We start from the raw sequence: 108,900 nt of genomic DNA, 5'->3' as shown, positions 1-108,900 counted from the left end.
TATATATATATATATATATTTATATATATATTTATAAATATATTTATATATATATTTACTCTCACAGCAACGTACATAATAATTTTTCTTTATAAAAATCATAGCAATGTGCTTATATCAAAATGTTGTATGATTAATATATAAATTGAAATTATGTTACTTTTTTTTTTGGTTAAGTACTTGAGTTAATACTTTTCACAATAAGGATGGATATATATAATTTTATGTGATACTATATATATATATGCTTTGTTGGTAATTGTTTTAAATATGTTGTTTTAAGAGTGTCACAGTACTTATATGTGGTTGGTTTCTTTTGGTCAGTTTTAGCTATATATATTCAGTTATGGCCAATGTGGGGTCGAAAAACCTTGCTACAAAGAAGAGTGGAAATGATGAGCCGAAGACTCATGTCGCTCCAATAATGGAGCGACCAGCAAGGCTGCGGAAATCTAAAGAAAGATTGATTGAAGTGATCGTGGGGCATGGTACGGCAAAGAAACTTCAAATTGAACAGGTGGTGTTAAGGAAATTTTAAAAATTTTGTTTGTCGTTTACGACTTATATTAATGAAGCTCGTTGTTTCCTTATTGACTAATTTTGCGTTGTTATAATGTCATGTAGGGACGCGGGACGCCTTTAAAGGATATTCCTAATGGTAAAGTTTTAAACTTGTTTTTGTATCTATCCTTTGATAGTGACGTAGTAACAATATCCCCACACTTAAACGTTTATGGTTATTGTAAACTATATGTTTACAAAGGCTATATTTTGCATTGTCTACATTTTAATGATATGATCTATAATACCCTTCTTTATACATTATCGAATTTTATTCGGTAAAGGATTAGTCAACATGTTTAAGACGGAAAATTTGATCGTAATCCAGGAAATTATTTGGATCTTCACTTAATGTATAAAGTTAAGCTTTTGTGTTGGAATCTATGAAAAGAGTAGGAAAATCTTTCATCTAACTATTTATCAACATGTCTGATCGAAGTGCGCTATACTTTACAGTGGCTTATAAGATCTCGAAGAAGAAACCGGCTAGTGAGACATTGAAACAGCTTCACACTGTTCTTTATATGAGGACAGGAAAGGTAATTGAGCTTCTATTAGTTAAATGTATTTATGTATGCATATTTGCTTTGTCAAAAAAAAAACAAAAAAAACAAAAAAAAAAGAAAAAAAAAAAAACATTTTATAGGCATCTATAATGTTAGTTGAATACTAACTGAATTTTTTTTTTGAAAAGGCGGTATTTTATAAAAATAAATAAAAACAGTCCTAGCAAGTAGCTAGAACAAAAAAACATAAAACGTTACAAATACAATAGAGGGTTCTTAAGCCACTCGATCCTAGAAATATTACATTTACGATTTCTGCTACTATACCATAAGAACGAGAAATTTACGATTTCTGAATACTAACTGAATTAAAATATGTTACATTTATAGAACTTTTATAGCATAAGTAATTGGATGTTTGTTATAAAGCTTACAAGTTACGCGGTCAGTTGGTAACTGTTAAGAGTTAAAATGTGTATAGTCATTAAATTAAAGAAATTTTGTACGAACTAACTATATATCAATCAAACAACTTAAGCTAAAGGTCCTAATGGACTTGAACAATGTACATTAAGGTTCTGTTATCGTGCGTCGTTAGAGTTTGTAGATACTGCATCATGGCACTTCATTTGCTTACACTGGAAAATTTAATTGTTGTATCTGATTTGCAGGCAATAAAAATCAGGAGTAACATTCTGAATTTTTCTGGATTCGTTTGGAATGAAAATGAGGTAAAATTAACTCGATTTTGCTCTCGTCATCCTTGTTCAAAAACGTTTTTTCCTATATTGAATTTTTAACAGGGTAAGCTTAGGAGCATTAAATGTCAAATCATTTAACAAACCAGGGTCGGCTCCGAGAATGCAAAAAAATCTTTTGGGCCTTAAGTAGAATAAGGAGTATTTTGTTGGGTTTAAACAGTTTAATTTTTATATGAGCTTACTTGCTTATAATTTGGGTTGTGAAAAAACATTTGTATATAGACTAGAATACATAACCATTTGGTTTAGAGTAATACCTCTTTGCCACTAGACCAAACTAGTGATTATCTAATTGAGTTTAAACACTAAATATACATATTCTTTTAATAAAAATACATTTAATTAAAAAAAATTCGGATCTAGCGTGGTGTTGGGCTTGTGGCCATCGACCACCCTGCCACATCTTATGGCCGGCCTTGTAACAATCATAAAAAATTAAAAACCATTAGGTACAAGAATGAATATATGTGCATGTAAATGTACTATATCTAAGATGCATACTACGAAATTAGTGATGAAGGACGGGTGGGTAACAAGTCAAAATGGGTAACTATCAAATACGATTAATGCGATATAGCAGGTTGTATATTGTTTAAAACTTTGGCATGGACTGCAATGGGTAGGGCTGGGTCGAACTCGACACAAACACTTTTTGCAAATCAAGTTGTCAACTATCAAATACGATTACAAAATCCATTTTGCGAGATTTTCATCCCATTTCCGTCTAAATTGTTTTTTTTCTTTTATTTGACTGGTTTTACCACGTAGGAATTTACATGACCCAAACCGACGCATCCATTTACAAGCAAGTCAAAAATCAAAATTGCCATCTCTTGATAGTAATTCATAAAGTTGTTGATGAACTAATATATATAAGCTAGACATTTTTTATTGTTGCAGGAAATTAAGCAAAAAACTAAGATGAACATAAAGCTTAACAAATTCTATAAGGAGAAGTTGATTAAGTTTTGTGATTTGCTTGATGTACCAATTGCAAGAACCGCTGCCAAAAAGGTTTGTTAATTAGTTCATTTGTTATCCAAAGTATTTGATGTCATGTTTTCACAAGGGTAATATGCTCTCATATGATATAATACACACATATATATATACATATGTGTGACGTGTGTGTGCGTGTGAGCATATATATATATATATATATTTCAAAATAACGATGCCCAAACGTAAAAAATTTGGTCATAACTGATTGGTTCAACGATCACATTAGAGGTGCATATTCTGACTCATTTACTTATGAGTGTGTCGACCTGAATTTGCTTTACGACTTTATCTCAAACGGGTCGAATAAATAAAATAGCTAAAATGGGAACAAATGAGTTGGAAGTCTGCCTACGTCTATGTTTAATTAATGTATATAGTCTACTAAACTATTTTTTCAAAATATTCATATCATTGCATTAACGCGGTAGTTTATTATATTTTTAGCGAATAACATATGTGGAAACCACTTAAGTATTCAACTAGTCTCATCAAAGGCACATGTTTATTAAAACTAGTTTAATATGGGTGGCTTCTTTTATATGGGTGACCTTGATGAAAACAGTTGAATACTCGGGTGACCTAATTAACCTACTATTGAATACACGGGACCTCCTCCTAGGTCCCAAAGCTTCGTTTTTAGTAGGATTGGTTTTGCTATTTAAAATGGGGTTGCGGCACAGCTTGTTGCCCGTTTGTCTGCCACTTTATTGTAATCGTTTTGTACTTATAATATAAATATGAGTAATTTAGAAAAGAAAAAAAAAAGAAGTGTATACATTTTTTTGTTTGGTTTTGATTTAAACATACTTTTAGACACAATACATCCTGTTTAAATCACATGATTTTGATTTTCTTGTGAAACCAACATGACATAATTTCTTTTTTCGCACGCAGGATGTTATTGCAAAACTCATTCATTTTTTGCTGGTTCCACATGCCACAACCAATATGCTACTTGGAGAGAATAAACAGGTTAGTAATTTCACTATTTCAGCCTAACTCCGAATATTGTTTGCATACTATTTTCATCTCTTAGACCATCTCCAACTTATGCACCGAAATTACCAAAACGATGAAAAATATTCGGTGCATAGATTGGAGCTTAAATGAATTTGGCTAATTAAACAGTGTAAATATTTAGTCTTATTGATTAAACATATGTTCTTCAGTCAAGTAAAGGCCACAAAAGCAAGAGGCTGAGCTTGATAAGTTTAAGTGCATCAACTTCGGAGGTTACACCTTCAAAGGTACGTTTTTTTTTTGCTGACGTGGCATTTTTATTGGTCGTTTTCCTTTAAGCCACCCATGTATGCATATGTCTAGTTTAAATTGTTTCCAACTCCGGGATGTCGAAAATGTATGCCTCTTATTTTTTCTAAAATATCGGCAACCTCAAGGGCGTTTTTGTCCGAAATCGGTGTAAAACAAAAGTTATTAAACAAACTATGTGTAGTCTTAATGAGAAAAGTTTTGAAAAAATGGATTATAAAGATTTTAGTATATAGGTTTCATCTTCATTCTTCCACATACATTATCCCATGCAATTAATAAAAATGGTTATATCTATATGGTCTTTGTTTTCACAAAAGCAGACAAGTGAAAGTGCGTGTGAAACAATTGTTGAGACCGACGAGGAAGAAGAAGTAGAAGAGAAAGTTGAAGATGAAACGGAAGCGGAAATGGGAGAGGAGGAAGATGAAGCAGTTGAAGAGGAAGACGAGGAAGAGCCTGAAAATGAAGAGGTTAGTCATTTCCGCATTAACTCCAAATATTGTTTGCATACCATTATTTCTCTCTTAGACCATCTCCAACGTATGCACCGAAAGTACCAAAGTTATGAAAAAATTTGTTGCATACATTGGAGCTTAAATGAATTTGGTAAATAGTGTAAATACATTGGAAATGCTCTTATTGATTAAACATGTTCTTTAGACAAGTAAAGGCAATAAGTGTAATAGAGTGAACATAATAAGGGCATCAACTTTGATACACCTTCAAAGGTGCATTCTCTTTGTAAAAACGATTCACGCGCTTTATAAGACACCCATGTATGTGTCTAGTTTAATTGTTTTCTAACTACGGGATGTCGAAAATGCCCCTTATTTTATCTAAAAGATCGATGAGAAATTTAACCTATAACGTTATGTCACCCTCAAGGCGTTTTTTTTGTCCAAAATCGGTCTAAATCAAAAGTTATCAAAAAAATCTATGAGAAAAGTTTAAAAACATGGATTGTAAAGATTTTACTATATAGGTGTAATCTTCCACATACAATATCCCATGCAATGATATAAAAATGGATTATATGCATCTTGCATTTGTTTTTACAAAAGCAGACTGAAGAGGAAGAGGAAGAGGAAGAGGAAGAGGAAGAGGAGGAGGACGAAGAAGACGAAGAAGAAGAAGAAGAAGAAGAAGGAGGAGGAGGAGGAGGAGGAGGAGGAGGAGGAGGAGGAGGAGGCGCCTCAGAAGAAGATGAAGATGAAGATGAAGATGAAGAAGCGGAGGATGAGGAGGAGGATGACGAGGAAGAGGAAAGTGAAGAAGAAGAAGAAGAAGACGAGCCTGGACACGAATCTAAGCGTGAATCGTCTAAAGGTAAATTTAATATCCTGATTTTAGCAACCAACTTTAAGCTAGATGTGATCAGTTGCTATGGCAGATGCCACATATGAAAATTGTTCATGAGAAAACCTTTTTTAGAAAGTGGAATTATTTATGAGGTTGATGAAGTTACATGTACTATTAAATGAAAAGTATTCTATTTTTGCATCTTAAATGATATCAACGGGCTATAATCGACAGTATTCCGTGAGATCCGAGAGTATGATAAGTAAGAAATAAAATCCTTACCATACTCTCTATTATTTACAAGGTTGATAAAGTTAACTTTTAAAAAAGATATATTTTTAAGAATAATTCTTAAATGCGTAGCACATGTCCTGCGTCACGTAACGCGTACAATTTTTTGACGCATAGAAATCTAACTTACAATTTACTTATTGTTGATGCATGATATAAACTGTTTACTTCTTTTGTAAATGTAAAAGTTGCGGTACAAGAGAACCTAAACCCCAGCAATGATCAAATCAGAACCGAAATAAGAGAGATCTTACAAGCAAATGATGTTGAGGAGATAAGAGTCGTCTACATTAGTTGATTAAAATAAATTTTATTTTATTATTTTATAATTAACTAACAATATATATATATATATATATATATATAGTTTTTACTATAATCTTATGAGGTTTGCCTATTCTTTCTTTATTTTGCAGACAACCTTTAATGACATTTTGAAACTTCTTAGTAAGCACTCTCTACTCTTCATTTGGAACATCACAGTTTCACATTTCGCTAGTATCGATCTATTTAGCAAATATGTCGATTTGTGCGTTTTTCTTTTAAGTAACTTGAAACTTTTATGTCAAATAAAGGATCCAATTACAATAAAGAGGCAGGTAAGCGGGCAACAAGCTGCACCGCCAACCCCTTTGAATAGCAAAACCGATCCTACTGAAAATAAAATTATCGTTCTTCGGCGTCGATGAGGTACTGTGCACGACCCGCTGAACTCTTTTTAGAAACGTAGTAGCATCGGGGGCAAGAGACCCAAATGTGTCAAAAGCAAAAGGAATGAAATCTTCTTAATATTTTTTATTAAATACAGTTCAATATTTTTTATTAAAAACACAAAGAATAAAAGTTGTAAGTACTTGGAGTTCTTTTTAATGACCCTGCGCCTTAACATGCTACGCGCTTTTAAAACCAAGGTTTTAAGTTTTAACCAACTAGACCGGTTTTTATATTCGGCCATAATGGCCATACATTACCATGTGGTTTCTTTCGGACGATTAAACACAGTGGATATTATTTTCAAAATAAAAAAAGTCATAGATGTTAAACAATTGGTATTAGCATATGATGTCTTGTTTTCAACTTCAGATGAGCGATTCGATACAGATCTCGCACCAAGAAAGGAGATATGTAAAGCAATTGCCAAAGAAGAATTCGCCAAAATATACAACACAACTGATGATAGTGAATAATTGGTAGTTTCTGCTTATCTTTTGTGTTGTTGACAACATGCTTTGTTGGGTGTCTTTTAATGATTTGTAATCTATGGTTTTTAGTTCACAAACAAAAACATGTTAAAGAGAGAGTAGTGATTGATGCTTAAGTTAGTTTGGCTTTTTGTTTGATTTTGTATGCAAGAATATTTATCTTTTTTACTTTTTGTAGATTTTGTACCTTCATATGGTATGTTGATTTTAGCTTTTGTTTTTTTATGTGGAAGTGTGTATATGGATGTCTTTCTAGTGTTTTCACTCCTGATTGTTACGTATTTTAAATCTTCTTCTTCTGCCTTCTGTACTTAACTATGAGTTTGAAGAATCACCTAAACTCACGCTACATGTCTACTCCCATAATCAGGTCATGAATTCCTTCAGACATAAACTTAGTAGTTACTGATGAACTACCGACTGTTGTTATTGTTCCTGATGAGAAGTTGATCCAAAAGTTAGTAGACTCTTATATAGACCTGCTAATAGAGTGAAAGAGGGCCAAAAGGGCCAAAACTTAAAATGACATAACTTGAGCTACTGATGGAATGACGACGAGTCCCATTACCTGCTAAGGGAAAGCTCTTAGTTGATGAGTTAGACCTTGTCGAAAACAACCATAGGGGGTTTGGCCTAGCTATGAGATCCAAATTCTTTGTGGCAAACAATCATAGGTGCAACTTTAATAAAAAAAATTGTTTGTACATGAAAAGGTTATGGAAGTTGGTCTGAAATCAAAAGATATATATGGGTAAAGATCATGGGGCAAATGCGTAACTTATTAGAGAACAGACAAGTTTATAAATTGCAATTACTCAAAATTGGAAGTGTACGTGTTAATTTCCTCGTATAAGATCTATTATAACATAGTATAGATAAATGTGTGTAATGCAAAACACCAACTCACCTACATATTATATACGCTAAGGTTTTTGGCTATAATGTATTTAATACATGTTTAAGGTTTTAAGCAACACCAACACCAACACCATAACTTACATGCATGCAATATTTCTTGCCGTGGACGACGAACAAAGGGGACCGAAGGAGTGAGCGTCGATTATCGATTGTGGAACAACATGCTCTTGAATCATATATATCCCAATTCTCGATTTTGAAACAACAGATTCTCATATTCTTGTTTCATACGCATTTCACAAATTATGGTGTCGCAGTTTGTTGAATCATCACACGATTCTTGATCGATAATCAATTCCTGTGTTACATGAATTCAAGATTTAAGATCAGGTTATTACAATATGATGTGCGAAACGGTCTATAAAAACTTAACCTAACCTAGACACTTTAGTTTTAAATTTATAAATCTAGACTATCCTAATGCTAGACCACTAGACAGGCAAGTGTACCTATCAACTGTAGTAAAGCCTAATGGAGTCCGGATATCGAACCCACGAGACACTAGCGACACCTAAACTAGACTCTGACTAAGAACTTAAATAAATAGATATAATAAGTTTTTTTTTTATTTATTAACTATAAATTAGGGGATGGAGCGACAGAAGTTTTGAGAATTCAAGAGAAGGTCACGGCGAGACGAGCCGTTTATCATTACGATAGGTGTCAAGTGGAAGTGCAGTGATGTATGCAGCTGAGGCATCCTAACAGACCGGTAGACTTGAACCTTGTTCCTACATGACCCGATCAATTCGATCGGGCACTCGCCATCTATTTTCATTGTTCAACTCTTTGACAACATGAAAAACCAAAAGCTCTGCCCTCCCCCTCTATCTATCCAAGGGATGGAAGGGCAGAGTCCTTTGGTGTCCCCCCCAGTCAAGAATTGGGGCCTCGCTATCACTATTTTATCTCATACCTTTCTTCGTTCATGAAACTGAAACTGACACAAACAGACTTTAATTCGATTATCTAGACGAACTCAAAGATAGGAGAAGCACTACCTAGGTTTAGAATCCTACTTGTGAATCTTGAATCTCTCTTGGCTATGGAATCTATGATGGAACCGGGATCTTAATATACGACACCCTTAAGCAACCCAGTGGATCCCTGATCATTCTCCGGGTGTGACCTACAAGGAAACTAAGGAGCGTTTAAACTTACCGGTTGGTTGGATTACCTGTCAGTCTCTCCAACAATACTAAAGTACCCAAAAAGACAGATCACCCGTCAGTCTCACTATCTCAATACACCCTATAGTGCAAGGGGTAACCTTAGAACAAACAAAAAGACACAAAATTACAATGAAACTAGGGGAATCTAGGAAACCTCCTGTCAGAGCGTTCTAGCCTAAACACCTAATCCCAAGGATAACCCGACTATCTATAACCTCTTAGTCTCTAGATAGGTAGAATATAACTCTCTTAACAAATTACTAACCAATGTTCCTATGGATTACTACGTCTAGTAAAACCATAAATAATCACAAACACACAGTAAGCGACCTAAACATGCATCTATAACTGAAAACATTAAACAAGACACATGCGGAACAAAAAGTAATAATAAATCAGAACTAAATACGCAGACACATCAAATCAATTGTAAAAAGATTCTTTACTTTAGTATTAATCCAACTTAGAAACCAAAAACCAATAAAAATCCGCAAATCACAAAGTAGTCATCAAAAACCTAGGTAGCTATGGGGTTTAGCCAACAATCATACTCAACAATAAAACAAAATAAATAAGTTTACACATTGAATTCGTAATGATAATAATAAATTCAAACCGAAAGACAATGTCTGACTGAGTAGATAAAACCCTGCTTGCTCCTCGTGTTGGCAGCCTTTTCTACGTCTGTCCTCTGCCTTCTTCACATTTCAAGAAATATAATAATATATATTTTCAAATCCCCTCTCTAGCGGCCTTGATATATTCCTTATATTTCCCCCACTAGTCGACATAACCTTTTTTTTCTCTAATGGATCATTGTAGTGGGTCGTTCCAAGCTTTCATCGGTCTTGTTGAAGCCCACGTAACTCAATTATTAATTCTCACCATGATTTTAAATAAGCCCACCTTCTTTATACCTTTTAATCTCAATAACAATATTATTATGTTGAATAATCCATTTACGATTTTCTTTTGTAAAATCGTGAGCTGTCTTCATTAGTGGATTTTTCCATGAAACTTTTAAATAATATCAAATGATGGATGGCCCACGTAAGGATCCCTTTATTCACTGCCAAGATCAATAAAACGTTTGTTAAAGCATGCATTGTTAATTTAACATATAGTAGAGAGAATTGATTATTTAAATTATCATTAAAATTTATTAATAACTATTATATTATTAGTAGATACGCTTTGTCTAACTAAAATGTGGACACTGTATTAAGCTCGTTGTTTCTCGAAACCTTTAAAATCCAATATAAGCCAAATAGAAATATGTTCAATAAAAACATAGCTTGAAAGTACTTAAAAGTATATGAAATATTTATATAATATTATACATATTTTAGACCACATCACAATCAGTGGCGAAGCTTGGGCATACACGTCGAGGGGGTATGTATAAAAAAATTCATAGACTAGAGGGGACGTGCTCAAAATTTCGGTCTGAAACGGGTGAATTTATACCATGTATAAAAATTTTCGGTTGAAAAAGGATAAATTTACACTGCCGAGCAAAAAAAAAGGAGGCCGGGCTAAAAAATTCGGTCGGAAACGGGTAAATTTACACTAATGTATAAAATTTCCAGGCCAAAAAAGGATAGATTTACACTACTAAGCAAACAACCGAGGGGGCTGGCTCAAAATTTTGGTCAAAAACGGGTAAATTTACACTATGTATAAAAAAAATTCGGCCGAAAAAGGATAACTTTACACTATCGAGCAAAAAAACGGAGGGGCCGGGGCCAGGGCCTAGCTTTAATTACTGATTCAAGTCTTCAATGGTGTTGTTTTGTTTATGTTCTAGCTTCCATGGAATTAACTGGTTAAGTTAAGAATGTTGATCTAGATTTTGTTTCTATTTCATTTTCTTGATTTCTTTTCAAATGCAAAATTGCCTAAATTCTAACTTTTGATTATTGCTAAACTGATTTGTTGAATGTTATTTTCTTTATTTATTTCATAGAAAGATTTATAATGAGTTATGCTAGATTCTTATTTATTTCTTGATTTTCTATTAATTCATTTGATACTAAATTTCTAACACTAATTTGGTGAAACTTGATTTGTTTAAACGACAATCTAATCGACTCGTAATATTACATCGATGTTCAATCCTCAACCTCTTGGGAAGTGGCATCACTTTACACAAAACTTGGATAGCACTAGGCCAGTGGCCATTTCATTGATGACTTGATTGATTCTGTTCGTTGATGCTTTTTTTTGTGACTACTAATTTGGTAAATTTGCAGAATCATTGTTTGACTTAAGGGTTTTTTTTCACTCATATGACTTGAACCATGATGTTGTTTGGGTGTTTAAAAGACTTTGTATATATCACTAGGTGACCAATCCATGATAACTTGAGTTGATAAGGTTCTTATCCCTCCTTAATTTATAAAGTGTTTGGATGTTGAAGAAACAAGAAATCCCCCTTTAGTCTAATTGCTTAGTCTAAGGGTGATGATTAGGTATTTCACACGATGGGTTGGATATCTCCTTGGCGCAAACGAGTAGCACACCTACAAAACAGAACACCGTAAGCTCGTTACCAGGGAAATGAGGATCCTCTCGTAACCATCATCCAGCGTGAGAATCAGTATTGGGTTATGTATAATACTTTTTAGAGAGTGAGAGTAAGTAAAAGTCCAGATCCTTTACCATTTGGAGGTGATTTGGTAATTATAGCCGTTGGAGGAGAGGGGGAGGATGTGGCCACCTGCCATGTCAGGCTGTCCACCAATCTTCCAACCTTGGACGTGTGCCAAGGATAGTTGGTGGGCATGATGGCTATTTGATGTTGACATGTCGTACTATGTAGTACCATTGACTATGTGTTGTTCACCTGTTATTTGCTATTTGTTGGACGTTATTTACGACTAATAATGTAACATCGTGAAAAATTTCGGACCAAAAGTGCCAAGTTTCAAAGTAAAAGGACCAAAAAGAAAATTCTGATTTCTTGACCGATCGCGATACGCGACGGTCTTAGAACCAACTCCATCGCGTATCGCGATGGGGTTGTCTGTCAGCGAGATACGTGTCTCGCCACGTGTCCACACGTGTCACCACGTGTCGCCACGTTGCATACCTACTGATGATTCACCCAACCTACGCCGTGATACGCGGCGTGGTTCTTTCAGACCATCGCGTATCGCGATGGCCTGGCGAACTCGGCCTGTAAATATGGGCATCCAGCCCTCTCATTCATCTTACAAATTTCCAAACTCACTTTCTCTCTCTAGAAAATCCTCTCTCTACCTCGAAGTACATGTAAACCCTCCTCGATTTCTGTGCCTAAAACCGAAGTTATCTCGAAGTAAGTTCTACCCACCAACAATGTTATCTTGAAGTTCGACTCATCCCGAGACGACCCGAAGTTCCACCTCGATAAGCGTGCCGACGAGTATTGAAGACCGGCGAACATCGTTTTGCGGGCCAAAAGGGTGTTGATCAAGGAAGCTTGAAAAGTGTAAAGACGTCGAAGTGATGCCCAAGTTTCTAGGGTTTTATAAGCGAAGCAATGTAGGCATAATGCCCGAATAAAATAATAATAAAATATCAAAAGTTTAAAACCCTAAGTCGATGGTATACTCGGTAACTCGAGCTAAAGAATAAAGAAAATATAACAAAGAAAATATAAGTAAAGAAATATGATAAAAATGATATCTTTGTTATTGATAATATTATTATTTAAGTTTCTTAAATTACAAGTAAATGATTAAAAAAGTATATGTTTCTTCTTCTTTCTTCAAGAAGAAGAAACGTAGTGTTAGAAAAGTAAATAAGTTAAATTTGATATTGTTAACTTATAAAAGAAATAAAGAATATTTAAACTAAAGGTTTAAAAGAAAATATAATCAAGGTAAATATTATACAAAAGAGACTAAAGGTCTTAAGCCAGATTAAAGATCTGGTATTAACAAAAGGTTATACTTGTACTATAGGTGCGAGATAGCAAGGAAGAACCGATTAGTGTATTGAAGCTGATCTTTTCAAAGAAAGGTGAATACGCTCAACTGTATAAACTTGTTTAATCGAGTCAAATGAATTAAAATTGATTACATGAGATTACGTATCTCTAAAACATTATAAACAAAAGTAATCGCTAGCTCTCAGGCTGTCGTGTACGTTTGTTTGGATCCTTACATATGTGGCAAAAAGTCGGTGGGCACACCGCGCCACACCTGGTCATTTGTCTCCGCCATGATGGGCCTACGGATCTTTTTATTTGGGCTCGATCGAGGTATTTAAATCCTCGGAGACGGCCCTACACCCCTTCATCTATGGTTCAAATTTATTTATTGACAAAAAGTATTAAAGCATTAACAATATGTAACAAAAGTTGGAGACAACAATAAAGAACATCTCGTGTAAGAGGCGTGAAACCCTCGCGGAAAAATCGAGGAACGTGTACATTAGAGCCGTGAATCTTCTTGACATCTGACGTAAGTTTCTTGACAATTGTTTCTTGACTTTTTATTATACTTAAATATATGTATTTACATATATGTGGGTATGCAAACATACCGTTATAAGACATGCGGATACTCACAGGGGCGGATCCAGTGTTTGGTCACGGGGAGCGTTTGCACCCATTGAAATCTATAGTTTTCTTTATAAATTTGTAATATATTAGGTCCAAAGACCCAAGTAACCCATCCAAAAAAAATTTAGTGACCCATTCATGATTTTTTCAGTGCCCCAAACTTAACTTTTTAAATTTTAAGCCCAAGTGTAATTTTGTTATAATTGAAAGTTTGGAATTAGTGAGAGACGAACAAATTAGGTTGATGACGGCTTCACATGTGGCATCTCATGTTAGATTTATTTTATAAATTGTGATTCTAAATTCTTGATTTTATTAATATAAAACAAACATTCATGATTCATGGTTCATCACTTGTTAATTTATTTCTTTCGTATTTGAATTCTACAACTACAAGGCGGTAACCGGTTTCGATCTTTTGTTTAAAAAAAATAATGCCCTTTTCTTGAAATTCAAAAGACGAACAGATTAGGGTGATCTTTGTTGTCTTATGGTGAATGATTATTTGGTTTCTAGCTTTCAAATTTATTCATTGTATGAGTGTGCCGTTTATTATTATTGTTATTTTTTTAGTGTTCTACACTATTAACTTTGTAATCCATTATATTTGTACAGTAATAGCTTTTAGCTATGACAACTATGAAAAGGTTTTTGTTATTGAAACGACAAACACCATCTGCCGGACCAGTTTAGTTGATCAAGATAATCTTCCTTGGGATCATGTCGATAGAAAAAGAATTTTAGATTGCCACCCTAATCAAAGAGACGAGATACGGAGAAAGTATTGGCTTAATGGACCTTGCCAACCAGGTGGACATGGCCATGTCTTTCCATATAGAAAGAGAGGGTCTACAGAACGACATTTCAGCATGAGTTGTTATGAAAAATACGGTAATTGGTTAGAGTATAGTGTAATTTGTAGTGTTGAAAAAGAAGCACTTTTAAGTATTACAAATGAAGCTGTAATTGATCGTTTTTCATAAAAATGAAATCACGTAAAGGTCAATTGTAATATATATTTTGTTTATCTTTAATAATATTTTGTTTACATTTCTATACGTAGTTTGTTTAATGCAATTTTTGAAATCACGTAAAGGTCAATTGTAATATGTATTTTGTTTATCTTTAATAATATTTTGTTTACATTTCTATACGTAGTTTGTTTAATGCAATTTTTTACTCGACCCGTTTCGGTTTGACCCGACCCATTTTGGTTTGACTTGTTTTAGTTTGAATTGATGAGTTTTATGTTGAAATTTTTTTTGCACCCACTGACTAAATTTTCTGGGTCCGCCACTGGATACTCAAGTCATGTCTTGACACGATTTCCATTTTTATTAATAAACTAATATTACATACTTGTTTATGAAATGAAATGGAGGATGACATAGACTTTACTAATAAACGTAAGTATTACCAAATCTTTGGGACGATTATTAGTAAATTATGACTATGAACGATTATATAATCTCATATGGCATCTTAAAACAACTAGTGTCATTTTTATACATGATATAAAAGTTGTTTATACTCGTACGCTCACATTATAAAAAATTATTACAAGTTTAATGCTACTAACATTATTTAGCAACAATGAACTGAGGGACTATCATGGTATATCACAATTACAATAATATAACGTGATGGAAGACATCCGAATATAAGGTTGGGCACACCTCAAAATACGCCCAAGGATGGAAGACATCTGAATATAAGGTTGGCAACACCTCAAAATCCGCCCAAGGATGAAAGACATCCGGATATAAGGTTGGGCACACCTCAAAATACGCCCGAGGATGGGAACCTTATAATACACTCATATGGCTATGCGCCGAATTGATGACATGCGTGTCATCTTTGGATGGAAGACATCCAAATATAAGGTTGGGCACACCTCAAAATTCACTCAAGGATGGAAGACATCCGAATATAAGGTTGGGCACCTCAAAATACGCCAGAGGATGGGAACCTTATAATACACCCATATGACTACACGCCGAATTAATGGTCAGTGTGTCATATTTGGATGGAAGACATCCATATATAAGGTTGGACACACCTCAAAATTCGCCCAAGGATGGAAGACATCCGAATATAAGGTTAGGCACCTCAAAATACGCCCAAGGATGAGAACCTTATAATACAACCATACTTTTGCGCGCCGAATTAATGGTGTGCGTGCCATTTTAACAGTTGATATGCGTGTCATATGTATATTACACATATTCCTGGCCTGCGTGCCAAGATATGTTTAATTAAGTTTAAGTGATCTGCGTGTCATTTTACAGGCCCGCGTGCCATCTTTTATTTAAATATATTGTTAGTCTGCGTACCATTTTATGTTTAAAGGCCCGTGTGCCAAAATCGCCATCATGATTTAAAACCTCTTAAAACTCGAAGCAAAGTAGACGCACATGCAAAAAGGTCACAACAGAAAGCATTAGGTAAAAAAACCATTAATTCTCACTCCTAATAACTCCTCAAAAGTCCAGAACTCCACCTAACTGCTTGCACGCTCAGGAAAGCACTGGACTTGGGGACTTGCAGGTGTAGGGTACGTCAAACCCGATACGGTCTTTTATTTTTTAAATTATGTATTATTTTTGTTACATTATTATTGTCTATTAACTAGGCCCATTGGGCTGGGTTTGTGGAGGTAACCCCTAACCGGACCTGGCCCAATAAAAGTTAAGGTTTCATGATGGTAGCCATGAAGTTCCTATATAAGGAACTTTCATCATTCATTTGATGGACTTTCTCTTGGACACTTGACCTCCAACATATTTTTGTGTCTGTAAACAAGATGAAAACTCTTAGCAGTCACCTCCACTCCCCCACTTTTTCATGGGAGATCTCGGGCAACCAGAGAAGAAGATGAATGCGTCTGTTCGTTTATCCGCCTTAGTGATGAAAAACAACTTCATGATCAGAAAGATCAACGTGAGAGGCTAAGAGCTGCAAAGTAGGTAACGATTGCGTCAAACGGCTGAATGAAAGTCTTCGCCGCTGCCACCGGTGATTTTGTAAACAGACGTGAATGCTATAGTACCGCACATATCTGAAAGACGGTTGTTGATGTCTTTAGCAAAAGACTGAAAACCTGACACGGAAGAACGTCCTCGGAAACTCGAAGGAAATCGAATAAGACGGAAGAAGAAGAAAAAGGATCGGAACCCCTGGCATCACACCACTCCTTCAAACTGGTTTGCTTTGAACTTTGGCCGCCTGAATCCACATGTTTATCTGCCGTAGTGATGAAAAACAACTTCATGATCAGAAAGATCAACGTGAGAATTGCATAGTAGGTAACGATTGCGTCAAACGCCTGAGTGAAAGTCTTCGCTACCGCCGGTGATTTTGTAAACGGACGTGAATGCTATAGTACTGCATATATCTGGAAGACGGTTGTTGATGTCTTTAGCGGAAGACCGGAAACCTGACACGGAAGAACGTGCTCAGAAACTCGAAGGAAATCGAATAAGATGGAATAAGAAGAATGATGAGTGCGGTGGCGATTGTTGCTCGTGAAGCCGCCATTGACGAACGAAAGATGATGATGATACAGGTCTGTGTGTGAGATAAACGGTGCTACATTAGTAGCAATGATAAAAAGGCCGTTAGTCAGGGGCGATGTGTTTGGATTTGGACCGTAGATTCTCAATACCTAACTAGATGATTGACAAGTGTAGTAGAATTTCAACGAAAAGTTGTTGAAAATGGTTTGAATTGTTATTGGTTTGTTAGTTAGTTTGTTGGTTACTTTATTATGTTATGTTATTTCAGTCCTTTCTTTTAAAATAATAATAATAATAATAATAATAATAATAATAAAATTTCTTTAATCCTTGTTGTTTTTGGGACTTAGAACCCAATACCTCCCACTCTCAAAACCAGGTGTTTAAAGGTTTTGCCTTTGTCAGTGAACCCTTGTCCCCATAGGTATGTTTCATGTTATTGTTGACATATATGCATCATGCCACACCAATTAAAGCCGCATCAGGATGTTTTATGAAGCTTATGTGTTAATAACTACTCCCTCCGTCCTATTAAAAGTGTCCATATTATCTTTTTTATTTGTCTCATTACAAATGTTCACTTTTAAAATTTATTAGTCAATTTCTAAGGGCATTATTGCCATTTTGGTAAGCAAAAAAAATAATAATTTAATCTACCTTGAATTTTGTGTTTTTCAAAACATGACACTTAAAGAGGGGCGTAGGGAGTATTTAACAATGTTAGTTGGTTGGCATGGCATGATACATATATGTCAACAACTATTACATTGGTTGCTATTTGGTGCTTGTGGAAGGCGAGAAATGCATTGGTGTTTGACGTGAAACCGGTGGTGATGCTAGATTTGCTTGAGAAGATAAAAGTGCTCAGTTTTTTGTGTGTCCGGAATCTGTCAGGCTCTAGATTGATGACATGAAAGGAGTGAAAAGGTTTTAGACTACAGTTTTGATGTTTCATGTCTCGATCAGTATCGTACAACCTTTACCCCCACTGTTACATCACACACCAACTGGATGGCTAAAGAAGAAGATAAAGAGGAGTCAGGTTGAAATATGAAGTAACAAAGTTGTCAAGGGTGGATTGATGTAATGCTTAGAAGAAAAGGGGAAATTTTTAATTGTTCAAAGTGCAATAACTATTTGTCACAATGTAAGTATTTGCAAAAAGCAAGAGGAGTGCTTGATTTGCCTTTATTTATTGTTAGGTCAATTCTCGATTTTTTATCGGCAAATTTCTTTATAATTATTGTATATTGATGCGACCCGAAACGACACGTCACAATAAGTATATGGGTCGAGTTAGGGTTGAAAATTTAAAACAATCAATCCATTAATCCATTAACTCGTCAAAATAACATGATTTACACCCTTAGGCTATGAGCTATACTCCAGGAAGCGCTACTAGTGATGCTGAGGTGGTACAAATTGTGTCACTAAGGTGCTGTTTGTTTTTTAAGACAAAAACTGTCTGCAATCTGATTTCGATTTTATGTCTGCAACTGAAGATGTGGTCTGAATGTCTGTAATCTGAAAATATAATTTAGTTTGTATTATAAACTGAATGTCGTCTGCATAAGCTGAAAATTAGTAACCTATCATATATATCACAATAGATAGAAGTCATTTAACGTTTGTAGACTGCTAAAATAACTGTTGTGGTGTACAGACTATGGAAGTGGGACTGGGTGGTGGTGTACGAACCATGGAAGTGGGTGGTGGTTGACGATTGGTGGTAGACAATTGTGGTAGGCAATGAACGGTGGTGATGGATGGTTGTGGTGGGTGGTGGACGGTGGTAGTGGACGGTGATGGTGGCCGATGGTGGGTAGTGGTGGGTGGTGGACTGTGGTGGTGGTGGGTGGTGGTGGTGGACAGTGGTTGTGGCGGCGGTGGTGATGACCGGTGGTGGTGTGGGTGGTGGATGGTGGGTGGTGGTGGATGGTGGTGGCGGGTGGTGGTGGCGGTGGTTGCAGACAGTGGGTGGTGGTAGTGGGTTGTGGTCAAGGTGGGTGGTTGACGGTGGTTGTGGCAGAAGGTGGGTGGTGGTGGGTGGTTGACGGTGGTGGCGTTGAACGGTGGGTGGTGGTGGCGGCGGTGGACGGTGGGTGGTGGGTGGTGGTGGTGGTGGCGGACGGCGGGTGGTGGATGGTGGTGGTGGTGGCGGACGGCGGGTGGTGGGTGGTGGTGGTGGTGGCGGACGGCGGGTGGTGGGTGGTGGTGGTGGTGGCGGACGGCGGGTGGTGGGTGGTGGTGGTGGTGGCGGACGGCGGGTGGTGGGTGGTGGTGGACGGTGGGTGGTGGTGGCGGTGGACGGTAGGTGGTGGGTGGCGGTGGTGGCGGCGGACAGTGGGTGGTGGTGGCGCACGGTGGGTGGTGGTGGTGGACATTGGATGTTGGTAGGATGATAAGAAGTGCGAAGAAGTGTGAAGATATTGGATATTAGCTTCTTATTTAAGACCATATAAGCAGTTTTCAAATCTTTTTCTTTTTTCTAAACAAACTGTCATCAGGAACTTATGTCTGCGCGCCCGCACACATAAACCTCCTGCGGACCTTTGAAGCAAAAACAAACACAACCTAAAAATACTTCATGGTTTCACTTTTAATTTTATATAAAATAAATGATGTTTACTATTTACATTTACATTTTCTAGGATTTCAAAACATACTGTCAACTCAATGTAATTCTATGAATTTTATTCAAAACCGAGTTTACTCGCAGCAACATGCGGGCACTCTCACTGGTAAGGCTGTTTGTAGTAGAGGGGCTACAAAATGGACGATTTGTGACATGTGGTGCCCAGTCAGCAAATGTAGGGGTTTTTGTTTTAAGAGTGTAATGGTGTTGTAGCCCAATATATATATGTATAGGGTCGGAATACTGTACAATAATGCCTTAATGTACGATATGTACGCGAGACGCTCAAAGACAAAAAAACTAAAACGCTCAAAACACTCAGCCAACAACCAAAACGATCATAAAACGCTAAAAAACGAGTTTCGTGAAAAAAAAATGATCAATTAACGATCCAAAGCAGTTTTTTTCGGTGAATCGATGATTAATTGGGTATGTATTGATGATTCCGAGATGTTGAGATGTGATTTTATGGATCAATTTCGTGAATGTAGGTATTTTTGTACGTTAAAGATGATTGTATTGCATATTTTCTCTCTCTCTCTCTATATATATATTACCCACACACGTACTAATATAAAGCTATAACCCAAAATCCATATCGACGACAAATTCCCGTCGCCCAGGGAGGCGGTGTTCTCGCCCATTATTATTGCCCACTAGAGGTGGGCAAATAAACCGGTTAACCGAACCGGTTTGAAAACCGATTATGTAGAAACCGGTTTGGAACTGATTGAAACCGTAGGTTTAGAACCGGTTTGTAATTTTCTCCACCAACACCGGCTCCAAACCAGTTAACCGAATCGAAATCGGTCAAAACCGGCCAAAACCATAACCGAAACCGATAAAAAACCAAACCGAAACCGATCGTCACTGTTTATAAAACTAGTTTCCACCGAAACCAAAACCGATCATAAACCGGTTTTGACTTTTATTGACAAACCTGAACCGATTTAAGTCCAAACCGATGTATGCACCTCTATTGCCCACTACACCGAGCCTAATAATATTAGTAAAACATCGACCGTCAATTTCAAGCAAGCTTATGTCATCCGTCCATCCCATCCATCAAAGCAAACACCTGGATAACCATAACCCAACCCGCCCATTGTCTCGTGAATGACGTGTCAAATAAAACTGATTTAAAATCCGTATTTCAAGTCCGATACCCCTCGCGCTCACATCACATCACGTCACAATAAACATTACTCTCTCTATATCTACACGCTCCGATTCAACTCAAATTAGCTTCAATTTAGCCCTAATTTACGTAAGCATTCGTTGAATTTACATTTCATTTCTTCAGTTAAGTTATTGATTACATAAATTGTTTGTTCGTTACTGTTGCGAGTGGTTAATTTGACCGTACGAGTTGCATTGCTTACCTAGGGTTTGTAATTGTTACGAATTCGAAGTTTTAGTTTGAAATGATTGATTTATTACTCTGCGTTCGTAATTCGAATCAGTTATGTTGATTTTAGGTTTAATTAAGACATTAAGTTATTAATTAGACCGTACGAGTTGCATTGTTTACCTAGGGTTTGTAATTGTTATGAGTTAGGTGGATATATGAAGTTTTATTGTGAATTAGGTGAGTGTAATTGGATTCGGTTTTGCCGATTTTAGGTTTTTGTGTGAGTGCGTTTGTGCATGTTAAGTTATAGAGCTGAAAACCTTAGAGAGGCTAATTTACGTAAGGATTCGTTGAATTTACATGTTGTTTGTTTAATTAAGTTATTGATTACATCAATTGCTTGTTCGTTGCTGTTGCGAGTGATTAATTTGACTGTACGAGTTGCATTGTTCACCTAGGGTTTGTAATTGTTATGAATTCACTAATTCGAAACATATATGCTGATTTTAGGTTATTTTTACATGCTATTTGCTTAATTAAGTTATTGATTACATAAATTGTTTGTTCGTTACTGTTGCGAGTGGTTAATTTGACCGTACGAGTTGCATTGCTTACCTAGGGTTTGTAATTGTTACGAGTTAGGTGGATATATGAAGTTTTGATGTGAATCGATTGATTAATTGACGTGCGTTCTTAATTTTTGCTTCGCGTGTTAGTCCGTGAGTGTAATTCGAATCAGTTATGTTGATTTTAGGTTCAATTAAGTTATTGATTACATCTATTTGTTTGTTCGTTACTGTTGTGAGTGATTAGTTGGACCGTATGAGTTGCATTGTTTACTTAGGGTTTGTAATTGTTATGAATTGGTTGATTTAGTGTAATTCACTAATTCGAATTAGATATGTTGAATTTAGGTTTGATGTGACATGTGAATTAGGTTTTTGTGTGAGTGCGTTTGTGCATGTTAAGTAATTGAGCTGAAAACCTAAGAGAGGCTAATTTACGTAAGGATTCGTTGAATTTACATGTTATTTGTTTAATTAAGTTATTGATTGCATCAAATTGTTTGTTCGTTACTGCTGCGAGTGATTAATTTGACCGTACGAGTTGCATTGCTTACCTAGGGTTTGTAATTGTTACGAGTTAGGTGGATATATGAAGTTTTGATGTGAATCGATTGATTAATTGACGTGCGTTCTTAATTTTTGCTTCGCGTGTTAGTCCGTGAGTGTAATTCGAATCAGTTATGTTGATTTTAGGTTCAATTAAGTTATTGATTACATCTATTTGTTTGTTCGTTACTGTTGTGAGTGATTAGTTGGACCGTATGAGTTGCATTGTTTACTTAGGGTTTGTAATTGTTATGAATTGATTGATTGAGTGAGTGTAATTTACTAATTTGAATTAGATATGTTGAATTTAGGTTTGATATGATATGTGAATTAGGTTTTTGTGTAAGTGCGTTTGTGCATGTTAAGTAATAGAGCTGAAAACCTAAGTGAGGCTATTTCAGCTCTAATGTCCTTAAGGATTCACTGATTTTACATATCATTTGTTCAATTAAGTTATTAATTACATCAAATTGCTTGTTCGTTACTGTTGTGAGTGGTTAATTTGACCGTACGAGTTGCATTGTTTACTTAGGGTTTGTAATTGTTATGAATTGGTTGATTTAGTGTAATTCACTAATTCGAATTAGATATGTTGAATTTAGGTTTGATGTGATATGTGAATTAGGTTTTTGTGTGAGTGCGTTTGTGCATGTTAAGTAATTGAGCTGAAAACCTAAGAGATGCTAATTTACGTAAAGATTCGTTGAATTTACATGTTGTTTGTTTAATTAAGTTATTCATTACATCAATTGCTTGTTCGTTGCTGTTGCGAGTGATTAATTGGACCGTACGAGTTGCATTGTTCACCTATGGTTTGTAATTGTTGTGAATTAGGTGGATATATGAAGTTTTGGTTTGAATTGATTGCTCTGCGCTCATAGTTTATGTTTCGGTTATGCCGATTTTAGGTTTGATATGATATGCGAAGGTTTTTGTGTTAGTGCGTTTGTGCATGTTAAGTAATAGAGCTGGAAACTTAAGTGAGGCTAATTCAGCGCTAGTTTACATGAGGATTCGATGATTTTACATGTTATTCGTTCAATTAAGTTATTGATTACATCAATTGTTTGTTTGTTTGTTACTGCTGTGAGTGATTAATTGTTGTGAATTGATTGATTGATTATTGTTTCGCCTATTAGTCCGTGAGTGTAATTCACTGATTCAGATCAGATATGTTGAATTTAGGTTTGATATGATATGTGAATTAGGTTTTTGTGTGAGTGCATTTGTGCATGTTAAGTAACTCTACAGCTTAGGTTATTTTACACGCTTTTTGTTTAATTAAGTTATTGATTACATCGTCTGTTTGTTTGTTACTCTTGTGCTTGATTATTAAGACGTGCAAGTTGCATTGTTTACTTGGGGTTTGCAAATGTTAATGAATTGTGTGGATATTTCGTGTTTTTTTTGAATTGATTGATTGCTCTGCGACTCTGCGTTAGTAGTGATGTTTCATGTGTTAGTCAGTGAGTGTAACTCGAATCAGATATGCTGATTTTAGGTTTGATATGATATACAAAGGTTTCTATGTGAGTGCATTTGTGCATGTTAGGTAACAGAGCAGTAAGCCTAGGCTAGGCTAATTGAACAAAATAACAATGTACTTCAAGCATTTATACAGCTTAGATTTTATAGATATTTTTTTCTATATAGCAATCTATTTATGAAGCTTTTATTAGACAATCATAGCAAAGTGTTTTTTTACCAAAATGTTACTATGGTTGGTATATAAATTGAAATTAGGTTACCTTTTTTTTTGTGTAATTTCTAAAAGTACACTGCGTTGATTGTGTAATTTCTAAAAGTACACTGCGTTGATTGGTAAAAACGTGTGAAAGTACGCTGATACTTTGCACAACAAGGCCGGATGTAGTTGTGTGTCATAGTGTATGTGTAACTGTGTAAGCTTTGTTGGTAATTGTCTTAAAGATGTTGTCTATAAGAGTGTCATGGTGCTTATATGTGGTTGATTTCTGATGTTCGGTTGGTTTTAGTTTAATAGATTCAGTTATGGGCGATGAAAACATGGTCGAGGCGGTGGATAATGGAACCAAGTCCCCAGTTAAATCTGACAATAGTGGGAGGAAACAGGGATCTGAGGAGATGTGTGATAAAACTGAGGATAAACCCGGAGAAGTCAAAGATGACAATAAAAAAACTGAAGACGTCATAGATGAGAATAATAAAACTGAAGAAAAAGATGACAATAAAAAAACTGAAGAAAAAGATGACAATATAATAACTGAAGAAGTCAAAGATGACAATAAAAAAACTGAAGACGGCAAAGTTGACAATAAAGAAGAGAATGAGGTAACTGATAGCAAGGAAGAAGAGAAAGATGAAAGGAAAGAAGAAGCCAAGAGTGATGCAATGGAAATTGATGACGCGGGAGATGCAGATGAGCAACATGATGATAAAGTTGCTGAAAGTGCTGATTCAGAAGAGGCGGGATCAAAAAAGCACGCAAGAAAGAAGAGTGGTGGAGAAAAAAGCAAAAACAAGAAGACAACTGAGGAGAAAAAGAAGAATGACGAGATTAAGACTCCTGTTGCTCCAATAATTGATCGACCGGTAAGGGAGCGGAAATCTGTAGAAAGATTGGTTGCAATTTTCGAGCTGGACGCCGCCAAGGAATTTCAAGTTGAGAAGGTGGTGTTAAGGAACTTTTAAGATTTTGTTTGTCGTTTACATCTTAAATTGTAGAAGCACACTGTTTCCTTTTTGACTAATATATATGTTATAATGCATGCAGGGACGTGGCACAGCTTTGAAAGATATCCCTAACGGTAAAGTTTTAAATGTGTTAATGTCTTTTTCCTTTGATGATGACGTTGCATTATTGATTCACGTTTTTCATCTTTCCTTTTTCTTATTTCTGAAGTTTTGGTGCTGTGTTCGCTTAAACTTTAATTATGTTGGTCATCCTTTTGTGTTAAGTCTATAAAAAGACCAGAATTCTGTACCAATTGCAATGTTGATTTTGTTACTTATTTTGTGTGCAACTGCAATGCGCTATCATCTAATTATTATTTTATCGTTGTCTTCTGTTAAACAATACCATTTAACAGTCGCCTTCCTGGGAAAAAGCTGGAAAAAAAATCATGAATTATCACATCGTTTATATTTATTCATCATGAAGATATAGCATATATGGTAGATCTTTTTTTACCAAGTGTAGAGTGGTATAGAGTTTTAACCATTAACTTGTCAAACTTTGAAAAGGGAAGACTTTGTGTGTTAAGTTCCATCTCTGATCAAATTGGGTACTTATTTGTTCTGCGAGAAAGATAGCAGTGATTGCGTTTAGTCCACAGAATACTGTTAGGGTTTCTTTTCTTTTTTGTTAACATGTCTAGCTAGCTTGAAGTTTTTTTGTCGTTTTTGGAGATTGAAGGTTTTTTTATTTAACTTATTTTCCATTTATGTCTAAAGCGTGTTCTACTTTTCAGTCGCTTACAAGTTATCCAAGAAGAAGGTGGCTGATGAGACACTCAAGCTGCTCCATACTATCTTATTTGTAAAGAGAGGAAAGGTAATTGAGCTTCAATTTATGTGTATGCATTTCTGCTTTCTCAAAATAAATTTAGCATTTTTGTTTATAAGGTGTATTCAATAGGCATATACTGTAAATGGAAGACACTCTTGTGTTTAAGTGTTGTGACCGTTTCTACCTCATTCGACCTATTTGCTACTTATTTGAATCCGTTTGTACAGACCTAGGATCCTGTTTATATATTAGCTCTTATAGTTTATACTATACTGAATTTAATATGTTTCATTTAGATAAGCCATGTACTACAAGTAATTGGATGTTTGTTATACAACTTAAAGTTTACCAGTCAGCTGATAATTTCTTGAATGAAACTATTTGTCTATAATTTACTGTTGTTCATAGTCAAAATGTGTATATAATCAAACAACTTCAGCTAAAGGTTCTGCAACCCTTTTTGGTTTAATGGACTCCGACAATGTACATTAGGATCATTAGAGTAAGTTCTTCATTTGCTTTAAACTGGAAAATGTCGTCACTACGTAATGGCTCTTCATTTGCTTTAAACTGGAAAATGTCGTCAAATACTATTTCTCCTTTGACTGAAGGGCTATTGTGTTTGACTTGCAGGCGATGGAAATCAAGAGTAATGTACTGCGGTTTTCTGGTTTTGTCTGGCATGAAAATGAGGTAAAAGTAACTTGTTGCTTTTGTCACCCTTGTTAAAAACATTTTCCTACCTTGAATTTTAATCGGATAAGCCTAGGAACACTAAATGTCAAATAATGTAAGAAACACAAAACCTTTACGTATCAAGAATGAATATATGTGCATGTAGATATACTATATTTAAGGTACATACTATGATACTTAAATATGGTACAAAATTTTAAGTTAGAGATAAAGGACTCACTGCAGATATGGAGTGTTTGTGCATTATGGAATGTAATTGATCAAAAGTGGAAAAATGGACTGGTTGGGTAACAGGTCAATACGTGTCATTTTTGGCATGGTCTGCAATGGGTAGGGTTGGGTTGAATGCTTTTTGCATGTAAAATCTAAATCTATACAAGTGAAATAGCATGTCAAGTTGTCAACTATCAGCTATGATTACAAAATCCTCTCTGCAAGATTTTCAACTCATTTCCTTTTAAGTTGTTTTTTATATTTGACCTGTGTTGACGCGTCAGAGATAAAGCATGACCCAAACCAACCCATCCATTTTTATATTTGACTATGATTTATAACTTATAAACTTGATATTCGCTATTATTTTAGGAAAAACAAAAGGCTAAGGTGCATGAGAAGCTTGACAAGCTCAATAAGGAGAAGCTGCTTGAGTTCTGTGATCTGCTTGACATACCAATTACCATAACCAAAGTAAAGAAGGTTTGTACTTTGTTTGGTTCTTTTCTTATTTAAGTATCTGCAGTCATATTTTCATAATGATAGTTGCCAGTTGATTTGGATTTTCTGGTGAAACCAGCAAAATATAATATCTTTTTTTGCATGCAGGACGATGTCATTTCAAAACTAATAGATTTTTTGTTGGCTCCACATGCTACAACTAGTGAGCTGCTCGCAGAGAAAGAACAGGTCGGTCGTTTCCGCCTTAACTCCAAAATTGTTTGCATAGTATTATCATCTCTTAGACCATCTCCACTGTATGCACCAGAAATACTAAACTGGTGTAAAAGTAAATTACCTGGTGTAAAAGAATTTGATTATAAATTTTGGTGCATACATTGGAACTGAAATGAATGTTGCGTATGCATATTTCAAAAATATTGCTCTTTCTATGCTAAATAGTGTAAATATTTTGTGTATTCATTTGAAATGCTCTTATATAAAACATGTTCTGCAGCCAAGCAAAGGCAGCAAACGCAAGAGAGTGAACAAAAAAAGCGCATCAACTCCTGAGGCTACACCGTCAAAAGACTCTTCAAGGGTACATTCTCTTATTTGTAAATGGTTATCTTGAAAAAAAAACCCCTTCTATTGAAGTGACATTTTGTTCGGTTGGTTTTATTTTGTGAAAAAACTACATACTGGTCAAGTTCCCCAATTTTTTTTTTCCTTTTACAGAAACCCCTATGTACTTTTACATTTTAAGCGGTTAAATCACTAAATAGTACCGCAAAATATGTACCTTTAAGATGACAAAAAATTGAGGATTGAATCAGTCGTGCAAAATTTGAGGGACATAACTGCTTTTTCATTGAGAGTATGCAGAGTTTTCACCCTGTTCATGCGCCTTTACATTGGAAGTTTATAGCCATCTTATGTATGTTTTTACAAAAGCAGAAAAGTAAACGTGCATCTAAAGAACAAAAGGGAACATCTGAGACCGAAGACTCAGAGGAAGAACATGAGGATGGAGATAATGAACATCAGAATGAGAATGGTGGGCCTGCAAAATCTCAAAGTGAAGATGAAGACGCTTCTGATCTGGAATCCGTAGACGAAGAAGAAGAAAGTAACAAGCGCAAACGGGATTCTAAAAAATCTTCTTCCAAGACGGATTCGGCTTCAAAAACCAAATCTAAAAAAGCACCACCGCCAAAGAAATCTAATACTCAGAAGAAAACGCCAACCACAGTTGAGTCAAAATCCAAGGATGAAAGTGAAAGTAAACCTCCCACAAAGACTTTTTCCAGGAAGAAAAAAGATCACGTGGTTGATGACAAGACTTTAACTTCCAAGAAATCTGCTTCCAAAGACAAAACTGGTAAATTTAATTACTTTGCTAAAGTTACCTTTCTAAAATATGAAAGTATTTACGAGGTTGAAAAGGTTAAAAGAATAATTGTAAAATGCGGACGCACATGTCATGTGTGGCATATTTGTATAAAGCAGGCGTAGATTTGAAATCTAAATTGCAATTTATTACCACATTTGGCAACCGATTTCATTGTAAACGAAAGCACATGTAAATTGTCGATTGTCAATGTGGCACTGGTTATTGCATAGCCAGTTTGCCACGCAAGCCGCAGTGTCAGATTCCACATAATCAAAAGACTTTTATGTGGAAAATAATAAAAAGAAATCTATTTACAAGTTTAAAACAGTTATGTTTTTTTATAGTTATATTTAAAAAACAATTATAAAGGCCACATCACATGTCCCGTGTCATGTGGCGCATACATATATATATATATATATATATATATATATATATATATTATGTGCTAAATCGAAATCCAGCTTACAGTTTATTACTGATTCTGGTAACCAACCTCATTGCATGTGATATACACTGTTTACTTGTTTTTTTTAAGCGAAAAAAGCTGTGAAAGAGAAGGAGACACCAAAAGAGGAAAAGCCACAACCTAGTGACGTTGAACTTAGAAGTGCAATACATGAGACCCTTAAAGAAGCTGATTTCAATACGGTAGGAATCTCTTACGTTATTTCGTGGAAAGAAATTTAATTTTCATTTTTAATATTTTAAAACTAACAATACCATTTTTTACTATAATCCTATGAGGTTTCCCTTTTCTTTTTTAATGACAGTTTTGTGTTTGCAAATGTAAATAGTTAAATTATCTACCAACTTATAGTTAAATATATTTCCAGGGTTATTTAGAACATAAAACTTTGATATTTAATAACATTTATTATGTATTTTGCAGGCAACCTTTCTCGACATTCTCAAACTGCTTAGTAAGCACTCTATACTCTTCATTTGGAACGTTATAGTTTCGCGTTTTTGACCCATTTAGCAAATAGGTTGATTTGTGCTGCGTATTATCATTAATGGTCAAAGGGGTTAAGCTAAAGGATTTACTTAGATTTATAAAATCTTCTAAATGCTTTTTTAGTAAACACAGTTCAGATTTTCATCGTCATAAGTTTTTTAATGTTATCCTAGTTATTACTAATTATCTACTTGAAGTCAACTGGATTCTTATTGAATTACCCTTTTTGCAACATATCAGGCAGGACTCTTTAATAGAACGGTAACATTACGTTTACTCATAGTAAAAACAAATAAGTTATAATCATTTACCCACATTTCAAATTTAAATAGCCAACGTTTACACATTTGACATCCGTCTGTTTTAACATTAGTTTACATGTGCAAATTTGCATCAGAGATCGTACTCGTAGCTTTTTAGGTTGTACATAGAGATTTTTTATATAATTAAGTATACTAAAGCACGTATAGGGGTTATTTGTATTTAAATTTTTGTGATGATAGAAACCTTAAGAATCATAAAGAAAGTTGCATGAAATTATAAATACCCTGTACACCGATTTTTACATTTGAATATAATGCCCCTACAGTACTAAGTAGTTTGACCACTCGGCTTTTACATTTGACTATAATGCCCTTACAGTATGAAGTAGTTTCTTTTGGAGAACTAACGGTGGTGTAGATTAAAAACAACCGGTACTAATATATGATGTCCTGTTTTTTTTACTTCAGATGAGCAATTCAGTACCGATCTGACACCGAGAAAGGCGTCCTTAAAATGCATGGTGAAGGAAGAACTTACAAAAATAGCCGATGAAGATGAAACCCGAAAAAAAGCATCAGTCTAGTCAGTCAATCAGTCATGTTGAAAATCTCCGGCACCGGAGCATAATTGGTATTTTCTATTAATCCTTTAGTTTTTTGCCAGCATGCTGTGTCGGGTCTCGTTTAACTATGTGTAATCTATTGTTAGATAAACAAGTTTGTTTTTAGTTCTGTTAAGAGATAGTAGTTGTTGCTTAAGTTATTTTGTATGCATGAATATTAATTTTAGGCTTTTTATGGACTTCTGTACTTTTAGTGTGTATGTGCTGTTTCTTGCTTTTGATTTTTATGTGGACGTGTAGACGTATGGTTTTTTATGTGGTCAAGCTCGAACTTTAGAAAAAGAGCTCGAAATGAGCCGAGTTCGGGCTTGGCTTGTTTGAGTTAAATTTATCGACTTTGTAGCATTTCAAATTTTTGACGTGGTGTGGAGAGTAACTTATTAAATGAGAATTCATCAACTCATTTTTAGTTTTGGTATGAATATTAGGGAAGTATATTGAAGATTGAACTGAAAAATTAATGAATGTCAAATTTTCGATGACCATAACAACGTCGTTACCTGCCATTGATTGCTGGTTCAAGCTTAATTGTGATTTAAAGTGTGTTTTAGAGCATTAAAAGTGGTTTAACAAGTTCTACACACCACCTAGCTATTTATAGTATGTGTGTAACTTATATATGGTTAAAAACCGGTTCCAACGGTCCAAAAACGGCTATATAGCCGTTGGAACCGGTTCCCAACGGCTACTTTTGTTTAAAGTTCAAAAAACCTGGTGTACCTGGTTTTTGCGTCCGGGCCCGGTTCGTACCCTACCCGGTTCCACGGGGTTCCCATATTCCATCGGGTCGGGTTTGGTTCCTACCTGGATTCTGACTGGAACCGGTTCCATTCTGTACCCGATCTGAAAAAACTCGGTTCTGAACCGGTTCCAGGTTTTAAAAATACCCGATATTGCACACCTCTAAAATTGAGTATACAAATTAATATATTCAATTCTCTGACTAAATTAATCTCGACTTAGAAAGCTTAATACTCTGTGAGCAAAAACACTTAAAATATAAAAACTATGCGAAACTACCCTCAAAATCCAAAAATCTGAAAAAAAGCAGTCTAAGATGCATTTAGATGTTTGTGTTAGAATTTTTATACCAATGTCTAATTGACACTGACAATTAGATAATATAACAAAGACCTCAAATGCTATATTTTTGTTTGATTCTTCGACATGGGTTGGTGTCTTGCTGAGATAAGAATTTCATTTTCTATTTAATAATTTTGATTAAATAGTTTCCAACGTGGAGGTTTCAAAGTGGATAAGATTATAAAGAACCAAAACCATCTTCTTTATCACACTCTTGTCTTTTACTAGCTTACATGGCCAATTGGCCATTCATATAAAAGTGGATATGTAAAGTACTAAACTGGTAAATGGTTTCAAAAGAAAAAAATAATATCTATTTTAATCATAAGACAATATCACTAAAATTTCATTTCATATTTATATAATTGTTAAAACTAAGATTACATATTTACGAGTACAAACGAGTTAACCGGTTCATGAGCTACTTGAAACCAAACTAATAAAATGCTCGAAACTAGCCAGACCTTATCAAGCACGAGCGGCAAATAAAACCCATTTAGTTATCGAGCCTAAGCCTATGAGAAGATCGTTTAGATGTACATCAAGAATTACCGAGTTTGGCTTTTTAAATATTTCACAAAATATACAAATTTAATTACAAATGCGTATAAATAAATTAATTTATTAATAATAAACTAGCTGAGCCGAGCCAAGCCAAGCCAAGCCAAGCCAAACTCGATTGATCTCAAGCTTAATAAAAACTCACGAGACAAACTTAAGTTATACAAAAAAATAATATAAGAATGAAACTAACTGAACTGAAGTTCTAGTTGGGTAAATCGAAATGAGCTTATCTCGAGCCTAACGGCTCATTTATACTTTTTGAAGACCATATGTTTACTAATCCAATTAGTGAATATGTTATAGCAGATTAACAGAAACGGTTACGAAAACCAGAACCAGTTAGATATTTTCTTTCCAAAGTATGATTAAATATTAGAGAAAGTTAACGTATGAATGAAATTAACATGTTAAATGTTAGAATCAAGTAGAGTAATTATATATACAAGTAGAGTAATTATGTAATCACATCATAGAGTAATTATCATAGAGTAATTACATAATTACTATACTTGTATATATAATTACTCTATTTGATTCTCACGTTTAACACGTTAATTTCATTTGTATTTGATCATAACCTATTAAATATTACTCCTATAGAGAAAAGATCCAATATAATAATGTCTTAACGTACATTACGTACGCGAATCCATTTTTTCACGAATCGATCCATGAAATCACATCCAAACATCTCGGAATCGTCAATACATATCCAATCAATCATTGATTCACCGAAAAACACAGTTTTGGATGGTTAATCGATCAATTTTTCACTTTTTCACAAAGACCATTTTTGAGCGTTTAAGTTTTTGTGAGCGTTTTCTAATCGTTTTAGGTTTTTACCTTTACCGTAACTGGACCCTTCTTCTATAAATGGCAAAACTGTAATTTCTGCATAAATAGACCCCAAAAAGGTATAAAAAAGCAAAGCACAGAAATGAAAACATGGCCATGAAAAATTTGTAGCTCACAAACTTACACACTCAAAAAACAATAATAACAATAATATCATCATTCATTCATTTGTATCAGATTTGTAGCTTCATTTCTACGAATTGAAGCCTCTGATTATTACGTGGATGAGATGATCGATGGATCGATCGGAATGGCGTGCAAATGCAGTGTCGAACGAAGAAGCGGAAGCTATTATTATTCGGATAAAGTGAAAGAGTTTTGTTTCAATCGAAGGAGTTTACGGAAGAATTTGCGAAGCGTTTCCTCTACGGTTTTGGTTTTCAAACGGAGTTTATCGAAATGGCGGTCTGTTTCCGGTACTAAAACTCGCATTGTTAGGTCAGTTAGTCAGTTTTATTATTATTATTATTATTATTATTATTATTATTATTATTATTATTATTATTATTATGTGTGGTGTACGGCTCGTGAATTGTATTGAGGTGAAATTAGGTTGAATTTGTTTGTGTTAGGGTTTGTGGAAAGTTAGGGCTCAATTTGTTGTAGAAACAGGTTATTGAAGAGATAGGTTATGATTATTGCTCATAATCTCACATATTTTGATGCAAATTGGACTTAGAATTCGATTTCTGCAGATAACGTTGAGGCTTTTGTTTCGAATTTTGGAGTGTATATTAGGAATTGTGTGTTTGAGTTCCGAATTGTTAGAAATGGCGGTCTGTTTCCGGTAAAAGTCACATTGTAAGGTCAGTTTTATTATGTCCGATCAGTTTTGGATTTTGATTTATGTGGATAACTGTTACTGTATATGTGGATTGTGTTTAGTGGATGTTATTGTATGTTATGTGTGGTGTATGTATCGTGGATTGTTTAGAGGTGAAGTTAGGTTGAATTTGTTGTTATGTGTTTGTTTTAGGGTTTGTGAAAAGTTAGGGCTCAATTCGTTGTAGAAATAGTTTATTGAAGAGATGAGTTTTGATTATAGCTCATGATCTCACATAATTTGATGCAAACTGGACCTAGAATTCGATTTCTGTAGACCGTTGAGGTTTTCGTTTTGAATTTTGAATTGTTCGAAATGCCGATTTGTTTCCGGTAAAAGTCGCATGTGAGGTCAGTTTTGTGTCCGATGGGATTTAGGTTTTGGTTCCTGTGGATAATATTGAGGATTTGTTTAATAATTAGGAATTGTTTATTTGAATTGTGTTTAGTGGATTTTGTAAGCTGTTATGCGTGGTGAATTGTTTGTTTTAGGGTTTTGGTGTGACATTGTGTGGAAAACATGTTTCTGCAGGTTGAATTTTTTATTATCTGATTGTTTTAGGGTTTGTGAGAAATTAGGGCTCAATTCATTGCAGAAACAGTTTGCTGAATAGATTTAGAATGATTTTAAGATAAAGTATGGTCATTATTCATAATCAGACATGATTTGATGCAAATTGACATTAGTTATATACGTAGATTAGATTTTCAGGTCAATGTTGTCCTGAATTTAGGTTTTGATGGCAATTAGAATTAGATCCAACTAGAGTTCTACCTTGGTGTGATATTGCATATTTGAATTGTTTTGCGTGAAATGAGTGTGAAAAACTTGTTTCTGCGAGTTAGTTTCTTATTCCTGGTTTGCTTTAGGGTTTGTGAAAATTTAGGACTGACTTCGTTGCAGACACAGTTTACTGAAGAGATTTAGGATGATTTTGAAGAAAAGTTATGATCATAACTCATAATCACACATGATTTTATGCAAATTGATATGCATGTGTACTTGTGTAGTATGGAAAGATAAATATGACCTATGTATGTAGATAAGATTTTCAGGTCAATGACTTAGGTGTTTTTCTTCTACATAATTCAGTACTGAACACTATTATGCACTATAAGCATTAAGCAGGTGTAAATATTGCAATACAGATACACATCTTAGGTGTTTATCCCTGTATGAAGACCTGTGAAAGAAAATATTGCAAAACATATACACATCTTAGGTTTTGTTCTACATGATTTAGTTCTGACTTCTGAACATTGTTATGCACTTTAAGCAGATTTAAAAAGTATTATCCTGTGAAAGGATCTACATATATTGATTTTTTGCTTCATTGATGTAAATATGTACTGTGATATGACGTATCCTGATATCTGATAAACTCACATTGCAGCATGGATGTTCGAGAGAAATCAAAATCCACATTATTCGAGTCATCAAAACATAAAAGGGTTCCAATCTACGTTATGATGCCAATTGACTCTTTTGGGATTGATACAACTGGCACTCCAAGAATCAGAAAGTAATTACCATTTCTTGTAATGCCAGTCAATTTGTAAAAAAAAAAAAGAGATTATTATAGTTTGGATATAATAATCTTGTTTATATTATATTTGTTTTCCAATGTCGGTGGTGACACGTATACATGTATACAACCCTCTTGCTGTTTTCAGAATGAAGGCCTTAACTGTATCTCTAAGAGCACTCAAGTTGGCAGGTGTCCATGGAATTGCTGTTGAGGTTTGGTGGGGAGTTGTAGAACGGTTTTTTCCTCATTCATATAATTGGTCGTTATATGAACAACTTTTCAAATTGGTATCTGAAATGGGATTAAAGTTACAAGTTGCATTGTCATTTCACTCAAATTCTCATTTATCTTCACGAGTACAAGGTGTTAGCCTTCCACAGTGGATCATAGAGGCATGTTTTTTTTACTTTCAATATTCTACTACTTGTGTTATACTTGAAAAAAATAGGATAATGTATTTATAGACCATAGACCACTTAAGTATTCAACCTTACGTTTCTTCATATCGACTCCAACATGAAAAGGCACTTAAAAGTTTTGAAAAGACATTTGATGAGGTGTCACCATGTTTTAGTTTAGATTCATTTAAAAAACTTGAAGGCCATTTTTGCAATCTTATATGCTTCTTTTACCGAAGAACATGCCAATTATGAATATGCCCTTTAAACTTGTGAAATGACAAAAGCACATGTCGACATACTATGGGTTAAATTTGTTTTCTTTTCAAAAAGTTGAATGTCGTTTTCACCCTCTAGCATAGTTTTGGCCATAATTGGTATTAATAAATGAACCCATATAGTCAGTCATATACATACATATTTGGGCGGCCTTATCCTAAATACAGTGTAAAAGGAATTTTCTTAAATACTGATGATCTTATTTCTGTTCCTTCTTATTTTTTAGATTGGTCAGCATAATAAGGACATTTACTATCGAGATCAGAACGGTTTCCCTAATGTTGATTATCTTACATTAGGGGTAGACAATATTCCTTTGTTTTCTGGGCGTACTGCTTTACAGTGTTATGAAGACTTTATTCATAGTTTCGCAAACAAATTTGATTCTTTAATGGGAACTATAATTGAAGAAGTATGTGTTGGTCTTGGACCTTCTGGAGAACTCAGGTACTTGTTGACTTATGAATTTGTCAATTCAGGTTATGTTTTTATCTCTAATGGGTCAAACTTGGTAAAATAAAAGTTAGCTTAAAAGTAGACTGGTCAAACAAGTCCAAAGTTTCCACCATTATATATCTATTTAATAGTAGTGAACTTTTACCATAAGGTCACTCATACATTTAAACTTCTTTATAGGCTGCTTAAGTAAGTTTACTCTGATTTCAACCAAAAACATATCACAATGATGAAACTTTTTTAAGTTTGTATGAAAAACAACTACTTTTAACTTTTAAATTGCTGATGCCTCATTGAAGGTATGTTTGTCTTTTCAAAAGTTTTAAGGTCATTTTTGTCATCATGGCATACTTTTGACATACTTCGGTGGCCTATAAACTAGTTTCAATATATGTGTAAAGAAATGGTGTGTATATTGATTGATAATAAACAACTACATAGTACACCTATATATACAAGTAACAAACCCTAATTGTAACCCAAATTGGCCCATGGGCTTTCTAGCTAGTTACATGATGAATGGGCTTTTAACCTAATACATAAAATACCATTAACACTCCTCCTCAAGTTGGAGCATAGATGTTAATCATGCCCAACTTGTTACAAATAAAATCTATCTGAGTTTTCCGGAGTGGTTTAGTTAGAATGTCTGCTAGCTGAAAGTTTGTCTTCACATGAACTGGTTGAATGGATGGAGGATCTGTTTGAGTGCCTACTACTCGATCTCTGATAAGGTGGCAGTCGACCTCAATATGTTTTGTCCTCTCATGAAATACTTGATTCTTGGCTATGTGAATGGCCGATTGACTATCACAGTATAACCGCATCAAGTCATTAGAAACAACCCCGAGCTCTATGAGAAGACGACGTACCCATGTCATCTCTGATGTCATATCTGCCATGGCTCTATACTCTGATTCTGTACTCGATCGGGATACCGTGTGTTGCTTCTTACTTTTCCATGATACAAGATTTCCTCCAACAAACACACAATATCCAGTAGTAGATCATCGAGATATCGGACAACCTGCCCAATCTGCGCCTGAAAAACCTGATATCCAACCATCTCCTTCTTCTGTGAAGGCACCCACCCGACAATGACCCTGATCAGAATATAATATACCCAAACCTGGTGATGTCTTAAGATATCTTAAGACTCGAAGGGCAGCATCCCAGTGACTGGTGTGTGGTGCCGCCATAAATTGACTCAGAACACTGACAGTAAAGGAAATATCCGGTCGTGTGACAGTCAAATAATTTAGTTTACCAACCAAACGTCTGTATCGTTCTGGATCCTTCATCGGATCCCCTTCCTCTGGGAGGAGCTTCCTTGTAGGAAGCATCGGAGTATCAACTGGCTTGCAACCTAGTAAGCCATATTCAGTCAGCATATCAAGGACATCCTTCCGTTGAGAAAGAAGTATTCCTTGTGAAGACCGAGATACCTCTATGCCCAAAAAGTACTTCAGTCGACCTAAGTCGCTGACCTGAAACTGAGTCTGAAGAAACTGTTTGAGTTCGGTAATCCCAACAACATCATCACCCGTGATTATGATATCGTCCACATAAACAACAATAATTCGTTTGCCTCTTTGGTTCCTAAAGAAAACAGAGTGATCATAAGCACTACGAGTCATCCCAAATTGTTCCATAACATTAGAAAATCGACCAAACCATGCCCTGGGAGACTGTTTAAGACCATACAGGGAACGTCGTAACCAGCAAACTTTCGAGGCCGCCTCCTCGATGATAAAACCCGGTGGCTGCTCCATATAAACCTCCTCCTCAAGAACACCATTAAGAAAGGCGTTCTTGATATCTAGCTGATGGAGCGACCAATGATTAATGGCAGCTAAGGCAATACAGATACGAACAGATGGCATTTTAGCAACCGGGGAGAAAGTTTCCTCATAGTCAATGCCATATGCCTGAGAATACCCCTTAGCAACCAACCTCGCCTTCAAGCTATGTAACGAACCATCCGGGTGTAGCTTAACCGTGAACACCCAACGACAACCAACAATACGCTTCCCCACAGGAAGCGTCACAAGATCCCATGTATTATTATATCTGAGGGCCCCAAGTTCCTCTTCCATAGCCTGTCGCCATCCTGGGTGAGCGAGAGCTGTTGTGACATTCTTGGGAATCGGGTAGGAATCAAGGATAGTGGAGTAGGCATGAGCCTCAGGAGATAAGTGAGAGTAGCCAACATAATCCTGAATAGGGTAACGGGTGCAGTGTCGTGGTTCTTTGCGTAAAGCAATAGGTATATCGGGAAAGGGGGCACCGGGAGGGTCATAAAGAGAAGTGATGGTGGTAGTGGGTTCGGGAATGGTGGGGGCAAGTGGAGTAGGTAAAGGGACGGTTGAGCCAGAAGGTAGCGAAGTAGAGGATGGTTGAGAATCAAGAGAGTCTAAAGTCTGATTCTGCCTTCGCCGACTATATGTAAAAAGTAAAGGTGGAGATCCGGTCGGTGGGTCTATGGTGGGAGAATCAAAAGCAGTGGAGACCGGAGGATCAGATGATACGCTCGGCATAAGAAGAGTGGGGATAAGTGTAGATGTGGGTAGATCAGGGTCGGGGAATGGCTCAGCAACGGGAGTGGGCTGTGTAAGAAAGTAAGGACATGACTCATCAAAAGTGACGTCGGCATAGGTAAAGTATCGATGAAGTGAAGAACTATAGCACCGATACCCCTTTCGAACTCGAGAATAACCAACAAAGAAACAACGAATTGCTCTAGGATCGAGTTTAGTAACTTTCGGACAGTGGTCATGAACATAGGCAACACAACCAAAAACTTTAGGTTCGAGTGGAAAAGGAGTGCCATTAGGAAACAAGATCGAGAATGGTGTTTTATCATGAAGGACAGGTGTGGGCATGCGGTTAATCAGATAAGAGGCAGTAAGAACGGCGTCCCCCCAGAATCTGTGAGGAACATGGGACTGGAACATGAGTGTGCGAGCAACATCGATTTTTGCGTTCAGAAACACCATATTGTTGCGACGTATATGCACACGAGGATTCATGAACAATTCCGTGGGATTTTAAATATGAAGAGAAGTCTGTGGAAAAATACTCTTTTGCATTATCGGATCGTAAAGTCTTAATTGATGTATTAAATTGATTATTGACATAAGCATTAAATTCACAAAAGGTGGAAAACACCTCACTACGAGATTTTAACAAATAAACCCAAGTAGCACGAGAATAATCATCAATAAAGGTAATAAAGTACTGAAAACCCAAAGTAGTCTTCGTAGGGCAAGGGCCCCATACATCAGAATGCAAAAGTTCAAAAGGAAAACAGACTCGATTAGACACTCTAGGGGGATAGGGACGCCTGGTATGTTTACCAAGTTAACATGACTCACAATGAAAATTAAAAGACGAAAAAGGTAAATCTGGTCTCATTTGCTTCAAAACCGCTATAGAGGGGTGTCCCAACCTACAGTGCTCCTCCTTGATTCTTAAATCTCATATATTTGCTGTAGGTTGTGACGGAAAAGATAAGCGGTAGAGACCTCCTGATTCAAAACCTGTGCCAATCAGACGGTTCATCCCTAGTTCCTGAAAAATACAGTGAGTAGGATAAAATTTAGCCGAACAATTATTTTGTTTTGTGAGTTGGCTAACTGAACAGAGGCTATCGGGAAATTTAGGGACAAACAAGACAGATGAGAGGTTTAGGTTTGTGGAATTATTGATGGATCCAACGCCAAGGACAGGACATGAGGAACTGTCAGCGAGGCGTACTGGTTGGTGGGAAACGTTATGGAGGTTGGAAAGGATACCCGAGTTCCCAGTCATGTGATGAGTAGCTCCAGAATCGATAACCCAAGATGAGGAGAGACTAGGAAACGTACCTGAATTGGCAGCTTTGGCGCTTGGAAGCAGGGGTAGTTGTCTGAGAAGCTAGAAGATGCTGGAGTCGACAATAATCTTCTTCGCTAAACGTGTAGGCTGGGGTAGCATTTGGATCAGAAGCCTCACCGGTAGTAGCTATGCGAGCTTTGGGTCTAGGAGGTGGCTGACTTTCAGGAGGACGATTAGGACAATCCCATTTCGTATGACCGGGTTCCTTACAATAGTGACAGATAAGACCACCACCTCGTCCGATTCCCCTTTTGTGAGTTTGATGAGAGCCTCGTCCAATTCCCTTACTAGTGGACGTATGCATAGCGGATGTATCAGTAGAAGGGCGAGTTTCATTAGGACCATACATCTCACGTAGTAGATGGTACATTGATGCAATAGAAGAGGTGGCAGCAGGGTTACTCAACAATAAAGGGCGAGCACTTGAGTACTTAGGTGATATACCGGCAATGAATGTCATGACATCCATCTTAGCGTTTCGCTCCTCCTGGACCTTCAAATCGGTAGTGGGTGGAAACATGGAGCGAAGTTCATCTCGGATTGTTGAAAAACGGGTAAAGTAATCAGTAAAAGAAGAGTCTCCTTGTTCAGCCCTGATGTAGGACTGGACCACTGAGTATGCATGGGAGAGAGATTCCTTATCAGAAAATGATGAGGAAAGGTGTTCCCACATATCTTTTACGGTGGGGAAATTTTGGGTAATGGTGAGTATTTGTGGCTCCATGGCATTCCACAATGCCATCTGTATTCCGCTATCATCAATGAGCCATTCTCGGGAGATTGGATCAGCGGGTCGTGTAGTGAGATGGTCTTCTTTGCCTACACTTGTAAGACCCTTCCGAACAAAGAGGCTCCATGAACCCTAACTACTTGAATCAAGTTTGACCGGAATGCGAAGAACAGCTGAATAATTAATAATACCTGGAGCAATCTGATTTTCTGAAGCCTTTTTTTCTGCCATTGGATCTGATAGTTTCTTGACCGAATGAATACAAACACTCGTACCGAAACAGAAAACAGAAAGTTGCCGGATCGAAAAACCAACAGCACAGGAAGGTCGGGAAAGTAATAAAGAAATAACCTAGAAGAAAAACGGTGACCGGAGGTGTTGTCACGCGCCGTCACGCGGCGGCGCGTGGGTGGCAGCGGCGGACTTCGGGTGGCGCGTGGGGGCGCGTGCGGCAGCGGATCGGCGTCGGATTTTCAGGGTCGGCTAATCGGAGGGTGGTGGTGACAGTGGAAGAGGCGGTGACGGCGGAATATATCTCAAAAAAGGATTACGAGATCTGGACAGGAGGTAGACGGGTTTGTTTCAGATCTAGGGCCGGCTGGTTCGGTTCAGATTAAGTGGCGGCTAGGGTTTGGATCGAGAGCCGTAGCTCTGATACCATGTAAAGAAATGGTGTGTATATTGATTGATAATAAACAACTAGATAGTACACCTATATATATAAGTAACAAACCCTAATTGTAACCCAAACTGGGCCCATGGGCTTTCTAGCTAGTTACATTTCTAGCTAGTTACATGATGAATGGGCTTTTAACCTAATACATAAAATACCATTAACAATATGTATGGCCTTAATGAAAACAGTTGACACAATAAGCATCTATTTCAAAACTTGTTGATCACCATATGCAGATATCCCGCTCATCCCCTTCAAGATGGCAGATGGAAATTTCCTGGGATTGGTGCATTTCAGTGTTATGATAAATACATGTAATGCAGCTTAACCTCTAATGAACCAACTGATTATAATATTTCCTTTTTACTCGCATTTAAATATATTATTGTTAATTTAGGATGGAGGACTTACGTGCAGTTGCTTGGCAAGAAGGGAAGCCTGATTGGGCCAATAAAGGACCTCCAGATGCTGGTGATTATAACAGTTTTCCATCCGATGTTCCATTTTTTGAAAATGGAGAGGGGAACTTTTTATCTGATTATGGCCATTTTTTTCTGGTAAGCCCTTTATTAGCTTCATTGGTCTTAAATTGTTAATTTGATATTAGATAGTAAAAAGGATCATCTAGTTTCAATTTTTGTGACATTGATATTTGATATATATGTGTAAGGTTGTAAACGAACCGAAGGAACACGAACAAGGTCTTGTTCATGTTCGTTTGTTAAGGAAATGACGTGTTCACGAACATTTACCGAACGAGATTATATGTTCGTGTCCGTTCATTAAGGAAATGAATGTGTTCACGAACGGTTCACGGACACAAATAAAATCAGCAGAGCCTAGAGATTTAGACCGATGTATTCATCAATGTGAATAATGAAAGATTGTAAACGAAACGAATGAATACGAACACAGGCATGTACGTGTTTGTTCTTTTTATTTTAAATGAACACGAACTCTTAATCGAACAAATATATATATCATGTTTGTTTATGTTCAATTGTTTAAAATCTAAATGAACATAACTAAACAAAGATAAACGAACATATATGAACAAATATAAATGAACACAAACATAAACGAACATAGATGAAAACATTTAAATGAACACAAACTAACAAATATAAAACCTCTTAGTAGATTATTCATCCAGATAATATTTTATTATTTTTCATTCATTATAAACGAACATAAATAAACAGACATAAAAGATCATAAATAAACGATCGTAAACGAATGTTCATGAACATAAATGAACGAACGGGACATGTGTTCATGTTCGTTCATTTAATTAAACGAACACGCATTTTTTGTTCAGATTCGTTCGTTTATTAAATAAACGAGCATAAATGATTTTCCCATCGAACGGTTCACGAACAGTTCATCGAACGTTCGGTTCATTTACAAGCCTATGTATGTGTGGAAATAGATTCTCTAGTTTTTTAGGCATGCAAAATTTTCTATACGTCATGAAATCGACTAATTTCTGCTTATGTTTGCTTCATAGGATTGGTACAGTGATAGGTTGCTCCGTCATGCAGATGCGGTTCTTGAAATTGCAGCAAATTTGTTGAAAAAATATCAAGAAAATGAGCAAACTTCTGTACGTGTGGTGGCTAGAATTGGTCTGTTATATTGGTGGTATCAGACCATTTCTCATCCTGCCGAGCTTACTGCTGGTTACTACAACACTGCTTTTAGGGATGGTTATGATCCGTTGACTTCAATGTTGTCTCGTCATGGTGCAGCTCTGCAGATCTCGTAATATTCTATCTTTAACTTCTTTTTTTAATAAATTAAAATGATGAAAAATATACTTACGCTGCTCAATATTTTAAACCTTGTAGCTGCTTTGAGATGTTGGACGATGAAACTCCGGAAACCTTTTTGTGCAGTCCAGAAAGTTTACTTCAGCAGGTACTCTCCCTTTTTTTCTTCATAACCGTAACTGATTTCCCTTTTAATATTACAAATTCATCGTAGTGAAAGTAAAATAAAAGAACATAAGATGTATACCTTAATACTTAATAATTTAATATACCTGGCTGATAATTTACTACTTATCAGATAAGGGCTGCCTCAAAGAAACGAGTGGTAGAATTGACCGGAAGAAATACACATCAGCGGTTCGATGAGGTATGTGTTTTCCTTTAAACACACACAACTAACTTTAATAAACAATATTTATGGACCCAATTTCCAAGGACATTATTGTCATTTGGTAAACAAAAAAAAACAATAATTTAATCTACCTTAAACTTTGTGTTCTTCAAACTAAGACACTTTGACCGGGACGGAGGGAGTACTTAACAGTGTTTTTATTAAAATATGTGAAATAAGTTGATAATAAATTTGCATATCTGGTAAGAAATGGAAGGTATATTGTGTTAATGGTTGCGTATATCGGTAAAAAGCGAAATATCTGGGCATCTTGGTCCTAACGGCCTTCAAGGCGTTTTTACAGCTTGTAAGCGGATAGAGTTTTTTTAGTATCAGAATAGAGTACAAATCAGAACTGTAATTAATTAAGAAAAAGAATGAAAATAATTTTTCTTTTGGGGTATATTCATACGCGGATATCCGAGTTTTACTCCTATAGCCATGAAATTCGCAAAATTACATCGCGTATCTACTTTATGTTCATGTTTTTATCATAAATGCACAAAACTAACCAACTTTTTACTTTTCACGTATCTACTCTTAGTGTATCAGCTTTATTTTCTAAAAAACCAAGTCATTTTTGTGATGTTCCAATTAGTTAAATCATGTATGTAACAACTTGCTAATTTTATTTTGCTATTTTTCTGCGCACTTTTACCTGACAATTTATTATTGACTTTCTGTTTGTAGGCCGGTCTAACGCAGATACATTCAAATTGTTATGATTCACAGGCGGAAGCCGTGAGATCATTTACATATTTCAGAATGAACGAGAAGATTTTTAGGGTCGAAAACTGGAATAACTTTGTACCGTTTGTGCGCAGGATGAGCACTGATTTGTAAAGTTACATCTTTACCCTTGCAACGATACATATAATTGTGCTACTGTTCATAATCCCCTTTTACCTTGCAATTTTATACATGCAGAAGATATTGCAACTTCTTAACTCTGTAGTAAGAAACTGTAGTGTGGAGTTTCATCGTAGTATTGTTGCTTTTTTCGAAATAGAGAAAATTTAAAAGAATAATCATTTTTTCGGTCATAACACCCCTAATTTGTGTGCATGTTCTGTTTGTGTAATTTGTAAATGTGTGAGTTGCCTTCATGTTTACATCGGTTTATATGTGCATATTGTACATTAAGAATCGTATGGTCTGAAAAGGTGAAAATTTAGGCGTTTTCATGCGCTGTTGCTATGACAATTTGGTTTACAAACACATCCTTTTGAACCGGATTCGGTTATTATATATAGCAAAATCGTTTATCGTCAATTTAAAGTTATACAAGTTCTAATAGAAACAAGTTTTTTTCTAAATATCTTATTTCTTTAATTAAGTAACATCCAATATTTAGTCATATAACCCATTAAATATGGTCTAAAACAAAGGGATTGAGGGATTCCATAATCGATTTTTGTATCACGTTTTAAAATAATACAAGGTAATAAAACCCGTCAGGTAGCCGACGGACATACATTATGTTAACAACAATAAACCCGGAAAAAATAAACACATATAATGGTATTAACACTCGTATAGCTTATAGTTACATTTATGATAAAGCGTGAGTTCTCTACCCCCTGGTTTCTTGTTTGATTGGAGTTGTTTAGTACCTTGGAAGGTTAGCTTTGTCGGGTGGCGGGTGGATTTGGGGAGATTACCAACCTTTGTTGAGCTAAGTAAAAGAAATATCCCGCTTAGCTCGAACTTGTGTCCGATTTGTGGTGAAGTTGAGGAGTCGGTGGAGCACTTTATTTTTGTTTAGTTTTCGAGACCTGTTGGAAATTCATAAATTCTCCAAAGTTTCAGCATAAGAAAGCAAAAGTGTTCCAAGCCATTTGTTTGGTTGCGACTTGCTCTTTGTGGAAAAAGATAAACAACCTTGTTCACAGCGGGACTCTGGCCTTTTATGGATTAAGAAAAGCGGAAATTGAAGGAAATTACGTGGAAGGGTTGGTATATATTCAAAATGTAGTTTCGTTTTCTTTTTTTTGTGTGTGTGTGTGTGTGTGTGGTGTTTTGGTGTTCTAGCTTATAATTATTATTTATGATTCCAATAAAAAAAAAGTGACCATTTATTAGCAGGTGTCTTGGTTTTTGTTTATCACAATTATAATCTTTTGGTCGCTGGTGGTCCCAACTAATAAATCGGCTGCTGACGGTCTCATCTTTTAACATATTTGTTCCCAATGGTCCGCGACTAACAAAATCCTAACGGCGTTAATTGCACGTCACCGGACTAACATTTTGCCTATGAAACTCACACGGAACCCTTAAAACCATTGTTGAAATTGGTTGATGGTGTAAGTCAGTCAGCGTTCAGGTTGAGTTTTCCGACAAAAACTCTTACTTTTCTAACCAAAAACGTTTTTCTAACTATTTGAAACCACTAGGGCTGTAAATGAACCGAACGAACACGAACAAGGTCTTGTTCGTGTTCGTTCGTTAAGGAAACAATGTGTTCATGAACACTTACCAAACGAGATTTTATGTTCATGTTCGTTCATTAAGGAAACGAATGTGTTCACGAACGGTTCACGAACACAAGCAAACACAAATAAAATCAACAGAGCCTAGAGATTGAGACCGACTTATTTATCAATGTGAATAATGAAAGCATGTAAACGAATCGAACAAACACAAACAAGGGCATATTCGTGTTCGTTCATTTATCTTTAAATGAATACGAACACTTAATCGATCAAATATTTATGTTCCTTTTCGTTTATTAAATAAAAGAACATTTATGTTCGTTTATATTCATTTGTTTATAATCTAATCTAACGGAACATAACTGAACAAAGATAAACAAACATAAATGAATATAGATGAACAAATGTAAGTGAACACAACAAACATAAACGAATATAAATGAAAACACTTCAATGAACACAAATTAAAAAAAATATATAAAACCTTTAATTAGATGACTCATCTAGATAGTAATTAATTACTTTATATTAATACATATACGGACATAAATAAACAAACATAAATAAACGAACGTTCATGAACATAAATGAACGAACGGAACATGTGTTCATGTTCGTTCGTTTAATTAAACGAACTTCCCGCCGAACGGTTGACGAACATTTCGCCGAACGTTCAGTTCGTTTACGGGCCTAGAAACCACCGGCTACCTAAATAATATTATCATTTTATTTTCCTTATGGATCTTTCTTTGATGATAGGATATGATGGTATTGTTATTGGTAGGTAGATCAACTGCCACCCCCATCCCACCTTCTTCTTCTTCAACCTCACTATCAACCACCACCACCATAACAACATAAACAACAACCATGGCCTTCACAAACACAATAATATCATCATTATTATCCACCACCTCACCACACTCCAAAACCCTAACACTCCACTCAAACACATTCACCACCTTAAATCTCCAAACCCTAGCTCCAATCCACCACCATCACCACCGCCGTACAACACTAATAATAACCAAATCATCCACCAACGGCGGCGACTCAGCTGACGGTCCAGACCGGTTAATATCGGCGTTGTGTTACTTCTACCCGTTCTTCGACGGAATCCAGTACGGCAAATACGTCGTCACGCAGTTCACGTTCCTGCAAACGGCTATTCAGCCGCTTGTTCCGGCTATTAGAGTGTTTAAAAGCTTCCCGTTTAATGGGACATTAGTGTTCTTGTTGCTCTACTTTGGTGTTGTTAGAAACCCTAACTTTAGCAGGTGTGTTGTTGTTTGGTTTGATGCAACCGTTTTTGAGCTTGTGAAAACCGTTTGTTTTAGGTTTTTCGGATAATCAAAATTCAAAATAGAAATGCCATTTGAGCTTGGAAATTTTAGGGAGAATAAAATTTGGCTTAAAGTAGGGCTTTTAGAAAGCTCGTGGCTCGCTCAATAAAAGCTCGAATAAAACTAGCTAAAAAAAACTTGATTTGAAACATTCCGAGCTGAGTTAGCTCATTTTTGTAACCGAGCCAAAATCAACCTAGGCTCGGCTCGTTGACTCGATCTTAATCTCGTTTAACTTTAAAATCGAGCTAGAGCCTTAGTTGAGTTGCCTCACCCTAGCTCAACTCGTGAACAGCCCTAACCGAAACCAATCATAAACCGGTTTTGACTTATGTTGACTAAACCGAACCGGTTTTCAGTTTCGGATTGGTTTTTTGGGTAATGCCATTTTAGCTTGAAGATTTTGGGAAAAGGTGAAAAGACAAATTGGCACGGAATTTTGAATTTAGGCATAAATCATTTTGTTAAAAGCTTAAGCTAATTCAAGTAATGTTTGCTTAGTTATCGAGCCTTAAATGGGAAGCTCTTTTAGGCTTGTCGAGACTCGAGACTTAACGAGTGTTATGTAGTTTTAAGTTTTACCTTTTTTGGATTTCTATGTATTAATTTAACCCTGCATAGTGAGCCTTGGCTCGTTTGAGGTACTACATGAGCTTGAGCCGAGCTTAGGCTCGTTTAAAGTTTTCTCAAGATATATAAATTATTAAGAATGTATATAGCCTAATTAATAGATAATAAGCCAGCCAAGCCCGATCTTGAAAAATCAACTCACGAGCCAAGCTCGATCTTTAGAAAAAGAGCTTGAAACGAGCCGACCCCGAGCTCTCGTAAGTCGAAACGAGCCGACCCCGAGCTCTCGTAAGTCAAAACGAGCCACACTCGAGCTCGAGCTTTTGTAAGTCAAAATGAGCCAAGCTTGACTCGACTCGGCTCGCTTGCACAACTAAGCCTAATTGATTATTATACATTTGGACTAAGATCACTTGGGCCTAAATCTTTTGGGTCTGTATCATTTTGTTAATTAATTAATAATAACTAGTTGTTTGTTAATTGTTATACATTTGGCTAACATAACTAATTTTCGCAGGTACGTTAGGTTTAACGCGATGCAAGCCGTCATGCTTGACGTGTTGTTGATTTTCCCTGATCTATTAGAGAGGGGTTTCAATCCAAGTGATGGGTTTGGGTTGGATTTGATGATGAGTTTGGATAGCACTGTGTTTTTTTTTTATGTTGGTTAGTTTGGTTTATGGTTCATCTTCTTGTGTTTTGGGACATCTTCCCAGATTGCCCCTTGTTGCTGAAGCTGCTGATAGACAAGTTATGTAAAACAAACAAACAAACAAATATTATTATTGTTATTTGAAAATTGAAATTGTGTTCAAGGGTATTAGTTGTTGGTTTCTTGGGTTGGGTTATGATTTGTGTTTTTAATGAGTGATTAGTAGGACTGGCAAACGGGTCGGGTTTGAGTGTTTTTTTTTTTTTTTGAATAGTGACTTTCGCAGTTAAGATATATCACACTTCTCGGTCCAACAGGAGGAGGAGCCCCGCCACCTCACTCGGGCCAGACTATGTTGACATAATCGGGATCCATGCTGGCATCCGAGTTTGGCTTGGCCGTTCCCGGTAAAACCCAGTTGGCTCATCCCGTCCGAAGGCAGGACAGGTTTTTTGCTCTGGGAAAATCCGGTCGGAATCGGGACTCGAACCCGGGACATTTGGGTCATCCATCATATTCTAGAGCATTGAGGCAAGCCCCGTTGGTTGTTGTTGTTATTATTATTATTATGTGTTTAAAGTCCTTCACATGTAATTTTTTTAGTTTTCAAGTTTTGATTAACTGTTAGGCTTGCTCAATTGGTATTATACTGTAATCACTAATTTAATGAAAAAAGATTTTGTATTTTGTTTTTAGTCTCACTTGAGACAAGAAGTAAATATTAGATGCTAAAAAAAAGGTAAAAACAATTACATGTAAAAAACATGAAGTGTAACTTGATTTAAATTTAAAGTAAAAAACAAAAATCCTTACTATTTTAGCGGGACACTTGATTCAAATTTAAAGTAAAAAACGACAAGCCTTATTGCTTTAGCGGTACAAACTCATTAATATTTGACAACTCAGTTAAAGGCATGCTTTAGTAGTAAAAACGACAAGCCTTATTGCTTTAGCGGTACAAACTCATCAATATTTGACAACTCAGTTAAAGGCATGCTTTAGTGGTAAAAACGACAAGCTTTACTGCTTTAGCGGTACAAACTCATTAAATACATGCTTTAATGTTTGACAACTGGATTTTACATAAAGTAGTCAAAAAGCAACTTTTTTATATAAAATTGATTAAAAAAACTATATTTATAACACCTTAATAAATCACTGAAGGATCATTGACTCTCCAATTATCTCTATTCAACTCTCAAGAGGAATTGAGAAAACCATTATGTGTGAGAAAACATCCTACCCAACCTAAAACCCATAATATTTTTTAATCACGAACGTAACTTGAATCCCAAGACCAATCATCCAATATTTAGTTATTTTCCATATGAGTAAATTATAAATTTGGTCTTATGTTTTCAACTAAATTATGAAACGTGTATACTTAAAAAGATAGTTATAAAGCTAAAATAAATAAATAAATTTAGGCCGCCTATGTCTATATAAATTCATTGTTTTACACCACATATCACTTGTCATACAGTTTGGCACCACCATACTTCTCTTTTCCTGCTGCTGTCTAAGTCATCGCCTTCAGCAAGCCGGTACTATAATATTCTTTAATTTGAAATGCATATTTGTATTATTTAAAAGTCATGTTTTGTTATAAGCAATGTTTGATATACAAACAACAATGGTTATAAATATGATACATAATTACTTTGCAAGTTTATATTATAGAAGGATTCATCATTAAGCATGAGGTTTATAAGGATACGTCTAGCAAGCCTTCAGTGGTGTCTTATTGAGCGTTACCATTTACAACAACTAGCTATCAACACGACATGTTATAGAGTTTCAGAAAAGTAAGCTAAGCTCTCATATCCACTTATCTAGCTTGCTGTAGAATTAGAAATATGAATCTAACTAACTAGAATATGAACTCTTGTACTGATTAGGTATCACCAACCACCATTAACAACCCAATTAAGCCACACATTTAACACCTACAACTATGAGTAATAAACAACTAACCCCTTATGCTTTCTTTTAGGGATGAGCCCGGTACCGACCAAGACCGATCCCGAAGTTCTTAAAAACTTGGTACCACTATCAAAAATGCTCGGTTCGGTACCGGTACCCTAGACAAAAATTCGGTAACTACCGATACCAACTGGTAATCGATCCCGCATTGCCCGATCCCAATTTTCTTAAAAACGTGTACCTATGATAACGTTTTGGTATCGGTGCCCCGTACCATGTGCTCATCTGACCTTTTTTGACCTTATCTATTAACATATCTCTATCGTGTTACATGGATGACAACTCAAAACAAGTGACTCTTCAATTGCCTGGGTATAATATTCAATTTTTTGAAATTTCATTTAGTTAATTTTAATCATACTTAATTTATGTTTTTTTAGGGGTGACAACACCACAAATGTTGTCATTTAGATCGGTGAAGATGATTTTGAAGAAGATGAATGCAGGTCTTGTTGGGTTTCAATGGTGGTAAAAGAAACGGTTTAACAAATTAAACCCGGTTTTAATATATTCGTTTAATAACTATTAATCATATTAACATATAAATGAATAAAACGTAGCAGATAATAAACGAGTTACCATGATAACGAAACCCAAACGAGGATCCGGTTACAAACAATACGAGTATGAGATCTAAACAACCAAATAGCGTTAAACATAAATAACGGTATTTAAATTATACCTCAGTTATACACAACCATGAGAGACACCGAAGAGTAACGAACAGAGCTAGGAAAACGACACAACGAGATCCGACAACAACTCCGGCGACGGCGGCGGTTCACGGCGGCAACGGCGGTGGTCGGCTAACTGTTCAGGCGATGGCGACGGCTTGCGGTGGTGGCGTCCGTCGGCGGACATCAGTAGCAAAGGAGCAGCAACAGCAGGTGGCCGGAAAACCGGGACTGCCGGAAATAGCAAGTGGCCAGAAAATCGGGGCTGCCGGGAAAGTGACGGCGGCGGTTGTTTTAGTTAAGTGAGTAGGTTAATATTTATGATAAAGATGAGATCTATTTATAGAAAGGGATTAGGGTTTAATCCTCCATTAAACCCAATGGGCTTTGAGCCCAATCACTACACTAAAAGCCTTAGTCCACCAACAAACTGTCACACCCCGACCAAAGGCGGCGGAACATGCCGGGGTGCAACGATTGCTCATAAGCGCATGACACTATTTAAAGCGACAATATTTAACAAACTCATTTCATTTCACATCATCGAAAATGTCACATAACCAAATATTCATAACTCAAATACAACAAAATATAACAAAATATAGCAAATCAAATATTGTTCAGTTTTGCTAATATCCTAACGGTATTTGTGACGTTTTCTTCACCGAACTCCGTAATCAACCTAGATGCAAACCTGTAACATTTCATAAAATAAAGTTTATCAACACAAAGGTTGGTGAGCAATTCATAAGTTTGAACAATAGATATATAGTATGAAAAGCCACAAAACTAGTATACAAAACCATAAATAATAGCTATAAACTTGGATAAATAGTTATCGCTAACAAGTTAGCGACACCCAACTATAAGGGGTTGCCAAATAGTTTAGGATTTTATAGTTATCGTTAATTGCATTACGTTAACGACACCTTGCCATGAGGGGTTGCCAAATGGTCTAGGATTTATAGTTCCACCATCCAAAAGCGATAAACACATAGTCAAATAAGCATAGAACACCAAATCGAGCAATTATTCAAGTAAGGTATACAACAACGTTTGTGGTTTAAGACCCAAGTATAAAACATTTAGTTTAGATAAGTTGAAATGTCACCCCCAAAATAAAAGATAGAAAATGGGGTATGAAGTTACTCACATTCAAGTAATAAACTTGAAAGATTGATTATTTGGAGATTTGCCGGAACGACGAGTTTAACGTATGAAGCCTAAATAAAAGAAAGTCTTGGATTTAGAAAGGTTGTCTTGAAGATCTTTAAATAAAATAATTGTTGCAAAAACTAATCAATTAAAGTTCAAGGTTTAAAATGTAACTATTTAAGAATTTATAATAATAACCCTTTTAAAAAATGTAAGTTTGCTCAAAACCGGGTTAAAGTATCTAACCTTAATATTTACTTAACCAATGTTAAGTAATAAGGTGGGGAAAATGCTAAAATGCAAGTTCCATTAGGCTAAAGATACTAAAACGGGTTTTTAACGAGTGTTCGGGTTGTCGGTTCGGGTCTTGACAAATGGTCAAACCCAAAGTCAACTTTCCAAAATATTAATTGTTATGAGATAACTCATTAAAACATACTAACACTTAACCAAGTATGTAGATCTATTGTTTAGAACTAACAACGCACGTTAAGCGAGTGTTCGGTTTTGTCGGTCCAAGCTATGTTATGAGATCAAGTTGGATCCAACTATTCCAAGTACTTAAGAAAATAATTAAAATCAGTTTGTAAACTATTTTTTTAAAGAAATATACAAGTCTTGATAACTAAAAACACACTTGTGTGTCTTAAGCGAGTAAAAGTCGGTATAGTTCGGTCTCCATCTCACAAATAGTTCATAGATGGTTTCTACATGCCCAAATATCATAGAACTTGTATATTGGTTTATAAATGAAGAAAACTTAAATTTTACAACAAAAAAAGTTAACTACAAGTCTTTTAAGCAAAAGTTTCGGTTTAGTTCGGTTTCCATCTCCCAACGAGTTCATAGATGGATTCCATATGCTTAATATCAAAGAACTTGTAAAAATGATTTTTGAAACTCAAATCTAGCAATAAACATGTTTAAACAACTATTTTAACAAAACTAGTAAACAAAAGTTCGGTTTCCGGTTTGGACTAGTTTCGGTTAAACCGAGGTTAGTCTTATACAAACCCACACCATGGAACTTGTAAATAAGATGAACAAACTAAAGGGTTAGAAGTTAGTCATAAGTGATATGTATAATAAGTTATGTGTGTGTAAATATATATCAAGAACACGAAGTCCTCCATGAAGCCTTGCCTTATGACATTCGAAACTTAACCAACCAAAGTCGGTGAAGTAACAAATAAAGGAAACAAGGGGTGTGTATTATATATATGTTATACCACCATATTCAAGAGTTAGTAATGTTAGATGAACAAGTTAGAATGAAAGACTATAGTTAGTTTGACTTGAGAAGTCAAAACTTCAAGAATACATAAGAAATAACAACTTTGAATCTATGGAGTTTGAGAGAGTTTTTGGAGATGTAGCAAGAGTAAAATGAAGAAGATGGGTGTGTATATATAGGGAAGGAGTGAAGGGTTGGGTATAAAGATTCTTTTATGGTTTGCATAAAAATGGGTATGTTTAATTGGTCAAACAATGCATAATATAAAAAAAATATATTTTATATATTTTAAATGACAAGATCCAATATTTTATATATTTGAAATGTTCGGGTTACAAACGGGTCGGGTTTACATAACAAAAGTGACCCGATTTGACTAATGTCACACAAACCTTGTTTAATATTGTGTCTGGCCCAGTTAACTAATTAAGTGGGCTTTGATGTTCGTTATCCTCAGTGTAGCTCTTCTCGGGTCACAATCGGGTCGGCCCGCGTTGACCTAACCTGAACCGTTCATATTTCCAACAGGTCTCTCCACAACCATACTTTGAAATCTCAACAAAAACTAACTATAATCTCGAAAAGATACTACTTGGGTTGATCCACATACAGAGGTAAGCCTCTTTGTAAGCTTTAGTTTTGTTAGTATGAAGTTTTTGATGCTAAATCTTTTTGTAGGGGGACAATACCATTGAGTTTGCTAAGCCCCCAGGCTTGGTTTGCGTGAGCCTGGGGTTGTGGTTAACACATAGTTGCAAGCTAGGTAAGGCTCGAGGAAATAAATAAGCTTCATACTATTAATGTATAATAAAATAATATTTTGGTTTTTGCAGGCATGAGGTCGAATATGAGGCTGCGAGGCGACAGGGTCTTTGAGATAATGAGGTAGCATATGCTAATAATATTATGTTGTTGGTTACGTACAAACTTGTTAAACAAGTCATTTAATGTTGGTTTATCATGTTATAGGTTCTAAAATCACTTTAATAGTGTGAAGTTGCACAACTAATATCAATCAGACAACGGGTCTGAAAGTCTTAACACCCGTTTTGTTTGTTTTTTTTCCTCCAAATTTTGGATTTTGACGTTTGTTTCTCATGTGATCTCGTATTTTTAGTGTTTTTAAACGTTCCAAGTCATGTTTCTATTAAAACAAAGGCTTTTTAATTGGTGACGAAATTTTATGGGAACGCTTAAGATTAATTAAATATTTAGTTTATGATTCTTTAGCCACATGAATATGGGTTGAGTGTGGATTAATATTACATTAATTCTTGTTATAAGTTAAGAGGTTAGTAAGTTAAATATATATTATTAGTTTTTATCCCCTGTATCAGGGGGCTGTTTTATATTGTTTGTTTTTAATATTTATTTATTTTTTGAATTTTTATTTTTTTTATTGTATGAAAGTTAATAATATACTTATGGTTTGATGATAAATTGTTTCACAAATAAATGAGATGTTATAACCCGATTTAAAAGCTATATGGGTTTGATGAGACCCAAGATCCGTTTATTTTTTTACTATAAAATCGGTTTTTTAATATTATATATATCTTTTTTTAAATAAATCATATATTAATTTTCAGTATATCCCTACTTTATAGGATTTATATATCAAATATTTGGTGAAATTAATTTTTAGTTTAATGAGATGTCATAACCCGTTTAAGAAATATATGGGTTTGATAAGACCCATACCCGTGAATTCTGGTCAAATGCATGAGAAACCTCCATTTATAAATTAAGCAAATCTGGTAACTCCAAAAAAAGAGGAAGCGGCCACATCGCGACATGTAGAATTTTTATGTTTTCGTTTATATATATTATAGATTAGTTATTAACAAGGAAGGAGATGCAGGAGTGCAAGCTGGTTAATTCTAATAGTATTTCGTATTTTACCGGTTTAGATATTTTAATTGGGCCATATCATCCATTGGGCCATGTATCTATTGGTTGGGATTTTACTTAATTTCTTGATTGGGCTTGGTTGGTTGAGATTAGGCCCAACTAACATTTTTTTTAGTTGGGAATTGGGATTAATAATCCATTATAATAAACTTATATAAAAGATGGTTTTATCTTTGATTTAACATTAAAAACTAAAAGAGTTGGTGATTTGGACGACACTGACAACAAATATGAAACCTCGATAGTCCAGTTTTAAAAAAGAAACTATTTAAACAAAAGTCACATAAAAGACTACATCTCATAAACGATTTTGTTTTACTTAAGTTATATTAAACTTTTGCTCATATTCACAAGGAAGAAAATGTTTTACATTTTGTGTAACATATTGTTTGAACAATATTTCTTGATTAGTAAAACTTTCATAGCAATCAATATATATATCATAGATTATTCTAAACTTTATTGTTTTATTGATTTGTGATAATTAAATTAATTACAAATAAAAAATTATTTATAAATCAATCAATTTCAGATCGACACCAATCCGGCAATCTTTATTAGACTAAACTAGAAGACTAAACTCAAACCCTAAGTTTTATAAATACGATAACTAGGACTCCATACTTACGTAAGATTAGTCTAGCAGAATTCTACTCGGGAAAGAATCTATATACATTATTTAATTAGTTTTACTTTTATCTATAAACATGTTAATTAATTTTCTGCTTCTAGTTGTTTATTTAAAGATGGCAAAAGGTGAGTTTTGTCTTGAAATTTTCTCCTACTTCAATAAATTAAGCGTACACAAAATGCCACAACTACATTCATGTGCATTGGTGCATGTGGTAGTTTTTTATTATTTTTAACTGCGTGTTGTCTTTTGATTTTTCTGATTTCGTGATAAGTCATTAAGTCTATAAATCATTAACACTAGTTCAAGCACCGGGATGAAACTTCAACTTGGGTGTTTAACTTGGGATATTCGGAGTTTCATATGTCCGAATTTAAATTTCGGATAGTGAATTCAGATTGAGTTCCGATAAAAAGAACTTGCTAGTTAAGTACAAAAAGTAGGGTAATTGTCAATCTCAAAATTATAGTTTTCAGTATCAAATATATAAAATAAATGTCCTTGGAGTCAAACGAAAAATCAACATTAATGTAACTGACCACTTCAACTTTGAATGTTTTTACATGTATCATTTATATTCAGATCTTGACTTTCTCTTGCGTTTTTTCAGTAGGACCAAGACTGTCCGTCGATTCAATTAGCCTACATCTTTGTTCGAACACCTTAAATAACAACGAAATTGAACCAACATCTTTTCATATAGTTTGATTGCTCCATGCTTACAGGAAAGAGATTAGTTTTTTTCTTAAGAAACTATGTATACAACAGAGGTTAACTATTGTTATACCTAAACTTTAACTTTTTAGTTTTGCCTCAACTTAAACTTTTTATTTAGTTCATAATATTATCCCCTGCTCATTTTTACAAGTAAATTAGTATAAATATAATCTAATATGCTTCAATATGAAGGTTGCTTTCTATTTCATTAGCTAAGGGTGTGTGATAGATGTGGGCAAGAGAACCGCTTAATTGAACCGATCTAAAAATCAAATTGAAAATAAACCGGTTTGAAACCGATTAGGTATAAACCGGTTTGAAACCGATTGAAACCGTATGTTCAGAACCAGTTTGCAATTTTCTCCACCGAAACCGGTTAACCGAACCGAAACCGGCAAAAAACCAGTCAAAACCCGAACCAAAACCGATCGTATCTTGTTCAAGAAACCAGTTTCAACTCGAACCAAAATCGATAATAAACCGGTTTTGACTTTTGTTGACCAAACCGAACAATTTCAACCCAAACCGGTTTTGTATTTTAAAATGGTGTATACACACACCTCTAGAAGCTTCTTTACTGCCGGCCTCCTCCATTTTTTTTCTCTCCAGCTTTCGTTCGAAAATTTTTATACGTAGAGTAATTTGTCCGTCTTCGCCCAAAAATTTGATTCCAACCCCCTTCGTTTATGAAAATTTTATACGTAATTTCGTCTCCCCCCCCCCACCAAGCGTTTTCGTCAAAGTTTCAGCATTGGGCGCCATGGCCCCGTTTCCCCTCTTCTCGTTAGCGTGACTGTGCCATGACCCCCACTAACAATCAATCATTTAAAAAAAAATCTAGTTAACCCACCATGTTCTTGTTAAAGAGGGGGCTAGTTAAAGTGTACTATCTACATAATAATGACATGACGTTGATATAATGTTTTAACTTTAGTTAAGCCACAACAAACAACCATAAAATATAGGAAGTTAGAAAATTCTAACACGTGTCCGGACTCTCTGGATGCTTCATTTTAGTACTTTGATGCATTATTTAATGATGCATATGTTTCAGTACACTTTTAAGTGTAAAAAATTACGTATCATAAGTTCATAACATGTTACATGTGCCAACGTCAACATTACACATGTTAGTGTATTCATCAATGGCACAATTTTGTTTGTGAAGGTAAAATGCTCTATAGAAAGAGCACAATTTTTGGGTTGTAAATAAGCAAGTCGAGCTCGGCTTATTTATTATTTATTAATTAGACTATGACAAGTTTTAAGTGTTTCTATAGTTTTCGAGAAAAATCTTAAATAAACCTATGTTAGCCACGAGCTCGTGTGGTATCTTAAAAAAGTCAAAGCTTGGCTTTTATTTGAAAGGCCAACAAACATAGAATGTATAGGCACTCCGTACGGGGTGACCCAATGGCAAAAGGCCACCGCCAGCTGGCCTAACCCAGCCGTACGGAGCCCTTAAGCGCCTCCAAGTTATCTCCAGTTTCGGGGAAAATCCACCCGCACGAAGGCCCACTGTTGGTAAAACCCGGCCGCCCTCAGGATCGAACTGGAGATCACAAAGATTCCAGTTTTCCTTCATTGAGCCACTCATGCCCCCCCCCCCCCCCCCAAGTGTTGTAAGTGGGGTTTGAACTCGAGTCTCCATTGAGAAACTCATGCTGTCTACCACTACACCATATTAGTAAACGTATAAAATTATAAAATTACGATCGGTTTTGGGGCATTTTCGGCTTCAAAACATCTCCAAGCATTGTGTAAAAAACGCTACATGAAGGGCAAGGTGGAGCCAAGAAGGGAAACTAGCCAATAAAGAGGCATATGGGGGCGTTTTGGCTGTTTCCCACTACATATGGTCTAATATGTTCTTCGGTCCAGTACCTTTTCGGACCAATGCATGTATGAAAATTATCACAAATGTTTAGGCAAAATTGAAGATTATTAATCACTAATTATCTATAAATTAATTTACAGTTTTTTTACTAGATTTATTTTATAATGCATTTTTATAATCAAGGTTTATGTGTTAAATTTTTAATTTGGTGATATATGTCGGCGGAAGCATCTTATTCAAGCGTACAACCTCGTTTACCTACGTGGACACATGCAAAGCTGCCATCCCCATATCTATGTTTTACCAATGACCTTTGTAGTCAAATTACAAAAACACCCCTCAACCCCTTGAAATCATATTTTTTAAAACATTTTAGAGGCTTAAACTTTCATTTTCAAAAACTTATAAAATATTAAATATAATTAAAAAATATTTATCAAAACGAGCCAAACTTGAGCTTCGAAAATACAGCTTTAAATGGACTGAGCACAGGGATATGAGAATTTTATAAAATTACTTTGAAAAATTGTGGTAGTCACATGAACCGAATAGGCAAACACCAGTTGTATATTTATGGGTTGATACGAACACGTTTCATTTAACTTGTAAATTTATAATTTTTATATATTACTACTCTAATAATAAAAAATTATACCTAAAACAACGCAACTTGTATATTCATAGGTTGACAAGGACACGTTCTTTTTAACTTATAAATTTATAATACAGTGTAAATTACATAGATTTATATTATCATCATTTTATATTTTATATTAGCTTGTTATATGTCTTCTTTAAATAATAAACTTGATGGAAAAAAAATTAAATTAAATTCTAAAGGATGGTTCTCCTGAAAATATGAGTGTACTTAAAGTGTCAAATATTTCTGAAAAATAAAACAGTGAAAGAAGACTCCTTTGACGTCCTGAAAAGCTAGGAATAAAGGGTGTTAACCGGTTCGTTTTTCGGGTTATTTGGTTCGGTTTATTTGTTTTAATATTTTAGTTAGTCGTTATTGTAAACATAATTGAACCGAATTCACTAAAGTTCGAACCAAATTGTATAACCGAATATGATTTCGGTTCGATTTTTGGTTTGAACTGAAGAAAGCGAATAAGCTTGAATTATTTTGGGTAACCAAGATTGAGCTAATTAAACTAGCTTGTAACTGGATTGGACTAAATAACAAAACTTAAATAACTACTATTTGTTATTTAGTAAAAAGTTTAAACTGAATTCAGATTTTATGAAACTGAAAACTGAAGTACAAATTCAGCTAAAAATTGAACGAAGAAAAAAAACAAATTTTAAATTCGGTTTGGTTTTGATGGCTTTTATTTAATTAGTTTTAAATAGAATAATGAAAGCCAACTAAGGGTGCGAATTACGAGCCTAGCCCGAGCTCTTTTTCCAAAGCTCAAGCTTGGCTCGTGAGTCATATATCAAGCACAAGCTTCACTCGTTTATTATTTATTTTTTAATTTATAAGCATTTTTAATTATTAGAATATATATTGAGAAAATCCAAACGTGCCTAAGCTCAGCTCAAGCTCGTATTCATTACCTTAAACAGACTCGTTAACACTCGACGGGCCTAAACAACCTCCCCATAGAAGGCTCGAGTTCACACTCGAAAACCTCTACTCATTTCGACCTTTTTATCAATCCGACAACGGCTATATATTGTAATTACCACCAACATGAAACCCCATAAATAAACCAACCTAAAACTTATTCCATTGCCTCTATATACCATTCTCTTAACACACACAAACACTCTTCCTCATCACCACAAACCACCATGCACCACCATCCAACCGCCTCATTCGTGGCGGTTTTCATCTCCACACTACCCTTCCTACTCACCGGACCACCCGTTAATGCGCACAACATCACCACCATACTCGCCACCTTTCCAGACTTCTCAACATTCAACCATTACCTCACCATCACACACCTAGCCAATGAGATCAACAACCGGAATACAATCACCGTGTGCGCGGTAAACAATGCCGCAATGTCGGATTTGTTAAACAAACACCTCTCAATCTATGCTATGAAAAATGTATTATCACTTCATGTGTTACTTGACTACTTTGGCGCCAAGAAGCTTCATGAAATCGATAATGGAAACGCGTTGACGGCTACAATGTTCCAAGCTACCGGCACGCCCTCGGGTTCGTCTGGATTCGTTAACATTACTAATCTGAAAGGAGGTAATGTTGAAGTGTTAAGTGTGTGTAAAAAAGATGTAAATGTGTTTTGTATATTTTGGTTTTTTGTAATAAGTTTTAATTGTACAAGATGTAGGGTTAAGGGGTGAGTACGGTTCGGTTTGGGTCGGTTTTAGGCTAAACCTGGAAAGAAAAAAACACTTCAATTTTTGAATTATCGAAAATTGTTTGGTTTCGGTTTTACGATTTTGTTTGGGTTCGGTTTCGGTTTTTTGAATCTGTCATTTGAGGTTAAAATTTGTGTGTAAAAAAAAAAGTGATTCAAAATAATGAATTCGGACATAAATCATTTTGTAATTAATAAGTAACTTGTTATCATATGTTTGGACTAAAATATTTGAGTTACATATTTATTAAAATTTTATAATAAATTCCTTAAAAATGATAAATAAAAAATGAAAATCTATAAAGTCGATTTGGTTAGGGTTTTTTCGGTTTTTAACCTAAATCGAACCGTAACTTTGGTTTTCAGAAAACATAAACTAAACCGTTTGTTTTCTTTTTTCTTGGTTCAGTTTTTTAACTAGGTTTTTTTCTATTTGATATTGTTTTTTTTTTCGATTTTATGCACACCCCTAGGTTATATGCTTTACCCATGTAACTATATTTACATATTGATATAATGATATCTCTAACATTGTACTAATTACATTGTGTCTAATAGGTAAAATTGGATTCGGTAGCGTTGATTCCGGTAAAACGGATGCGACGTTTGTAAAAACGTTACATGAAAATGCGTACAATATTTCAGTTATCCATATCAGCAGCGTGTTACCGTCGTCGGAGGCTGAAGCTCTGACGCCGGGACCCGCTGCTGTGAATATTATTTCTCTTATGTCCACACACGGATGTAAGAATTTTGCTGACGCATTACTTGCTTCTGACGCGGTGAACATACATTGGTAATATCGAAGGCGGATTAACAATTTTTTGCCCTAAAGACGACGCGTTCAAACAGTTTCGGCCTAAATTCAAAAATCTAACCGTTGGCGGGAAGCAATCGTTGCTTGAGTACCACGGGGTGCCCGTTTATCAATCGTTGTCGATGTTGAGATCGAGCAACAGCTTGATGAACACGCTAGCAACCGATGGTGCTAGCAAGTACGATTTTACAGTACAGAATGACGGTCAGGATGTAACAAGTATGACGAGTATTGTAACGTCAAGGATCGTAGCGACATTAACCGAAAAACAACCATTAGTTATTTTCACTATTGATAAAGTATTATTACCGAAAGAGCTTTTTAAAAAAGCTGTTTCGCTTGCTCCAGCGCCAGCGCCGGAAGTAGATGCTCCAACGACTTCAGAGACTCCGAAGTCGTTGAAAAACAAGCATAAATCTCCTCTGACGCCAGCGTCATTGGAGTCTCCAGCGGATGCACCAAACGATGCATCCGCGGATCAAGAAGCAGATAGTAACAATGCTGTGGAGATCAAGGGTTTCAAATTTGGTGCCATGGTTTTGAGTATTTGGTTTGCATATTTAGTCATGTAAGTGTGGTTTTGATAAGTGAAATAAGTGTGTGCTAAATTAATCTTGAGGTTTGCTTTAAGTGAGTGTTCTTGGTGATTAATTAATATATTATTTGTATACAAAAGTATTGTAGCTTATTAGCTTGATTGTTTTTTTTATGTTTATTGAATTGGTTGTGATTGAATGGATGTTTTAATGATATTGTAATTAAAAAAAATCATGATTTGATTATTTGGATTTTCTGTTTTTTTTTCTTTTTTCTGTCTAGTTAGTTTTTTTAACGACTAAATGAGATTAAGATGAAAAGTATCATCTTAACTATGTTTATGGTTCGGTTTGAAATTGTAAAACCGTTCAAACCGGTCATCGGTTTGGTCTCACGAGTGATTTTTTTTCTCAAGTATTGGTCGATCGGTTTCAATAATATAAAACCATAGCGAACGGTTTGGTTTACGGTTTGTACCAAAAACCAAACGTAAAAAAACTGGACCGGACCATATACTTTAATTATATTTGAATATTTTAGATATTTTATATTATATACATATAAGTGTATATATAATATTCATATTAATTGTTCTCTAAATACTAAATGCTAAATGAAAGATGGGTTAAGGCCGACATCCAAACGCAGTAACAAGTTGCAATGAATATGTCTTATAAATTTTTTTTCATTAAACTACTAATCTCCAAATAATCTACATTTCATGTTTTTGGAATGCTTGTGTTTAAACTTTAAATGTCACTACAGTCACAACCCAACATGCCCAAACCGTGAAACTAAACGGAACCAAACCGTTACTAACGGTTTGGTTTGGTTTGGTTCGGTTTAAAAGTTCAACGATCTGGTTTTGGTTTACAAGAATCAAAAACCGTTACTAACGATTCGGTTCACGGTTTGACCCAAAAACCGTGAAAACCGGACCGTGAACACCCCTAATTGAAATTGACTGATCAACTTTTGAAGCAAATTCGCATGTAGACAACAATATTTGTCGCGTTATTGACCTTGGATCAAGTGAAGCAAAAACTAGCTACTCAGATTATAAAGATAAGTATATACACAGTGTAAATGTAACGAAATAATTTGTCACTCTACCACGATTCTTCGTTAAAATTAGGGTATTCAGTATTCTAACGCAACGTTATTGGGTGTTATGGGATGCACAAGTCCTAGTCACTTATTAGTTATTACATGATATTTTATGTATGTAATAAGAGAATAAATTTTGAAATTTCAAATCCTATCAAAAAACAGATTGGAGCATGTTATTAAAGGTGAATTGAACTGTTTTCAAACTTCAAAATATGGACAGACAAAGTAAAACATGTTAGGTTAAAAAGTGAATGTAGGGCAAGAGAGTACTCCTTCACTCCATATGTACCTTTCTATAAAAAGCAAATTAGATCAAATAATTATTAATAACATGAATGATTAGGTTTGATTAAAATAATGATAAGTATTGCTGCATGATTATCCATGACCTGGTGGTCTAATAGTACGGTGTTTGTCAATCTAAAAATATGATTGTGAGTTTAAATCCTTATAAACGCAAGGTTTGATTGATTTAAGATGAAACATTTGGTTACAAGCGCAAGGTTTGAGCACGCTTATCCTCCTCATATACATATTGACAAGCTCTCATGTATCTCTCCTCCACATTGAGAGCCCCCCCCCCCCCCCCCCAAAAAAAAAAAAAAAAACCGCGGCCTCTTATAGTTATGTACATTTTATTTTACAATCGAGTTTTTTTTATTTAAATTACTTGACGTTAATGAGGCTATACATAAATAGTTGATAAGAATAATTTACATAGGCTAGAGATATACAAACACAACCGACACACTATCCAAATACCAGAGACGTGTCATGTAGGGGTGTATGACATGCAAAAGGTGGTTAAACAAATCGTAAAAGGGAAAATCATATGATTCATGTGATATATTTGACTGACAAATTATGATTAATGTGACCGCTAATAAAGTCATAGTATTATTGTTTATTGTATGAACAAGTATCTTTATCAGTTTCTTGTGTTTATAAAAAATGTGTAATAATAGTTTGTACATATGGTACAACTAACTTATGCATCTCAAACATATTTTAAACATGTGGCAAAAGCATAACAAATCCAAATGACCAAAACGACAAAGAACATGTACATTTATGATTGAGGAATAAATAGTTAGACATGATATACAATAACTTACATATGTGTGTAATTCTATAAAACAGACTATATGATTATTTAGTTAGCATGACAAACATTTACTTTACATTTGATCCTACCGACGAGTTAAGGCGTAAATTAAATGAGTCGAGATGTTCGTGAGTTATTTGGATTTGGAATCAGATTTGTAAAAACTCAAAACTAATGGAGCTTAAACGAGCTAATGACCGGGAGTTGGGCTTCTAATAAAGCTCATTTAGACTCACGAGTCTAAACAAACCTATACTCGATATATAACTATTTATCCGGCTACATTTAACCTATAGTTAATTTGGGTTTACCACGTCTTTAAGCGTTTTATGTGAGATGTCAAACGAGTTATGCTTTGTGAAATGAGAAATGTTTTTAACCAATTAACGGAGCTTTGGCTCGTTTAAGCTCTTCAAACAAACTAGCGTGAGCCGACCCGATCTCAAGTCTTTAAGGTTGTTTTACTAGTCAAGCTTGATTTTGGAAAACTATATTTTGCAAAAATCGCTAGTTGGTGGTCGGGCGGTGGGACTAGTGATTAATCGGGATTAATCAGATCGGACTTTAATGTATATTTTTCAGTTTTATACATACACACACATTTTTATATGAAATTTTTAGTTTTATGCATACACAAACATATTTTGGACAGAAATTAGCCGGAATCTCGCTGGAAACCGTTAGTTTTTGCTGCAATCTCGCCGAAAATAGTTGAATTGGGTCGGAATCTCGCCGGATACCACTGATGTTGGTCGGAATCTAGTCGAAATCGTCAATTTTGGCAGGATTTGACCGCTAATCAATTAATTGGCCGACTAGCCCAAAATTAATCAGTGAAGCGGAGACTAGCGATTAATCGGTGCATAGTCGGGATTTTTGCAACACTGACCCTAGACGAGCTTGAGCTCAAATTTTATGAATTCTAGCTAGTCAAGCTTCATAATTATCAAGCTCGGGCTCGGCTAGGTTACACCCCTTGTTTTAAATTTTTAATCATTATTTACATCATCCGACCGGTTTCATAATATACGAATAACTACATTAAAACAATTTATTAAATCTGAAATAAACAAAACATAAAACTTGAAATAGTAAATAAGTATTTTATAAAGCTTCCCGGTTTAACCGGCTTACCTGCTGGTGCGGTCCGCTCCGGTCTAGTTCTAAAAACTGCCTTAAGCATGAGTGGGTCTATATGTGTTACATACGTATTCGATAATCGAGTGACAAGATTCACATAACATTTTCAAAGAGTGACAGTGTGAAAAAAAAATCTAATATCCAACCCCGAGCTCAAGATCATCTCTCCCATTTAGAAATACTCGAGTGATGATCGAGTAAAATTTAAATATCCACATTAGCATTAACCGACAATATGCGAAGCGCCAAAGCAAGAATACAAATATTGTCACAACAAACTATAAATAGTGAATAAATGATCTGCATATTTAGTTTTAAATTTTTATTAATTTAGATCTCGCGTGTTGAGATAAATGCGACTCGGTTTATCACTGAAAAACGAGGTTACTGGTTGTGGAGAAAACCCGGTGTAATCCTTATTTACCTTTGCTTTGCATAACCTGTAAATGTACCTCATTAGACTTCCTTCTACCTGAGCAGAAGGTTGGGCTCCAAATTCCTCCAGTGGCATCCACTATAAAAAAATAAAATAATAATAATAATAATAATAATAATAATAATAATAATAATAATAATAATAATAATAATAATAATAAAACTCATAACTAGTAGGTGTGTTTTCTTTTTCACCTGAAAATTATGCCTAGAGGTTGAAAGACAGGCTGGTCAAAATGAGTTTGGGTTGAAACGGGTCAATTTTATTATGAGCCAAAATGTCCATGGTTGGGCCAAGTCAACAGTCAACACACTTTTTTTGTCCATATTTGTTTTATACATGATTAATGCATTAAATCTGATTAATAAGGTATATTGGTTTTTATTAATCCCAACAGTCGCCTTTTGGTCGTTGTCGGTCCCAACTAACGAATTGGTAGCTAACCGTCCCAATTCTTAACGTTTTTGTTCCCAGTGGTCCGCGACCAACAGAATCCTAACACCGCTAGTTGCAGGTCGCCGGAAAAACGTTTTTGGCCAGAAAACTCACATTTTTTCCCAGAAAACTCAACATTTTTGTCCCGAACATCTTTGTAACTTTGTATCGGACTTTTGGGAACCTTTTTCTAGTAAAAGCCCAATTATTGAGGTCGCTGGAACCCTAGAACCATCGACGGAAACGGTTGGTGGTGCTCAAGTGGTGGTGGTTGGTTGGGTGAGTCAATTGGTGGTGGTGGTGTTTTCTGGAAAAAAAATGTGACTTTTCCGACCAAAAACGTTTTTCCGATGACCTGCAACTAACGGTGTTAGGATTCCGTTAGTCACGGACCGTTGGGAACAAATACGTTAAAAGTTGGGACCATCAGCAACCAATTCGTTAGTTGGGACCGACAGCGACCAAAAGGAGATAGTTGGGCCTAATAAAAACCAATATACCGATTAATAACAATGTGATTTTGTAAATAATACCATTTAGGAGACTGTATATTCGTATAGATAGACTTTGGCGACTTTCCACCCGTTTGGCCACCCGTTAGACCCATATGGCCCGTTTAGGATAAAACACAACCCAAACTTACTAATTCATAAGCAAACAGGTCAAAATCTGATTTCTAGATTGACCCAAGTTCATTTTGCTTAGAACCCGTTTTGACCGCCCTGCCCGTTTTCCAGGCCTAGTAAACGGGTCAAACTCTGAATTCTAGTTAATAAGTAAACGGGTCAAAATTCAAGTTTGTTGTTTAACGTGTAAAATTAACACAAGCGAAATGAGTTACCTTGGCTGCCTCGATTTCTAGTTCTTGAATCTCAATATCAAACGATAACGCGCGCATCATGCACATGAAGAATAAATCTGATTTCCCAAAAAACACCTTGTGCCATTGCCTGTCACAAGTAAATAAATCCATCCGTTAATGGTCAGATCATGATCAATATCCAATCCATTGACACGTTTAAAAAATATACCTGAATGCTAGTACTTCAACAAACTCTGTATCTATCTGAAACAGGTTACATCATACGCGTTATGTAAATTACTAAATAGGGAAATTGGATGTTACTACTTACTAATCCCAACTTTGACCTATTAGACGGGATTAATCCCAACTCAGGAAATGTTTACTGAGAGTCCTAACTTTGAAAGTATTTTCCTCCAGCGATCCCATACTAAGTGAAAGTTAACCCGTTAGTTTTTTTATGACGTGGACTGTATATGTGGCAAAATGTTTTTTTGCCACATATACAGTCCACGTCATCAAAAGGCAAAAACTAACACGGTTAGCTTTCGGTTAGTGTGGAATCGCCGGAGGAAAATACTTTCAAAGTTAGGACTGTCTGTAAGCATTTCCTGAGTTGGGATTAATCTCGTCCAATAGGTCAAAGCTGGGATTAGTAACATCCAATAACGCTATTAAATATCACATATTTTGACATATATCATAATTCATAAGACATGAAACGTACTCCCGTCTCTTCTTTGACTTCCCTAATTACCCCTTCCGAAATCTCCTCCCCCTGTAGAAATAAACTTCTACGTTTATTCGGAAAAAGTATGTACCGAATTTTGTTAGCATGATAATTAACAAAAACAAATACCTCTTCAACAATGCCAGTAGGAATCTTCCATATACCACTTCCCCGCAATCTCCCGTTCTTTTCTTGAACAACAAGAATCTACAAACAAAAGGTGGCAAAATGTCCTATGCAGTCAATCTCGGTGGTATCTCGTTTATCAATCCTCATGTGAAATATCAGTCAGAATATCAGTACCGATAATATCAACGATATTTGACCAATATTTCCAGATATCGGTGTTTTAAGTCTTAATTTTATACTTTTAGTGTTTAATGTTAGTGTCTTGAGTCTTAATCAGTTCCTACTTGCTACAATTGTTAGTGTTAAATATATATAAATTATGTACGATATTAAAATTACTGATATCCCACCGATATCTCAAAAATATCGGCCTCGGCCGATATTTGATATTTTTCCGCATTAACTGCTTAGATCAGTACATATGTAGCACCGAATACCACGATTGTTAGTTAATAACTTAATATACCTCTCGTTTATCGTTCAAGACAACAGCACCAACACCTACTCTATGAGTAGCATTTGCAGGGATTGTATTTGTTGTTTCGGGAATCCAGTTAACAAGCATGAGGTAATCGGGTTCAGCGTGATGATAACAAAAACCCTCCTGTTAATAAAAGAAATCATTACAGCAACTGTAGAAGATTATCAACTTCGAGAAACTGCTACATAAAACCTCCTAAATCTTTTTACTTCAAACAATTAGATTATCATTAGGGCTGTAAACGTTTGTTTACGAAATGAACGAACACAAACAAAGGCCATGTTCGTTCAGTTGTGTTCTTGAACATTCGATAATGTGTTCTTTTATGTCCGTTTATGTTCGTTAATGTTTGTTTATGTTTGTTCATTAAAAGTTTTTAACTTTTTTTAATGACTTTTGAAATGTTATCATATGTAGATATAAGCAAAATTATTAACTATAAAACAAAAATATATATGAGTATTATGTGATTAATTACATGTAAAATTAACAAATGAATATGAATGTTAAAAAAAATACCAACACAAACTTGGTAGCCCGACGAAACTGTTGACACCAACCATTCTTGGTTAGCCAAATCAAATATAACATTGTTTATGTTCATTGTTTATGTTCATTTGTATTCGTTTGTGTTTGTGAACCATTCACGAACAAGTTCATTTTCTTAATGAACGAGCACGAACAAGAAAAAATTCGTTCGGTTAGGTGTTCATGAACCGTTCATTTGTCTGATAAAGGCTTAACGAACGAACATGAACAAGGCTTGTTCGGTTCAGTCCGGTTCGTTTACATCGCTAATTATCATTGTAATAATATAGCTTTTTAAAAAAATACATTTAAATATTTTTTAAACTCAAAAACGAAAGAGAAAAAAAAATGTTTGTGGGTCGTTACCTTCACTGCGGTTTCGACAAGATTTACAAGATGAATAGGCAGTTTAATCCAAACACCCCTCTTGCCCTATAAAAAAACCATTTTAAAATTAGAATGAATTAATGGAAGTATATAACATACCACTAAGTAAGCATAAAGATAAATAATAATAATAATAATAATAATAATAATAAAATAATTAAAAACTATGCAATCATCTACAAATTTATAGTTTTTTGGCAAAGCAAAGAGGCTATAAAAACAGCTACTGAAGCTTCATGAAAATAAATAAAATAAGGGACATAATACAACCTGCAGTGTCCACTGTGACATTGAAGTTTTAAGCCTAATGAGAAAATTTGCAGGGTCCATATGTTCATTTAGCTCTACCACTACACCACCATGATCATCATTGATTGCAGGAAGTAGTTGAACATTTTCAACTCCGTCTTTAATTGTCATTCGGTCCATGGAACCGCAGTCGATATAATGTTGTCGGTTTAATCCTGTAAGGCTGTGCAAAGTCAGTTCAGTTATGGGGGCTTTACTATAACGAGAACCGAGCTTCCTTTACGGAAAATTGCTTAACCACAACCATAACCGAACGGTCAGTTAACCAAAGGCCGGTTATCCGTCGTTTATGGTCGGTTGGTCGGTTTCGGTTGCATTCTGTTATTAACTGACCAGTGTATTTTTTGTATTACTTTTTTTCCTTTGTTCTAGTTGAAATGGTTCGGTTATGGTGTTCCAAGCTCAATATTGAAGTTTTGAAGCTGAAATATGCCGACTCTAAGCTCGGCTATAGACAGTTGCGGCACAAATTCAAATGTTCAAAGCTAAGCAGTCGGTATCGCCGATATATCACCGATATATCAGTGATATATCGGTTATCGGTCCCTTGGTGATATATAAATCAGAATATCGGTACCGATAATATCGACGATATTGACCAACATTTGACCGATATTGGACTAATATTTGACCGGTATATCACCGATATTCCCGATATCAGTGTTTTAAGTCTTAATTATCAACTTTTAGTGTTTTAAGTCTTAATCAATTCTTACTTGCTACGACTGTTAGTGTTTTGCAATTTGTAAAAGGTTGATTTGTTAATGGTAGGAGATTATACTAATTTTTTCATTGTTAAATTGCTATATATATAAATATCACATGATATTAAAATTATTAGAATTACTGATATCCCACCAATATCTTTTATACCGGTTGCTATATATATAAATATTACATGATATTAAAATTATTAGAATTACTGATATCCCACCAATATCTTTTATACCGGTCGTTGACCGATATATTTTTCCGCATTAACTGCTTAGGTTCAAAGCTAAAAATGGAGGTATAAAGTTTTGAAGCTGAAATGTGCGGTTCCAAGCTCGGTTATAAAAGATGGAAATATAAGTATAGAATTTGAAAAAAAGAAAAAAAAAACATACATACAAGGTTCGGTTCGGTTGGGTTTGGGTAAAAGTCAGTTAACAAAGACACATTAACCATAACCATACCCGAGTTTCGGTTATGGAAAATTGCTTAACCATAACCGAATGGTCATTTGTTCCGGTTCCAGTTGAAATGGTTAACAAAGACACCTTAAAAATAATGTACTTTTTGTATTATTTTTTTCCTTTGTTCCGGTTGAAATAGTTAAGTTACGGTGTTCCAAGCTCAATATTAAAGTTTTAAAGCTAAAACATGCCGGTTCCAAGCTCGGTTATAAAAGATGGAAATAGAAGTATAAAATTTGAAAACAAAAAAAGAGAAAAAAAGCATCGGTTTAAGTTTAAGTTAAAAGTCGGATAATAAAGACACGTTAACCGTAACTGAACAGTCGGTTAATCAGATTCACTTAACCATAACCGATCGGTATTGTCGGTTATTGTTATTATTCTTTTCAGTTAACACTTCGGTTTTCAGTAAGCAATCGCTCAGTCCGATAGAAGCAGATGTAAATTATTATTATTATTATTATTCCGTGAAAAATCGTAATCAGATAAAGCTGACCTGTAAGACGATAAAAACAAGAAGATAAGCCTAGCTAGATGAAGCTGTGAAGTATCCTACACTCAGTTTTCATATGTTACGATCGCCATACATGAAATTAAGAGTGTTTGGGATTACTAATTTTACTTTTCTTCCTTTGATTTTTTTTTATATTTTCTTTTACGAGTGTTTCTATTAATTACGAGAGTGTTTTACATTATTCCTTTCTAATATTTATATATTTTTTATATTTTAATTTTATTTATTTTAACAAAGTTATTCTAAAAATGTTTCTTAGTTACAAATAATATCTTTCTTAAGACAACCGTAGTGGTGGCGGTTTGGTGTCGTTTTGGCCGATAACGTCGGGGGCACCCCCCCCCTCCGGCGTTTTTGGTTAGCGTTTTCTACAAAACGCTTGAATGACACGAATTTCAAACATATTTGATTGTTTATTTTGTTACCGTTTAAGCTGTTGAACAACTGGTGGGTATTGAACAAGATCCAACCAAGTATCCGCCGTCATGCCAAGATCCAGCCAAGATACGCGACTGTTCCACCATTCGCCGGCGGTTTCGTTCCACCGATGAAATTGTATCCACTTTGGTGGGTTTTATGGTGGCCGGAATAATTAGATCCGGTGGTGGGTTTTCATGGTGGCCGGAATAATGGATCTGGTGGGTTTCATGGTGGCCGGAATAATTGGATCCGGTGGTAGGTGCAAAAAAGTGTAAACGTGACTGGGTGCCACGTGTCGCATAACGCCCAGAGGTGAGTCATTATGACTACACCATCTTTTTGCAAAAAAAACATAACTCTCACGTGGCGCATAACACCTAGGGGAGGGGCATTATAACTACACATGGTCTAATTATAAATAATATCTTTCTTGATTATAAATAATATATTTTAAAAAATCGGATGTTAATTTTTAGTAAATTTCCATTTTATATGATTTACATATCAAATATTTGGTGACAATAATTTTTAATTTAATGAGATGTTTTTAACCCGTTTAAGGGTAAACTGAGTTTGGTGAGACTCGTACCCATGAATTCGAGTCAAATGCATGAGAAGTCTCCATAACAAATAAAGCAATCTGGTGGCTTGAAATAATGTAGGCATCAACCAAAGAGCTTTTAAAGATTTCGTTTATATATATTTAAGATATGTTAGAGGCATTCTCATTCAACCCTCTATTTTATGTGAGAGATGTTTTTATAATATAGATAGCGATTTAAGGTGTTGTGAGTGAGGAGTTTTTATATTTTATAAAACATAGTGATTTTTCTATATATTTGAAATGTTACTGTCCACACCATATAACTTTTTAATATATTTTGAAAGTAGTTATGAGTGGAGGAAAGAGAAATGGTAATGATAAAGGTATAAAAAAATATTATTTAAGTGGAAGAAGAGGTAAAATATAGTGATTTTTAGTATAATTTTTTATTTTGAGATAAGGGGTTAGATGTGAATGCTCTTAGGCCATCACATTCTATAACGCCCCAGGGGGCAGTGTGCCAGCGCGCTTTGGAGCGTTTTTTGGGCTGAAGGCACCCGCTACACATTGTCTTATGACTTGTAACTTATTGAGACGTTGAGAAAGGTATTTGGGATTATTTATTATATGAGAGAAAAGGTTGATATGTTGCAAACCTATAAAGGTATAAAAAAATATTTTTTAAGTGGAAGGAGAGGTAAAATATAGTGATTTTTAGTATAATTTTTTTATTTTGAGATAAGGGGTTAGATGTGAATGCTCTTAGGCCATCACATTCTATAACGCCCCAGGGGGCACTGTGCTAGCGCGCTTTGGAGCGTTTTTTGGGCTGAAGACACACACCACACATTGTCTTATGACTTGTAACTTATTGAGATGTTGAAAAAGGTATTTGGGATTATTTATTATGTGAGAGAAAAGATTGATATGTTGTAAACCTATAATTTATAACTTATTGTTATAAGATCATGTATAGTCAAAACGCCTCGCTTTTGGGCATTTTGCGCGATGTGGCATCCCCGTCACCATGGAGAGTTTTGCGAAAAGTGACGTAGTGAGCAAAACGCCACAACTCTTCAATAATAATTACATACATTCCTCTCTCTCTCTCCCCTCCCCACACACAATTTCCATAAAAATTCGAGCCGAACTAGCGTTTTGTAGGAAACGCTCCCTCGAGAAAGTCAAAGAAGTTATTGGCATGTAAAAAGTGAACATAGCATGGGTTCCTTGTGTTCTACAAAGAGAAAGGTGTTGATTTACAAACGTTGTGTTTACGAGTGAGAGGGATGATATATTGCAGAGTTTCATTTTCGCCCAACTAATTAACATGTTTTGAATAAACATAAACAAACATAAATATTAAAAAGGTATTTAAATCATTTAGTAATCAAACATCAACAAACATTACCAGACACATTATCGAACATTCACAAACACAATTAAACGAGCAAGCCTCCAATCATCTTCATTCACTTACTTAATCGAACAAAATCACTTCTTCATGTTTATTGATTTATTAAAAGAACGAGCATAAATAAACTTTCCATCAAACAGTTCACAACATTGGATTCGTTTACCACTAGGGATGCAAACGAGCCAAGTTGCCGGCGGGCTATTCGAGCTCATGTCGATAAACTCGAAACAGGCCGAGCCCAAACCTTAAATAAAGCTCGTTAAGTTACAAGCCCGAGCTCAAGCCTTGTAGGCTCATCAAGCCTTAACGAGCTTTGTGAAATTTTAAGTTTTACCTTATTTGGACTTCTATGTATTAAGTTAACACCAAACGAGCCAATGCCAATCCCGAGCTTAAAAAAATAACTTATGAATCGAACTCAAGCTTTAGAAAATTTTTTGGGAACAAGCCGAGCTCGAGCCCTCATAAGTCAAAACTAGGTCTATAAACGAACCGAACGAACACGAACAAGGGCATGTTTGTGTTCGTTCATTTAACTTCAAATGAACCGAGCAGCTTGCCAGCTACTCGAGCTCAAATCGATAAAAAAAACTCGAAACGACCCGAGCTTTATCAAGATCTAGCCGAGTCCAATCCTTAAATAAAACTCATTTAGTTACGAGCCCGAGCTCAAGCCTTGTACAAGAACCTCTTCTATGCGACTATGCTCATTAAGTCTTAACTAACCTTGTGTATTATATAAACTTCCATGTTAATATTAAGTTAGCACCAAACGAGCCGAACCCGATCGAGCTTAAAAAAACTAGTTATGAGCCGAGCTCGCCTTGTATTAAGTTAACACCAAACGAGCCGATCCCGATCCCAAGCTTAAAAAACCAACTCACGAGCCAAGCTCGAGTTAAAATAAAAAAGCTCGAAATAAGCCGAACTTGAAGTTGAGCCCGAGTCCTCGTAAGTCAAAACGAACCAAGCATGCGTAAACCTCTGCAGTCGTCTGCACGTTTTCTGTAACCACCATTGGGGGTTCTTCAGTGTACACACACCCGTAACAAACAAACAAACAAACAAACACACAAACTGGGTGATACTCCATTAACACACACACTAATTTCAATTGAAGCTTCGATCTCAGTGAATCAATCCGCCATGTCTCTAGGTCACGCTGAGAAGCTATCGTACATAGAAGACGTCGGCAATGTCGGCATGACTGAAATCCATGATCCGCCTCACATATTACACGATAAGGTTTATTGATTATTCGCTTACACATTATGCTGTTGATTAACTGTTTTTGCTACTGTTATGTATTAATTTGCTTAGGTTTTGTAGTTGAAGTTTATTGTGAGGTTAATTGCTGAAGAAGATGAATATTAGTATGTGCATTGATACTGTGATGCTTTGATTTGCTTAATTAAGTTGCTTAGGTTTTGCTGTTGAAGAGAAGTAGTATGTGCATTGTTGCGGTTACGCGTTTTGCTGTCGTATGTGCATTGATGCGGTTACGCGATTTGCTGTCGATTAACTGTTTTTGATGCTGTGATGCTTCGTAGTTGATTGATTTGGTTAATTAAGTTGCTTAGGTTTTGATGTTGAAGAAGATGAAATTAGTATGTGCATTGATGCAGTTACGCGTTTTGCTGTCGATTAACTGTTTTTGCTACTGTGATGCTTCGTAATTGATTGATTTGCTTGATTAAGTTGCTTAGGTTTTGTTGTTGAAGTTTATTGTGAGATTATTTGTTGAAGAAGATGAATATTTGTATGTGCATTGATACTGTGATGATTTGTAATTGATTGATTTGGTTAATTAAGTTGCTTAGGTTTTGCTGTTGATGAGAATTAGTATGTGCATTGTTTCGGTTATGCGTTTTGCTGCCGGTAAACTATTTTTGCTACTGTTATGCTTTAATTTGCTTAATTAAGCTGCTTAGCTTTTGCTGTTGAAGAGAATTAGTATGTGCATTGATGTTAATTTTGTCATTGATATGACGCGGTTACGCGTTTTGCTGTCGATTAACTGTTTATGCTTCTGTTATGTATTAATTTGCTTAATTAAGTTGCTTAGGTTTTGTTGTTGAAGTTTATTGTGAGATTACTTGTTGAAGAAGATGAATATTAGTATGTGCATTGATACTCTGATGCTTTGATTTGGTTAATTAAGTTGCTTAGGTTTTGCTGTTGAAGAGAAGTAGTATATGAATTGATGCGGTTACGCGTTTTGCTGTCGGTTAACTGTTTCTGATACTGTGATGCTTTGTATTTGCTTGATTAAGTTGCTTAGGTTTTTCTGTTGAAGAGAATTAGTATGTGCATTGATTTGGTTACGCGTTTTGCTGTCGATTAACTGTTTTTTGACACTGTGATGCTTTCATTTGGTTAATTAAGTTGCTTAGGTTTTGCTGTTGAAGAGAAGTAGTATGTGTATTGATGTTTAATTCCTCATTGATATGATGCGGTTATGCGTTTTGCTGTCGATTAGCTGTTTTTTGATGCTGTGATGCTTTGTAGTTGATTGATCTGCTTGATTAAGTTGCTTAGGTTTTGCTGTTGAAGAGAATTAGTATGTGCATTGATGCGGTAATGCGTTTTGCTGCCGGTTAACTGTTTTTGCTACTGTCATGCTTTAATTTGCTTAGGTTTTTGTTGTTGAAGTTTACTGTGAGGTTAACTGTTGAAGAAGATGGATCATATAGGTATGTGCATTGATACTGTGATGCTTTGATTTGCTTAATTAAGGTGTTTAGGTTTTTCTGATGAAGAGAATTAGTATGTGCATTGATGTTAATTCCTCATTGATATTATTCGGTTACGCATTTTGCTGTCGATTTACTGTTTATGCTACTGTTATGTATTAATTTGCTTAATTAAAATTAAGTTGCTTAGGTTTTGTTTTTGAAGTTTATTGTGAGATTACTTGTTGAAGAAGATGAATATTAGTATGTGCATTGATACTGTGATGCTTTAAATTGGTTAATTAAGTTGCTTAGGTTTTGCTGTTGAAGAGAATTAGTATGTGCATTGATGTTAATTCCTCATTGATATGATGTGGTTACGCGTTTAGCTCTCGATTAGCTGTTTTTTGATACTGTGATGCTTTGTAATTGATTGATTTGCTTGATTAAGTTGCTTAAGTTTTGTGTTTGAAGTTTATTGTGAGATTACTTGTTGAAGAAGATGATTATTAGTATGTGCATTGATGTTTTTAATAACTCATAACTGTTTTTGCTACTGTGATGCTTTGCAATTGATTTATTTACTTAATTAAGTTGCTTACGTTTTGTTTATTGTGATGTTACTTGTTGATGAAGATGAAATTAGTATGTGCATTGATGTTAATTTCTGATTGATATGATGCGGTTACGCATTTTGCTCTCGATTAGCTGATTTTGCTACTGTGATGCTTCGTAATTGATTGATTTGCTTAATTAAGTTGCTTAGATTTTGCAGTTAAACTTTATTGTGAGATTAATTGTTGAAGAAGATGAATATTAGTATGTGCATTGATGTTAATTCCTCATTAATATGACATGGTTACGCGTTTTGCTGTCAATTAACTGTTTTTTGATACTGAGATGCTTTGTAATTGATTGATTTGCTTAATTAAGTTGCTTAGGTTATGTTTTATTGTGATATTAATTGCTGAAGAAGATGAAACTTAGTATGTGCATTGGTGCTAATTCCTCATTGATATGACGCGGTTACGCTTTTTGCTCTCGATTAACTGTTTTTTGCTACTGTTATGCTTCGTAGTTGATTGATTTGCTTAATTAAGTTGCTTAGGTATTACTGTTGAAGAGAATTAGTATGTGCATTGATGTTACTCTCTCATTGATATGATGTGGTTACACGTTTTGCTGTTGATTAACTGTGTTTTGCTACTGTGATGCTTCGTAGTTGATTTATTTGCCTAATTAAGTTGCTTAGGTTTTTCTGTTGAAGTGGATGAAATTAGTATGTGCATTAATGCTAATATCTCATTGATATGATCCGATTCCCCTTTATGCTGTCGATTAACTGTTTTTGCTACTGTGATGCTTTAATTTGCTCAATTAAGTTGCTTAGGTTTTGCAGTTACACTTTATTATGAGATTAATTGTTGAAGAAGATGAATACAGTATGTGCATTGATGTTTTAATAACTCATAACTGTTTTTGCTACTGTGTTGATTTGTAATTGATTGATTTGCTTAATTAAGTTGTTTAGGTTTTGTGTTTGTAGTTTATTGTATGTTAACTTGTTGAAGAAGATGGAAATTAGTATGTGCATTGATGTTTGAGTTCAGTTTGTGATGAGTGTTTAGGATTGATTTAGTTAGGGTTAGGTTACTGAAATTTGTGTTTGGTGAGTTCTGCATTGGCGTTTGTTAACATGATTAAGCTAATCAGTTGTGTTTTGAACATAAAATTAGGGTTTGGAAAAGCTGCGTGATAGGTTTACCGAATTCTCTATTGATATGATCCGATTGCACACTTTGCTGTCGATTATCTGCTTTTGCTACTGTGATGCTTCGTAATTGATTAATTTGCTCGACACAGTTGCTTAGGCTTTGTTTTATTGTGAGATTATTTGTTGAAGAAGATGAAACTTATTATGTGCATTGATGTTTTAATTCAGTTTGCGTTGATTACCTTTGTTTGCTGTTGTGATGCTCGTAATTGATTGATTTGTTAATTGTAACAAAGTTGCTTAGGTTTTGTTGTATTGTGACATTACTTGTTGACGAAGATGAACATTAGTATGTGCATTGATGTTTGAATTTACTTTCTGTCAAATGTGTAGTATTCAGTTAGGGTTAGGCTACTGCAATTTGTGTATAGTGAGTTTTGCATTGGTGTTTGTTAACATGATTGAGTTATTCAGTTGTGTTTTGAACTGTACGTCCTTAAAATCAGGGTTTGGATCAGTTTTGAATTAAGTGCACTTAAACTCATGGTCTGGAAAAGCTCGCCTGATACAGACTGATAGAACTTGAAATTTTAACTGCTGCAACGAAAATTGGTGTTATTATCATCAGAATCAGTTGCAGCAGGCTTAATTTGTGATGTTGTTTAGTTTGATCCGTGTTGTTTGTAGAGGCCTCACATAGGGTTACTAAAATATACCTCCAGTGAGTTCTTCATTGTGTTTCTCTTATCAAGTGATCAGTGTTGTTATGTGTATTATAGGTTTAATGGTCGAAATCAGTTATATTTTACAACTATGAACTGAGTGCAACTATGCAAGGGTCTAAAAAAGCTTACTCAATACAGATTGACTGAACTTAAAATTGTAACCGGTACAACTACAATTGACATTAAGATTAACAAATTCTAAACCATCGAGCTTAATCGGTAATGATTTTTTAGTTTAATCTGCATTACTTGTAGATACCTCACTCAGTGTCACTAAAAAGTAAAAATATAACTCCAGTGACTTCTGCATTGGTGTTTTCATGATCAAGTTTGATTGAATGAAATGTTTCAGGGATCATTGTTGTTTATGCATTTTATATCAGTCATATTTTACAACTTTGAACTGAATGCAATTATGCAAGGGTCTTAAATAGCTTATTTGATTGAGGTTGTATCAGAAAAAGAAACTGTGACATTGACATAATTGATTCTGATGTTTCTTGGACAGTTGTGAAGTAATAATGTGAAATTCTTTTGATATGCTTGCTATTAACACTCACATATTGGCTTTGTTGTATCCACAGATTGAACGGCTTACCAAGATTATTCGTAAGGTTTGTTCCCAACTTCCCTTGATATTTTATGTTTCACTTATGGTGTATAAGACTATAACTCTATAAGCTTTCTTTCAAATTTCAACTAAACTTTATCCTGTTTATATATTACTTGCAGAGTAAGCATTTAGTTGTGTTTACTGGAGCTGGGATATCAACCTCTTGTGGTATACCTGATTTCCGTGGGCCCACAGGAATTTGGACACTTCAGGTATATTACTAAGATTTCCTCCTTCATGTTATGTTATACTTGCACAAACATCGTCTTTTTTTAATATTTATATACTAACAAAATTTAGCATTATGTTATACTTGCACAAACATTGTCTTTTTTAATATTTATATACTAACAAAATTTAGCATATATTGCGAACATATTATCTTGCTACATACTATTACAATAGGAATTAGTGGATTTATAAATAATCTTTAATTACTTGCCTTTCAATTTTGAAGAAAACTAAAAAACTATTAATCTTCACCTTTTTTGCTCAATGCAGCGGGGAGGCAATGCTTTGCCAGAAGCCTCACTACCATTTCATCGTGCAATGCCAAGTAGGACCCACATGGCTTTGGTTGAGCTAGAGAGAGCTGGCATTCTTAAGTTTGTTATTAGTCAAGTATGAATCGTTAATTCCTTCTCTAACTGCAATCTAATCTACTACCATTTTATTGTATATTAAGGGGATGACTGGATGTGCGATATATGAAACTGATTATCTGATTACTGCAGCTGGAAGTCACATTAATTAAGTGTTTGGATAAGGTCTCTGATTGTGATCATCTGATAATTTAGGGTTCAAAATCAGCTTTGACCTTGAATTTTAAATCAACTGCAATAAAACTGCTTATCTGAGGGAAATTGAAAGTACTTGTTAATACGATAAAAATGGATGTTTGTTGAAATTTTAGATGCTAATTTTTAATAAGTAGACTAACAAATAATTTATTAAAATAGTAGACAGTTAACAAATAAGTTATTGTACAGTTAAGAATATAAAAGAATGTCCTTTTGGTTATTTTATTTGTTAGTTATCTAAATAATTAGGATTTTCAAACACTTAAATAACTTATTATCTGTTAATACAACTTACCAGAGCACATCCAAACATTACTCTGAAGTGCAGTTACCAGAGCACATTCATTTTCATATCAGTGTGCAGTTAATATGTCTATCTATAACTCAAAAAGTATTTATGTTAGCGGGAAAAGAAAATGCAGTTTTTTCACAATATGTAATTGCACATTATTATGAGCATAGCTTCATCCAACCTGGCCTAACAATACACTACTGCTGTTAATCACAGAACATTGATGGCCTCCATCTTCGATCTGGAATACCTAGGGAAAAACTTTCAGAATTGCATGGAAATTCCTTCATGGAAAAATGCACATCGTGTGGTAACGAGTAAGTGCCATCCTAATATGTTAAGAAAAGCATTGTTTTTTTGGTTTCCAGTATTTTACTATTTGTTAAAGCCACACATTATACACTCATTCTTTAAAATTTTCGTAAACTGATTTTCTCAGAAGTCACTTTTATCATTTTGACATGTGAAGGTATTTTCGGGACTTTGAGGTTGAATCTGTTGGATTAAAGGTGACACCACGTAGGTGCTCCAATGTTGACTGTGATGCTAAACTTAAGGACACGGTTCTTGATTGGGAGGTATTAATTGTTACTTACTTACTTCTACTTAAAACAATACTTTTTCTGATTGTGATATTATTTACCCAACCTGCGTGAATCACCCAATTTGCCGCCTCTAGGTTCCAGTGTCAGTCAATGTATTTTATGTACATTGGTATTTTATGCTAAATTAACCTTATATATGTCAAAATTCAGGAGAACCGTTTGGAAAATCAAACCGTTTGATGTTATCTTGAAAGTTAACTTTAGCGAAGGCTGCGGATGCTCGTGCAGCAGAATGAAGATCCCTATCGATTTTCATGTACCGGTATTTTCATTTTATTCCACACGTAATTATATGTATTTTTATTTCATTTTTTACCCATTTTATTTCATATGCAGACATCAAGAGACGAATTAAAACGTGACGAAGAATACGTTTTTGGAAAATTGAAATCTAAAGCTATTAAAAGCTCATCTTGCGGGCAGAATTCAGTCATCGAGAGAAAAATGATAGCCTCTCCAAAAAGTGAAGTTATAATCCGCACGATGAAATTACGGTTAGAACGTCTGGGGCGGGTTCATTAGGAAAATGCTCACTGAAAAGAAGAAAAGAAGGTAAGAACGAAACGGAAGCAGCTCGTAAGCTCCCCAAAGGGCAATATAGGCATGATAAGTTATAGAGACCCGACAAGTGGTTTGTTTTTTAGACGGTGTACATACATAAATCCTTGTTTTTGGTAGACCGTTATAGAATGTAGCCATGTGTGATGTTTGGTTGGTGTCACCCGAACTACGGTCGAAACTGGATGGGACGGACCAAGCTGACCGGAAACTAGTAAATATAAACGATTGGATGGAACAAAATGTGTTTGATCTAAGTCGGTTGGTGCGGTTTCGGTTTGGTTCAGAATTGTTTTTGTCTCTTACACAATGGACAAACTCGGGTTTTTATGAGCGGGAAAGTATAAAAATAAAGCATTTCCATTCCGATCAATGGTTTCATAATCAGCCTGGTCTATCAAACCGGTCGCCTTACCAGTTCAGTAGTTGGATCAGTTTCAAAAACCGGATGTTTTCATATACTACCGATTCAATCCGAGCTCTCTTGGAATAAGTTCGACAGGGGATCGTGAAATCTTGGTCATTTTCTCTATCTAATGAATGGGAGTCTGCTTTAAATTTCAAATCGTCTGCCTTGTACCCACCCCTCGAGTATCCTCTAGTAAAATGATTGCCCATAACCCAATAGTCTGTTTTAGACTTGCCCATTCAGTGACTTTGGCAGTGGACGTTCCCAAAATGGGTGCTATTGGGTGGGTTGGGTGAATTCAATAATAGACGACTGTTGGCATTCCAGCCTTCCTATATTTTTTAAGTTCTAAAAAAAGTTATATATTACTAATTTTGAAACAAAATAAATAATCATTTTATCTTTTAGCGTGCAAAGTATAGAACTTATAGTAATGAGATTCTGAAAAAAATAAGTTTAAAAAATCTGGTCCAAAGACCGGTCTGGTTTGCCGATTCAAAAAAAGCATTTTGAAAATGGTAAACCAGACCGTTTATATAGCAGGTTCTTGGCCCGACTGATCCACTTTTGAGACCGATTAAATATTATTCTAATTGTATTTTGACTTTTAAAAATCCTAAAATCACAAAAATAAATATATCTTATATTAAACAGTAAAGTAAAACTAATGAAATTACATTACACATAAAAAAATAAAGCTAAATAATTTAATTTGCATTTAACCATTCATGTAAATATAAAATCATCAATATTGTGTCATACTTCTTTCAAACTGCACATTCAAGTGCAGTTTAGGTGTATAACTGTATATTAAAAGGTCATATAACAAAAGTTGTAACACATTAATATCATCTACATTAAACTTTGGACAACCCGATCTTGCGGTTAAACAGACGTACGAGAAGGTACACTTGCAACACGCTTGCACCGACAGAGCAGCCGATTCCACAAGTGCTTTGTGCATGGCTCTTCTACTCATCCCTTCGTTTACTACAAGTCAAAGACGGTCAAATCAACGAGAGTAAATGACGGTTTTGCCACCGAAAGGTTGTTTTTTTTGTGCGCTTTAGAGATGCGCAAATGGGCTCGGGACCGCAAAAGGCCCAAATATGATTGGGCCCGCTCCTAGCTAACCGAAAAACCCAATTTGGGCCATAATATTAGCCTGGGCCTCTTCTAGGCCCAGTCTAGCAAGAAGCCCAAAAATGGCTGATAGCCTGGTCCCAACTCCCAACTAGAGATGTACAAAAAAAACCAGTTTGGGATCGGTTCACTGCAAACCGACTCGAACCGGTTTGACAAGAAAGCCGGTTTCACCCAAACAGACTCAGCCCGCCGGTTTTGGGACCGGTTCCCCTTCTGAACTACCAAACCGGTTTTAAAACCGGACCGGTTTGAGGAAAAACCGGTTCTAAACTGAACCGAACCGAATCAAATCGAGTTGGACCAGTTTGACCTTTCTTGCTCCTAAACCGGTTTCTAAACCGAACCGGTTTGAACCATGGTTAGACCAACCCGGTTCGGTTTAGGGGAAAAAAACCGGTTTTGTACACCTCTACTCCCAACAGGTAAAATTCCAGAAATACCCATAGCACAAGCCATTAAAAGAGATTATATAACAGTGTCCCAGTTTTACTGCATAACAGTTTATTATACTGCTAAGAGAGTTTAAGAGATCATACTTAACGCCTGCCGGTCGATTTCACCCCCGAGCCAATGTTGTTCAAACAAAATGGCATCTAAAGCATTCGCTAACTTTTCTAACTGTTCCAGAATTGACTTGAAATGATCTACAAAAAAAATTTTAAAAATTCAAAAACCGAACTGAACTTTCAATGAACTGTTCATGAACCGTATGGTAGGAAGCTCTTTTATGTTCGTCCATTTAATAAAAGAACGAAACATGAAAAAGAGTTGTGTTAATTTAATTAAGCGAACGAACATGTATACATGTTTTATTCGTCATTATGTTCGTAAATAGGGGTGGCAAATGTGACCCATGGGTTGATTGAGTATATAATGGGTCAGAATGGGTCAAACTAAAACAAGAAAATGATTGATACGGGGTCAAAACAGGTTGACATTTCTTGAAGGTTTTTTTAATGGAATGAGAAAACGGAGGAAACTTTTTAGTACTTTTATTTTTTTAGTTTTTGATTTATATTTCGAGTTATGATTTTTTAATTATTTTTTTTGAATTTTTTAATGAGGGGTTTATGAAATGGGTCAAAATGGGTTGAGATTTCAAAAGCCCCTCGTTAAAAAATTCAAAAAAAAAAATAATTCAAAAATTATAACTCGAAATATAAATCAAAAACTAAAAAAGTAAAAGTACTAAAAAGCTTCCTCCGTTTTTCTCGTTCCATAAAAAAAATCTTGAAAAATGTCAACCTGTTTCAACCATTTTCTTTTTTTAGTTTGACCCATTATATACATTTTAATACAACCCATTCAACCCATGTGTCACATTTGCCACCCCTATTCGTAAACGTTCATTTATGTTAACATGTTTATGTAGTTTTAAATGACTTATTTTGATATGGCTTTTGAATAGATCATGTACTTCTGGATGAATGAATCATCTACTTAATGTTTTATATTTGTTCGTTTGTGTTCATTTATGTTCGTTTACGTTAGTTCATATGTCTTCGTTTATCTTTATTCATATATGTTCATGAACTATTCGTCTAGATTTTAAACGAATGAACATAAACGAACACGAACATGTTCATTTATTAAACAAACAAACACGAACACAAAAGAAATAAGGTCTCACCATCTTTCGCGTGCTCAGGATCATTATAATTGTGGCTAGGATGAACATCAAAGTCTAGAGTTGCATTATGTGGTGATCTGTTGGTGAAGCAAAACCTATAAACACCTTCGATATATACAAGAAAATCCGACTTTTCGCTTATTTTGTCACTAAAATCTTGAATGTGTTCGCGGTGTGGTCCCGTCACCTAATAATCACAGCATGATCATCAAAAGTTCAAAACGAGGCGAGCGCCAGTGGAGCCCAAGCTCGGCTAGTTTTGCCAAGAGAACTCGAGCTTGGTGCGTTTGGAGCTCTGTTTCTAGATCGTGATCTCTGCTCGTGAATAGTATTTCAAGCTCAAGCTCGACGAGTTTCACGCTCTGTTTCTAAAGCTCGAACTCTGGCTCTGCTCGTTTGTTATTTATTATCTAACTCATATATATTTATTATTATTATTTATACATAAAATATGTATTATTTAGTATTTTTTATCATAATTTTATATGTAATTATAATTATTAAATATACATATAGTAAACATATTAATTAAAAATCATGTAAATAATAGGCTCGTTTAGGGTCACGAGCCGGCTCGGGCTCATTTATTAAACAAGCTAATATTTAGGCTCGAGCTCAGGTTCAGACTAGTTTAAGCTCGAGACATAGATAGATGAATACCACAAGATCAACGCCGTGTTCATTATAATGCCAAACGCCTTCGATCTTAATAACAACAAACGAAAACCGAACAGTAGAACCATACTCGGCTTTATGCGAAAAACACTCTTCTCTGTCCATCACAAACCTGATCCCAAACACTACTCCTACATTAACTGTTAGAAGCACTCCTACAACCTTTGCAACAAACATTTTTGTTTGAAACAAATGCAAAGATTTTTTGGTTTTAAGAAAATATATTTAAAGTAGGCACAAGTTGTCACCTAAACCACAACAGAAATCATAAGTTGTGCACTTTTTAATATGTTTTGGTTTCATGGTTAACCAATTAGATTGATTAAAGTATTGTGTATTTGAATGGTATATATTATTATTTGAAAAATAATTTCAAAAAATAGACCAATATAATACCTATCTATATTTATGTCTATATCCATATTCTATATTTTTTATATAATGAACAAAAAAATAATGATAAATCTATCTCTCTGTGTCACGTGTCGTCTCCGTATCTTTTTATAGCCATTTTTTCCCTCCTGTCTCTCTCTCTTTTCTTTTTTGTTTTAAATACACGTTTTATCTTTATAATGATTAATTTATTAATAAAATATTAATCTATACTCTGATCATGTTACGTGTCGTCTCCATATCTTTTTGATAATGATATATTATAAATAAAAATACTAGTTATACTAATAAAACTCATGCATTTTAATATATATCTTTTGTTTTAAGAAACATACAAATCTAATGATGTAATTTTTGTTTTTAACTAAATAGTAATGAAAATTAAATTACATTAAATAATAATTAATGTATTTTCGAAACCCAATTATATGTATTAATTTTTATATTTCTTTTGAATTTTTTAAAAAATCATTAGCATATATAATACATTTTTCCGCCTCTAAGATTCACATAAAGATTTAAAAGTTTTATATATCGATATTTTTTACCTCGTATAATACACATGTTCTAAGCTAGTTAAAGTTATATAATAATGATTTAGTTTTTACCTTTTCAACTGTTCTATTATCTTTGAAAAAAAAAAGATAATAAACATAATGAAAATAGATAAAAATAAATAAAATAAAATAAAATAAAAATTGATAAAAATAATTAAAATAAAATAAAAATAGATGAATACCTTTTTGGACTCTTTATGATAGTTAAATATACTCATGGTTTTATGATGCACTAACTGAACCGTAATTTCATGAGAATTAGGTTTATGTACCTTGTTAGTTGTTACAATAGATCAATTACTTACTAAAAAAATATAAATAATTAGAAATAAAAAAAATAAAATAAAATATCCTCTTATTTTGTGTACTACATTATCGGTGTAGGGGTCCGTTAACTTTCCGCTAGTCGATTACCTTAATCAGACATGATTTTTCCGTGTCGTTTGTAGATTTTGGAGGCTCAGTGTGACAAGTAAAAGAGCCTTTAAAATAAAAACTTATTTTACTAAGTTAAATATTTTATTAATAATGCACCTAGTAGGGACTCGTGGGATGATTAAAATGTTGGGTTTTTTATTCAAATTTTATTTGACTCGACTAGTCTTCATTTCTTCATTTTAGGCTTCCATTTCTTCATTTTATGAGTCTCGATTTTATTTTTACTATGCGGGGCAAACAGCAACCGGTAGGCTTTTGTTTTTACTTAACCGGGCTATTGACGACCCATGGGATGATTAGGAAGCTGGTTATTTCAATCGTGACCCTCAATATTTTGAACAATAATTAACTTTTCACATTTTCAAAAATATTTACTTTATTTCAACAATGTGTATAAGAACCTACGATTGTGAGAAAAAAAAAATAATAACTAAATAAATAAATATTTTTTAGATTTTTTAATAATGGGCATGGTAGGGACTCGTGGGATGATTAAGATGGTGGGTCTCTTATTCAAATATTATTTGACTCAACGGGTCTTCATTTCTTCATTTTAGACTTCCATTTCTTCATTTTATGAGTGTCGAATTTATTTTCACAATGCGGGACAAGCAACAACCGGATTTTGTTTTTACTTAACGGCGCTATCGACGACCATGGGATGACTAAGAAGCTGATTATTTCAATCGTGACCCTCAATATTTGAACAATAGTTAAATTTTCGGAATTTTCAAAATATTTACTTTATTTGAACAATGTCAATTAGAGCCCACGATTGTGAGAAAAAAAATAATAAATATATAAATACGTTTTGGATTTTTTAATTCTGTGCCTAGTAGGGACTCGTGGGATGATTAAGATGGTGGGTCTCTTATTTAAATATTATTTGACTCGATGGGTTTTCATTTCTTCATTTTAGGGTTCCATTTATTCATTTTATGAGTGTCGATTTTATTTTCACTATGTGGGGCAAGCAACAACCGGAATGCTTTTGTTTTTACTTAACGGGGCTATCGACGACCCATAGGATGTCTAAGATAATGGTTATTTCAATCGCGACCCTCAATATTTTGAAAAATAGTAAATTTTTTGCATTTTCCGAAATTTTTACTTTATTTGAACAATGTGTATAAAAGCCCACGATTGTGAGAAAAAAATAATAAATAAATAAATATTTTTTGGATTTATTAATAATTCGCCTAGTAAGAACTCGTGGGATGATTAAAATGTTGGGTCTCTTATTCAAATTTTATTTTACTCGGCGTGTCTTCATTTCTTCATTTTAAGCTTCCATTTCTTCATTTTATGAGTGTCGATTTTATTTTCATTATGCGGGGCAAACAGCAATCGGTAGACTTTTGTTTTTACTTAGCGGGGCAATCGACGAACCATGGGATAACTAAGATGCTGGTTATTTCAATCGCGACCATCAATATTTTGAACAATAGTAAAATTTTTGCATTTTCAGACATTTTTACTTATTTGAACAATGAGTATAAGAACCGACGATTGTGAGAAAAAATAATAAATAAATAAATATTTTATTGGATTTAATAATAGTGTGCCTAGTATGGACTCGTGGGATGATTAAAATGTTGGGTCTCTTATACAAATTTTATTTGACTGGACGGGTCTTCAATTCTTCATTTTTGGCTTCCATTCCTTCATTTATGAGTTTCGATTTTATTTTCACTATGTGGGGCAAACAGCAACCGGTAGGCTTTTGTTTTTACTTAACGGGATATCGACGACCCATGGGATGATTAGGAAGCTGGTTATTTCAATCGCGACCCTCAATATTTTTAACAATAGTTAAATTTTCGCATTTTCAAAAATATTTAATATATTTCAACAATGTGTATAAGAACCCACGATTCTGAGAAAAAAATAATAACTAATTAAATACTTTTTAGTTTTTTAATACTGCGCCTAGTATGGACTCGTGGGATGATTAAAATGTTTGGTCTTTTGTTCAAATATTATTTGACTCGACGGGTCTTCATTTCTTCATTTTAGACTTTCATTTCTTCATTTTATGAGTGTCGAATTTATTTTCACTATACAGGACAAGCGGCAACCGGTAGACTTTTGTTTTTACTTAACGGGGCTATCGACGACCCATGGGATGACTAAGAAGCTGGTTATTTCAATTGCGACCCTCAATATTTTGAACAATAGTTAAATTTTCGCATTTTCAAAAATTTTTACTTTATTTGAACAATGCATAGAGCCCACGATTGTGAGAAAAAAAAAATAATAAATATATAAATATTTTTTGGATTTTTTTAATATTGCGCCTAGTAAGGACTCGCGAGATGATTAAGATGGTGGGTCTCTTATTCAAATATTATTTGACTCGACGGGTTTTCATTTCTTCATTTTAGGGTTTCATTTCTTCATTTTATGAGTGTCGATTTTATTTTCACTATGCAAGGCAAGCAGCATCCGTAAGGCTTTTGTTTTTACTTAACGAGGCTAACGACAACCCATGGGATGTCTAAGAAACTGGTTATTTCAACCGCGACCCTCAATATTTTGAAAAATAGCTAAATTTTCGCATTTTCAAAATATTTTTCTTTATTTGAACAATGTATATAAGAGCCCACGATTGTGAAAAAAAAATAATAAATAAATAAATATGTTTAGGATTTATTAATAATGCGCCTAGTATGAACTTGTGGGATGATTAAAATGTTGGGTCTCTTATTCAAATTTTATTTGACTCGGCGGGTCTTCATTTTTTCATTTTAGGCTTCAATTTCTTCATTTTATGAGTGTCGATTTTATTTTCATTATGCGGGGCAAACATCAATCGGTAGGCTTTTGTTTTTTACTTAACGGGGCTATCGACGACCCATTGGATGACTAAGATGCTGGTTATTTCAATTGCGACCATCAATATTTTGAACAATAGTAAAATTTTTGCATTTTCATAAATTTTTACTTTATTTGAACAATAAGTATAAGAACTCATGATTGTGAGAAAAAAAATAATAAATAAATAAATGTTGGTTATCTCCCCCCCCCCTCTCTCCCTCTCTCTCTCTCACACACACACTAAATACACGTCCAATCTTTCTAATGATTTTACTTACATATAAAATACCGATCAATACTCTCATGTTACATGTTGTCTCCATATTTTTTTTAATGTACATATTTTAATAACAATACTAGTTATACTAATAAGAAACAGTTATTTTAACATATCTTTTGTTTTAAGAAACTTAAAAATCTAATGATGTAATTTTTGTTTACAAATAAATAGTATGAAAATTAAATTTCCTATGAATTATTGGTCTAGTAGTATGACGGTGAGTTCAAATCCTTACAAATGCAAAATTTGAAGGATGATGAAAAAAAATTATTGTTGATTACCATTTCGAGCTAATTTTTACATCAATCGATTCGTATATCCTCCTTCCGATCAAAAGCCCTAAAACATTAGTTTGAAATTTGGAAAAAAGTATAACGCCGTTAAGTCCCTTTTAACGAGGGACCATTGGGGGGCAACTTTATAAAATTTGGGACCACCAGTGGCGATAAAATGAATAGGGATTATTATCGGCCAATACTGTTCAATATGGATTATTAAAATCCAATAAACCTTAAAATTATATTAACTAATAGTAATGTATTTTCGAAACCGAATTATATATTAATTTTTATATATTTTGAATTATTAAAATCGTTAGTATATATGGTACATTTTTCCGCCTCTAAGATTCACATAAAGATTTAGAAGTTTTTTGTATTGATATTTTTCAGCTCGTGTATATTACACGTTCTAAGCTAGTTAAAACAATATAATAACAATTTAGTTTTTACTTTTTCAACTGGCATGTTATCTTTAAAAAAATAAACATGATGAAAATAGATTTAAAAGAATTAGATAAATACCCTTTTGGACTCTTTATAATAGTTAAATATACTCATGGTTTTATGATACACTAACCATAATTTCGAGAGAATTAGGTTTATATAACTTATTACTAGATCAATTACATACTAAAAAACTAAAAATAATTGAAAATAAATAAATAAAATATCCTCTTATTTTGTGTACTACATTATCGGTGTAGGGTTCGGTTAACTTTCCGCTAGTCGATTACCTTAATCAGACATGGTTTATTGGGACGTTTATAGATTTTGGAGGCTCGGTGTAACAAATAAATGAGCCTTTAAAATAGAAATTTATTTTACTAAGATAAATAAATTATAAAGCTTTTCTGACATTTATGAAAGCAAAGTTATTAATAAACTCTTTATAACCGATAATAAGTAACTTTTCTATAATAACTTAATAATATTAGAAAGTGTGAAACATGATTGTCGAACAATATGATATGCGATACACGAACGAGAAAACAAAAAGTTATACCCACAGTCAAAATAGGAATAATCATATTTGTCATGGGTTTTATTTAGCACTGCTGCAACATGTCGCAAACAAAATTCTCTATTACGATTTCAATTACGACATTATACAGAATTGCTAAATAAAACCCATGAAAAATAAAATCTCAAATATTGTTTATTTTCCATTAATAAACAATTACAATATACAAAGATAAACCAGACAGACGTGCTGCTCATACTAAAACCCTAAATACCATATTACCATATTGCAATACATATATACCATTGTAAACGTTATTAAAGTATAACGTTACAAACCGATTTCAACCCTATCACTCGGGTGGGTCGAAACCGGGCCCGGTTCGCAACCAAGTTTTTATTTCCATATCTTCTACACTAAAACATAAAAATTTCTTCTTTCTTTCAATACAACATACTTTGCATCTTCACATCTTTGTGTTCAAATACATCAAACAAATACTATACTTGACAACAATTCGCCCGGCGAGTTGCCGGACTTCGAAACTCCGGTGAGACTATAATCTTCCAATCAAGATTAAAAAAAAACAAAATAAAAAAATTACAATTACATATAAAAATAACCATCAAAAGAAATCAAATTCAAGATAATTATCACCCCATTTCTTCTCCGGTGCAGCCGCCTGAACAACTTTTTTCTCCCCGGAAATCACCACCGGTGCAACCGGGCCCCGCTCAATCTCAACGGGCCTCGGGACCTCAGGCGGGCTCGCACACCGAATCAAAGCCCAGTTAACCCCTTCGAAAAACGGGTGCTGTTTAATCTCGGTTGCGCCTCGCTTATAAGCCAACCGATGCTGCGGTTCTTTAACCAACAACCCGCGAATCAAATCACGAGCTGCGAAACTAACCACCGGTGTCTCGGGAAACCGCAGCTGTTGTCCCACCACATTCATTAAAGTGGCCCGGTTCCCGGACCCTTTGAAAGGCGTTTTACCGAATAGTAACTCGTATAAAAAGATCCCCAACGTCCACCAGTCGACCGCGCTTCCATGCCCTTCGTTTTTTATAATCTCGGGTGCTAAATACTCGTGGGTCCCGACAAACGACATGGACCGGGCCCCGGTCGGTTCAGCCATTAGCTCGGGTAACGGGGTGACTTGGTGTCGGATTTCGGGTTTGGTTTTGGATTTTGAATTTTTCGATTCTTTTTTCAATTTGCTCATAAAAAGTTTGGGTGAGAAACATGATGTGGGGACCACACATGATGGTTGGATGCAAGAAGTGGGCTCCATGCACGCGGGTTGGGTGAAATAATTCGAACTTTTTCTGAGCAGGTCCGCGTCTATAGATGCTGATTTAATAAGTGTCGGGCTCACAGAGCAACGAAGCGAAAGGTCAAAGTCCGATAGCATTATGTGACCGTCTTCTCGGACTAACACGTTTTCGGGTTTTAGGTCTCGGTATATGATCCCGAGCATGTGGAGATACTCCATTGCGAGGAGAATTTCCGCTACATAAAACCTGCATATAAAATAAAAAAGTTAGTCAAAATATGTTTTTGGTTAAAATCCAACCCGACCCGTTATTTGAAACAAAAGAAACCCGTTTTGACCCGTTATACACTTTTAAAACGTCGACCCATTTAAAATTTTTACCCGTTCCTGTTTTGGCTTAACTTATTTATCTGACCCGTTTTGAAATAAAAAAGAATAAAATAAAAAATAAAAAATAAAAAATAAAAATCAACCCATTTCAGTAAACGGGTCGAAATTTCTACCGTTTCTTCAAGTAGTCAAGTAGATGATAAAATTTAACTCGCTCTACATCTGACCCGTTTGAAATAAAGCATAACCCAAATTGACCCGTTTAAGTTAACGGGTCAAAAGTTGCCACCGTCGCTCAAAATTGCCACATTGCTTCAAGTAGTCAAGTAGACGATAAATTTTAGCTTACTTTTTTATTTGAAATGTTTGAATTAAAAAAATAAACCAAATCGGCCCGTTTAAGTAAACGGGTCATATTACCACAACTTAAAAACAATAAATTAAATAAAAATCAAGGATTAAGAAATCATACTTTACAGCTTGTTCACAAAACCGCTTCCCGGGCTGCCTTTGTCTAAGCGTATGCAAATCACCCCCGGGACAAAACTCCATAACCAAACACGAAAACTTGTCGGTTTCAAAATGCGTATACAAAGTTGGAAGAAACGGATGATCCAACGACTGCAAAATCTCCCGTTCCGTTTGGGCCCGTAACAACTTTTTACGGCTTTCTAACGAAACTTTATCCATAACTTTCATTGCAAAATAAGATTTAGTACCGCTAAGTTCAGAAAGATAAACGCTCCCAATATCACCACAACCCAACCGTTTCAACAACCGAAAATGACTCAAACCCAAAACCCCGTCTTTTGATCTAACGGCTTGGATCGCTTCCCATCTTGAATCGTTTGCTTTATGGGGCTTGTTCATGTTACTACTTAAACTACTGCAACTACTTTCATCACTTACATCCGTACTCGTACTCCCCCTACACATGCTGCTTTTACCGCTTTCAACAAGATCGGTTTTTTCACTCGTTTTCACGCTCCCGTTGATATTTTCTTTTTGCCCCGATAAAGCTTTTTCCTTGTTGAAAATTTCTTGATTTTGTTGAGACTTTTTGGAGTCTGATTCGGGTCGTTTTTCGGTGAGCTTCGTAGGCGTTGTAGGCTCTAAAGCTTTAGCGTTTTCTCCCATTGATTTCGTACTAGACTTCGAATCCATAGTTATGAAACCACGGTTTTGATCAATCAGAACTACTGCAACATCTTCGACTCTGAAACAAGTAAATAAAAAATTAGTTACAATATTCGATTCACAACAAGCCGTAAAGCTGGATCTTTAATAAAGATGGAATATATCGAACAAATCAAGAAATTAATAATCATCAATAAAGTAATAAAATCGCAAATAAGTTCAAGAAACAATAAATGAAAATCATGAAAGTTACAAAATTTCAAAATAAATCACAGAATAATATCATTCCAAAATATTGTCAAGAAACAATTTAAAATTCTATTATTTGCATACAAAAAATCAGAGCTTGGATCAAGATTTATCCTACCAACAATTTGGGGAAGAACACCAATTAATATATCAATAAATATTTATGAGATGATATAATAATATTAACATCATTCATACAGCAATCAAAGTCATATAACAAGATAAGAACAGGCCCATGAATATGAAAGAAAGAAAAAAAAGTTAGAAGTAAAAGGATATATGAAAAGCAGACAGATCTTTAAAAACCAGACCCACCTCTTCCATACAATTTCAAATCTTTACTAAAACCATCCCCACAAAAAACCCTAATCCAAAATGAATCAAGAAAAAAAATAAGTAAATAAAAGAACTCACTTGCATTAACAGCTAAAAGATCATATTTTTCAAAAAGTATGAACAAAAATTGATAATAAATATAAAACATTTAGGGGTTTTTTAGCACTAAATCAAGAATCCTAATCCAAAATGAATCAACAACACATAAAAAGCAAAACCCACTTGCATTAACACTTAAAATATCATATTTTTCATAAATATGAAAAAAAAAATGGTGATAAAGATCAAAACTTTAGGACTTTTTGAGCCTTAAATCAAGAACACATAAAAAAGCAAAACCCACTTGCATTAACACTTAAAATATCATATCTTTCAAAAAAAAATATATATTTGATAATAAAGATCAAAACTTTAGGGCTTTTGGAGCCTTAAATCAAGAACCCTAATCCAAAATGAATCAAGAATACATACAAAAAAAAAAACAAATCCCACTTGCACTAACACTTAAAATATCATATTTTTCATAAATATGAAAAAAAAATATTTGATAATAAAGATCAAAACTTTATGGCTTTTTGAGCCTTAAATCAAGAACCCTAATCCAAAATGAATTAAAAACACATAAAAAAGCTAAACCCACTTGCATTAACACTTAAAATATCATATTTTTCATAAATATGAAAAAAAATAAAAAAAATTGGTGCTAAATATCAAAACTTTAAGGTTGTTTTAGCCCTAAATCAAGAATTAAAAACCCTAATCAAAAATGAATCAAGAACACATAAAAAGCTAAACCCACTTGCATTAACACTCAAAATATCATATATTTCATAAATTTATAACAAAAGTAAACTTAAAAAGAACAAACCTTGGTGATAAAGATCAAAACTTTGAGGTATGTTTGAGCCCAAAATCAAGAAATTAGATGTGGGTAGTAAAGAGGAAATTGGGAGTTGGGTGATTGAGGAGAGAGAGTGAAAGAAAGAAAATATTTTGAGGAATCGAGGTAGTAAAGTTAAAGGTTTGGCACGTTCTTGATATTATTATATAATTTGTTTGACGACAACAGATAGAGAATCGACTAGACACTCGGTTTATAAAAGAATACCGTCAGCTGGTTCAACCTAGTTGTAAGAAGCCTTAAGCGTCTTCAAGTTATTTTCAGTTTCAGGAAAAAACTATCCGTCCGAAAGTTCACTTGTGGTAAAACCCGAACGAGCTCAAAATCAAACCGGAGATCAAAAAGATCCTAGTATTCCTTCATTGAGCCACTCATGTCTAGGATGGCAAACTAACTCGTGTCCGATGTGTATACCCGAAACGTGAAGCATCTAGGACATGTATACCTAAAGCCCGGCGGGTATTAGGTCGGGTATGAGATTAGTTTTGAAAACTTTTCGCGGGTACGGGCCGAGTATGAGATTTGGTGATGGCCGGTCTGATTACCCGAAAACACATTTCCGTTATCTGAACTATAGACCTGAATGTGTCATATTAACTTTGATTAACTTTGATTATTAATCAAAGTATTATTAACTTTGATTAATAATACTTCATTTTTATTTATGAAAACGTTTATAGTACGTAATGTGTCATATTTATTTATGAGAACGTTTATAGTATGTATTGTGCCATATTTTAATTTGTAATAATCGTTAGTTTGTTAAAAAATCGTTAGCATTTTCAAGTATAATTTTTACCATTATATATATAAAAAATATATACGATAATTATAATGATAAAAATATACTTGAAAATGCTAACGAAAATTTTTAACAAACTAACGAGTATACCCGACATCCAACTGTTAATTACCCAACACGTATTCAGCATGTAATACGCCAGTTATGGGACTGAATTTTAGAATCAGGTATGGGTATGGGATTAGCAATATATAGTCCATTGTCGTCCTTAACGACTACTCCATCCGTCCCATTATAAGTGTCATGGTTTAAATTTTCAAGTCTTTCTTTTACAAATTTGACCGTAAATATTTTTGTTCGTGTCATATAATACTTGATGAAAATTATATCAATGTAAAATACATTTAAAATTCAATCCATTCATATATTTTACATCAAGTATTATATAACACAAATAAAAATATAGTCGGTCAAAGTTAAACAAGAAAAACTTGAAAAATCAAACCAGGACACTTATAATGGGACGAAGGAAGTATATTATATTAATATATAATAAATAATAATATTTCATCTTAAAAGAAAGAAAACATGTGGTTCCACCCTGTACATCATGGTTTTAGCTTTTAAGGCAACTAAGAATTTTCTATTCCTGTCTTGCCTAAAATCTAATAAAATTTGTTCATTTTGATAAATTAGTTTCTTTTTTCTTATTTTAAACTATACTTTTAGTCTTTTAAATTTTGAATTTTAAAAATTGATAAAATATATTATTTGTAAATTTTGGGAACTTAAATATATAAAATTTTTATTTATTTAAAATAAAAAAGTATAATTATATAATAATAAAGATCCGTTTTACTAGGTTAAATAAGTGAAAATTTCAGGAAGTCATACATAAACGCTCATGAATTATTTTCATACGGATGTGTTTAACTACTAAGTTATCACTTACGTTAGTTAAAATTTTTTTTTTTGTAACAAAACGTGTTGTGAATATTTGAGACTGATAGGTTGATATTTGATTTGTCTAGAATGATGTGGTTTATGAAGAGAGCAATCCACGGGTTTTATCAATTTATTTATATGTTAACACGTTTGATTATAAAATTAATAAACTATATAATATATTTGTATATAAAAGAATAAATCTATAACAAATTTATAAATTCTCTTGATAAGTTTAAAAGCACCCAAGTACAAAAGGCCGAAAGGTAAGTTAAAACTTAAAAGTCAAAAAGGTTTGAAGGTCAAACTTGCAATTTCACATGGTCTTTACCTTTTAACATTAAAAGTTAAAGTTACAAGGTTTGAATATTTGTTATTTAAAGAGACCAAAAATACCATTCAATTTAATAAAATATAATATGAAATACTAACTTTTTAAATTTAAAGATATTTGATAATCCTTTTTAATTTGGTTAAAATATATTAATATATTAAGTTTAAGTCAGCCATAAAGGCTTTTGTTATAATTGATGAATTTGATAGTTAGTTCACCTGTGCCTTAAAAATATGTTAGAATTAAATTGATTAAACATTAGTGAATTTGGTGGTTACTGATTAGTTCACATTAGCCCTGCTTGCGGTGCGCACATATGATGTATATATGTGTGAACCCTCGGGTGGGCAAAAGTGAAATTGCACTAATTTTGACGTTATTTTACTAATCTCGTGAAAATAACGTTAAAAGTGACGGATGGTTAATCAGGCATCATGTAGTGGCGTTGATAGCTGAAAGATAAGGGTACATGCACCGATCAGCCGGTGTCCCGATGATTGAGTGCTATGTGCCTTATGTCCAAGGCTTGATGCAAAACTACTATCGAGCCGGGGGTCTCACCGGAAGCAGCCTCTCTATCCCTATGGGGTAGAGGTAAGGCTGCCTACATCTTACCCTCCTCAGACCCTACCGTAGCTTTGCTATTGGTGGGATATATACTGAATACGATGATGATGATGATGATGATGATGATGAGATGATGACTGATTTGTTCACATATTAAAGACCAATCAAATTTAACATGACAAAGTTAAGCATATTCAAATGGTCAAAGTCTGCTTAGAATAGTTAACTTTAAACACATTATATTAGAATAAATATTGATCTGTCTTTTTCAATAATTGAATACTAGTTAATAAACAAGTAACATTTTTTATTGAGAATATTGTTCATACATAAAAGTTGATTGAAGAGGTAGGTCCCAGCAGAGCCCAATTGGACCCGCAGGACTCACCTTGAAGAGAGACGTCTGCGCAGAAACCAACTGGATCCGCAGGACTCACCATGCTCAGAGACGTGACGTCCTTACGCGCAGAACGCAAGCTGTTCCCGCAGGAAATGCCTCCCAATGGTGAAGTACTCCGCCTGTTCCCGCAGCTGCGGATACAAGCCATCAGGGAAGGCCACCCGCGCAGCAAGGCTACACGCACAAGGCACTTAGCTCTCAATAATTCAGCTGTCACCTGAAGGAATGAGCAAAGCCGGGAACAATCCCGCACAAAGGCGGGAGGGGGAATACTCCCGCCCAAATAAGCCAGTCCGTACGATACGGGAAGATCTTTTGTACTGTACCTGACGAGGTATGGGCAAAAGATCTGACCAAAGATACGACAGCTCATTGACAACAGTATGGCGAGCAGCATGCTCTTGTACTGTATGTCACTATTAGCCGCTGCCTACTCACCAACTCCTGTCATACCACGTGCATAGCCGGCAGTTGGTGGAAAAGGAATAGTACACAGCAGGCCTGGTCACTGTCAGCCGCTGCCTACCCACCAACTACCAGCATGGCACGTGCGTAGGCCACAGTTGGTAGAACAGGAATACTATTCAGCCGGCTATACCTTCTTGGAAACCTACCTTCGGCTATAAATACCCCAAATGGTATGATCATCTCATCTTATCATATACTATCTTGTATCTTACATATTATACATGATATCTGCTCTAGCAATCTCTTAATATACACTTATATTCAAGAGCAATCTAGTCTGATTCTCACACCGGAGGGTGGTCACAAGGAGGTACCCCCCCTTCTCAGTGACGAGCTCACGGTGTCTGTTTTGCAGGTTATCAGAAGAACCATCTTTGCCGGATCTAACCCCTCGTGGGAAACATCTATTTAACCCCCAGATTATCCGTAATCTGCCCGGGGTCGATTAGTGTTTCTTCATTGGCGCCATCCGTGCATAAAAGCTAGAACTTCATTTCTTTTCAGTTTTTTCAAACTTCTGGAAAGATGGTTAAAGAAACTCCGGTAACCACAACCCCAGCTACTGGGAGGAATACCGGCGACTACACAGTTTTTACGAACACTACCCCGGTTACCCAAGCCGGGGCAAGTGCAGTAAATTTTACGAACACTACCACAGTTACCCAAGCTGGGGCAAGTGTAGTAAACAACCATCCCCTGGGATTCAATAATACCCAGGCGGAAAGACAACAGACGAGACTCCCCCGCCAAACACTTGAACAAGTTAAAGCGTGGGCGGAGGCACGTTAGAAGGAATTCCAAGCTGAGTTGGACGAACGCTTGCGTTCCGTCCAACAGGCTGACGAATTTGGAAGCACTCAACAGCTCAACATGAGCAGTGAGTGCGAGTCCTCGGACGATGATCGGGAGGAATCCGACACCGACGCAAACCCTCGTCATAGGGCGAAAGGGAAGCGTAAGGAAACGGACTCCCAACCGAGAAGGCATTTTGGAGAAACCTTCAAACCAAAAAACGCGGGTGGAAACCCACGTGACTTCTCCAAAACATTCAGACCAACTGTGGCAAATGCGGGAACGTCCAAATTTGCAAGGGACATTGCGGAAGCAATCGCCCTGAAAAGTGCCAAACAGATGTCCAACATCGGCACTTACGATGGTATATCTGATCCAGACGATCATTTAAACAGATTCATAGCGAGAGCAACCGTCAGTAATTGGACGGAACCTACGTGGTGTTACATGTTCCAAATGACGCTTGTTAGGCCAGCTAGAGCGTGGTTCGATCGTCTACCGGTCAACCACATCTACGACTGGGCAGACTTCCAACAGAAGTTTAGCCAACACTTCAGCCAACAAAGAAAGTATACCGAAGAGCAATGGACAATCCTCAAATGCATTCGAGAGGAAGATGAATCTTTGCCAGACTTCATCACTCGCTTCAACTCAAAGAAACTAAGTCTGGGTAATATCAGCGAAGATCTTGTTCGCGCTGCTTTCATCCAGGGCGCGAACGACCCAGAGCTCATCCGCACCTTAACGGTTAAAGATGGCATGCCATCCACATGGGATGCCATCATGACAGCAGCAAAACGTTTTGCGGAAACGGAGAAGCAACTGGGTAGAGATCTCCCCCAGAGCACAAACCTCTACACCCAGAAAACAAAAGAAAACGTCCTTACCGCCCGACTAAACAAAAAGCGGAAGCTAGGCATTTGGCAGTCAAGGGTAAACTTTGACACCTCATCCGGCTTGCAACATCGGTTAGGCGGAAGGGATAACGTACAGTCAAACCAGAACTCCAGATGGACGCCACTCACCAAAAGCGTCACCGAGATATTCGCCACTGAGGAGCTCCCATGGCCAAAGGCTCCGATAATCCGACATCGTCACAATGCTGATCGGAGCAAATACTGTGACTTTCACAGGACAAAAGGCCACAACACTGAAGAATGCACAGACGTAAAGGACATGGTCGAAGCATTTGTCAGAGATGGGACGCTCGCGCACCTCGTGGCGCAATGAACGCTGAACAGGCTGATGCGTGTAGAACCCCAGTTGGGGAAAACACGAATAAAATTGCAGCTTCAATGTTGGAGACTACATACTGCGTAAACAACGAGATCCCGAACCAGGTGCATATCGGCTCGATGGCACTCCCATCCCAACATGGAAGGGAGCTCAATTACACAGTTTGCATGTAGATCAATTCCAAATTTGTAAAGAAAAGGCCCAGGGCCACTTCTAATGGAAATGATTCTCCTTAGAACATCGACGCTAATGATTTTACATTTATACTTATGAACTTTCCACACGGATATGCCGGTATTCACCGCATACATAAGTGTGAAAGAAAGTCGTTGCGTGGGGAAGGCGGCAAAACCCGCATAAACCCAAAAAACGGCAAACCTTCACGCAGGTCAGTTAAAGGTAAAGTTCAGTCATCCCACTAAATAAAAGTGCCGGTCTATCAGCACGAATCATGATAGAGGAAACTGAACACTAACCTATTAACAACCGTGCGTCGAACGGTTAATTTATTCAACACTGATGCCGGTACTCACCGCATAATTACGTGGAAAGTCGTTGCGTGGGGAAGGCGGCAAAACCCGCATAAACCCAAAAAACGGCAAACCTTCACGCAGGTCAGTCATATGTAAACTTTGGTCATCCCACTAAATGAAAGTGCCGGTCCTAACCGCACAAATCATGAGAGGAAACCGAACTAACCTATTGACAACCGCGCGTGGAACGGTTAACGTATTCAAAATACTTAGAAAATTTCTAACAGAAGGATGAGGAAAACCTCCACGCAGGTCAGATGTAGGTGAAGTTTAGCCATCCTACCAAGTGCAAGTGACGGTTTCACCCACACAATCACGAAGGGGGAAGCAAAACTTCAACCTATTATCTACCACGTTCAAAGGTTAACTTATTCTAAACACTTAGAAAATTTCTAACAAAAAGATGAGGAAAACCTCCACGCATGTCAGATATAGGTAAAGTTTAGCCATCCTACTAAGTGCAAGTGACGGTCCTACCCACACAATCACGAAGGAGGAAGCAAAACTTCAACCTATTATCTACCACGTTCAAAGGTTAACTTATTCTAAACACTTGGAAAATTGCTAATTTAAACTAAAGTATGCATGAGCAAGTCATATAACGTTTATAAAGTAAGTCATCCAGTGAAAGTAGCGGTCTTACCCGCACAAAGATTTATATTTCATAATAATTCATTACAAGAATGGCCGGGTAACTACCCGCCTACAAGAATATAAATCTATACAAGCTAAACCTATCCTAACAGTGGGAAGGGATCTTAAGGTTCAAGCTTCAGGACCACTCCCTCCAAACCCACTTGTACCCGCACCATCAGTTGGCTGTGGCGGTTCAAGGAAGGTCTTTAGAATGGCTAGCCCATCATCAGCAGCAGCAACTTCGTTTACATTCTCCACCACCGGATGCGGGAAGGCGGCATACTGATTCACTGCTTGGTCGTATACAGCTTCAGTATCCACATCAAATAAAGGGAAGTTGGAAGGCGGGATGCCTTTCTCAACGAACCCTAGACCAAGCAGGAAGCCGGCCTTTTCCCCATCCTCATGAGAAGCGTTGAGGGCTGCGCTCATGGCATCGTCGTATGATGTGTCCGTGAAGACTCGATGCACAACCTACAAAAAAGAAAAATATACAAGTATCAAAACCTTTTCTATTTACAAAGAAAAGCGTGAAGACATTATGAAGCTAAGCTTACCTGAGACAACGCTTCTCGAAGAAGCCATTCCTTGGCAACCAGAGCCTCCTGGAGGGCAGCTTGAGCTTGGTTACGGGCGCGTTCGGCTTCACTTTTGTTGAGGTTGGCAAGCAACACTTCTTTAGCCGCAGCCTCTTCAACGCCCTTTAGCTTCCGCTCAGTATGGTCAAGCACCCCCCTCTGGTCCAAGATCTGTTGGAGCTTCTTGGCGTCTTCCATCGCCAAGGCATCATGAGCCTGTTGGAGCGCCTCTAGTTTGGCTTTAAGTTCCTCATTCTCGAGGCGTAAAGGCTCAGCAACAGCTTCAGCCTTGGTGGCCCTCTCAGTTGCGTTCCTTGCAGTTTCCTTAGCCAGCCGAAGCTGTTCGTTAACAGCTTGGGCAGCCTTGGAACGGGCCTCGAGCCGGGCCTGAACTTCAACCTCGAGGGCCTTGAAGGCCTTCTCCTTTTCCGCAGCCACTACGGTAAGCCTCTTGTTCTCCTCCCGGACAGCCCGCGCCTGAGCTACTTTTTGGATGCGAGCTGCTTTTAACTTGTCGTTTTCACGACAAAGCAGCTCGACGCGCGGCTGTATCCAGGCCAGGAGAACCTGAAGCTCATTGGTTAGCCTACCCTCCTGGTAGCTAGCCATGGCTTCCCCCAACGCACCACTGGGAGCTGCGTGACGAGCCCAATCCACGCACTCCACAGGCGTGCGAAGGGTTGTTCCTCGGCGGATGTTCCATCGTGGAACATACACTTCATTGGAATCCGACACTGCAAAAAACAAAAAGCAGTTAGGAAAAGATGATATAAAAAAAAAAAAAAAAAAAAAAGAGGCCAAAAGAACCCTACGCACCTGTAGGGTCGACAACAGGCCGATAGCCGCCAAACCCATCACCTGAACCCAAGGGAAATCCATCCAAGAGGTCAGGCAGATGGGAAGGAGGCAGAGGTTGGCGAGAAGCCCCAAGCATACCTGAAGGATCGGCTGTAGCTGCCGACGTCGGAGGCATGGAGGCCGCCGCGGTAGAAACCAACGGAGGTGAACTCACCATAGGTGAACTCACAACCGTGGTCGCCGCTGCGGAATGCGCAGAAAAAGTAACCGCCGGCTCAGTGAAAGACTCAGTAAATATGGCACTGACAGCCAGCGGTGATGTCATCACAGTTGGAACAGTTGGCTCAACGGGATGAGCAACTGAACCAACTGAAGCAGGCGCAGCCGCCTGGGTCGTCGCCTCAGGTAGGCTGACCAAGCCTACCGTCATGGGTCCGGAGGTACTCCTCCTCGCTCCACCCTGGAATGCGGTAGCATCCACGCCTACACAAGGAAGATAAGTATTAATGATGGAAAGCTATGAAGTTAAAAATAAAGGAAGTTTGTACTTACGGGTTTTCTTGAGCCTAAAGGTGCGGAGAGGCGGGGACGAACCCGATGGAGCCGGCCTCTTTACGCCGCTCACCGCGTCATCCTGGGCTCTCCGGAGGTGACAGTCGCAGCCTCCAGAGCAGTGGTCTTATCACCACCAGGGTTCCCCGCCACCTCTTAGCTCTCGGCCTCTGAATCAGACCGAGGCACCGGATCGGCAGTGGAGGCCATCTTCTCCTTCCCCTTCCCGCCGGCAGCCTTCTTCTTCCGCACCAACGGAGGACCATCTGCGGATTCCTCATCAGAACACAAGATTAGAGGAATTCCAGCAGTGGTTTCAGCATTGAGGGGTCGAGGGTTGAATAACGCCTTACCTGGCCGCCTGGCGCTCAGGATCTCGTGGCCTGGCGGGTGGACCTCCACGAACCGATCCGCCGTCTGTTCAAGGATGGGCAACTCGTTCTCATCTAGATCACGAGTACCTATCCGAGCGGGACTATCAGCCTCCCGCGGATACAGGAGCGACTGCAAGTCGTTCCCCTCTGAAATAAACAGGAAAGAAGTTAGAAGAGATTCTAAATCAACAAAAAGAATTGAAGCATACCGTAAGGGACAGAGTTCAAACCGTATTCAAGGAGGATCGGGATCTTTTGCGCCTCCGCATCCTTCCACACCCGGCTCATCCCGAGCATCACCATCCCGGACTCCGCAAACCGGTAAACCGGAGATTAGACTCGGGAAATCTTTGAAAACCATTCCGCCTCCTGGTAGTTGGAGGCGTGAAGGCTGAGGAGAGCTTGCCCATTCTTAAATTTCATGGCAAGGGGGATGGCGCGAGCGGAGATATAAAAGAACTCCCGCTTCCATGAACGAAGACTGCGCTCGGTTGCGCAAATCTTCAAACCCTTGATCCGGGTTATCAGAGTATACCACCCCTGGATGCACCTCCAAGAGTAGAAGGTCATCAGGCGGTCGACGAAGGGCTCAACGCCCAGAATCCGGCACACCCACTCGAAGTGGCGAATCTTTGCGATCGCCATCGGGTGTACCTCGGTCAGGTGTACACCGTGCCTCTCCAGAACACGGTACACAAACTTCGTCAAGGGGAACCTAAGATTCCATAGACGAAGAATGCGGCATATACCCCGGTCTTGCCTCTGGGGGCATCATACACCGTCTGATGAGGTTCAGGAAACTCATGCTCGAGAGACTCGAGCATGAACTTCCTGACGATGTACTGATATAGATCGACAGGCAGAGCACACTGGCACTCGCCAGCAGTACTCTTGTCATCGGTGTACACCCCAGCCTCCTGGGCTGTAGCCTCAAGATCGTGAGAAGACATCTCGCAGGTATGAAAGAAGAGAACGATTTCAAGAGAATGCTCGACTGAAAAGGTGAGTATTCGCCGGAAATCGTTTGAAGATGAAGAGAAAAGTGAAAGTGTGGATTACAAAGGACCCTCTCCCCCTTTATATACTAATCGCAATCAATGCGATGAATTTAATGCGGAAGAGAGAGAAATCGCTGGTGCAATGAAACTATGACACGTGGCAAAAAGCAAGCTGGCAACAGCTGTTGAAAGGACGCGTGCCATTAATTTCGCGGCCACGCGCCCGAAAAATCGCGCCCACGCGCCTGAAAAAGCGTCTGGAATGACCATGTACTGTCACGTCACCATAACTTCCTGCACGTCCTGACACAGTCAGAAGAAACCGTCGCACGACGTTTCAACAGTTTGGACTGTTCTTATCCTTTCACCAACTCTTCGAATTTCGAAAAGATTCAAAAGTAAGCGGGAAAATACCCCTTACCTTGGCAACCAAGTAACTGTATGACAGGTGCGAGTACAGTGTTAAGGCAAAACCCTTCACATACTTAGCACCTGCAGGGAATTGAAGCCAAGAATACCTCGGCGACCAAGTAACTATAAGACGGGTGCGGGTACAGTGTTAAGGCAAAACCCTTCACATACTTAGCACCCGCAGGGAATTGACGCCAGGAATACCTTGGCAACCAAGTAATTATAAGACTGGTGCGGGTACAGTGTCAAGGCAAAACCCTTCACATACTTAGCACCCGCAGGGAATTGACGCCAGGAATACCTTGGAAGTAAAGTAACCGTAAGACGAGTGCGGGTACAGTGTCAAGGAAAAACCCTTCACATACCTAGCGCTCCGCAGGGAATTGAAACCAAGAAGGATCTTCTGGGCAATGCTTGCGGAAACGGGAATAACATCCCCGCATAGCGGGAACGTCGAGAACTACATTGTTTGAAGCTCCAGGATGGAATTGGTGGTTTTAACATAATTGATCACTATGTTCAAAACTACCAAAACCTCATGGAGAATCCACACAAGTGAGACTCAACGCTCCTGACTTGCGAGGAGGTTACAGACCTACCCGCATCATACCCAAAGATCAAGCAAGAAAGTCGGAAATTTCTGCAAGTGACATAAGGACTTCCGCGGGAAGAATCCCCATGGAAAACCTTAAAACTAAACCCTTTTCAAAGCCCTTTGCTTAAAGTCCAAAAGTTTACCTCACTTTATTAAACATTCATGAGAAGAACATTGGACTGGGGGGACTTGAAGAGGTAGGTCCCATCAGAGCCCAGTTGGACCCGCAGGACTCACCTTGAAGAGAGACGTCTGCGCAGAAACCAACTGGATCCGCAGGACCCACCATGCTCAGAGACGTGACGTCCTTACGCGCAGTACGCAAGCTGTTCCCGCAGGAAATGCCTCCCAATGGTGAAGTACTCCGCCTGTTCCCGCAGCTGCGGATACAAGCCATCAGGGAAGGCCACCCGCGCAGCAAGGCTACACGCACAAGGCACTTAGCTCTCAATAATTCAGCTGTCACCTGAAGGAATGAGCAAAGCCGGGAACAATCCCGCACAAAGGCGGGAGGGGGAATACTCCCGCCCAAATAAGCCAGTCCGTACGATACGGGAAGATCTTTTGTACTGTACCTGACGAGGTATGGGCAAAAGATCTGACCAAAGATACGACAGCTCATTGACAACAGTATGGCGAACAGCATGCTCTTGTACTGTATGTCACTATTAGCCGCTGCCTACTCACCAACTCCTGTCATACCACGTGCATAGCCGGCAGTTGGTGGAAAAGGAATAGTACACAGCAGGCCTGGTCACTGTCAGCCGCTGCCTACCCACCAACTACCAGCATGGCACTTGCGTAGGCCACAGTTGGTAGAACAGGAATACTATTCAGCCGGCTATACCTTCTTGGAAACCTACCTTCGGCTATAAATACCCCAAATGGTATGATCATCTCATATTATCATATACTATCTTGTATCTTACATATTATACCTGATATCTGCTCTAGCAATCTCTTAATATATACTTATATTCAAGAGCAATCTAGTCTGATTCTCACGCCGGAGGGTGGTCACAAGGAGGTACCCCCCCCCCTTCTCAGTGACGAGCTCACGGTGTCTGTTTTGCAGGTTATCAGAAGAACCATCTTTGCCGGATCTAACCCCTCGTGGGAAACATCTATTTAACCCCCAGATTATCCGTAATCTGCCCGGGGTCGATTAGTGTTTCTTCATTGATACAACTTAAATAATAACAAACATATAAACAAATGTGACATCTTGGTTAGTGGTTTGAGTTGTTTTAACTTTTGTTTATGTATAAAACTAAGGTGTTACTTTAGTTTAAAACATTGCTTTGATACACCGAAAATAACAGCGAAACACGCACATCAAGTTCCAACGATAAGGGTTCGTTCTTGTTGCTCGATTCAATCTCAAGTACAATTTCAAACGCTCGAGTTTTATCCGATAGTATACATTATTTCAGCTGTTGTACCCTCGAAGACAAGAGATATTCTTTAAAAGGAGGCTCGCAATAATACTCAACTATAATCACCTTTTTCGTAGTTGTTTATCCTTTAATTTTTATAACTATAACCATAATCGTGTTCTTCATCGTACTGGAACGTATTTTAAATTGTTTTAAAATCTTTTTACGAAAGGTTCTCCTACGTGTTCATGTTGTTAATGGGTGTTTTTACATAGAAAAAAATATATCATTTTGTAAATACCACAATTTATAGAATAGGTATATTGGTTTTTATTAATTTCAACTATAATCTTTTGGTCAATGCATGTCTCAGCTAACGAATTAGATGTTAATGATCTCATCTTTTAACGTATTTGTTCCCAACCAGCGGTCCATGACTAACAGATTTCTAACACTGATACTTTCAGGTCACCGGAAAAGTCACATTTTTTGCCAGAAAACTCAACGTGAACACCACCAGAACACTGCCACCACCACCAACTGACTCGCCACTAACCAACCATCATCACTTGAGCACCACCAACCGATTCCGACGATGGTTCTAGGGTTCCGGCGACCTCAATAATCA

At 36.0% G+C, this 108,900-nt stretch overlaps 6 protein-coding genes and 2 pseudogenes across 7 annotated transcripts; 5 read left to right on the top strand and 3 right to left on the bottom strand.

The window, feature by feature from the left end:
- Nucleotides 1-20,866: 20,866 nt before the first annotated feature.
- LOC143550943 (DEK domain-containing chromatin-associated protein 1-like) lies at nt 20,867-30,555 on the top strand. The gene is made up of 12 exons (XM_077041489.1): nt 20,867-20,950; nt 24,141-24,795; nt 24,899-24,932; nt 25,596-25,678; nt 26,267-26,326; nt 26,915-27,025; nt 27,152-27,232; nt 27,501-27,584; nt 27,941-28,364; nt 28,915-29,027; nt 29,269-29,299; nt 30,066-30,555. The coding sequence occupies exons 2-12, from the start codon at nt 24,157-24,159 to the stop codon at nt 30,179-30,181; spliced, it is 1,776 nt and encodes a 591-aa protein (XP_076897604.1). The 5' UTR covers nt 20,867-20,950; nt 24,141-24,156; the 3' UTR covers nt 30,182-30,555.
- A 2,380-nt stretch (nt 30,556-32,935) lies between these two features.
- Nucleotides 32,936-44,731, top strand: LOC143550942 (inactive beta-amylase 4, chloroplastic-like). The gene is made up of 10 exons (XM_077041488.1): nt 32,936-33,160; nt 34,939-35,067; nt 35,219-35,465; nt 35,977-36,197; nt 41,725-41,802; nt 41,886-42,045; nt 42,996-43,249; nt 43,336-43,405; nt 43,556-43,624; nt 44,339-44,731. The coding sequence occupies exons 1-10, from the start codon at nt 32,952-32,954 to the stop codon at nt 44,489-44,491; spliced, it is 1,590 nt and encodes a 529-aa protein (XP_076897603.1). The 5' UTR covers nt 32,936-32,951; the 3' UTR covers nt 44,492-44,731.
- A 2,219-nt stretch (nt 44,732-46,950) lies between these two features.
- LOC143550917 (protein TIC 20-v, chloroplastic-like) lies at nt 46,951-48,747 on the top strand. The gene is made up of 2 exons (XM_077041466.1): nt 46,951-47,357; nt 48,511-48,747. The coding sequence occupies exons 1-2, from the start codon at nt 46,951-46,953 to the stop codon at nt 48,662-48,664; spliced, it is 561 nt and encodes a 186-aa protein (XP_076897581.1). The 3' UTR covers nt 48,665-48,747.
- An 11,787-nt stretch (nt 48,748-60,534) lies between these two features.
- On the top strand, nt 60,535-62,576 carry LOC143550916 (fasciclin-like arabinogalactan protein 2; annotated as a pseudogene).
- Nucleotides 62,577-66,096: 3,520 nt separating this feature from the next.
- On the bottom strand, nt 66,097-70,222 carry LOC143550941 (nudix hydrolase 2-like). Its single transcript, XM_077041487.1, has 8 exons — nt 70,034-70,222; nt 69,743-69,808; nt 68,834-68,971; nt 68,368-68,445; nt 68,236-68,286; nt 67,738-67,772; nt 67,548-67,656; nt 66,097-66,349 (listed from the first exon to the last, which is right to left on the bottom strand). The coding sequence occupies exons 1-8, from the start codon at nt 70,190-70,192 to the stop codon at nt 66,161-66,163; spliced, it is 825 nt and encodes a 274-aa protein (XP_076897602.1). The 5' UTR covers nt 70,193-70,222; the 3' UTR covers nt 66,097-66,160.
- Nucleotides 70,223-75,207: 4,985 nt separating this feature from the next.
- LOC143550927 (NAD-dependent protein deacetylase SRT1-like) lies at nt 75,208-81,614 on the top strand. Its single transcript, XM_077041473.1, has 6 exons — nt 75,208-75,387; nt 79,838-79,867; nt 79,986-80,078; nt 80,368-80,487; nt 81,175-81,275; nt 81,428-81,614. The coding sequence occupies exons 1-6, from the start codon at nt 75,289-75,291 to the stop codon at nt 81,612-81,614; spliced, it is 630 nt and encodes a 209-aa protein (XP_076897588.1). The 5' UTR covers nt 75,208-75,288.
- A 1,773-nt stretch (nt 81,615-83,387) lies between these two features.
- LOC143550915 (transmembrane emp24 domain-containing protein p24beta2-like) lies at nt 83,388-86,310 on the bottom strand (annotated as a pseudogene). Its single transcript, XR_013138419.1, has 4 exons — nt 85,967-86,310; nt 85,307-85,493; nt 84,213-84,320; nt 83,388-83,520 (listed from the first exon to the last, which is right to left on the bottom strand). The product of XR_013138419.1 is annotated as a transmembrane emp24 domain-containing protein p24beta2-like (transcript).
- A 5,813-nt stretch (nt 86,311-92,123) lies between these two features.
- Nucleotides 92,124-96,038, bottom strand: LOC143550940 (serine/threonine-protein kinase D6PK-like). Its single transcript, XM_077041486.1, has 3 exons — nt 95,905-96,038; nt 93,787-94,530; nt 92,124-93,231 (listed from the first exon to the last, which is right to left on the bottom strand). The coding sequence occupies exons 2-3, from the start codon at nt 94,476-94,478 to the stop codon at nt 92,334-92,336; spliced, it is 1,590 nt and encodes a 529-aa protein (XP_076897601.1). The 5' UTR covers nt 94,479-94,530; nt 95,905-96,038; the 3' UTR covers nt 92,124-92,333.
- Nucleotides 96,039-108,900: the final 12,862 nt, after the last annotated feature.

The sequence above is a fragment of the Bidens hawaiensis genome, unplaced genomic scaffold (genome assembly GCF_021521415.1).
Source record: "Bidens hawaiensis isolate Kalapana, Puna unplaced genomic scaffold, B.hawaiensis_p1.1 tig00016203_1, whole genome shotgun sequence".
In the NCBI taxonomy this organism is placed as follows: domain Eukaryota; kingdom Viridiplantae; phylum Streptophyta; class Magnoliopsida; order Asterales; family Asteraceae; genus Bidens; species Bidens hawaiensis.
The sequence above is the reverse complement of the archived record's forward strand: the minus strand, read 5'-3'. Positions and strand labels throughout refer to the sequence as shown.

Coding starts and splice junctions, on each gene's coding strand:
- LOC143550943 (XM_077041489.1), top strand. CDS start 24,157: ATGGGCGATGAAAACATGGTCGAGGCGGTGGATAATGGAACCAAGTCC. Junction 27,233..27,500: donor TGCTCGCAGAGAAAGAACAG/GTCGGTCGTTTC, acceptor CATGTTCTGCAG/CCAAGCAAAGGCAGCAAACG. Junction 28,365..28,914: donor TGCTTCCAAAGACAAAACTG/GTAAATTTAATT, acceptor GTTTTTTTTAAG/CGAAAAAAGCTGTGAAAGAG.
- LOC143550927 (XM_077041473.1), top strand. CDS start 75,289: ATGTCTCTAGGTCACGCTGAGAAGCTATCGTACATAGAAGACGTCGGC. Junction 80,079..80,367: donor CAGGAATTTGGACACTTCAG/GTATATTACTAA, acceptor TGCTCAATGCAG/CGGGGAGGCAATGCTTTGCC. Junction 80,488..81,174: donor TTAAGTTTGTTATTAGTCAA/GTATGAATCGTT, acceptor TGTTAATCACAG/AACATTGATGGCCTCCATCT.
- LOC143550940 (XM_077041486.1), bottom strand. CDS start 94,478: ATGGATTCGAAGTCTAGTACGAAATCAATGGGAGAAAACGCTAAAGCT. Junction 93,232..93,786: donor TTTTGTGAACAAGCTGTAAA/GTATGATTTCTT, acceptor TTTTATATGCAG/GTTTTATGTAGCGGAAATTC.
- LOC143550917 (XM_077041466.1), top strand. CDS start 46,951: ATGGCCTTCACAAACACAATAATATCATCATTATTATCCACCACCTCA. Junction 47,358..48,510: donor AGAAACCCTAACTTTAGCAG/GTGTGTTGTTGT, acceptor TAATTTTCGCAG/GTACGTTAGGTTTAACGCGA.
- LOC143550942 (XM_077041488.1), top strand. CDS start 32,952: ATGATCGATGGATCGATCGGAATGGCGTGCAAATGCAGTGTCGAACGA. Junction 42,046..42,995: donor ATTATGGCCATTTTTTTCTG/GTAAGCCCTTTA, acceptor TTTGCTTCATAG/GATTGGTACAGTGATAGGTT. Junction 43,406..43,555: donor CAGAAAGTTTACTTCAGCAG/GTACTCTCCCTT, acceptor ACTACTTATCAG/ATAAGGGCTGCCTCAAAGAA.
- LOC143550941 (XM_077041487.1), bottom strand. CDS start 70,192: ATGGACCGAATGACAATTAAAGACGGAGTTGAAAATGTTCAACTACTT. Junction 68,972..69,742: donor TTGTCGAAACCGCAGTGAAG/GTAACGACCCAC, acceptor TTTTATTAACAG/GAGGGTTTTTGTTATCATCA. Junction 67,657..67,737: donor GTTGAAGTACTAGCATTCAG/GTATATTTTTTA, acceptor TACTTGTGACAG/GCAATGGCACAAGGTGTTTT.